At 37.9% G+C, this 144179-nt stretch overlaps 5 protein-coding genes and 4 long non-coding RNA genes across 9 annotated transcripts; 7 read left to right on the plus strand and 2 right to left on the minus strand.

Moving 5' to 3' along the window:
* The first annotated feature begins 7750 nt into the window (after positions 1 to 7750).
* Positions 7751 to 46090, plus strand: LOC135741052 (adhesion G-protein coupled receptor G7-like). Its single transcript, XM_065259684.1, has 17 exons — positions 7751 to 7888; positions 8732 to 8848; positions 9613 to 9717; positions 9816 to 9919; positions 10028 to 10177; positions 32215 to 32306; positions 32713 to 32840; positions 33325 to 33423; positions 34708 to 34868; positions 42076 to 42276; positions 42387 to 42499; positions 42574 to 42908; positions 43253 to 43334; positions 43479 to 43637; positions 43735 to 43894; positions 44467 to 44662; positions 44906 to 46090. The coding sequence occupies exons 1-16, from the start codon at positions 7852 to 7854 to the stop codon at positions 44650 to 44652; spliced, it is 2229 nt and encodes a 742-aa protein (XP_065115756.1). The 5' UTR covers positions 7751 to 7851; the 3' UTR covers positions 44653 to 44662; positions 44906 to 46090.
* LOC135741050 (uncharacterized) lies at positions 18382 to 20223 on the minus strand. Its single transcript, XR_010529323.2, has 4 exons — positions 19630 to 20223; positions 19203 to 19300; positions 18911 to 19062; positions 18382 to 18773 (listed from the first exon to the last, which is right to left on the minus strand). It is a non-coding gene; the product is annotated as an uncharacterized lncRNA (long non-coding RNA).
* On the minus strand, positions 20953 to 27997 carry LOC135741051 (uncharacterized). Its single transcript, XR_010529324.2, has 2 exons — positions 27392 to 27997; positions 20953 to 22936 (listed from the first exon to the last, which is right to left on the minus strand). It is a non-coding gene; the product is annotated as an uncharacterized lncRNA (long non-coding RNA).
* An 11152-nt stretch (positions 46091 to 57242) lies between the features above and the next one.
* LOC135741138 (adhesion G-protein coupled receptor G7-like) lies at positions 57243 to 71071 on the plus strand. Its single transcript, XM_065259783.1, has 14 exons — positions 57243 to 57353; positions 58370 to 58483; positions 58581 to 58684; positions 58775 to 58921; positions 59857 to 59948; positions 60176 to 60303; positions 60860 to 60988; positions 63187 to 63347; positions 64663 to 64869; positions 65426 to 65538; positions 65663 to 65991; positions 67247 to 67328; positions 67451 to 67609; positions 70906 to 71071. The coding sequence occupies exons 4-14, from the start codon at positions 58892 to 58894 to the stop codon at positions 71069 to 71071; spliced, it is 1596 nt and encodes a 531-aa protein (XP_065115855.1). The 5' UTR covers positions 57243 to 57353; positions 58370 to 58483; positions 58581 to 58684; positions 58775 to 58891.
* An 8148-nt stretch (positions 71072 to 79219) lies between these two features.
* On the plus strand, positions 79220 to 87138 carry LOC141281594 (adhesion G-protein coupled receptor G7-like). Its single transcript, XM_073813484.1, has 9 exons — positions 79220 to 79256; positions 80319 to 80432; positions 80530 to 80633; positions 80724 to 80870; positions 81791 to 81882; positions 82102 to 82229; positions 82806 to 82934; positions 86702 to 86862; positions 87106 to 87138. The coding sequence occupies exons 1-9, from the start codon at positions 79220 to 79222 to the stop codon at positions 87136 to 87138; spliced, it is 945 nt and encodes a 314-aa protein (XP_073669585.1).
* A 1081-nt stretch (positions 87139 to 88219) lies between these two features.
* On the plus strand, positions 88220 to 89241 carry LOC135741263 (uncharacterized). The gene is made up of 3 exons (XR_010529404.1): positions 88220 to 88341; positions 88899 to 89011; positions 89136 to 89241. It is a non-coding gene; the product is annotated as an uncharacterized lncRNA (long non-coding RNA).
* A 1356-nt stretch (positions 89242 to 90597) lies between these two features.
* On the plus strand, positions 90598 to 94981 carry LOC135741235 (adhesion G-protein coupled receptor G7-like). The gene is made up of 5 exons (XM_065259892.1): positions 90598 to 90838; positions 90961 to 91119; positions 93704 to 93863; positions 94410 to 94605; positions 94843 to 94981. Exons 2-5 carry the CDS (start codon positions 91001 to 91003, stop codon positions 94851 to 94853), a joined length of 486 nt encoding a protein of 161 aa, XP_065115964.1. The 5' UTR covers positions 90598 to 90838; positions 90961 to 91000; the 3' UTR covers positions 94854 to 94981.
* A 14026-nt stretch (positions 94982 to 109007) lies between these two features.
* Positions 109008 to 110285, plus strand: LOC135741274 (uncharacterized). Its single transcript, XR_010529407.1, has 3 exons — positions 109008 to 109070; positions 109151 to 109297; positions 110208 to 110285. It is a non-coding gene; the product is annotated as an uncharacterized lncRNA (long non-coding RNA).
* A 3063-nt stretch (positions 110286 to 113348) lies between these two features.
* On the plus strand, positions 113349 to 118831 carry LOC135741234 (adhesion G-protein coupled receptor G7-like). Its single transcript, XM_065259891.1, has 7 exons — positions 113349 to 113456; positions 113581 to 113909; positions 116029 to 116110; positions 116233 to 116391; positions 116490 to 116649; positions 117187 to 117382; positions 117613 to 118831. The coding sequence occupies exons 2-7, from the start codon at positions 113633 to 113635 to the stop codon at positions 117621 to 117623; spliced, it is 885 nt and encodes a 294-aa protein (XP_065115963.1). The 5' UTR covers positions 113349 to 113456; positions 113581 to 113632; the 3' UTR covers positions 117624 to 118831.
* Positions 118832 to 144179: the final 25348 nt, after the last annotated feature.

Raw genomic sequence — 144179 nt, forward strand, 5'->3', positions numbered from 1 at the left:
AGCCACATTTGGCAGTGCAGTCCTTTAAGGGAGAACCTGGGACTCAACATGTGCAGTTAACCTTATTTATTGGTAAGTACTGGACCAGCTTGACCAATCACAGTAGACCGGGTTGTTTGGAAGGATGAGTTTCATAGAGACTGGAAGTGCGTTTGAGACGTTGCAATAATGCAAAATGTGTGAAAAAACATGTTTTATCAACCAACCATTAAAACAGATTCTACCAAATCAAGACTTTTTGTAAAAGGGAAATAATTAAAATTTACATTAACATACATAGTAAGTGCCTCACTAAAACCAGCTAAAATATTATGTAATGATTTTTTGTGATAATCAACATTATGGCATGCAGTTGTTAGCCTATATACTTTTATGCAAAAAAAGTGTGAGTCTATAATATATTTTTCAGCAGTTGAGCCATTAAAACAGAGGTAATGTATATTTAGGGGTGAGTTAAAACAAACAATTGACTGCGAGTCTGCCTAACATTCACCAATGGTAAAAATTTCAGTATTCGAAAATCCCTACAATAAATGTTTGCAAAGGTGCATCATTATAAATATTGACATTTTGTCTCAACCTTTATTATCTAGTTATTTTCATATCAACAGGCAATGATACCTTTATACCTGGCAGAATAAAACTGGATTCAAATACGATGCCTATTCCAAAAGAGAAAGTTGACCTACAGATGAATATCACATTCAGTAAAGGTAGATCTAAAGTATATTCTGTGTTATGTAATCATTTAAGTAATCAAGTAATCTGATATAAAAATGATAGAGAAAGAAATTAAAATAGAAATTAATGTAAAGGCTATATAATCATTTTCAGTAACCGTTTCCCCCTGCACATTAGTATTACGGTCATGAAGGACATGTTTAAAACAGGTTGAAATAATAAGGTGCAAAAGAATCTCTCTCTTCTCTCTCTTTAGGAATGGACAAAGGTGTTGGGTTTGTTCTCTATGATAGCGACCATTTATTTCCGTCACGAAGCTTTAAACCTTCTCTGAATACCAAGAGAAGAGTTTTCTCTGCTAACCTGTTCGAAAATGGATCTGAAGCCGTGGAAGTTCAGTTTTCAGTCAGACCATCGGTGAGAAATGTCTGTAGCCAGTAATAATGTAGCGTATAGAAGATAGGGATAGGAAAAAGTTTTCCCTATTCACTCGGTGCATCTGAATAAAAGTAACAATGCGATGCAACTGTTTTAAAAATGTACATTTGCGTCATAATGCTTTGTTTTTTTTTAACATATTTTGCATTGGAAAAAACAATACTTTTATCATTTAGAAAGTAACCAATATTTTAAGATTGCTTTCTCCTCTCTAACTTATCATCTGCTGGCGTGATCACAGCACTACGGAAACCAAGGCGTGTTATGAAAACACACTGCCTTTGAATTAACACATTGTTGACCTTTCAGGATGATCCCACGATGTCCCTCGACGACTTTGCATGCGTGTTTTGGAGTTACAGCGAAAACGACTGGAGTACAGAAGGCTGCACGAAAGAGAGTTTCTCGGGTCACGCGCAGTGCACCTGTACATCTGATCGACAAGAAAATAATTTAAATAATTTTAATAACTTTAATAAGAATTTTGCAGTCCTGATGGTAAGAAATTATTAAATCAAATTATTTATTAAAGTAAATATATATTGTCTAAAATGTTTTAAAAAGTGTCTTTTTGCAGTCTTTCAATATAAACTATCAGTATTCAGAAGAATTAAACTTAATCAGCATTGCCGGCTGTTCTCTTTCTATATTGGGTCTGGCTGCCACAGCAGTTTACCAAATTGCAACCAGGTAAAAACAGTCAAGAAAGTAAAGTATGACATTTTTTCCCAGTTGAACTGTATTTTTAATATATGTATAAACTCTTTACTACAGGAAGTCAAGGGGATGCAGCCCGACTCTGCTTTTGGTGAACATCTGCTTGAGCATGATGATTTTCTATCTTCTCTTCATCTTTGGCATTAACAACCCTGTCGAACATCCAAAAGTGGTTAATGTTTCAGAAGAAAATCTCGTTCTTGTGTCAGATTACCATCAATACTCTGACGAGGGTCCTTGTACGGCATTTACAGCCTTGATTCATTACTTCCTGTTGGCCGCATTCACTTGGAATACTCTGTATGGAATAAATGTGTTCCTCCTCTTCAAAACAACCACTGGAACACCTCCATGGTTTCCCAAGGTGTCCCTAGCAGTCGGCTGGGGTAGGAAACTCAGAAAGTCTTATTGTTTAACCTACACTTTTAGTAAAAAATGTCTGTCAACTGTAACTGGGGCGGTACCTTTCAAAAAGGTTCTATTATGTACCATTCGTTACAGATTTGTATACATTTGTACCACTGAGATACTATTATGAACTATTTACAGTAGGGACAAATGCAGACTTTTTGAAAGGGTACATACCCAATGCTAGGGTTCATATTTTGACTATAAGGTTAGTTAATGTATCTGTAGAGTTGTAAAGACAAGCATAAGAATCCTGGCTATAAAGTGTTAATATACAGTATAATGACTTTACTGAGAGCTTATAAAAGATTTCGTGTCTCAGGGTTTCCTGCCATCATTGTTGGTATCACAATGGGTTCCACTTACAGAGTCAACAAACCTTTAGATTATCGACAAGAAGAGTTGTAAGTACCAATATTTGGGGATTTCATTGATTAAATTAAAATATTTTGGTTTCATGTTGACACTAGTAATACATTATGGATGCCACAGTATTTGAACACTAAATGCTTACAGTACTGATTTTATGAGTTCACTTGTCATACAGTTGCTGGTTGGCTTCCTTGGACCCCAAACAGAATTTCGATATGAGGAAGCCAATGTTCTGGGGATTTCTGCTTCCTTTGGTTATCATGCTGATCTCCAACATGGCAATATTTCTGCATTTCTCTCAGAACATCTGCAAGACCGTCCCTAATTTAAACCGGTACCTTTTATTTTAGACACATACTCTCAGAAGTAATACATGAATGTTTATTTTTCTTGTGCAACATTGTTTGTCTTGATAACACTTTTGTTGTCTAGTTTGCAGCAAACTCCTCTAAAGAAGAAGTTTCTGAGTAGTTTTTCTCTGGCTGTGATGCTTGGTCTATCGTGGGTCACTGGCTACATTTTGCTTTTCACCCATGAACCAATTCTCCAACTTATCCTGAGCATAGTTTTTTGTGTCTGCAACACAACACAGGTGTGGTGAAGTGTTTCAAAACCATTTTCAGCAAGGCATCAGCACCCATTTATTGACACTAAACTGAAAACATGTTGCATTCACTCATAATTTACCAGATTATGATTTTCATTAGAATAACTAAAGTGGGCATTGTTACAATTATTTGCATTTACACTAAAAACAATGAGTACCACATCACTACACTGTAAAAAATCCTTGGTGCTCTGTTAGCCAGACCATGCTAAAATATCTACAAACAGGAAGTAACCAATGAAGCAGAGGAAGCAGTGCACAGTCAATACTCATGAGAGGGCTCCCTCTGCTGGTGTGGCGTTACTTCAAGAAAGTTGAAATATTGAAAATTTAAGTTGATTAAACTTAAAAATTTAAGTGCAACAAGGAATATTTACAGTGGGGTAATGCATATCACTCATATTTTTAACACACTTTTTACATTTGCACTCAATTTTTCATTTTTTCATGAACACAAATCCTTGCAATTGTAAAATAAACTTCATGGCTTGTAAATTTAATATGCAATGTTTCGATATTAATTTGAATTATTTTTATTTCCAAAGGGCATACAAATATTTATTTTATTCACTCTGAGATCCGTAATAAACTCAAATCCAGGTATTCTCAATGCCGTGAATGCACCGAACATTGGCATTCACAGGAAAGCGTTCTTTGTATGGAAAGTTAAGGGAGAAGAAAACGTTGAAATCTACAGACCCACTGATCCTGACTCCGCTGAGATGCCCCAGGTCATTGCTGGTAAGAACTGGATACATATGTAATGTGTCATGCTAATATATCAGTATGCTAACACACACTGTAAAAGTGGATCTCTATTCTGTTTGTACATCAAGATAGATAAAATTGTTGAGACTGCAAATCTTTTTAATATTGAACAGATTTTACAGATGTAGTGTTGATTTTATACAGTATTACTGCTTTGTGACCATGACAAACAAATACAAAATGTGTGTCACATTTCATTATAGAGCTGAAGTAGATCATTGGAGGCTGTGCTGATCACATCACATCAGTATAAAGGCACAACATGAACTGAATCTTATGTTAAATGGATGCTGAGAAAGGGGGATACCAACTTGAATTATGGTGGATGCATGTGTGACAACATGGCAGATGAGAAAATTCAGTTTGATTTCATTTAGTATGCAACTCAGTTTTATATGAAAGGCATTTTAGATCCGTGTCAATTTCTTAAATTTATTACAATTTAATGTTTTAATTGCATTAAATATTTTTTTATTATTCAGAAACCAATCACAGGCAACCATTTTCACAGTGAAAACTGAATGAAAGAAGATTATTTTCACAGTTATTATCACTAACCTACATCTTCTGAAAAAATGTGCAATAATACCATGTAGTCCATATATTTCATAATTTTTCTGTTTTTCTTTTCATCTCTCCTTTCAATACTAATACAGTATGTATTTTAAAGCTGCTTTTCAATAATGTAAAATTGTGAAAAGCGCTATAGAAACAAAACATACATTTATATGATAATGATTTGTATTCTAAAGCTTGGGAACTGACTTTTCTCTTAGTAAAATAATATTGGATATAAAACCCTACTGTAAAAATGAAAAAAATAAAAAAATAAAGTTGACTTCAACTTAATTCAACTTTATTTTTATAATTTTTATTTAAACATTTCAAAAAAATAAAGTTGACTTCAACTTAATTTAACTTTATTTTTATAATTTATTTATATTCATTGATATTGCAAGGTTGCCAACAAAAGGTCTGCATAATATAACCAGACGAATGGCTAATCAAAACTATCCCAAAAATAGCCCAATGTCATTACACCAAATCCAAGACTCAAAATGCCACTACCATACCTAAAATAAAATACATATTTTAATTTCACTTTTATGCAAAACACACATTTTTAAATGTTATAAATGATATCATCATGCTTTAAGATCAACACAAAATTCTTCCACCTTCAACCTGCTGACAAAACAAAACAGTTTAAAAGTAGCCCAATTCTGTGTGAAAACTGTGGACTTGGCAACACTGCTATATTGTTTAAGCAATAACTTTTAAAGGCTTCTGCAAATAACTCAGCCTAATGCTGTTTTCCATGTTGGAAAATGATTAAGTAGTATTTTTATTATTTTAACATACTTTGAATCAATATTTTAATATCGTTTTAAACTTTATTCAGAAGTATCCATTGTAATAACTGAATAAATGTAAAACCATATGGCATATTAAATAATTAAGACTTTTTTCATATTTTGTAAATGTTAAAAATGGGTAATAAAAGGCTGCATAAGCATTGTGTCCAACTGTTCATAGGTCATTGAACGTATCATGATGGTACTGACTGCCATGATGGAAATATTTTTAATTGTTTTTAATAACTGACTGTAAGAATGAATGTACTGGTTAATATGGCAAGACGATGGCTTTTGAACTACTGCTTCTGAATCCAGTCAGAGATTCTTTATTTCCACCAGGAGGAGCCATTTACAAGTGAATACACATATGACCACAACAACTAAAACCACCAGGTACGTCCTCCTTGTGCTACCAAAACCAAAAATCTCTTGAATGCGTCCTGTGTTATCTGGCACTACGACATTAGAAGGAGATCCTTTAAGTTCACATATAAGGGATGCTTTTATCAGATATATTAATCCAATTGGAATAGCCTTTATGACAGAATTAAATGGGACAGGACATTGGTATATATTCACAAAACATTCGTAAGATAACAAATCACCATTTGATTTAAATAGATCAGCAAAATATATAATATATGAGTTTTTAGGAAACCATTTCTTAAAAAAGAACAATCTATTTCTAAAAATAACATCCAAATAAATCCATAAGATGATTTTGTGGGAGGAAAAGTTTTCATGCTAACAGAGCTTGTGAATAAAATATAGCCTATAAAATATAGTTTATCAGGTAATTTACCAGTGTGGAATACTTTTGTGTAAAATTTTATCAAAAGAGAGGCCATCTACTCATTTACATATATTATTTGGGATAAATTACCACATAGAATCTAATTCAAGCAACATTTTTTCAAACAATTAATTTTAAATGTGTTGTTATTGTCATCAAAATTCAAGACTTCAAGAGCCCTCTCAAGTCATTTTGCTTGCTAAATATAGATGTTTTATTACAAATATGATCAAGAAAATCTTATGTTTTTATATGTGTGTATTTATCTTCTGCTAAAGAAAGGGAGGGGGACACAAATCTGGATAATCCTTTTGTTTTGGTCCTTCTCTTGATGAAATCTCTTGCTTAAATGGTAAAAAATATATTTGGTTTTAGATAATCGTGGAGAATGATTTAGAGCGGTAAATTTGCAATTGTAGTTTCTAGTGTCATAAATAATATGATGTAATCTCTTGATTATGAAAGAAAATTATTTATAATCAAAACTTAGAAGTGTAAAAGGGCGCCAATTCTCAAATATAGTTGAACTTATAATTCCCCATGGAGAAACCTAAAGAGACCGTGCTGTTGTAATAAGACAAAGTGATTACAGACCAAACTAATCAATAATGACGTTCGTTGAATGCTGTTTTTATTATAAAATATTATTACACGGCTCTCTGGAATGCTTGATTCTGATTGGTCAGTTGAGACATTTGCAGGTTCATTCTTTTCAAATAATAACCGCTCCAAAGTAATAACGCATAGCCGGTACTACTTGTATGTTTAAAATCCCTCCGCCCCAACAAAGATTACCGTTTGGCGCCATCTTGTGACAAACATTGGACAACCACAATTAACAATGGAAAGATTTGACATTAGTTTTAACATGTACGGTAAAAAATAAAACCTTTAAACAGTGGATAGATTTGGACGATTCAAATGGTTTCCCAATAAAGACGAAAAAGCGAAAATTGAACTAGGAAGAACAAACAACGGCAAGACACAGAGAGCTTACTGAGACTGAACTTGAAAAAAATAAAGCATGACAGCTACGAAGCCAACACACAAAAAAATACAGAATGGGCATTAAAACTTCTCAAAGACTGGCTAAAAGAGACAAAAATTGAGACAGACAAGTATGAAGCAGAGGATCTTAATAAGGTATTACGATCATTTTATGCATCTGTGCAAAGTTTCGCGGAAGGATAAAAATTATAATTTAAATCAAATATGCCAATAAAACATTTCAAATTCATATTCATGTCCAGTTTTTTTCCTTATGTGGCAAGTAGCCATGTAATAAGCGGGATACATTATCCCTCACTTACTGAAATTTCAACTAGTTGTTGTAGCCCTACACTATTCTGTGAAAACCAACATGTGATTTTTTTTCTTGTAATTCATGACAAGACACCCACGTTAAAGTTGAAATAAGATTGTAATTATTTTGAATTAATTGATTGATTGATTTATTTACATTTCAGTAGCATTTGTTGTGCTACTGTTCTGTAAATCAAACCAACATTCAAATTTTATGAATGAAACAGAAACAAAACATAGTGTATCTTCTTGTTAGTGCATCATTGTAGATATTTCCTTGTCCGTGTCTACTCTGACGTTTGTAAACCAGGCATCACATAATCAAAACCACACAACCAGACAATCAGTCTCAGTTGTTCAATAGTCTTTCATGTTTCATGTCAGTTATAGGTTCATCCAATGTTTGAATGATGCACTGTTGCCTGATCCTCATCTTTATCTTAGGTAAGTTTGGTTTTTAATATATTTCAACTTTTATCTGAATGAATAATAATTAATATGAAAACAATGATAGCTTGCATGAAGATATTCATATATAATGTTTTCAATTATAGATTAATTAGGCCTATTTTAGGGTTTAAGTATTAATTTGATGAGTTTGATTTATTTTTATTGACGTGTATTTTAGTGCACAGTAGAGTAATGCTATTTTTTCTTTATTTACTTTCGTGTTTCACACCTTGCATGACTGATTGGCTCTACTTTGCATATAAATATTTACATAGTGTAACAATTGCTTCAAAGTTCCTATGAAATAATGTAATATGTTCATTTACACAAAGTTCACAACAGAATACTGTAAACAAAGAATAATACAAACAAATTAAGGTGACGGCACCATTAAACGTGTATGACAGTTGTTACCAAATAACTCTTAAATATTGCATGATCGCCCTTAGTTCTGCAATGACGGTCTGATACAATAACTACATTCTTAAAAATGAAGGTGCTACAAAGGGTTCTTCACAGCAATGCCAAAGAAAAAAACATTTTTGGGTTTAAATAATAAAAAAAAAAAATTCTGATGATCCAAATTAACAAGTGCAATGTCTAAACATTCACCTATTTGTTTTATGCACATCAGATTTTTGACCAACAGTAGTATGCTATATAAACAATTTCACATAAATTCATCGCTAGTACCAAAAACATCACTCTGATGGTAACTTTAGATAAAGTTGGCAAACTTGAGGGTGATTCATGGCCAGCATAAGCTTCAAACTGAACTGCTATCCTGATAATCAGAACTCTTCACAAGGCTAATAATAATTTTGTGTCTGTAAACAGCTGTTTTTGGACGGGGTTGGTCTCAAAACAACACCAAGAAGATCATTAAAACCGTCATAATCTACAAGTACAAGTGCATATATGGAAACCTTACATCTGGGACTTCCTGCAACAATTGTAAAACTATTAAAATATTTCATAATTTGTAGCCATTATTATACAGTGCAAATGTATGTAAAGTAAATAGGATCTTGATGGTCTACAGAATATAAATAGATGTGAATCTTGTGTGATAGCTTTGTAAATATACTTACATGGACAGTTTTCCCAAAATGACATATGCTTATTAAGTGATTACAAAATAAAGACGGTTTCAGCAGCCAAAACATAAACAAACGGCTTTTGTGGACTAAACGCACCTTCGGGTGTACTTTCACATAGACAGAGCCCTTTTACAGTAGTTTTTGGGACCCCCTTGAAAATGAGATGTTACATCTCAAGGGGCTATCCTTTCAATAAAAATTCAAATTCAGTAGTTTACTGTATTTCTGATAACAGGGTAAATAAATGACAGGTAAATTACCTCGTTCATAAATCATATCTAAAGCGTACCAACTATTACACTGAGCTAACATTACTGTGGGGCGGTTTCCCGGACAGGTATTAGACTAGTTCTAGATAAAAATATAAGAGCTGTCCAAACTGAAAACAACTTGCACTGACATATCTTAAAATCGCAAACCAAAACATTTTATTTTCCACAAGGTATTTGTTTCAGAGATCAGTTGAAGGCACTAGCCAGATCAATAAATAAATTTGGTTTGGCATGTGCGTGTGCGTCTGATGAAACCGTCTATACATATTTGGGAGAACTATTCTGAAGCATGGTTATGTTTCATTCAAATTTTGAAGGTTATCAACACTCACAAATGCTTTTACAGCTTTCTGTCCTGAAGGAACCACAAATACATCGGGATTTACCTTTCCAAGAACTTTCCTAGGCCAGTTTGCCTCATCTAAAGAGCTATGTAAAAGCGGACCAAATGGTACTCTGTCCTCTTAAACAGCTGCTTTCGTAATGTACACTCATAGCTATGAATGAATGTTCTTGAAATATCTCTTTATTACAAGTTTATATTTTCAGCTGGGATTCCCAAGGCATCAGCCCTCTGTAACATAACAACCCATGTGTTTAATGCTCCAAACATTCTGGATTGTACTATAACCTTGGACGACATTCATGCAAATGTAAGAGATCAATGTCAAATGATTGTAATGTTTCATATAAAACTTACATTAACTTTTCCACACAAACAGATAAATATATATATTAACTGATTGATTCTTTCAATCAAGATTTCCGGGGTTTCTGTGGAAGAAAAGAAGTCTCTGGCTTCCAATACTCAGATCCTTACATCAATGCCAGGACTTCTAACACCACTTAACATCACAAACGCAGTGAATATAGCCAACATGCTGCTCTCCTCTGAAACCCTTGAATCAACGGTACTTATTTATACTTTTAAACATACATTTTTAAAATCTTAGCTGTCCCCATGGAGTGAGTTTTTTTAACGCATCAAGCTCATCACTTAATTGCAGAGATGTACAAAACCACAATAAAATATTATAATCATTAACTTACTAGCGGTCTATGTGGTCTGTACTGTAATTTGTTTAAGTAAAACATTTTAATAATATCTGCATCAATACATGCCACCCAAATCCGCATATTGTCACTTTTAATGTTAGCTATTATTAATAATTTAATTTATTTAATGTTCACTTGCAAATGCTTTGAAACATTATACTAGTTTTACTGTGGTAAAACCGCATCAGATCACCCTTCTTCATTGATATGTTGACATTACTCTTCATTTATGAACTTTATATATTATTGTGGTGTTTGTGACATAAAATACAACCATCTCATGCCTGAAAACACTGAAAAACTGTTTTTTTGTGAATGTAAATGACAGGCGCTTCAACAGTGTCTTCCTCAATGTGTACTGAAAAAGCTGATTTAAATCTGTACACAGCAAAATCACTGGTGTTAAAATAACACCCAGGGTGTCAAATTTAACACTGGAAAAGTGTGTATATGTGTCCACACTACACTGTGTTAATTTAGTCAAAAGTGTAGTGTTAATTTAACAACACTCATTATATGTTAATTTAACACTCAATATTGTTACATTTTACACTTTGTTCAACACTATTCATTGTTGTTCCCTTTCAGTCGGTCACTACGACGTCACGTCGTGACCGACGAATTGGGAACCGCTCCGCGGGTGACCTATCTACTTCGAGAAACTATAAAAACGCCAATGAACTTGGCATGCAGGTATTTGCATAATGCCGGCGCCGCCCCGCCAGGTGCGTATATAAGCCGCAGGTGCACAATACCAAATTAGCTTTTTGCTTCGAAGCCGGCAGACATCTGCTCTCGAGAAGCGTATACTGATCTTCGTAGATCCCTGTTCTTGGAGGAAAAAGATCTCAGCTTGCTGAAGTTGGTTGGGCAAAGACACCTCAGCGGAGGCTCGCAGTGTTTTCTCCACCCTTTCTCTCTCTCTCTCTCTCTGTCTCTTTTAGGACTTGAGTTGAGTGAGTGCGTTTGCCTCTCCCTGTGTGTTTCACCAGCTCGCACAAAAAGAGTGATTTCCCTAAAAGAGCAGCACGTTTGAGCTTTGTGTCTTTTTAAAGACAGTCACTCATTCGTGTCACGGTCGGGTGCGTCTTTTTAAAGATGGCATTCCGCCCGTGTTCCGTTTCTGGATGCGGTGTGTTCATCGCCCCCCGGGATGGCCACGAGCGCTGTGTTTCGTGTCTGGGGCTCCAGCACGCAGAGGCAGCGTTGCGTGATAGTTCATGCTCCACTTGTGAGGGCATGACTATGGCGGATTTGCGGAGACGGGTGTCGTTTCTCCGGGAACGGCACCCGCCTTCCAAGTCTGGTGCTGCTAAGGGCGCAGCTACCAAACTTGCGAAGGATGACCTCCGTATAACGGTGCTGGGTCGGTCTGCTGGTTCGTCCAGCAGCTCCCAGCGCCCTGATCCGTTGCCAGCGGAGGTCCCGATGGAGACGAGCGGCCCGTGTTCTACGGTGTCCTCGCGCTCTGTCGAGCCTCCACCGGACGCGATGTCCACCGTAACGTCGGAGGGGGGGTTGTCAGCCTCGGACGTCGATCCAGATCCGCTCCCGCCTTCGGGTCGGGTTGCGGGTCCTGCGTTCGACCCCGAGATGGCAGCCATGCTCGCTCGGGCGGCGGCGGCGGTCGGCTTGGAGTGGACTGAACCTCCCCCACCTGAACCGTCCCGCCTCGATGATTGGTACTTCGGGGGTGCCAGGGCTTCTCAGTCCTCGCCCCCGGTGCCCTTCTTCCCCGAGGTACATGAAGAGCTGACGCGGTCGTGGAAAACCCCGTTTTCCGCCCGGAACCGGCCGTTTCAGCCTTCACCCCTCACCTCTCTCGAGGGTGGAGATGCCAGGGGGTATACTGGTATCCCGTCAGTGGAGCGGCCGGTCGCGATGCAGTTGTGTCCGGCCGGTGTCGCTTCCTCCTGGCGGGACCAGCCTACTCTCCCCTCACGGGCTTGTAAGCAGTCTTCGGCGCTGACCGGTGCTGCTTACAAAGCTTGTGGGGAGGCAGCCTCTGCCCTGCATGCCATGGCATTGCTGCAGGTTCATCAGGCTAAGGCTCTGAGGGACCTGCACGCGGGAGGTCACGACTCGGCGGAGTTCTCTGAACTGCGTGCGGCCACTGATCTGGCGCTTCGTGCGACCAAGGTCACCGCACGCGCCGTCGGGCGTGCGATGTCTACCCTGGTAGTCCAGGAACGCCATCTCTGGCTGTGTCTGGCGGACATGAAGGATGCTGATAAAACCCGGCTCCTGAATGCTCCGGTTTCCCAGACCGGCCTGTTCGGCGAGACGGTCGAGGAGTTTGCGCAGCAATTCTCCGCGGCCAAGAAGCAGACTGAGGCCATAGCTCAAATCATGCCACGTCGGAAGCGTCCTGCGCCTGCCCCATCCACGTCGGCGCCTCAGCCTGCTCCTCGCCGAGGGCGTCCTGCGGCGGCCGCCTCCGTTCCTCCCCGGGGCTCTTCTAAGAAGCGAGGAACCGGTCGTCAGCAGCCCGCCCCGCCCGCTCAGCCCGCTCCGAAGGGTGGAAAGAGGAGATCGAAGCGGCCCTGAGACGGGCGACCTAGAGATGGAGGGGATCGCTCTTCGGGAGATGGTGAAGGCACCACTCCCCCCACCGGAGGAGGGCCGGTTGGGGAATCTTTTGTTTCATTTTTCTGTTCCGCCGACTTTTCAGTCGGCACCCACAAATTCACAAAAAGAGCGAATTCCACTTCCATCTCTAGGTCTTCAGATGAGCGCCGGAGATACGAGCGGGCTCATAACCCCCCCTCGTTCTCCGACTCATCAGAGGAGAACGAGAGCGGCGCTCGGGCTCATAACCCCTCCGCGCTCTCCAACTTCTCAGGCGGTAGGAGACAGCTACGGGCTCATAACCCATCGTCTCCCTCCTCCTTCGCCAGAGGGTGCATCGAGTGGCGAGAGGTGTCTTCAGCAGAGCCTCCCTTACTCAACCACCCAGCAACGGACTCAGGTGAGTGTTATCACACACAACACTGCTGTCGGTGCGGCCGTTACGCACACACCGGCGATCACCTCCGTTGCGCCCGCCGCGGGTACACCGATCGTGCCTTTAGTCCCCCTCGCACGGTGTCTGGGGGCGTGGAAACAGCTTCCCAGCCCGTCGCGTTGGCTTTTACGCACGATTCGTCTCGGCTATGCGATCCAATTTGCCCGGCGTCCCCCCAAATTCTCCGGCGTTCGTTTCACTACGGTGAGAGCTGCCGATGCGCACGTCCTCCGTGCGGAGATCGCTGTCTTATTGGCGAAAGACGCGATCGAGCCGGTCCCTCCAGCCGAGATGAGGTCGGGGTTTTACAGCCCTTACTTTATTGTACCCAAGAAAAGCGGCGGCTTGCGACCGATCCTGGACCTGCGTTCGCTGAACCGTGCACTTCACAGAATGCCGTTCAAGATGCTGACGCCCAAGCGCATATTTCCATGCATTCGTCCAAACGATTGGTTCGCATCCATCGACCTGAAGGACGCGTACTTCCACGTATCGATTCTCCCCCGGCACAGGCCGTTTCTCCGCTTTGCGTTCGAGGGGCGAGCATACCAGTACAAAGTCCTCCCATTCGGGCTCTCTCTGTCTCCCCGTGTATTCACCAAAGTAGTGGAGGGGGCTTTAAAACCCCTGAGAGAGAAAGGTGTGCGCATTCTCGCGTATTTAGACGATTGGCTCATAATAGCTCAAACACGTCAGACGCTGTGCGATCACAGAGATTTAACTCTAAAACACCTCGCTCGTTTGGGTCTTCGGGTCAACTGGGAAAAGAGCAAGCTTTGCCCCGTGCAGAGAATCTCTTTTCTCGGGATGGAACTGGACTCGATCGATTTGACAGCTCGTCTAACAGAAGCGCGTGTACAGTCGATTCTGACTTGCCTGAATACATTCAAGAGCAAGAGCGCGGTCCCGCTGAAACAATTTCAGAAGCTCCTGGGGCATATGGCAGCAGCCGCAGCTGTAACTCCGCTCGGACTGCTTCATATGCGACCGCTTCAGCATTGGCTTCACGATCGAGTCCCGAGGAGAGCGTGGCTGCGCGGCATTCACCGTGTTATCATTACACCTGCGTGTCGTCGCACTTTCACTCCGTGGTCAGACCGTGCGTTTCTCCGAGCCGGTGTGCCTCTGAGACAGGTCTCCAGGCATGCAATAGTATGCACAGATGCTTCGGACACGGGGTGGGGGGCCACGTACGATGGGCTTGCGGCTTCGGGGGTCTGGACGGCACCCCAGCTGCATTGGCACATAAATTGCCGAGAAATGTGGGCTGTATATCTTGCGCTCGTCCGTTTCAGCAACGAGTTACAGGGCAAAGATGTATTAGTTCGCACAGACAACACTGCGACCGTGGCGTACATCAATCGTCAAGGCGGTTTACGCTCGCGTCACCTGTCGCATCTCGCCCGTCATCTCCTCACTTGGAGTCAGAAGAATTTGAGGTCTCTTCGTGCCATTTACATCCCGGGCGCGCTCAATGTAGAGGCGGATGCGCTCTCTCGGGCTGCGCGTCCCGGCGAATGGCGACTCCACCCCATTGCGGTTCAGCAGATTTGGAGACGTTTCGGCAAAGCGCAGATAGATCTGTTTGCTTCCCCAGAGACGACCCATTGTCGCCTGTTCTATTCACTAGCCGACGACTCGCTCGGCGTGGATGCATTGGCACACAGCTGGCCGCGAAACATGCGCAAATACGCGTTCCCTCCGGTGAGCCTCATTGCGCAAACCCTATGCAAAATCCGGGAGGACGAGGAGAGCGTGCTGTTGGTGGCACCGTATTGGACAACCAGGAGTTGGTTTCCAGAACTCTCTCTCCTCGCGACAGCCCCTCCTTGGAAGATTCCCCTGAGGAAGGACCTTCTTTCTCAACAAGAGGGCACATTATGGCACCCGCGCCCCGACCTGTGGAACCTCCATGTGTGGTCTCTGGACGAAGCACGGAGGATTTGAGTGATTTACCGCAAGAGGTATCTAACACTATTGCTGCAGCGCGAGCGCCGTCTACGAGACAGGCTTACGCGCTTAAATGGAACCTGTTTGTCGACTGGTGTTCTTCCCAAAGTGAAAACCCCCGAGAATGCCCGATTAGTGTTGTGCTTTTATATCTCCAGCGCCGTTTGGAGAATAGGCTGTCACCATCCACTATTAAAGTCGATATCGCTGCGATATCAGCTCACCATTCACCCGTAAACGGTAGAACAGTGGGTCAGCACGACCTGGTCATTAGATTTCTCAGAGGCGCTCGAAGACTGAATCCTTCGCGTCCTCCCTCTATTCCTCCTTGGGACCTGTCCTTGGTGCTGAAATCACTCCAGGAAGCCCCATTTGAGCCTCTGCATAGTGTGAGTGTTAAATTTCTTACTATGAAAACATTAACTCTCCTTGCTTTGGCTTCTGTTAAGAGGATAGGGGATATTCATGCATTTTCGGTCGACGAATCGTGCCTTCAGTTCGGGCCGGCTGCATCCAGCGTAACACTGAGACCCCGGCCCGGCTTTGTGCCCAAAGTTCCCACCACTCCTTTCAGAGATCAAGTGGTGAACCTCCAAGCGCTGCCTTTGGAGGAGGCAGACCCAGCCACGGCTTTGTTATGCCCTGTTCGTGCACTACGTGTGTATATAGACAGGACGCAAAGCTTTAGGACCTCAGACCAGCTCTTTATTTGTTTCGGTGGTCAGCAGAAAGGGAAAGCTGTCACCAAGCAGAGGATGTCCCATTGGATTGTGGATACTATAGCCCTTGCATATCAAAAGCAGAATGTGCCTTGTCCGTTTAATTTACGTGCTCACTCTACACGCAGTGTGGCATCATCTTGGGCACTGGCTCGCGGTTCCTCGCTAACAGATATTTGTAGAGCTGCAGGCTGGGCGACACCTAATACGTTCACAAGATTCTATAGTGTTCGTGTCGAACCGGTTTCCACTCGGGTTCTTTCTACTAACTAGTTAAGAATGCCGAGGGTCGGCTCGTGTGTCGGCTTGGAGCCTCTATTTTGGTGCTGCACATCTGCACCAATATGGAAGGCCTTCGGGGCAAAAACGTCTAAAAAACTGTTTTTGCCTCTCCTCCACCGCCCTGATAGCTGGTGTTGCGGAGCATCCGCTGTCAACCTATCACTGATGTATTCTCTGTAAACCTGTGTAGGCTAGGCGTCCACATTTGTCCCCTACGTGGGGTTCATTTGTGTGTTACTCCGTGGGGTACTAATCCTCCACGTTTTCCTTAGCAGAGCCTGCTCTGCATCTCTCTGCATACTATGTTTTGTTCAGAGACTTTTATGAGCAACCTATCGGTTGTTTCATATTTTTATGTCATCCATTCAACCTTCTTAGGGGATGGCTTCCGCAGTGTTCTAGCTCCGCTCAGTTTAGATGCTTCCCCAGTTCGCTGCTTCACTATCGTGGGTTGAGGAACAGGTAGTGACCGGCCTTCTGCATTTCGCCTTAGGTTCCGCCCCTTACGTGGAGGGCGGAGGGCTTTTACAGACACTGGAAGGGTTCAGCTGCAGTGGCGTTTTGGTAGGGATTCCCAATTCGTCGGTCACGACGTGACGTCGTAGTGACCGACTGAAAGGGAACGTCTCGGTTACGTATGTAACCCTCGTTCCCTGAAGGAAGGGAACGGAGACGTCACGTCCCGTCGCCACAGTTTGCTGTTCCATTGCTGTTTTCAGGCCGGGCACTGCTGCTCGGCTTCTCAGCAATAATATAGCTAATTTGGTATTGTGCACCTGCGGCTTATATACGCACCTGGCGGGGCGGCGCCGGCATTATGCAAATACCTGCATGCCAAGTTCATTGGCGTTTTTATAGTTTCTCGAAGTAGATAGGTCACCCGCGGAGCGGTTCCCAATTCGTCGGTCACGACGTGACGTCTCCGTTCCCTTCCTTCAGGGAACGAGGGTTACATACGTAACCGAGACGTTTCCACACTACACTGGTGTTGGCACAGAAATACAGTGTTAAAAATTAACACTCCTAATTTAAAGTCAACACCGGTGTAATGTGAATTCAACAATGTTAAGTGTTAAAATACTGATTAATAGCCACTTTTGTTGCTAATGGGTTGTTTCTATAAAAGACAAAATGACAAGAAATATTGCAAAACCTCTTTTTATTAAAGTACATCACATTTAATATTTACATTGATACACACAACACTTTGCATTTAACACTGCTTATTTAAATACCTCAGCTACAATTAGAAACAGAATACAGTATGGAATAATGAAAGTTATCTTATACCACAGCGCAGTGACATGAAAACCACTTATTATAAGGTCTTTAATATATCAAATGAGAGTTTAAAAAAAATTAGCCACCCTACTCAAAACTTGAACATTAAAGGACAAGTTCGGTATTTTAGACTTAAAGCCCTGTTTTCAGATTGTTTATGGTGAAATAGAATGGTTTTGACTGAAATTTCGACATTTTCGGCTGCCCTGAGAATTTTCGCGTGTTTGTGTTTCAGCTCAGACCTCTATAATGGATTTAATGGTGCACTGGAACAATCCTTCCTAAAATGCATTAAACTTTAGTTTACAAAGACGTGAAACTTACCGAGTGGTCAGGGGTGTTCACTGGTATGCTCACACAAAAATCGCTCCAAAAGACGCATTCCAACAGGTTTTATCGTAGTTTTTACCAGCCCCATGGACTTGTATTAGATGTCCTGTGAGGTACGGTATTACTCCACGCCGGGAACTTTGTTTCTATTCTTGCAATAGGCAAAGGCGGATTAGCGCCACCACCTGGGCTGGAGTGTATATTATTCAAGCTCTAAACGGAAGAATGTACGGGTGTGAGGCGTTTGGAAAAATAGGTCCACAAGTTAACAACGAATGCTAAAACAGCTGTTGGAAAGCATCTTTTGCAGCGATTTTTGTGTGAGCATATCAGTGAACACCCCTGACCACTCGGTGAGTTTCTCGTCTTTGTAAACGAAAGTTTAATGCATTTTAGGAAGGATTGTTCCAGTGCACCATTAAACCCATTGCAGAGGTCTGAGCTGAAACACAAACACGCGAAAATTCTCAGGGCACCCGCAAATGTCGAAATTTCAGTCAAAACCATTCTATTTCACCATAAACAATCTGAAAACAGGGCTTAAGTCTAAAATACCGAACTTGTCCTTTAAAATACACTGCAATTACCTTACTGGCAGGCAGAAATGCTTATCCTTCACAATACTAAAGATTTTTCCATAACAAAACAGACATTTCAATTCAAAAGACGTTTCATTTTTCTTAAATACGTTCCAACCTGGTATTTAGTTCTGTAGTTGTTTTACTCATGATGTAGCGGAAGGCTGCATCTGGTCTTCATCATGGAGGGAATGGCTTTTCGGTCCAGAATGATGCAAAAATTCTGGATGCAACTTCTGTTCCCAACGCAGTGCAGGCAGGGCTGTGCTGATTCATTCCCCTCAAAGCATGGATTGATGCTCATCACCTAAGTGTTTTAAAAGAGTGTATTTGATGAATGTATTTGATGTGTATTTATGAACTTGTATGCATTTACATGGGGTGAACAATGCAAGCAAACTAACTGCTGAATACATAACTAGAACAAAATACTAAAAAACTTACACAGCACAATCAGTAGCTTCAGTTGCACATTGACCCTCTTTCTTCTTTCTTCCTTTCACAAATGAAAGGCAAGAGGTGAATGAGCCAGGGACAGAGGGTCATCCATATTGTTGTATGTTGGCTATTTTGCAATACATCACCTCAGCATATTTCTGCAGATTTTCAAAGACAAAAAGAGTCAAGAAAATACCAAAAAGGGTGCAGTTTTAACCGTTATTTGAATCAAAATCATCTCAGTATAATAAATCATGTTAGAGACAGTGTACAGTACAAATGTACTGTGTGTACTCACATAACTAGTTGGTAAGCTCTTATCCTCCAAACTGGGTTAAGGAATAACAGTTCCAGAATTCATGGGTATGCCGTATTCAAATATAGTCTGGTAGGGTCCTATCACAAAAAATGACAATAAAGACTCTGAAAACTCAACATTCTTTTTATATTAAAAACAGCACTCAAGACAATATATGAATCTTCATTTATACATTTTCAAAATAGTAATCAATTTGATTGCTATTTAATATGACATCAATAGCAAAACGATGTATGAGAAGATAATATATTTTTATTAAAGTTGGCATCAGGTCATGTGAGTTCCAGATTAATAATAATAATAATAATAATAATAATACGTACAAAACTACATATACTAAAAAGATTGGTTAACTGTTCAGTTATGTCAAATAAAATGATTTATATGTATAAATATATAAACTTACCTTCTGTAATGAATTTATATAAGTATTAGCAGTCGTTTCTCATTGGAAGTCATCCATGTCAGGTCTTCTTTAATAAACTGCCCTAAAAACAGCATCTCTTCTGAATGATTTGAAGCACTCAGTGTGAACTTTCACCAAACTAGCATCTATAATGACAGAAAAAAACAAATGTTCGCCATACACGTTTTACACTTCCGTATGTATTTGCCATTTGCATCTGTCTGACATCTAGCGCCACGAAAAGCTTACAACACACAATGCATCCAATCTGTGCATACAAATGATGATATATTGTGAGGTTTTGGTCAAATTAATTGTTGGTTTGGCGATATTTCCCCTGTTTGCATACATCTTAGAAAAACATATGACAATGCGGTTGCGGTTTTCTCCGTGTTTTTCAGTAATTTGAATAATTAACCGATATCCGTGCACTCACGTGCATGTAAACGACCTCGTTAACTCACGGTATCTAGCCTGTATGATTACCTTATAACGAGCATCCAGTGGCGGTCCTGGCTAGATTTACGCCCTGGGCGAACCATCCCTTCGCCGCCCCCAGAAAATTTTTTTGCCCCCAAATCCCGCCACTGTTGTGGTTTTCATTTTCCTCCAATGAAACAATCTTCAGTCTTAGGTTTTGATTTCAAGAGATAGACTTTTATTATCCGGACAAATAAAAAGCCGAGACTCCCCTGGTTAACCCCCCCAGAACCAGCGTCCTGGGAGGATTCCCCAAATCAGTCTGACCCTCCAAGCCAGGCTTGGTAAATATATATGGTCTTTGTCCCTCCCCTCCATATGCTTTAACAATATGTTTCTGTTCAGGCTTGTAACTTGAAGAATCACATGACAGTCCCCAGACCAGACCAGTGTCTCCTTTCCTTGACCTATTTGACCCTTGGCTATTTGCTAATACTACAATCCTTTGTGCCCTGAAACATGACTACACACAGCTGTTCTTAAATCCACACAGATGGCTTATCTGACCCACACAACATAACACATGACCTGCATAACTTCATAGTAAACAAATTGCGTGTGATTATAATGGTAAACTCATATTCATCATATTCATGTAGATTGGGATTAAAATAAAACTTCTTCATAATCCCCGCTCTGAGGCTTAATTTAGCCTCACCTTTCCTGTTTATTTTAATCCGGAGTGCAGTTTCATAATTCAGCGTTTCAATTATTAATATCTTGTGGCTAAAGAAAGCCACTATACCTTACCAATTACTAAATTATGCCACTGCACTTCGAACTATGGACAATAAGAGCAAACCTCTTTCCATTCTTGTTTTGTCTTTGAATGTAAAAGTAAAAGAACTTAAAGCCCCTCTTTATAAACAGTTTAAAAATGTGTGCAATTGGTTCTGCACCTGCTGTTGGTTGTCACAGTTATGTAGAATATATTGTAATAGTTAAAAGGAAACAAAAATAAAAGCAAAGAAAACCAAAAAGCAAATAAAACAAAATTACTGAAAATAAAAACAAAAAGTAAATCATTCATAATACGAAATATTTGTTTCAATACAAATACAGCTTATTCCTCTTCTTCGTCATCATCATCATCATCATCATCATCAAAGGTTCTTGAATATTATCTACCCGTTGTGAATTCAATACTATTTTGTAACGTAAGTTCTGATACCATTCTTGTTGATTTAAAATTAATTTTTCCATCCTCCTAATATTTTAACTTTTGTTTGATTTCATTAACTTCTGATTAAAATGTATTCAGAATATGTCTTGTATTTCTACTGGCTTCATCTAGTTGTTTTCCTAAAATAAATGAATGCCTTATTGGTAAACTTAATAATCTACTTTTGATTGTAGTACCGTACATAATTCATTTATTCTGTATTTTTATTCTGACAAAACTTTACTAAATTCCGTATTTCGCTTAATCCCATACCTTAATCTAATTTGGTACCCATTTGGTTGATTGACAGAATCTACATATAATTTTGATTAATTGTTTTTGTCATCCTTTAATGAGGATTCCGAATTCCCTTCTATTGTACTGATTTCCATGTTACCATTATATTTAAGTACCTTTTCTCTCCATCCTAATGATAACGAGGTTAAACATTTTCTTTTTCTACAACTCCAAAATAATTTTCCAATCGATATATTTGATCTTCAAATATTGCTCTGATTTGATTATACTATTCTTCTTATAGCATCTCTCTTCTCACTTTTACACCTTAAGCTAGACTCTTTGATGTCTTCATAATATGTCTAGAGTTTTATAGTTGATTCGTTCAAGATTCCTGTTATAAAGCATTTCATATTGACTTTTCCTAATTCTATAATTCCATAAGGTTTACATTTTCTTGTATGTATCATTCTGAAATTTCTATCCTTCCTGTTCCTATTTTTAATGTTTTGTTACTATACCATTGACACAAATATCCAAAGTGTGGCCTGCAAAATGTATTTTTAAACTCAGATTTTCCCAAATGACCTAAATATTATCAAGATAAGTTGACCTTAACTTTTTCTCTTATCCATAAGAATTCTTGTTGAATTTATCACCCTATTTATGTGGACTTGAAAATGTTATTGCATTATTGAAATCTAGTTTAGTTTAAAGCCTAAAAAGCAACTTTGTAAACATATTTCCTTAACTGTAAATATTCCCCATTTGTATCATTTGTTATCTTTGGAATGTTTCCCATAAAATGTCCACATTATGTTCTCAGTTCAATGTCTCTGTTTTCAGTCTTTCTTTCAGATTCTGTTCCTTTGATATTGTTGCAGATCTTTCAGCAATAGTCCATCGCCAGGAAGTTTTAATTGACTGTAGCAATGCAAATCTTCTGTAGTAATCGGTTTCGTTCTTTAATTGACTGTAGCAATGCAAATCTTCTGTAGTAATCGGCTTCGTTCTTTAATTGACTGTAGCAATGCAAATCTTCTGTAGTAATCAGTTTCGTTTTTTTTTTTTTTTTTTTTTTTTTTTTCATTTGACAATTTCTCTTTTTCACTTTTTCCTCTCGGTGCTCAAAACTTTGCTCTCCATCCATCGGTATACTTGAATTGCTTTTACTTTGATTTGGTTTTGATGTTTCTTCTTTCATATCATTGGCATTCTTTCTCCTTCTCTCCTTCTTATGAGCTCTGCTACATTGGCTGCTCCTCCCACTTGGACATTCTGGGACTGGTCTCATCCTGTCTCCCCCAGTTAGTGTTTGGCCTCCTCCGACCTCTCGAACCTCGGATAAGCTAGATCATCTCGCACTCATCAAGTCCTGTTGTCTCATGTCCTCCTCAACTCCTTTCAGCTTTTTCTGTACACAAATAACTCAATACATAGACAATTAGTTTGTTCATATAACACTTAATTCCAGATGTTTTTACAATACGCATAGGTCTATCGGCGAATATTTCATGCAGTGTTAAAGGTGTACGGTTGTTAGTTTAGGTAAAACATAAGTTCTGTTACGATTAGTATTTTCACTTTTGTTAAGTATGGCTTTGATGATAATTCCTTTTCTATACTTTTTTATCTACCATCCCTTGCAATTATAGATGATAGTCAAATTTTTCTTCGCTCTTACCCATCAAATCAGTTTTTTAGTTCTTATCACAACTCAAAATCTTCATTCTTATCACAAATCAAATACTAAATTTTCATTCCACTTATTCACCCCATGTACATCTATGATAATAATATTTATGACTGAGATTTTTCACTTCTATACTATCTAAAAAGATCTACTGACACTCTGAGGCCCTTTTTATCTTCAACATCAACTGTTTTCCTGTGTGCCTATAACTTAATGACAACCAATCATTTTATCAACTTTTTAGCGTTAATCAACCAGACTAACTTTTCAGCATGTTGGAATGGCGGTTCATCCATTCTATACCTGTATAATGTTTTTTCCTCATAAGTAAATACCTAACTGCAAGTATCCATTTCTTATCCAAATCTGAATTCACAGTAAAAATGTTTATCAAATGGAGAAACACTTGTCAGCAAAGTATGTAGTTTTTGGAACATCAATCTTTTCTTGTCATTAATTGCTCTTAAATCGTAGACTAGATACAATTTAGATTTATTTGCTTGAAATGCTAAGTTTGTTACAATCATTTGTTATTTCTTTTCTCTATTCTCACAGCTTTTTCTTGTTTACCTATGGTGTTATTTGAATTTATTTATTTTATCTATTTTATTTTCCTTTCTGCCATAGCTGTCTATGCCATTTATATTTGCTTTTTAGCTTAGTACCATCATTGGAGTTCTAACTTCCTCTGTAGAATACCAAATTTAAAAACCCCAAATTTTCATTATGCATTTCTTCCTGTAAGATTAATAGGTGTCTGATTTGATTTCAGAAAAGGTAGTCACACCTAACAACATAAGTTCTTGATCAGCCTTTAATTTTGTCTAGCTGATTTCCTCATAAAGATTGTCTGTGTCCCTATAGTATCAAGGTCTTTACTAAACATTGAACGGCTGTTTACTCTTTCCCCTTTTTCACTCAACGGCTTGTATGAAGAAGCAAAAGTATAGTCCAGTTTTTCTCTTGTCTCCAAGAACAATATTGTCTTTGTTGGTCTCCTTCTGGATTCCACTTAGTCTTTTTGTTGTTTATTTGTAATTGTCTCTTGAACATATGCGCAGTGCCCCCTTCACTGCTTGAGTTCAATTATAGTCCCATTCATGTGTTCTCAGTCCAGTTTATGAGTTACTCCTCTCTTTGCAACTCCAACACTTTGATGTCACACACAGTTTTTCATTGTCTTTGCATCGCCAGCTTTTATTCACTTTCTTGAATGTCAAAGGATCAGAGCTTTCAGCCTTTCAAGGTTTAACTTAACCCATTGCAAAATATTGCCTTTCAATTTAAAATAAAATTTATTTTGTGACCACCTTCAATCATCAGATGAAGACTCCTCTTCATTTTGTTAAATCTTTTTTTTTTCCTTTATATAATTTATCTGTGTCATTCACCTTTTAATAATTTTTCTGTCCTTTTTAATTTTCCATCTTTATTTCCACCTTTAATAACTTGGTCTCTAATCTTTTTTTCTCTAATTTGTTATTTCTCTTTGATGCTTCACCTCTGTTTTTCTGCTAGATTTTGCTTAAATCCCACAATTCCCCTCGAGCAATGAGAGTTGATCTTTACAGGTCAAACCTGGTGACCATTTAGAACCCCCTCCCTTTCTCTCTCTCTCTCTCTCTCTATCTCTCCTTCTCCCTTTGACCGTTTCTTTGTCTGTTAATTATCTCCTCTTATCTTTCATTAGTTTGTATTTTTATTTAGTTGTATTTCTCCTCACACAATGCCACATCAAATGTTTCCTCATTTGAACTCCAATTATTTTATTTTCTAATTCTCCACACAACAATTGTTTAATCCTTATTTTTCCATTAATGTGACTGCCATAATCTTTTCTTTGCAATATAACACACCTTATATTTTATAATTATTTCTCATTTAACCACTTCACAAACTTATTGTTTTTATTTATCCAATTTATATATTCCCCAAATTGTTACTTAGATTTCCAATGTGTCTTTAAAATAAAATTTCCTTTATAATATTTTGTAGTGTTTTGTCAAATAGAATCAAATACCATCACCAACATCTGTCCTTTTTTGGACAAGCAATCTTTTCCTATTGAGCACAATTTTTTTTTTTTTTTAATCAATCATTTAAACGAATTATTTAATTTCTAGAATTAGCTTTATACTTCACTGTAATAACTAATATTTTTGGCTACAATACCTCAGAACCACAATGTCTTCAAATCTAATTTTTAATACCCAGCATTTACAACTGTCTCTTATTCATACTCTTACTCATATTTTCAAACTTTATCTCCCTTTTTTTTATAGTTTTAAACAATCTTCACTCCTGTAACACAACACCTCTCTGTGCTCTCTACAGAGCAACAGAAGAAAGACACACCCACTGCTCACTCAGCCCCCAACTCTTTCCATCTCATACATTCACACACAGACTCACTGTAGACACATTGCATTCTCACACAAATAAAATAAAACAACTCTATCTAGACTACCTGGCCAAGTTTATCATTCCACTTCACTTCCATCAACGTGGAAAAGATTCACTTACACCATTTACCAATCCAACATGACAAATAAAACAAAAACAATATCTCTCATCAGCCCGGGCCTTCCAAAACAACAAGACAAATAACACATAGACCGTACCTGACCTGCAGGACTTTAATAACTCTTCTCTCCGAACCCCAACGTGTCTGCCCTGACACGGTAACACTCAGGTTCGCGAAACTTCTTAGGCATTTTCTCAACTTTAACATTAAATCTTTATCCAAGCCATCATCTGTCCTAGCCCACATTCCTTTTGAAAATGAAACCCTTTATTCTTATCATTTAATCTAGTAATCTTTAATTTCCCCTTTTAATTCTTAAATTTGGAAGAGCATTTGAGATTTGACCACACCGAGCCCTCTCAGGTGAACAATACAATCTTTAAACAAGCAAAATTGATTGATTAATAGGTGGCCACCTGATTGCATTGTCCATTGAGAAAGCCAGCTGTGGTCTCAGGTTCTGTGCTCCTTTTGATGTCCCATCTGGTGTCAATTGTTTTTACCAAACCTTAAATTTCAAGTGTATATTTGATAACCTATAAACCAAATTGTTAACCCAACCATTTTTCAGTAATAACTCATTAGCATTTATTTATTTATTTATTTATTTATTTATTTATTTATTTATTTTTTTTTTAGGGCTCATTCTTCCACACTCTAACACAGTAATTTACCCTATACTCACAGGATATACCCCCCTTAACAGCCCGCAGAGACTGCCAAAGGGAAACCCTCCCCCTGCTTTACCAGATGCACGTTCACATTTCTCTCACTAACAAACAAAACTCTGCAGCTGCATACATACACACTCAAACACAAATAGATAAACAAATAACCAATCGTTAATTCACATAACGATTTAAACTTTTATCCGTTCTCTTAACTTAAACCTCTACGTCATCCTTTTCCCCGATAGACGCAGCATATGCAACCTTGCATACAAAACTCTTACGCGTTCTCTTTTACTTAAACCTCTACGTCATCCTTTTCCCCGATAGACGCAGCATATGCAACCTTGCATACAAAACTCTTACGCGTTCTCTTTTACTTAAACCTCTACGTCATCCTTTTCCCCGATAGACGCAGCATATGCAACCTTGCATACAAAACTCTTACGCGTTCTCTTTTAATTAAACCTCTACGTCATCCTTTTCCCCGATAGACGCAGCATATGCAACCTTGCATACAAAACTCTTACGCGTTCTCTTTTACTTAAACCTCTACGTCATCCTTTTCCCCGATAGACGCAGCATATGCAACCTTGCATACAAAACTCTTACGCGTTCTCTTTTAATTAAACCTCTACGTCATCCTTTTCCCCGATAGACGCAGCATATGCAACCTTGCATACAAAACTCTTACGCGTTCTCTTTTACTTAAACCTCTACGTCATCCTTTTCCCCGATAGACGCAGCATATGCAACCTTGCATACAAAACTCTTACGCGTTCTCTTTTACTTAAAATCTGTTTCAATTCACCATGATCATCAAAGCCCAAGTAATTAACACAGATTCATGCATGCATGCCTTAATTAGATTGTACCCTTGAAATCAAAACCCAGTTCACATATATGGTTCTTAAATTTAGAAGAGCTTAAATTTCTCACCACATTGAGCAAAGTCTGGCCAACAACACAAACCTAATAAATAAGCAAAAAGTGCTTACCTTGTATATGGCCATACACTGTTTGTGTTGCTCGTCAGGTTCGCCCATGTGGTGTGACTGTCCAGCTCCTGTCTATCCCGGGTTTCGGCACCAAATGATGTGGTTTTCATTTTCCTCCAATGAAACAATCTTCAGTCTTAGGTTTTGATTTCAAGAGATAGACTTTTATTATCCGGACAAATAAAAAGCCGAGACTCCCCTGGTTAACCCCCCCAGAACCAGCGTCCTGGGAGGATTCCCCAAATCAGTCTGACCCTCCAAGCCAGGCTTGGTAAATATATATGGTCTTTGTCCCTCCCCTCCATATGCTTTAACAATATGTTTCTGTTCAGGCTTGTAACTTGAAGAATCACATGACAGTCCCCAGACCAGACCAGTGTCTCCTTTCCTTGACCTATTTGACCCTTGGCTATTTGCTAATACTACAATCCTTTGTGCCCTGAAACATGACTACACACAGCTGTTCTTAAATCCACACAGATGGCTTATCTGACCCACACAACATAACACATGACCTGCATAACTTCATAGTAAACAAATTGCGTGTGATTATAATGGTAAACTCATATTCATCATATTCATGTAGATTGGGATTAAAATAAAACTTCTTCACCACCAACATGTATTATTTTATTATATATAATCTTAAATACAAAAAGGTAACAAAAACAGAGAAAAACAAGATAAATAAATGTAATACAGTACACACACACACACACACACACACACACACACACACACACACACACACACACACACACACACACACACACACACACACACACACACACACACACACACAAACACACATGTCTGTTGGCCATGGCTGCTGTGGAAGTATCTGACTCCTCATTTTTGCCAGTGGGTGCTCTAACTCCAAAATATTTCAGAAGTGCCCCTGAATTTACAATTAATATACAATATGTAAGTTAGATACACTTACATCACACATGCATCAGTTACCCAATTAAAATGACCATAACACATATTTTATTAGTTTATAGGATGTTAACAAATGCTAAGCATACACTAAAATTATTTAAAATGCTATCACTGTGTAGCTTACAAAATGGCATGTCAATTTATATTAGAAGTTATTTAAGTTCACATATAGCGTACATAGCAATAAAAAAGGACACAGTCAGGAGGTCTGTGTGAGTTTACACTTGTTGTGTTGCAAACACAAACTAGACTGTGTGTGTTGCCTATGGGTGAATTTAGTTGCATGACATGGTGCCTCAATTCTAATAGTTGCTAGTTCAGCAAAACTAAAACCAAAAAAAAAACAGTCGTGTTCTGTGGCTAATAGCAACATATTAGCAAGAGGGCGGCGAGGCTAATATAAATAACGTTAGCCTATTTCCTACTTTCACTCACGTCGTCACTCATAAATCGGCATACCTTTATCTTTATAATTTTTCCTCATCTTCTTTTCTTCTTTTTCTGATCTGGGCAACTTATGGCTTCTTTGGTCTTTTAATTCGATCCATGGAATGATGATGATGAAGACTCGACATCATTAACTTTGCATTACATTTTGCCAACAACATCCGTTCGCCCGTCAATCAACCGGTGTCACGTGACGTGAGTCACGTAGATGACTCTACAGATTTTTTTTTCACAAAATCCAATTGATAACATGTTCGTAGGTATATGGGTCTATGTTAATTTTAGGAATGAAAAATACAATTTATGTGGAAGCAGACGCAGCAGTTTGTGTTGTGTGGCCTCTGGCCTGGGATCAGTCTATCCCTCACTCGCCCCCTATAAGGCGAGCGGTTTGGAGTTGCAAGTTGGCCCGCCCCTTTCTCCCGTGCCTCTTCTGACACGCACACAACCTGTGTATGACTCTCAGCACTAACTTGACATGGAAATGAGCCTTAGTCTAAAAAACCGCTTTGATGTTTTTTTTTTTTTTTTTTGAATGCGCTCGTGCGCCCTCACGTAGATTGCGCCCTGGGCGTTCGCCCACATTGCCCATAGCAAAAACCGGCCCTGCGAGCATCATATGGTGAATAAACGAGCTTTCATTTAACTTAATTTCATACCTTCAATTTGTAGTGCATGTCGCGTTTTATCATGGTTCAATTCTTTCGTTCATATCTCCTGTTAAAATTATCCTTCTTGGTTTTAAACTTTTAGCTAGCAGTTTAACTTTATACTAAACTAACAAGGGAACAACGTAACACAAGGTAGCTCTGATTAAACTGAACCAAATAACGAACAAAGGGGAAATAAAATGGGAAAAATATCTTATTTAGGTTTTTTGGCATATGGCTGCGTAGAGTCAGACAGAGAAATAACAGTTTAATTTAGCCAAACCATGTGAATATTATGAGACTGATTTACCTGATCTCTTCAGTCCTCCTGTGAAAGAAAATGGCGGTAAAATCCCTGACAGGATATGTTTAGTGGAGGCGTGGCTTAATTTACACCGCTCAGAGTGAAATCTGATAACACCCTTGTTTAACACTGACACTGTCGTGAATATAACACTGGCCTAGCAATGGCAGTGTTATTTTATTACCAGATAGTGTTAAAACAGCATCAACACTGTGTATTTAACACCATCCCTGAAAATTTAACACTGGTGATTTTGCTGTGTATGTTTTTCACTTCTTAACTCTTTCACCGCCAGCGTTTTTAAAAAAAGTTGCCAGCCAGCGCCAGCGTTTTTCATGATTTTCACCAAAGTTTAATGCCTTCCAGAAAATGTTCTTCTTTAAATATATAAACATACAATATACCAAATGAAAGAACAGACCCTCTGCTTTCAAACAAAAAAAACCGTTTCATCCTACCTTTAGTGGTTCTTTTGCAATCAGCTTTTGAATATGGGTAGGTTTTTGCAAAAACACCATATTTTGAGCAAAAAGCAGAAATAAATCCATTTTTATGACGGACTTTTCATAGCGATCCCATTCAGAGCGATCTTTAAAACAGACACGGACATGCAGCAGCTTGGCATAGGGAAATACTTCCGGTTTTAAAAAGTTGCGGAAGGGCGCCACCTGGTGGATAATAGCGGTATTGCGGAAAGACGGAATATCTCGTCATTGGCGGGGAAGCGTTTTCTCTTAATTGACGAGAAATCTCGTCAATGGCGGGGAAAGAGTTAAGTTCAGTACATGAGAAAAACACACTTTGGGTTTAAAATCATTGTTTGAGAAGCAGTTTTACAATGAGAGTCTTTGCGGGCCCCAGTAGCCATTTTGAATCTGACACTATGTTACGTCACTGTACATTCATATATCACACATATGGGACCATACAATACTTGGTTGAAAATAACGGTAACACTTTACAATTAGGTTGCATTTGTTAACATTAGCAAATAAAAACTTTAGCTAGTATTAACTACTTCTACAACATTTTTTATCTTAGTTCTGTCAGGATCCTGTCAGAATCATGTCTTGTATTATAGTTCTTTCCAACAAAGTTCTTTAAACGTAGTTTATGTATCACTGTAAAAAAAATCCGTAGAAATTGCAGCTGGGTTGCCGGTAACTTACCGTAGATTTAAATTGATGTTATTTACTGGCAAGATTTTGTTCAAAGTTAAATGAACATTTAACATTTACAAGTCTTTGTCTTTACAGAGTAAAACTTAAAAAACAGCATCAAGCAAAACATTCTGGGAAACAAAATCTGAAGCAAAAAACAAAAAAAGGTTGATGATGATTTTTGGTTCCCAAAATGCTTTGCATGAGGCTGTTATTGTATAGTTTTATTCTATAAAGATAAAGACTGGTTAATATTTAAAATGTATTTAACTTTGAACAAACTCTTGCCAGTAAATAACATAAATTTAAATCTACGGTAAATTACCGGCAACCCAGCTGCAATAACATTGTAATTTTTATGGAATTTTTTTACAGTGTAACAAGCTAAATAAACAACACGTAGATTACATAGGAACTCAAAATATTTGTTATGTTTTATGAGGTATTTGTTTAAGAGTTCAGTTTCAGCAACTAGTCAGACCATTAAACAAACAGAAACTGAAAGTAAAGTTCGGACCAGGCGCTTATCGCGTCACCGCACGTGTGCCCGATGAAACGGTCTAAATACAGTATCTCTTTGATGCTCTGCTCTGTGGAAATCATTTGCATTTTGGTATTTTGCCTAATTTGGCACGGTTCCGATAAAACAGATAAACATAATTCATTTGACTAATGCACATCAACAACACAACAACTTTCAGTTTTTCATTCTGCAAACATTTACTCAATATTAACTTTGCAATAAATTCACTTAAAGGAGCATTTCACCCATAGAAACATTCATTTTTATTGACAGTGTGTCATATTTGTAGTCGAAATGTAACATACATTTAGAATTTGGTGCCTATTTGACCAAGAAAAGGGATGTTTGTAGTCTCATCCCCTCAACAAAGATATTCCACTTCCTTCTTTCAATGATACAAAATGATGATTTTTACATCATTGAAAGAAGGAAGTGCAACACTGAAATCTGTATTTCTCCTGTCTCAGTGGCAACTGAGGAAATGATGCACGACCATTCAAAAACATGACTGGGGTTCTAACTATACAAAGCTTAATGCAAATGGATGAAGTTTTCCATTTTTTTAAATAAAGGTGTTAAAAGGATTCTTAATATCCCAAATAAACTTTCAGTCAATGTTTTAGACAAGAAACCTTTAATACCGCACACTTCCCCATCTATGCCAGCGATACTTTACTGTATATGCCAAGACAGGTATATGTACAACATTTGTTTAGGTAATTAAAGTGTTTAAACCCATCTTCCTTGTAGAACCAGAACAACAGGTTTTAACCTCAATCTCTTTGTTTGTTGTGTAGGATATTGCTGTATCTACAGTAGCCACAGTCAGTCAGCTCCTGAGTGCCAGTGCTGAGAAATTCTCTCATGTCAGCCGTGATGCTCTTTCTAAGTATATGAAAATATTCATTTCTTTATTCATGCTTTAAAAAACTGCTTGAATGGAACTTGCCTCATTTAGTATTAGTATCTAGAATATACAAATTAGTCCCCACCTCTACTCAATCGCACAGCTCGGAACATAGATATAAATATGCAAATGAGTCCCGACCTCCACTCTTTCACACCACCTCGGACCATAGATATACATGTAAACCGCTTGCGATAAATCACCATAACCTACCACACATGGAGATCCCACAGGTCAGGGCGCGGGTGCCATAACGTGCCCCCTCCTTGAGAAAGTGACGTCGTAGTGACCGACTGAAAGGGAACTTGATTTTAACCACAGAGGGACTTACCAAAATTACGCATACATACTGTATGTTAATGTCTGATTTTGTAGTGTGTTTTTACAGTCTAACACAGACTCTGCAGAATTTCTCACTGCGCGAGGAATCAAATAACTTGGTACAGCCAAATTTGGCAGTGCAGTCCTTTAAGGGGAAAAATGGGACTCAACAAGTGCAGTTAACCTTATTTAAAGGTAAGTACTGGACCATCTTGACCAATCACATTGGATGAGCTTCATAGAGACTGGACGTGCGTTTGAGATGTGTTCCAATAGTGTAAAATATGTGAGCCATTTTAAATGTATGAACTTGCCCCATTAACTTACATAGTTAGCGCCTCACTAAAACCAGACACAATTATAAAAAGATTTTTGTGATCATCAATATTATGGCATGCTGTTGTTAGCATATACCTTTAAGCTTTACAAGTGTTAGTCTATAATACATTTTTTAGCATTTGAGCTATTAAAACAGAGGTCATGTATATTTATGGGTGAGTTAAAACAAACAATTGACTGTAAAATTTAGTCTGTCTAACATCCAGCAATAGTAAACATTTCTGCATTATAATAATATGACTTTACCTTTACAGTAAATCATTCTGTCTTCATCATTACAAATATTCACATGTTTTCTCTACATAGATCAACCTTAATTATCTACTTATTTTATCAACAGGTAATGACACCTTTACACCTAGGAGAATAAAACTGGATTCAAATATGACTCATTTTTCATCTGAAGTTGACATACAGATGAATATCACATTCAGTAAAGGTAGATCTACAGTATATTCTGTATATAATACATTTTCCATATACAATAATATGCTGAAAGTGTAAATTAAATTAATCTGATTTTAAAATGTTAGAGAAAGAATTTAAAATAAAAAATTAATGTAATATAATAAAGTGATTAAGAAGGCCATATAATAATTTTCAATAACGGTTTCCCCCGCATATGATTATCACGGTCATGAAGGAGATGTTTAAAGACAGGCTTACACTATACATGGGTTTCAGCTGGCGTCACTCTCTTGTCTTCCGCCATTTTGAGGACCTGAAGTGATCGCAAAAGAACTAGAAGCTATGCCTTCAATATGTTGTGAGCATCAAAATCGCTATTTTTACAACACTAAGAAGGCTCGACAAAACATGATATTTTGCTCGAAGTATCGCCTGTGTCTCTACACGTGAACTCGAGCATTGAGAACATTGTTTGTGAACAAAGAGTTTACTAAAAAGAAGGTTTTGAACAACTGACTTTGGTTGATTTGGCTTCCGCTCGCCGCCATCTTCCCAGTCTAGATGTATCGATCTGCGAATGGAACGTAAGGAGGGAGGAGAGTAAAGATGGATAGCTCCTAAAGCATAGTTCCATATAAATGCACAGATAATTCGTTGTTTTGTCGCAAGTGAAAAACAATATTGACCTTCTAGTTGAAAAAGGAGCCTCATATGAGATTCATTCATTCGCATTCAGAAATCGATTATTTCCGTCTGGCAGGGATGACGAGCAGACACCATAACAGCCAAAATCAGTTGTACAAAACTTTCTTTTTATTAAACTCTGTGTACACAAACAATGTTCTCAATGTTCGCGTTCATGAGTAGAGATCCAGGTGATACTTCGAGCAAAGTTTCATGTTGTGACGCGCCGCCTTAGTGTTGTAAAATAGTGGTAGTTCGGTAGCAGCCAACAGCGGCTGGAAGAACGTATCGGGGATTGAGTAGCCATCACACCCAAACCAAGGTATATTTTTTTAAAGTCGCGTTTCTTTTCATGACAGTCGAGGTGCGACATGTTGTCTTTCGTAGCCATTTCCCGTATCCATAAGAATCATAGACAGTAAAAGATAAGAAATCCGTAAATCGTAGCAAGCCAGCCAATGCTTGTCAGTAGCCTACTGGTACTCGGTAGGTCCTCAAGATGGCGGCATAACGTAAAAAGTCACATGACTGAAACCCATGTATAGGGGCAAATGTCAATAACTGCAGTAAAGAATCTCTCTCTCTCACTCTTATCTTCTCTTCTCCCCTCTCTCTCTCTCTCTCTCTTTAGGGATGGACAAAGATGTTGGGTTTGTTCTCTATGATAGTGATCTTTTTTTTCCGTCACAAAGCTTTAAACCTTCTCTGAATACCAAGAGAAGAGTGTTCTCTGCTAACCTGTTCAAAAATGGTTCTGGCACCATGGAAGTTCAGTTTTCAGTCACACCATCGGTGAGAAATGTCTGTAGCCATTTTATTCTGTTTTTTATTTTGTGTACATATTTCCTGTATTTTTTTGTATATTAATTAAAAGACTGAAAATAGGATTAGTTTTTATTTTATTATTTTATTTATATAGCACTTTTCACAATTGTTTATTTGTTTCAAAGCAGCTTCGCATTAATAAAGCAGGAAATACACAACAAAAGTAGGATTGTACTGCAGCCGTACCAGCAAGCGAAGTAATAATGTAATGTATAGAAGATAGGGATGGGAAGATTCCCAGATTCAGTACATCTGCATATAAAGTCAACAATGAATATTTTAAGATTGCTTTCTCTTCTCTAAACTGTTGCTATGTCCTGATAACTTATCACTTGCTGGCGTGATCACAACACTACGGAAACCGAGGTGTGTCACGTCACATAGTAAAATATGTGGAGCTATCTAGGGCTGGACCAGAATATTTGATTATTCGAATATTCGTTCGGTCGGTTGACATTCGATCATTACAAGCAAGGGTGTAACTTTGGTTTGAGAAATGGGGGGACACAAAATTGGGTAGAAATGTTTTCGAATCCCATTCCCTGAATTTACATACATTTAGGGCAGCGTTTCTTAAAGTGTGGGGCGGGCTGGTGGGTAATAGGAACATTACAAGTGGGGTGTGACAAACAGAAAATTTTGTCTTTTTGTGATCTCTATTAATTCCTTTATTTATTGACCATACACTTAAAATGACACATTTAAATATGATTATAACTTAAAACAACATCAGACTGTAAAGAAAATGGCATGCAGAAATATTGTAGGCATAGCCTACAAGAATGAATTAATATCCGAATTTTAATTAAAGTGGAACAAAAACTTTAATGTGGAGAGTTGGTATAGATGGTAGCGGGTTTAAAAGTTAACAATAGATACATTTGTGACAAAGAAAGAAAAGAAAACTTATGTTTTAAAACATGATGTAATTAAATACATTTCAACAGTTAAACTTAAATCCTACTTGATTACCATTTTGTTAGGGGGATTGGGGACAGGTGGTGCTTGGAACCCTTCCCTACCCCCAAAATGGGGAATGGCAGAAAAAGTTTGAGAAACACTGGTTTAGGGACTATGGTGATACAAAATACAAAAAATAATTAGGTTAATTATAATGATAAATTCTTCCAAAAGAATATGTTACTAAACTATTGTATAAAATTGATTTGTGGTTTACTGTTTAGTACATAAAATAACTCTATATAATGTAAAGAACATTCTGTGAAAATGTAAACTTGATATCTTAAATATTGAGTCATAAAATTAATGCTTGAAATCAAACTGTGATGCTCCGTATCTCACAATAAGATTTGAGACTTTAGACTGGTTTTCACAGGCAGAGTCTCAGTGACATATACTGTGTAGTTGAGCTGTTACACACCAATACAATTGTAACATTCAGCATTCTCTCAAGACAAATCGTTCACTAAAGCCTTAAAGACAGAGGGGGCATTGACCAATCCGAACGGTAAAACCCTATATTCAAAGTTACCCACAGGGTAGTTGAAATATGGCAACATATTATAAGTTATGAAATATGGCAACATATTATAAGTTATAACAACTCATCTCTAGTCAACATAAATAATAGTAAGTTGAAATGACTTGTAAATCTGAGTGGAATAAACAAAAAATTAAGGCAGTAGATTTAGTTATGGAGATGCACATCCCTATGCTCTGTGCTGTGCCTGAACGAGTTAATTGTACGAAAGTTCATGAACTTGTTCATATTTTGGGCGAACGTGAATTGAACGTACTGTATTACTGCCTGATGAACGTTACTGTGTGTTTGTGAACGGCACACTCTCTCAGTTTCACGTCAACAAATAGGATGCCAGATTTCTATAGAGTCTTCCAGGCGAAAACCCAGCTAAAACACACTGTAAATAGACCTTAATGTGTATCGGAAAAAAACACCCAATCTAGCAACACCAGCGTTTCACGGCTGTATGCGTCATCAAAACAAAAAGAAGCATGGAGGTGACACACTGACTCTGGACGCTGCTGAAATCCCTGCCGCGCCACTCACATAGTTTAACATTAAATAACATCATATTTGTCCCAAATCATTAACGATTAACAACGCATATTCTGGATCTTGAAATAGACTCTGACTAAGCTCACGCTGTTAAACGTGCATGTGCGATACCTGCATGTTCTCCAACATGCGCCTCCAGGCGCTTCTCGCCCGGTGTGCGACCCCCTTGAAGCACCCGGCTAGCCTTTCAAGGTATGTGCAAGCAATTACAAAAATTAAAAGACAGTCAATGCTAATGTAAACCCTGGTAGGATATGAAGATGAAATCTGATGCATTTAGCTTCAGTGTTAAAACTAATAAATTAATTGCTGTGTTTGGTTCTATATGGGCTATAATGGCAATCATTTTTAAAAAATAATATGGGAAAACTATAAATTAGTTCATTTTTGGAACTGTGAACTAGTAAAAATTTTAGAAACAAGTAAAATTTGTGAACTGAACTGAACTGCTGCATTTTGAACCAGCTGAAGCTTGTTCACCTGAAATGCGCGACACGCCCCGAGTAAAGAGTTACTATAGTCTATTCTAGAGCCTTTTTTACCAGAGTACCAACACATCTCGACTGTGTCTGTTCCTCGAACACATAAATACAGAGCACCGTTTACCTCGTCTCGTACAAATCTTATTAACATAAAATTAGAACACAATACATTAAAAGATGAAACTCAAATGTTAAAATTCGGCCTTCTTAACATTAGATCGCTTACCAATAAAGAACCAATTATCAATGAAATAATTACTGACCAAAACTTAGATGCACTCTGTTTAACAGAGACCTGGCTTAAAGCAGACAATTACATCAGTTTAAACGAATCCACCCCACAAGACTATTATTATAAACACGTTCCTCGTCTAAAATGGAGAGGGGGTGGTGTAGCTACAATATACAACAAAATGTTCAAAGTAAACCATAAATCAGAACTAAAATTTAATCCGTTTGAAATAATACTGTTAAACATGGAAATAACTGATCGTAACAACAAACAGCTTTCGTTTATTTTAGCTACCATATATGGGCCTCCGGGCCACCACACAGATTTTCTTAAAGAAATAGCAGACTTCCTATCTGAGCTTACAGTCACTGTAGATAAAGCTCTTATCGTTGGTGATTTTAACATCCATGTGGATAACTCAAAAGATGCATTAGGACGTGCGTTTATGGATGTTCTAAATTCTCTCGGTATTAAACAAAACCTGTCTGGACCCACGCATACTCGTAAGCACACATTAGACTTAATTCTGTCACTCGGACTCAATATTAATGACATCGAAATATCACCCCAGAGCGATGCCGTTTCAGACCATTGCCTTGTGTCATACACAATACTTCTAGATAGGACTGTTCAGTCTACAACATGCTACAGATTAGCCAGAACAATAATTTCCACCACTAAAGATAGCTTTATTAGCACTCTTCCAGACTTGTCTCAAATGAAACATGTAGCAGATAACCGTGAAGATCTGGATATTATAATAGAAAACCTGAACAACGTTTGCTCTAGCACGGTGGATGCCGTTGCTCCCATTCGAAAAAAGAGACTCAAAGAAAAAACGCCAGCTCCATGGTATGACCATCATACTGCAGCCCTTAAAAAATAGCTAGAAAAATGGAAAGAAACTACCGAAACACAAAGTTAGAGGTATGGCGTTCAGCATGGAAAGATAGTGTTCAACACTAGAGACTGGCTATTAAAACCGCCAGATCTACCTATCTCAGTACGCTTATTACAGAAAATCATAACAACCCTCGTTTCCTCTTTAGCACAGTTGCGAAACTGACTACAAACAAAGAACAAACAGAAACCAATAGTAAACTCCCAACACAATAGTAACGACTTCATGAACTTCTTTACTAACAAAATTATTTCTATTAGGGAAAACATAGAAACTACACAAGCAGCCACCACTCTACCCAATAGTACATTTACCACTAGATTATCAAACGAACATCTTGAGTCATTTAAACCTACTACGATAGAAGAGCTCTCTAAATTAGTAACGTCATCTAAATCATCGTCCTGTATATTAGACCCCATTCCCACAAAATTACTAAAAGAGGTATTTCATGTAGTGTCCGACACGGTACTAAATATCTTTAACTCATCGCTAGAATTAGGATACGTTCCAACAGCTTTCAAACTAGCAGTTATTAGACCGCTCATTAAAAAACCAAACCTTGACCAGGGAGATCTTAAAAACTTTAGACCAATCTCAAATCTACCTTTTCTTTCTAAAATATTAGAAAAAGTAGTGGCAAGCCAGCTACGCACATTCATAGCGAATAATAATACATATGAAAAGTTCCAATCAGGATTCAGGCCCCACCATAGCACAGAAACAGCGCTGCTTAGAGTTACAAATGACCTCCTATTAACATCCGATCGTGGTGAAATCTCAATCCTTATATTACTAGACCTTAGTGCAGCCTTTGACACAATAGATCACAGAATCCTACTCAATAGACTAGAAAACTATGTTGGCATCAGTGGTCAGGCGCTAGCCTGGTTTAGATCGTATCTAACCAATCGATATCACTTTGTTTATGTAAATGAGGAAGAGTCCTATCACTCCCCCGTTAAATACGGCATACCTCAGGGATCAGTTCCTGGCCCTATCCTTTTCTCGCTATATATGTTACCTATAAGAGACATTGGGCTCTATTTTAACGATCTGAAACGCAAGTGCGAAGCGCAACGCGCAAGTGAGTTTGTGGGCGGATCTTGGGCGCTGTTGCTATTTTCCCGGCGTGAGAAATAACTCTTGCGCCGGGCGCAAATCAATAAGGGGTTGGTCTGAAGTAGGTTCATTATTCATAGGTGTGGTTTGGGCGTAACGTCAAATAAACCAATCAAAACGCTAGCCAACATTCCCTTTAAACGCAAGGGCGCAAGTTCCATGGCGGGTTGCTATTATTATGACGGATTTACCAGGCGCACGCCAGGAGCGGTTCACAGCCGAGGAGACCGACGTCCTTGTACGGGGGAATCCCACGCTTGCCAGCATAAATCGGGCACGCCGTGTAACGGGAGGTGGATCTGCCTCAGGACTTGACGCCAGCAGAGGACATCGCTGCGTCCACCCTCACCGCTGAAAGGGTTTGGGGGCTTTGAAATCGGACCCAAGAAACGCAAGCAAGGTCCAACCCCAAAGTACACTTACAAATCAAGTTCATATACATTAAGGTTTCTTATGAAAACATTTTAACTATTATTTACATAAAATAAACGTAATACAGCCACACAACAAAGTTATGAAAATATTTTAATCGTTATTTGCATGAGAATAAATAAAAACTATCACCACAATGCTCACCACTATGATTCCCCTTATCTCGTGTATTAATATTTTTAAGTGTAACAATTTATGATTTGCAAAAATAACTGTTGCATCTGTGTAGATTAGATAAGCAAAGTGTATGCGCGTTGTGCACGCTATACATTATGGTCAAGCATGCGCCCTTAAAATAGCATAATGAACCACGCGCAACGCGCCACTGACTTTAGACTAGTTTTTTTTGGTTAGTAGCGCAATTGTTTTTTGGAACTGCAAAATAGCATAAGAGATGGTTTGCGCCGCAACACGCCTCCTTTTTGCGCTGAACCGCCCAGGGAGCGCAAGTTCATTCTCTAGTTTGCTGACGTGCATCTGTGGAGGGAAAAACCCCGCTGTGCGCCGGCGCAAAATACGAATGATACATGCGTCACGGACAAAGTCAATTGCGCTGGGTGCAAGATAGGGCCCATTATCAGGAAACATAACATTAGTTTTCACTGCTATGCGGATGATACCCAGCTTTACATCTCGTCACATCCTAGCGAAACACACCCGTTTGCTAAGCTAACAGACTGCATTAGTGATTTTAGGGACTGGATGGCACATAACTTTCTTATGCTAAACTCCAATAAGACTGAGATACTTATTATTGAACCAAATCGCTCCAAACATAATATGTCAGATTACAAGTTGCCCATAGATGGCTGCACGGTGGTGCCATCTTCCATGGTTAAGAATTTAGGCGTAATGTTTGAAAGCAATCTATCTTTTGATAGTCATATCTCTAACGTCCAAATAATGTTCGAGTATCAGACACAGTCGAACAATTTAAATCTAAACTTAAGACATTCTTCTTTAACAAAGCATTCACATAGAATGTCCAGTAAATGTACTTTTCCCGCAGTAGTTATTTTGTCTAGAACAAAGCACTCACATACCTCATATGGGTAATTTACTCTTGCCGCAATAGTTAGCCTGTCTGGAACCGAGCTGAATTAAACCACTATAATGTATGACACTTGCATTACATGCGAACGGCCCCTACGCTAAAAGAATTCTCTTTTTGTCTCCCTGTCTCGTCCTCGACACTGAGGACAATGAGACAAACAGACCCAGTTCCTGTTACTGTGAAGGTCATCGCACCACTGATCTACTGGCTGTCCTTCAACGTGATGCCCAACCGATGCGCGACCAACGGCCACCGGCTGAACCAGTTTAATCCGCTTACCCGATTCCTATCCCTACCATGTCTATATATTATAAATATAAATATTAATTTCTCCCTAGGGTTTTTTGTCCTTCTAGGATTTCTTCCCATTGGGTTTTCTCCTAGGGGGTTTTTTAGTCCCAGGGAGAGTCAGCCAACTTTGGCTTAACTTAGCACTTTACTGTATACGTTACATTATTAATATGCTCGCATACACGTTTTTTTATCCTTAGCCGCTATATTCTACTTCTTATACTATGTATTGATTTTCAATGTTCTCCTCTACATCTACTCATGTAAAGCTGCTTTGCAACAATTAACAATTGTGAAAAGCGCTATATAAATAAAATTGAATTGAATATTCTTGAGGTCATAAAAGCGAGGATAAGCTTCTCTGCATCTGATGCAGACAGCATAATGGTGTATTTTTGAGATATTTCTAAAATGAAAGAAAGGATAAGGATGGAAAAAGGATAAAGATGGTAATTAAAACATGGCATTAAACATTAAAAACTCAATGTATATACAGTATGTACTCTCAGAATCAAACTACAAAAGTTGTCCCTGGGGCTAACAGGGTAAATACCTCAAAAAATACCTAATGAGTTATAAATCAACACATTGCCCATTAATTAAAAGATTGTTGACCTTTCAGCATGATCCCACGATGTCCCTCAACGACTTTGCATGCGTGTTTTGGAGTTACAGCGAAAAAGACTGGAGTACAAAAGGCTGCACGAAAACAAAGAGCTTCTCAGGCCACACACAGTGCAGCTGTAGATTTGAACATGAAGAAAATCAACATGAAGAAAATTTTGAAAATAATAACTTAAATAAGAACTTTGCAGTCCTGATGGTAAGATACATTTATGGTCAAATAATTTATTAAAGTAAATATATACATTGCAGTGATCATAATGTCTGTCAGGGACCCATAAAATGTTTTAAAATATTGTCTTTTTGCAGTCTATCAATATAAACTTTCAGTATTCAGAAGAATTACACTGGATCAGCATTGCCGGCTGTACTCTTTCTATATTGGGTCTGGCTGTCACAGCAGTTTACCAAATTGCAACCAGGTAAAAACAGTCAAGAAAGTCAAGCATGGCTTTTTTCTCATTTGTTTAATATATTCATAAACTCTTTAATACAGGAAGTCAAGGGGATGCAGCCCGACTCTGCTTTTGGTGAACATCTGCTTGAGCATGATGATTTTCTATCTTCTCTTCATCTTTGGCATAAACAACCCTGTCGTACATGCAAAAGTGTCTAAAGTTGCAGCAGAAAATCGTATTCCTGTGTCAGACTATCATCGATACTCTGACGAGGGTCCTTGTACGGCATTTACAGCCTTGATTCATTACTTCTTGTTGGCCACATTCACTTGGAATACTCTGTATGGAATTAATGTGTTCCTTATTTTCAAAACAACCACAATATCTGGAACACCCCCATGGTTTCCCAAGGTGTCCATAGCAGTCGGCTGGGGTAGGAAACTCAGAAAGTCTTATTGTTTAACCTACACTTTTAGTAAAAAATGTCTGTCAACTGTAACTGGGGCGGTACCCTTCAAAAAGGTTCTATTATGTACCATTCGTTACAGATTTGTATACATTTGTACTACTGAGATACTATTATGAACTATTTACAGTAGGGACAAATGCAGACTTTTTAAAAGGGTACATCCCCAATGCTAGGGTTCATATTTTGACTATAAGGTTAGTTAATGTATCTGTAGTGTTGTGAGGACAAGCATAAGAATCCTGGCTATAAAGTGTTAATATACAGTACAATGACATTACTGAGTGCCTATAAAACTTTTTCTGTCTCAGGGTTTCCCGCCATCATTGTTGGTCTCTCACTGGGTTTCACTTACAGAGTCGACGATCCTTTAGGTTATCGACAAGAAGAGTTGTAAGTACCAATATCTGGGGATTTCACTGATTTAAATTAAAATATCTTGGTTCCATGTTGACACTAGTAATACATTATGGATGCCACAGTATTTGATCACTAAATGCTTGCAGTACTGATTTTATGAGTTCACTTGTCATACAGTTGCTGGTTGGCTTTCTTGGACCCCAAACATAATTTCAGTTTGAGGAAGCCAATGTTCTGGGCATTTCTGCTTCCTTTGGGTATCATGCTGTTCTCCAACATGGCAATATTGCTGCATTTCTCTCTGAACATCTGCAAGACCAAACCTAATTTAAACAGGTACCTTTTATTTTAGACACATACTCTCAGAAGTAATACATTAATGGTAATTAGCTTGTACAATCTTGTTTGTCCTGATAACACTTTTGTTGTCCAGTTCGCGTCAAACTCCTCTAAAGAAGAAGATTCTGAGTAGTTTTTCTCTGGCTGTGATGCTTAGTCTAATGTGGTTCACTGGTTACATTTTGCTTTTCACCCATGAACCAACTCTCCACTGCACCCTGAGCATAGTTTTTTGTGTCTGCAACACAACACAGGTTTGATAATTAAGTTTTTCAAACCATTTCCCTTTTGGAATCAGCAAGGCATCAGCACGGATTTATCATCACTAAACTGAAAATATGTTCCATTCAACTAATAAATACAAGATTATGGTTATCATTAGAATAACTAAAGCGGGCATTGTTACAATTATTTGCATTTACACTAAAAACAATGATTACCACATCACTACACTGTAAAAAAATCCTTGGTGCCCTGTAAGCCAGACCATGCTAAAATATCTACAAACAGGAAGTAACCAATGAAGCGGTACACAGTCAATACTTGGGAGAGGGCGTTACATCAAAAAAGTTTAAGTAATTGTAAATTTAAATTGATTAACTTTAAATATTTAAGTGCAACAAGGAATTTTTACAGTGTAGTAATGCACATGGACTCCTATTTTACACACTTCATTTTGGCAATTTACATTTGCACTCAACTTTATTTTTCATTATCACAAAGCCTTGCAATGTAAAATAAATGCATTTTAACTAAACTTCATTGCTTGTAAATTTAATCTGCAATGCTTGCAATGATATTAATTAGATTTTTTCTATTTCCGAAGGGCATACAAATATTTATTTTATTCACTCTGAGATCCGTAATAAAATCATATCCAGCCATTCTCAAGGCCATGAATGCACCCAACATTGGCATTCACAGGAAAGTAGTCCTTCTATGGAAAGTTAAGGCAAAAGAAAATAATGAAACCTACAGACCCACTGATCCTGACTCCACCGGGAAGCCTTAGGTCATCAATGGTAATAACTGGACACATAATGTATCATGCTAATGTATCAAGTATGCTTTTTACTAAACACACACTGTACATTTCGAACAAGCAGATCTCTCTGTCATTTTGAACATCAAGTTCAAAAAAATAGTTAAGAGTGCAATCTTTTTACTATTGAACAGATTTTACAGATGTAATGTTGATTTTATACAGTATTGCTGCTTTGTGACCATGACAAACAAATAAAAATGTGTGTCACATTTCATTATAGAGCTGAAGGAGATCATTGGAGGCTGTGCTGATCACATCACATCACATCAGTATAAAGGCACAACCTGTGAAGTGAATCTTATGTTAAATGGATGCTGAGAAAGGGGGATACCAACTTGAATTATGGTGGATGTATGTGTGATGGGTGTCATTATTTTAGAAATTCAGTTTGATTTCATTTAGTATGCAACTCAGTTTTATATAACAGGCATTTTAGATGCGTATCAATTTCTTAAAATGATTCAATTTTGATGTTGTAATTGCATTAAATCTTTTTCTTATTTAGAAACCAATCACAGGCAACAATTTTCACAGTTAAAGTTGAACAATAAAATAATTATCGTTACAATTACAGACAATTATTTTCCCAGTTATTATCAATAACATACATCTTCTGAAACAATTGCAATAATACCATGTAGTCCATATATTGCATATTTTCTGTTTTTCTTTTCATCTCTCCTTTCAATACTAATACAGTATGTATTTTAAAGCTGCTTTTCAATAATGCAAAATTTTGAAAAGTGCTATAGAAACAAAACATACATTTATATGATATTGATTTGTATTCTGAAGCTTGGTTACTGACTTTGTAAAAATTCCTTGTTAAACTAAAACATTTAATCAAGTTGATATAAAAATTGTGGAGGAGTTGCTATAAATGACAAAAAGTTAAGTTGAAATAACTTAATTCAGCTTTATTTTTTCATAATTTTTAATTTTTATTTAAATTCAGAGTACATTGCAAGGTTGCCAACAAAATAGCCCACTGTCCTTACGCCAAACCCCAAGACTTAGAAATGCCACTACCATCCCTAAAATACATGAACTTTTATGCAAAACACGCATTTTCTTCTTACAGTAAATAAATAATTAATATTATATAATATATTATAAACACTGATTTTATAAATAAATTCTTCCACCTTTAACCTGCTGACAAAACACAACAGTTTAAAAGTGGCCCAGTTCTGTGTGAAAACCGTGGACTTGGCAACACTGCTGTATTGTTAATGCAATAACTTTTTAAGGCTTATATTTTGTAGTATTTTTTGTTATTTTTAACATACTTTGAATCTAATTTTTAATGTCTTAAACATTGATAGTTTTACATTTATTCAGATGTATCTCAAATTGTAATAACAGAATAAATGTAAAATAAATAAATAAATGGTATATTAAATAATTAAGACTCTTTTGTCATATTTTGTAAATTGGTGTTTTAAAAATGGATAATAAGTGGCTGCATAAGCATTGTGTCCAACTGTTCATAATTCATTGAACTGAGGTCTTGCCTAGTTTACTGTTGTAATGTTGATGGTAATGACTGCCATGATGGAAATATTTTCAATTGTTTTTTTATTACTGACTGTAAGAATGAATGTACTGGTTATTAAAATGTGATTAATGGAAAGACAATGGCATTTGAACTACTGAATCCAGTCAGGGATTCTTTATATCCACCAGGAGGAGCCATTTACAGTACAAGTAATTACACATATGATACGTCTAGAACAGGGGTTCTCAAAGTTTACATTCAAAGGTCCAAATCTGAATTCTCATCATTTTCATAGGTCCGGAAAAAATGGTTACTACAAAAATTGTCAAGCATAGTAATAACTTTATGTAAATCATTTGTTTATATAACAAATCAACACAAATGGTTTGGGAAAAACATAACAAGTGTATTTTGCATTTAAAGTAAAAACATTTTTTAAACATAAACACAAGAAATATGCCAAAAGTAACCAGGTGCAAGATACAGAGCAACCTAATGAGAGAAATGGCACTGTTTGTTTTCCATCAGATGCATAAACCATGGCAAAAAAAGTGTGGTTGGTAGGCAGAGACACTGACCAAAATTAGGGGTGCACCCAGGGGTTAAATTGGGATTTGTTATGTGGGGGGTCTCTGCGGGGAGGGGTACTTCAAGGGGTAACATGTTTAATACTGATGATAGCAAAGCCACTGGTGTGTTTCAATGACATTCTGGACCTCTATAGGATTTGATAAGTTTCAGCTTTAAAGCTGTGCCAGAGGTTGACCCAAAATATTTTAAAAAGAGCTTCTGAATTTTAAATGATGCAAATCTATGAGTTTGACACCCTATATCCATTTGTTGCACATGTCATTATGCACAATTGATCAAATTTTAAAGGAAGTTAAAAGAATTAACCTCCTTGAATAATTCTAGGCATAAGATAGGCTACCCCAAAAGACTCAATTAACAAGAAGAGGTACAACACACAGTACTGTATCAGCAACATGTCTTAGAAATTAGCCATAGAGATTCCCTATGCTGGTCAGCAGCTAAAACAATCATATAGTTAGGTTTGATTTGTGTAATCAAAATACATTATTTTATTCAACTATACAATAGTTATATCCAGTGTTATCCTTAACATAATGTAATTAGATGAGAGACATACATACTTTAATCCTTTACACGTTTCTAGTCTTCTATGAAGTTTTCTCGACGTGGGCACCATTCTTACCTCTCTGTCTCTCTCTCTGTCTCTCTCTGTCTCTCTCTCTCTGTCTCTCTCGTCAAATGATCCTGCGTGAGAGCGCGTTCTTGAAGTTTTGAGTGTTTTCGCTTGAGCTGCATAACTTGCGCGAAGACGCATTTAAAGGGAAATGCGCGTGTTTTCGCGGCAACTGCGGCGCCCAATTCGCGTCATTTTCATCGCCTCGTGCGAGGACGCGCCTGGTTGCGTCTTTGCATTGACTTTGTATGTAATCTGCTCGCGCAAATCGTTAAACTTGCGTTGGTGAGTATGCATCATAATGAATGAAAACACATTATTCCCTTCGCGTCAGTGCACACGCACCAGCGCAGCGGGTACACTGGCAAGAGCAGAGCGAGACCTTCAGCCTATGTGCCGGGGCTTAGCCCCGGACGGCCCCGGCCCAATTTAAACCCTGGGTGCACCTATAAATTGGCTGATGATGCTTGTTGTGTCAAACTCAGTTCCCCCTATGTTTCCCTTTAGTGTAGTGTTTTTATAGCGTTTTCATCACGTTACATTTAGAAAGATTAAAGATTTGAATTGGTTATACTAAAAGGCAATTATATCATGTATTTTATAATACAATTTATTAAATATTTCATACATTTGACAGTTTTCTATTAGGGTATTTCTTTTAAAATATAGCCTGTCTTTTTCTTTTTTTTTCTTTACTGGTTGTTTTTTAAATGTTATGTTTGCATACATAATAAATATATACAGGGTGCGATTTGTGAAAAAAACAGAGGGGGGGATGTTTTCAGAGGCGTCGATTTCGGCGACGGTGGGTACTCACCATATTTCGTCATGAGTTATTTTGAACCCACCACTAGTTTTTACTTTTTTGACTGTTTTCAGTGGTTATGAAGAGCAATATGAGAGAGAAATTTGGTAATCATTGTCCGACCTAACAAAAATCCATTATAATATATTTTTTTTATATATATTTCTAATTAAAATATTTCTAATATTCAGAAATGCGCTCTCCGCTCACGAGCTCTGATCGGAACAAACCCGAACCTCACTGTCTGCTGAACTTGCGCAGAAACATCAAAATAACCAGCTTTTTAAAATGGTTTTAAACTAAACATTTAGACTATTTTAGAGCAAATTATGAGCTTATTGACGATTTTTTATCATTCTTGAAATAATGCGTCTGTTCACAGCACATTTCAAAACATTTTAATTCATAAAAATAAATCAAGAGAACATTAACTTCATCACTGCATTTGCAGGAATTGTAAAAAAATTCTTAAAGGCATTCCATGCAGTTTGATGTTTTTGTCAAACAGCGACCCCTAGAGTCACTGGGGAAAACTTGCAACTGTCGTAATTTCGCACGCCCACTCTGTACGTACCTGTTAGGATAGTGTTGGGCGTGAGATGGACTTCGAAGATAATGACCAGGGAATGTTTCACAGTTTCATACAAATATTAGGCTACTGCATGTCTACTAAACTACAGATGATGGTAATAGGATAATATGAAGTTTATGCCAAGTGTAGAGTAGGCATATAATAATAAAAGTAGCCTACCGCGTTTGCTGGCTTATTACGTTTTTACAAGATTGCAGCTTAATCACAAGTAAACAGTCTATAGTCTAACGTTATGTCTACTGTATAATTTCATTTGTTTTTTAATTGTAATGTAAACATTACAAAATGTATTGACAAAGTTAATTGTATACGTTGCATTATTTCATAACATTGGCCGTTATTCGTTGGCCATAAGCAATCGAAATTAGACAAATGACTACGTACACATCACAACACAACACTTGAGTTTAGATGGCCAAAAAAACATGTAAGAGAAACGAGTGTTTGTTAGCAAGTCTGCTAAATGCTCTTATGATCGTAAGCTAGCTAGACCCTTGTTGAAGTTATTTTACTGGTCTAATTATCAACACTGGATGAATGAACAGCTTAGTAAAAAAATACACACTACAAGCAAGCGCAACCACATACAACATAGACCGCAAACAAATTTACAAATAAAAGATTTACTTACTTGTCCATCAACAAGATCCCCAGATCAGCATCCCTTTTGCATCCAGGGCTGTCTATTAGCTCACGCCAACGAGTAAAAACCTGACCGCGTGGGACTCTTGTCCGGTTCCTAACTCGGTCAGATTCTCTTTTTCGCTTTCTACTCTCTTCCGAACGGATTTTCTTAGCTGTTTCCCTCATCGAGCATCACGTCTCAAATGCGCGCGTGCAGTTGTTGTTACAGGCTTGTTGTTACAGGCTTGTTTGACTTCGTGCAGCGCTGCAGGAACCAACAGCCGGATGACGTCAAAGTGCCGTCTCGGATCATTCTCGCGGTACTTTTACGTCATCCGACTACCGGTTCTTGCAGCGCTGCACGAAGTCGAACAAGCCTAACGTGTGTGACGTCGTTGCCGTAAAGCAAGTCGTGATTCTCGCGAGATTTGTCAGGGGCGGTTCTCTCAAGCTTGCATTGCTGGTTTTGGTAGCGGCGTCCTTCCCGAGCTTCAACAGGGGGATGATTCGCCATACTATGACTTCGTTTACCATCGAAATGACTTTGAAGCTGTTATATTAAGGTAAAATAACTGCATAGTGTGTCTTTAACTCATGAAGCAGCCTAACGCAATATTTTTACACTAATAGTTTATCTTTCCCCACACATATGAACTGTGATCATGCACAACGAAAAAACACGCAAGAATTAAATCTTGAATGGCAAAACTGTATGGCACAACGTAGTGTCAACTTAAACATATATGAACAATGTATTGATTGCAAAGTTAAACCATAACAGTAGAAACAGCTTTACTGCTGCTTTTAAAGTAATAACATTAACTTTACACCGCAATGCTGAGCTACAGTGAAATGATAGAAAAGACAGATGCATTATGTCAATTAGCCTCATTTGCGCAAACTGGACGCGCCCGCGCCTCGCTAAACGCCTCATCTGCATTTATCATGTGTCACTTCTGCCATTCTCAGTGGTGTGACTGGGACACTTACTCTGCTTGTCATCATAAACAGATTATCAGATTGTGATGTTTATTCTCGCTTTATTAATATGCGGATGAATATGCTGCCTTCCATCGTTTCGACACACAGCTCCATAACCATCTCGCATGTGTTGATAGGCTTTTACTCGTGAGGTGTAACCGGGTCTGTAACCAATCAGGTAGCGCCGTGGGCGGGACATTGAGCAAGTCTTCAGAGTGGTGAATACAGAGAGGCTGCGCGGCAGCTGTATCAGAGCCAGCCAAAGCAGCGCATTTTAAAACAAAATTGACTTTATTCAAACCACGGATCCGTGATAAGTTTTGTGATCCGTCTCGCCACTAGTGTAGTAGCACTGATCACTTTGAGGGGGGGATAAATTTATCCCCACCGGGGATAAAAATTATTAAGCAGAGGCAGGGATACATTGACCAGAAAGGGGGAAATCCCACGCATCCCCCCCAGCAAATCGCACCCTGAATATATATTATACATATAATATGATTCATACTGTAAAAATAATTGACTTACCATTAAGAACAATACAGATACATTACAGAAATGCACACATATAGATCTTTATTTAAAACTTTAAATATATAAATAATAAAACTTATAACGTGATAAAAACGCTATAAAAAACACTACACTGAAGGGAAAAAAAGGGGGAACAGACTTCGACACAACATGCTTGCTATGCTTCTCAATGAATTATGAATTATTTCAATGAATCAGTGAAATACCGCTACATCCAAAAGCCAGGGGGCGCTCTCGGGCAGAAACTTAATATGCGCTGCAGACGAAGAACTAGACACACACAGCTCCAGGAAATGTCTTAAGGTTATATTTATATTGCTGTTCTTCAAACCTTTTCAGGTATTTTCATGATAATAAAGAATATGTATAAAGATTATGTTTGACGAGTGTTGCTTTTTCAAATGCATGTTTTAAACGACTCAAACCAACAGTGATTTCAGATTGATAAGGACTTAATGATCAAAAGCCGTAGTACATGAAGTAGCTGTGCATAATATCTGGGTGTGATGGCTACAGCGTGACACAGGAAAGTTTTTAATAACTCGTTTTATTTTCGGACCAGGACTACTCTTAAATCTAAAAAGAAAAGAAAACTAAACGAATGGTTTACAAGTTTAATATGCATTTGTAAAGTAGCAAATGCACACATTTAATCAATCACATGGAAATTAATGCACTTGTACTATGAAGTGGACGCGGGTCCGGATCAAGTTCCCGTCGGGTCCGGATCCGGACCGGAGTCCGGACTTTGAGAACCCCTGGTCTAGAAGATAGGCCTTTACTGATCAGCCACAACAACCAAAACCACCAAGTACGTCCTCCTTGTGCTGCCAAAACAGCTCTGATGTGACTTTCTCTTGAATGCGTCCGGTGTTATCTGGCACTACAACATTAGAAGGAGATCCTTTAAGTCCTGCAAGTTGCAATGTGAGGGATTAATATATTGAATTTATTTGTACAGTACATCCCACAGATGCTCAATGCGATTGAGATCTGGGAATTTTTGATGCAAAAGCAACATCTTGAACTCTTTGACATGTTCATCAAACCATTCCTAGACAATTGCAGGGTGCATTATCTTACTCAAGAAGGCCACCTCCACCAGGGAACACTGTTGCTATGAATGGGTATACATGGTCTGCGACAATCTTTAGGTAGGTGTACGTGTTAAAGAAACATCCACATGAATACCAGAACCATTGTATCAGTTTAGCTTTACATGGGCGAGGAAGGAGGGGGAGGAGGAGAGAGAGCATTTTTCTTTTGGTTGACCAATAAATGTAATATTACATTCTTTACTTAAAATTGAAACACCATTCAAACATAACTGAGATAATGGAAAAAACAAAACAAAACAAAAAACATCCAATTTCTAAAAATAACATCCAAATTAATCCTTAAGATGATTTTGTTGAATGAAAAGATTTCATGCTAACAGAGCTTGTTAATAAAATCTAGCCAGTTTAGCAGGTTTTTTACCAGTGTGGAATAATTAAATTTCATCAAAAGAGAGGCCATCTACTCATTTACATATATTATTTGGGATACATAACCACAAAGCGAATTATTTATAATCATAATTTAGAAGTGTGACAGGTCGCCAATTCTCAATTATAGTTGAACCTACAATTCCCTATGGAGAAACCTATAGAGACCGTGCTGTTGTAATAAGGCAAAGTAACGTCACAGACCAAACTAATCAATAATGACGTTCGTTGAACGCTGTTTTTATTATTGAATATTATTGACATTTCAATTAGTTGTTGTAGCCCTACACTATTCTGTGGAAACCAACATGTGATGTTTTATTTCTTGTAATTCATAACAAGACACCCACTTTAAAGTTGAAATAAGATTGTAATTATTTTAAATTCATTGATTGATTTATTTACATTTCAGTAGCATTTGTTGTGCTTCTGTTCTGTAAATCAAACCAACATTCAAATTTTATGAATGAAACAGAAATAAAACATAGCTTATCTTCTTGTTAGTGCCTCATTGTAGCTATTTCCTTCTCATTGTCTACTCTGACGTTTGTAAACCAGGCATCACATAATCAAAACCACACAACCAGACAGTCAGTATCAGTTCAATAGTCTTTCATGTTTCATGTTAGTAGGTTCATCCAATGTTTGAATAATGCACTGTTGCCTGATCCTCATCTTTATCTTAGGTAAGTTTGTTTTTTAATATATTTCAACTATTATCTGAATTAATAATAATAATAAATATGAAAGCAATGATAACTTGCATGAAGATATTCATATATAATGTTTTCAATTATAGATTAATTAGGCCTATTTTAGGGTTTAAGTAATATTATTAATTTGATAAGTTTGATTGTTTTTACTATCATGTATTTTAGTACACAGTACAGTAAGGCATTTTTTTCTTTTTTTACTTGTTAATTCGTGTTTCTGTTATCTCTATACACACCTTACATGACTGATTTGTTCTTCTTTGCATATTATTATTTACATAGTGTATTATTTAAATGATGTTATATATAAATTTACCCAAAGTTCACAACAGAATACTGTAAACAAAGAATAATACAAACATATTAAGGGGACTGCACTATTTTTGTGTATGCAGTTGTTACCGAAAAACTAGTTTATGATGATTTTTAGTCATTAACTCATGTTCATGTCGTTCAAAAGTTGTATGACTTTCTGGGTTCTGCCAATTTCATATAATTTTCATATATAATTTTTTGAATAATGCATGCAATGACGATCTGATACAGAACATACACTTTTAAAAAATAAAGGTGCTACAAAGGGTTCTTCACAGCAATGCCATTTGGTTTTTAAAATAATAAGAATTTCTGATTATCCAAATGTACGAGTGCAATGTCTTTACGTTCACCTTTTTGTTTTCTGCACATCAGATTTCTGACCAGCGGTAGTATGCTATATAAACAATTCCAGGTAAATTCCTAGCTAGTAGCAAAAACGTTACTCTGATGGTAACTTTAGATAAAGTTGACAGACTTGAGGGTGGTTCATGGCCAGCATAAGCGTTAAACTGAACTGTTATCCTGATAATCAGAAGTCTGGCTAAACAAGACTAATAATTTTGTGTCTTTAAACAGCTGTTTTTGGACAGGGTTGGTCTCAAAACAATACCATCAGTAACAGCACCGTAGAACCACTCAACGTCTCAACATTACCTGTCTTAACAACCGTGGTCTCACCATCACCTCTCTTAACAACTTACGTCTTACCATCAACTGTCTTAACAACCAACGTCTCACCATCACCTGACTTTACAACTGACGTCTCACCATCACCTGTCTTAACAACCGATGTCTCACCATCACCTGTCTCAACAACCGACGTCTCAACATCCCCTGTCTCAACAACCGACGTCTCAACATCCCCTGTCTCAACAACCGACGTCTCAACATCCCCTGTCTCAACAACCGACGTCTCAACATCCCCTGTCTCAACAACCGACGTCTCAACATCCCCTGTCTCAACAACCGACGTCTCAACATCCCCTGTCTCAACAACCGACGTCTCAACATCCCCTGTCTCAACAACCGACGTCTTAACATCCCCTGTCTCAACAACCCACGTCTCAACATCACCTGTCTCAACAACCGACGTCTCAACATCCCCTGTCTCAACAACCGACGTCTCAACATCCCCTGTCTCAACAACCGACGTCTCAACATCCCCTGTCTCAACAACCGACGTCTCAACATCACCTGTCTCAACAACCGACGTCTCAACATCCCCTGTCTCAACAACCGACGTCTCAACATCCCCTGTCTCAACAACCGACGTCTCAACATCACCTGTCTCAACAACCGACGTCTCAACATCACCTGTCTCAACAACCGACGTCTCAACATCACCTGTCTCAACAACCGACGTCTCAACATCACCTGTCTCAACAACCGACGTCTCAACATCACCTGTCTCAACAACCGACGTCTCAACATCCCCTGTCTCAACAACCGACGTCTCAACATCCCCTGTCTCAACAACCGACGTCTCAACATCCCCTGTCTCAACAACCGACGTCTCAACATCCCCTGTCTCAACAACCGACGTCTCAACATCCCCTGTCTCAACAACCGACGTCTCAACATCCCCTGTCTCAACAACCGACGTCTCAACATCACTTGTCTCAACAACCGACGTCTCAACATCACCTGTCTCAACAACCGACGTCTCAACATCACCTGTCTCAACATCCGACGTCTCAACATCACCTGTCTCAACAACCGACGTCTCAACATCACCTGTCTCAACAAGCGACGTCTCAACATCACCTGTCTCAACAACCGACGTCTCAACATCACCTGTCTCAACAACCGACGTCTCAACATCACCTGTCCTAACAACCGACGTCTCAACATCACCTGTCTCAACAACCGACGTCTCAACATCACCTGTCCCAACAACCGACGTCTCAACATCACCTGTTCTAACAACCGACGTCTCACCATCACCTGTCTCAACAACCGACGTCTCAACATCACCTGTCTCAACAACCGACGTCTCAACATCACCTGTCTCAACAACCGACGTCTCAACATCCCCTGTCTCAACAACCGACGTCTCAACATCACCTGTCTCAACAACCGACGTCTCAACATCACCTGTCTCAACAACCGACGTCTCAACATCACCTGTCTCAACAACCGACGTCTCACCATCACCTGTCTCAACAACCGACGTCTCACCATCACCTGTCTCAACAACCGACGTCTCACCATCACCTGTCTCAACAACCGACGTCTCAACATCACCTGTCTCAACAACCGACGTCTCAACATCACCTGTCTCAAAAACCGACGTCTCAACATCACCTGTCTCAACAACCGACGTCTCAACATCCCCTGTCTCAACAACCGACGTCTCAACATCCCCTGTCTCAACAACCGACGTCTCAACACCCCCTGTCTCAACAACCGACGTCTCAACATCCCCTGTCTCAACAACCGACCTCTCAACATCACCTGTCTCAACAGCCGACGTCTCAACATCCCCTGTCTCAACAACCGACCTCTCAACATCACCTGTCTCAACAACCGACGTCTCAACATCCCCTGTCTCAACAACCGACGTCTCAACATCACCTGTCTCAACAACCGACGTCTCAACATCCCCTGTCTCAACAACCGACGTCTCAACATCACCTGTCTCAACAACCGACGTCTCAACATCACCTGTCTCAACAACCGACGTCTCAACATCACCTGTCTCAACAACCGACGTCTCAACATCACCTGTCTCAACAACCGACGTCTCAACATCACCTGTCTCAACAACCGACGTCTCAACATCCCCTGTCTCAACAACCGACGTCTCAACATCCCCTGTCTCAACAACCGACGTCTCAACATCCCCTGTCTCAACAACCGACGTCTCAACATCCCCTGTCTCAACAACCGACGTCTCAACATCCCCTGTCTCAACAACCGACGTCTCAACATCCCCTGTCTCAACAACCGACGTCTCAACATCCCCTGTCTCAACAACCGACGTCTCAACATCCCCTGTCTCAACAACCGACGTCTCAACATCCCCTGTCTCAACAACCGACGTCTCAACATCCCCTGTCTCAACAATCGACGTCTCAACATCACCTGTCTCAACAACCGACGTCTCAACATCCCCTGTCTCAACAACCGACGTCTCAACATCCCCTGTCTCAACAACCGACGTCTCAACATCCCCTGTCTCAACAACCGACGTCTCAACATCCCCTGTCTCAACAACCGACGTCTCAACATCCCCTGTCTCAACAACCGACGTCTCAACATCCCCTGTCTCAACAACCGACGTCTCAACATCACCTGTCTCAACAACCGACGTCTCAACATCACCTGTCTCAACAACCGACGTCTCAACATCACCTGTCTCAACAACCGACGTCTCAACATCACCTGTCTCAACAACCGACGTCTCAACATCCCCTGTCTCAACAACCGACGTCTCAACATCCCCTGTCTCAACAACCGACGTCTCAACATCCCCTGTCTCAACAACCGACGTCTCAACATCCCCTGTCTCAACAACCGACGTCTCAACATCCCCTGTCTCAACAACCGACGTCTCAACATCATCTGTCTCAACAACCGACGTCTCAACATCACTTGTCTCAACAACCGACGTCTCAACATCACCTGTCTCAACAACCGACGTCTCAACATCACCTGTCTCAACATCCGACGTCTCAACATCACCTGTCTCAACAACCGACGTCTCAACATCACCTGTCTCAACAAGCGACGTCTCAACATCACCTGTCTCAACAACCGACGTCTCAACATCCCCTGTCTTAACAACCGACATCTCAACATCACCTCTCTTAACAACCAACATCCCAACCCCGGTGTGCAAAAATGGAAACTTTACAGCTGGGTTTTGCCTCTGTACAGATGATTGGAGTGGAGCCTCCTGCAACATTTGTAAAACTATTAAAATATTTCATAATATGTAGCCATTATTATACAGTGCAAATGTATGTTAAGTAAATGAGATCTTGATGGTTTACAGAATATAAATAAAAGTGAATGTTGTGTGACTAAGCTTATTACAAAGTATAGACGGTTTCAGCAGCCACAACATAAACAAATGGCTTTTGTGGATGTACCGCAACTTCCGGTAGACTTGCACATAGAATCAATAACAACTGGGCCCTTTTAACTCTTTCCTCGCCATTGACACGTTATCTCGTCAATTAAGAGAAAACATTTGCATGAAAAACGTGTTCCTGATAAGTTTTTAAGGTTATCTGTAATAACGTGGTTATCGTGATATTATAGTTTGAGTAATTATCGTGATTACCGAATTTATAAAAAACTGAAGCAAAAATGTATTAAAAATGTTAAACTTAACATTTTAAAAATTTTATGTTTTTGTAATCGTTCTGAATCTGATATCTAACAAAAATTCCTTTACAAAAATGTTATTATTTCAGCTTCTTGCTAAATAATAAATATTTTTGAAGAAACATACCGAGATTTAAGAGGTTATAAGCAGAGAAAACATATATATATATATATATATATATATATATATATAGATAGATAGATAGATAGATAGATAGGCTGAAACTTTTTCCCCATTTTGTTTGTTTATTGTTTTAATTGAAAGCAGAAGGTCTGTTCTTTCATTTGATATATTTGTGTTCATTTATTTTTAGAAGAAAATTTTCCTGAAATGCACAGTTGTGATCCATGCTCGTTGTTGCCCCTCATCCTTAGCAAACCAAAATTTTTATTTCCGACAAGTTATTTGTTTCAGAGATCAGTTAAAGGCAGTAGCCAGACCAATAAATAAATACAAACCTGAAGTTCACTTTGCGACAACGCGTGTGCGTCTGATGAAACCGTCTAAACGAACAGTATTTTGGGAGAACTATCCCAAAGATATGTTTCATGAAAATTTTGAAGGTTATCAACAGTCACAAATGCTTTTACAGCTAATTTCTGCCCTGAGCAAGGACCCACAAATACATCGGGATTTACCTTTCCAAGAACTGTCCTAGGCCGGTTTGCCTCATCTAAAGAGCTATGTGAAAGGGGAACACCAAATGGTACTCTGTCCTCTTAAACAGCTACTTTCATAATATACACTTATAGCTATGAATGAATGTTCTTGATATATCTCTTCATTCCAAGTTTATTTTTCAGCTGAGATTCCCAAGGCATCAGCCCTCTGTAATATAACAACCCGTGTGTTTAATGCGCCAAACAATCTGAGTTGTACTTTAACCTTGGACGTCATTGATGCAGAGGTAAGATATTAATGTTTCATACTAAACTTCCACACTTCTTTCACACAAACAGATAAAATATATTTTAACTAATTGTTTCTTTCAATCAAGATTTCTGGGGTTTCTGTGGAAAAAAAGAAGTCGTTAGCGTCCAGTGCTCAGATCCTTACATCCAAACCAGAACGTCTGACACCCAAAAACATCACAAATGCAGTGAATATAGCCAACATGTTGCTCTCCTCTGAAAACATATCAACGGTACTTATTTACACTTTTACACTTGCTGTCCCCACAGAGTGAGTTTTTTAATGCATCAAACTCAAGTTTTTTAACTTGCATAATTATCATTTAAGGGCTGAGTTATACTTTTAATTTGTTTTGATAGTTTCTCTGTGCGTTATTATAGTAAGACACTTTATACCTTACTTGTATATACACTGTAAAACAATTCTGTAGAAATTACAGTATTAATGGCAGCTGGTTGCCAGTAACTTACTGTAGATTTCACATTTATGTTATTTACTGGCAACAGTTTGTTCAAAGTTAAATGAACATGAAACATTTTCAGTCTTTATCTTCTACAGTAAGTTACTGGCAAAGAGCTGCATGATTACAATGTACGGTATCTTTTTGATGTTCTTCCCGGTGGAAATCATTTGCATTTTGGTATTTTGCCTAATTTAGCAAGGTCCTGATAAAACAGATAAACAAACTTCATTTGACTAATCCACAACAACAACACAACAAAACACTCAACAGCCTTTCCAGTTTTTCATTCTGCAAACATTCACTCAACCTTTGCAATAAATTCAGTTGCAAATAAAGTTGATATAGGATTTTTAATTTCCCAAATAACCTTTCAGTCAATGTTTTTAATTTAGCCAGACAAGAAACCTTTAATACCGCATACTTCCCCATCTATGCCAGCCATATTGTACTGTATATGCCAAGACAGATGTATGTACAACATTTGTTTAGGTTAATTTCCCTTAGGTCTAAACTCTGTGATGCTTTTAAAGCATTGCTCTGTTATGGTAATCCTGACCAGCCGAACAGAACAACGTTGTGTCAACCAAACAGTTTTATAGTTAGGGGTTTATATATGTCCATGTGTATGAGACAGTGTTTTAGCCATCTTCCTTGTAGAACCAGAATAACAGGTTGTAACTTCAATCTCTTTGTTTGTTGTGCAGGATATTGCTGTATCTACAGTAGCCACGGTCAGTCAGCTCCTGAGTGCCCGTCCTGAGAAATTCCCTGATGTCAACCCTGATGCTCTTTCAAAGTATATGAAAATATTGCACTGCTAGAGTTGGGAATTGTAATCAGGCTCTTATTCCTAATGTGTGAAATACTGAAATAAATACCTCTACTCAATCACACAGCTCAGACCATAGATATAAATATGCAAATTAGTACCACATTGACATATAAACAACAAAACTTGATTTTCACCACATGGGGACTTAAATACTGTATATGCATATCTGATTTTGGATTGTGTTTTTACAGACTAACACAGACTCTGCAGAATTTCTCACTGCGCGAGGAATCAAATAACTTGGTACAGCCAAATTTGGCAGTGCAGTCCTTTAAGGGGGGACAGGAGATTCATCAAGTGCAGTTAACCTTATTTAAAGGTAAGTACTGGACCAGCTTGACCAATCACAGTAGACCGGGTTGTTTGGTAGGATGAGCTTCATATAGACCAGAAGTGCGTTTGAGTTGTGTTGCGATAATGTAAAATATTTGAAAAATATTTTTTATCAACCAAGCATTAAAACAGATTCTACAAAATTAAGACTTTTGGTAAAAGGGAAAAAATTAAAATTAAAAATTACATTAACATACATAGTAAGTGCCTGACTAAAACCAGCTAAAAAAGGCATCCTGTTGTTAGCCTATATATCTTAAGCAGTACAAGTGTGAGTTTATAATACATTTTTCAGCAGTTGAGCTATTAAAACAGAGGTAATGTATATTTAGGGGTGAGTAAAAAAAAAATTAAATGTAAAATTTAAAAAAGTCTGCCTAATATCCAGCAATAGTAAAAATGTCAGCATTATAATCTTAATATGACTTCAGATTTACAATAAATCATTCTGTCTGTTTGCACAGGTGCATCATTATAAATATTTACATGTTGTCTCTCTCTATATATATATGTGAACCTTAATTATCTACTTATTTTTGTAGCAACAGGCAATGATACCTTTATACCTGGCAATGATACCTTTATACCTGGCAGAATAAAACTGGATTCAAATATGATGCCTTTTCCAAAAGAGAAAGTTGACCTACAGATGAATATCACATTCAGTGAAGGTAAATCTATAGTTTTTTCTGTATATAATACATTTTCCATATACAATATTATGCTGAAAGTTTTAAATTAAAGGATAATTCCGGTATTTAACACTTTGAGTCTCATTTCTGGTTTGTTTTGGATGAACTACAGTGATGGACACAGAAATTTTGACAATGGGTCGTGTCTTGAGTTTTTGACTCATTTAGAAGCGTCTCTTGACTGCTTTAGAATGGAAGTCAATGGCCATGCACAAACATGTCATTAAAACAACACTTAACGTTCATTTTCAAAACTGTGCTACTCACCGAGTGGTGCGTGGTGTTCGTTGATGATTAAAAACAAGTTGTGTAGCGAAATACAGTTTCTGTCGTGTTTTATTTGGCATTTTGTAAAATTCCATTGACTTTTCTTGGAAGACTCATTGCTCGTTGATATATCACTCCGCCGCCGGGAAACAGAAAAGGGTCTGTTTATATGTGGTTGTAGTTTTTTCGCTCGGTTTCTCTCAGAAGAAATTTTTCCCATATTTGTAGGGCTGGACCAGAATATTCAAATATTTGTTACGTGGGTTGACATTCGATTTTCAGTTTTGAGATTCGAATATATATATAAATATTTTACAGCGTTAATGCAGAGCTTTTGCCAAGCAGGAAGTGCGCTTCACGCCCCCGCACGATAGGTGGCGCAGAGAGACCAACATCCATAGCCAACAGCCACCAAACGCCACCAGTGGAAGAGATCGCCTCGAACGGAAAACGCGCTTCCTGCTTTGGCATTCATGGTTATAGTGTTGTAAATAACGTTCGGTTTCTTGCAAAAACGGATTGATTTGCTTCACAAGACTTCAATATGTCACACGGAGTTATGGGGGATTACTGTTGTATTGGATATATATGCTTTAGCACTTAAAGTGTGCGGATCGGTTGACTTGCATGACGGAGCACTGGGGTTTCTGCAAAATATCTTCTTCATTGTTCTGCTGATGAAAAAAAACATATTGGATGTGTAAGTGTTATAAATAAACTTGATTTTGAAAGTATGCTACCGTTTTATTACAGTTTGTTGAACTTCGTTCATTTATTTTCGTTGTTTTATTTAAATGGCCTACCCTTTACGTTGTCAGTAATTACTGTGCTGCTTATTTCTGATACGGGAATGTTTGTTTGTTAGAAAAATGTTAGGCTACGCTACCTTATTAAAAGTATTGCTCTTGTGTTTTGTTTCACTAATGCTGTTCTCGCAGGACGCGTGACAGGCACGCCGCTTCCGGCTTGCGCTGTTCTGTAATATTTTTAAAGTTTATTAATTCTAAACGTGTCGCATGTCCATATTGCACTCCCTTAGGTCCGCAGCAACACATCCGCCACATAATAAAACTGTAGACAGACACACACACAGAGATTCCTGCCTTTATTAAAGAGAAAAATATGTTCAGCCCCTCCTTCCGAAGCTTCAAATATTCAATTTGATTTCTACTAGAGCTTCGAAGCTCAAAAAAATGTTATTAGGAACAGCCCTACATATTTGATGGCTTAGTGACCAGCTTTAGGTTTGAAGTTGTGCTCGATTGTGACTGTCTATACGCTAAACACCGAGCGTACTTGTATGGCAAAGTGGTTGTCGCCATCAAGTGGTCGGGAGTGTGCTAACGCTTCAGACTCAGATATAGAGCGGAAGTATATATGCGGTTGTGAGGTATCTGAAAAAATAGTTCCACTATAGCAAATAACACGGATTGAAATCATACATTGCGCCAATATATTTGTTTTTAATCATCAACGAACACCACAAACCACTCGGTGAGTAGTACAGTTTTGAAAATGAACGTTAAGTGTTGTTTTAATGACATGTTTGTGCATGGTCATTGACTTCCATTCTGAAGCAGTCAAGAGACGCTTCTAAACGAGTCAAAAACTCAAGACACGACCCATTGTCAAAATTTCTGTGTCCATCACTGAAGTTCATCCAAAACAAACCAGAAATGAGACTCAAAGTGTTAAATACCGGAATTACCCTTTAAAGTAACCTGATAGAAAAATGATAGAAAAAGAAATTTCCCCTGCACCTTAGTATCACGGTAAGGAGATGTTCAAAAACATAATAGGGGCAAATGTCAATAACTGCAATAAAGAATCGCTCTGTTTCTCTCTTATCTCTTCTCTCTCTCTCTCTCTCTCTCTCTCTCTCTCTTTCTCTCTTCTCTCTCTCTGCTTAGGAATGAACAAAAGTGTTGGGTTTGTTCTCTATGATAGCGATCGTTTCTTTCCGTCACAAAACTTTACACCTTCTCTTAATACCAAGAGAAGAGTTTTCTCTGCTAACCTGTTCGAAAATGGATTTGACACCATTGAAGTTCAGTTTTCAGTCACACCATCGGTGAGAAATGTCTGTAGCCATATTATTCTGTCTTATTTTGTGTACCGTAATTCCTCAAATAAAGACTGGGGCCTTTATTTACCTAAACTGCCGATGGTATCAGGCTTTTATTTAAAGCAGGCTTTTATTAGAGACATGCCTTTATTTCAAATTCCATCTGTTTGATAAATAATTGTTTTAAATTAGCCATTAAATTAAAAGCGATAGCGTTCTAGTGGATACAGATCATTCATTTTTTTTCAAGGTTGTTGAAAAGTCCGTCACTAGCATTAAATGAGACCCATCCGATGTAGCTACTGCCATCTATTGGCAGCTGTGCATTATGATGAACTTGAATGCATTTAGGAGATAACACCGCGCTCACATTATCCAAACCATGCCCCAGTGCGATCGTCCCTCTTCCTTAAGGTCTCGTTATAGTCATGCGTAGGTCCTACGGCGTAACCGCAATGGCGTAGGATCCACGTCGGTTTTCATTTATACTTTTGCGTCGTCGTCCGCGTCGATGTGCAAACATACACGCAGACCACTGGTAGGCAGTAACCACGCGTGTAATCACAGTAGCAGTGCGAACGTCAAAGAAGAAGCAGCTTAGCAAGTTAACCCACAAACGAAGAAGAAACAGCAACTTGTTGTGTATGATTTGAGAAGACCAGCAATGATGGGAGTAAATGAACAGCGACTTATTTTCAGTTTGAGTTAAATCACTCCTCAACTTGGCTCATCTTTGTTTTCACCGTCACAAACGGAAATACCTATGACGCAGTTTTTTTACCTGACGGGAAGGGTTCTGGTGGACCAATCACAGCACTTGCGGTCCGCGTAGATCTGACGCGCTGTTAAAATTTTTGCGAGGTGCACATCAGGCTATGCAGAGCTACGCACAGGTTACGGATAGCCTACGCACGACTATAGAACTTATAGAATGTTTTTACACCCGGCACTCATCTTTCCCCGGCCTTAATTTGAGACCAGACTTTATTTGTCCGCGATGACCATGCCCCCGGCCACCATCAGAGGCCTGGTGTTTATTTGAATACCGGCTTTTATTTGAGGAATTACGGTATTTCTTTTTTTCTGTAGTTTGTATCTTAATAAAGAGACTGAAAAATAACAAATGGATGGTCATTCAAACATTGCATAACAACAAAGCTGGTGGAGGCCTAAGACCTTTGCACAATGTATATATAGTATGTTCATAAGTTGTCACCGGGGCTGTACCCTTTCAAAAAAGTACACAGGGTGCATATTAATACCTCAAAGGCACTTATTGGTACCTCATGAGTTATGAATTAACACATTGTTGACCTTTCAGAATGATCCCACGATGTCCCTCGATGACTTTGCATGCGTGTTTTGGAGTTACAGCGAAAACGACTGGAGTACAAAAGGCTGCATAAAAGAGAGTTTCTCGGGTCACGCACAGTGCACCTGTATACCTGATCGACCTGAAAATTATTCAAATAATTTTAATAATTTCAATAATTTCAATAATTTAAATATGAACTTTGCAGTCCTGATGGTAAGATACATTTATGGTCAAATAATTTATTTAGGTAAATATATGAAGAGTTTGGTTCGAAAACGCAATAAATCCATTTTGACTAATTTGGGTACAAACAGGTTTTCTATACCAAGAAAGTGACAAGATGAAAACCACAATTTTCTGTTTACAAACTTTCACATAGCATCTTTAGGTTATATAAAAAATTGTTATCCATAATTAGATTTTTAAAGATTTATTTTAAAAACTGATTCTTTTTTCTCAAAATGCTATAAATCGATTGAATCAATATATAAATGTACATTCATCTTTGCCATGTTATATTCATTTAGTTAACTAGTGATATGCACTGATTAAAAAATAAACATTAATGGCATTAATCAAAACACTTACTTTGTCATATTTTGTCATATTTTTCGTAATATTTTAATACTGACCAGACAAAATGCTGATTTTGGCTGTAACATTTTTTAAAAATGGCGTTTATGACGTTTTGGAACCAAACTCTTCCTATATTCCTTTGATTATATGTCTTATTTTAGATAAAATGTTTAAAAATGTTGTCCTTTTGCAGTCTTTCAAAATAAACTACCAGTATTCAGAAGATTTAAACTTGATCAGCATTGCCGGCTGTTCTCTTTCTATATTGGGTCTTGCTGTCACAGCAGTTTACCAAATTGCAACCAGGTAAAAACAATCAAGATTTAAACAGCTACTGGCAGTCAGGGTGATGTCATACTTATTTGTCTCCTGATGCATTTTTTCCCAGTTGACCTTTAGTTTTTATATATTCATAAACTCTTTACTACAGGAAGTCAAGGGGATGCAGCCCGACTCTGCTTTTGGTGAACATCTGCTTGAGCATGATGATTTTCTACCTTCTCTTCATCTTTGGCATAAACAACCCGGTCAAACATGCAAAAGTGGCTAAAGATTCAAAAGAAAATTTTGTTCTTGTGTCAGATTACCATCAATACTCTGATGAGGGTCCTTGTACGGCATTCACAGCCTTGATTCATTACTTCTTGTTGGCCACATTCACTTGGAATACTCTGTATGGAATTAATGTGTTCCTCCTCTTCAAAACAACCACTGGAACACCTCCATGGTTTCCCAAGGTGTCCCTAGCAGTCGGCTGGGGTAGGAAACTCAGGAAGTCTTATTGTTTAACCTACACTTTTAGTAAAAATTGTCTGTCAACTGTAACTGGGGCGGTACCCTTCAAAAAGATCCTATGATGTACCATTTGTTACAGATTTGTATACATTTGTACCACTGAGATACTATTACGAACTATTTACAGTAGGTACAACTGTGCACTTTTTAAATTTCGTTCACTTGTAGTTTAGCAATTATACTTAATGTATATTACTATTTAAATAATGTTTTTACTCTGCACATCGCCTGAGGAAATCCGAAGTTGTGTCGAGGGGAACCAAACTGACAGCAGCGACAGCGCGTCCGACATGCAGTGATATCATTCTGGCTTAGTGGGATGTCAGCCAGCAAGTCCTCTGATTCTGACCTTGTTCTTTTACTACTCAGATTCTAAAACAAGGAGGGCATATTAAGTGTTCATTTGTATTTTCATTTTAACCGAGCAGCTATGGTAGCGCATTTCACATACAAACACACACATCCACGGACCACGTTGAGTTGACACTGACAGCAGCAAAAGTGACGCATGCGCTTTTAACTTGTAAACTCAAGGGTGTATGGGTGTATCTGCTCTCGGTGGGCCGAATTAGGAAGCGTGCATTGTGAAGGGCGCTCTGAAAAGCGTCAGCGCAGCCAAAGGATTAAATTAAACCTCTGATTTAAACAGATGTGCAAATGAGCGTTCAGGTACACTAAAAGCAAGTTCTGGGCGCAACGAGAGAGGTGGTGGTATGCTCAAGAGCTATATTTGGAGGGGTGGTACTGAGTACCGGCGAGTACCGGCCCACTTATAGCATTGGTACAGCCCCAATGCTAAGGTTTATATTTTGACTATTTGTTTTTTGATAGTGTAAATGTCCAAGGTTAGCTAGTGTATCTGTAGAGTTGTGATCACAAGCATAAGAATCCTGGCTAAAAAGTGTCAGTATAAAGTATTATGACATTGCTGAGTGCCTATAAGGCCACGTAGACACCAAACGCAGGGCATTGAGTTACTCGCTCTAGATTACTTGTGGGATTTAACTTCTTATCATGCTAATTTTTTGCTCGAGTTGAATATTTTCAACTTTGGCAAAGACGCGTTTGAGGCGAAAAGCGCGTGTTTTCGCGGGAAATGCGCCACCAATATCGTGTCATTCGCATCGCGTCTTTGCATTGACTTTGTATGTAATCTACTCGTGCGAATCGTTGAATTTGCATCTGGTGTAAACCCACAGTAAACCTTTTCCTGTCTCAGGGTTTCCTGCCATCATTGTTGGTATCTCACTGGGTTCCACTTACACAGTTGAAGATCCTTTAGGTTATCGACAAGAAGAGTGGTAAGTACCAAATTTTGGGGATTTCATTGATTAAATGAAAAATAATGTTTGATTATTGATATCACAGTATTTGATCACTAAATGCTTACAGTACTGATTATGTGAGTTCACTTGTCATACAGTTGCTGGTTGGCTTCCTTGGACCCCAAACAGAGTTTCAATATGAGGAAGCCAATGTTCTGGGGATTTCTGCTTCCCTTGTTTATCATGCTGATCTTCAACATGGCAATATTTCTGCATTTCTCTCAGAACATCTGCAAGACCGTCCCTAATTTAGTCCGGTACCTTTTATTTTAGACACATGGGGCGGTTTTCCGGACAGGGATTAGACTTGTCCTGGACTAAAATAAATGTAAGAGCTGTCCAAACTGAAAATAACTTGCACTGACATATGTGACCAGTCACAGAAAGTAGTGACACAAGTCGGATCTGGGCCATTTTGAGTTATTCACCGATTCTGAAAGTGTAGTTTCTAAGCTTTTCAACGATGTGTAACACATGGATATCTGAGAAGATTTGGAGAAGTTGTGGCCATTTGAATTTAGGAACTCAGAAATACTCAAACCGAGAAAATCGAGACGAAAGGGACTCTTCTTTCCACCTGGGGGAGACAATAGGGCTCATTTACATCTCATTTAGCTAAGCCACACCCCCTGTAAAGCTGTTTTGAGATACAGATGTTCTAGCATCATATGTAGTATTTTATGACAAGTCCAAATGACAACATGCAAAAATAAACAAGACTCTTTTTACCTTTGTGGGGATCACATGTCGAATCCAGTCTAATTTACGTTCTGTTAAACACATGAACCCGCCTTCAGAGTTTGTATTTAAAATAGGGAGGTAGTATAATAGATAATCCAAAGAGCGCCGTCGAAAACGTGAAGTCCTTTAGGGATGTAAGCAATCGCTCACTCGTTCCTCCATCAGCCAATGACTTCATGGAAAATATTGATAGACAAAACATGTAGCTAATTATATAACGAATTCCACCATCTCTGTGTAACTTATGTGTGTTTGGACTCATGCTGCGCTGCAAGAACTGACAGACAGATGACGTCAAAGTACCGCAAGAGCGAGTCGAAATTTGACGTCATCCGACTGCGGCACCGCATAAAGTCAGTGACGCGGCTGACGTACGGTGCGGCTGACTGTTATTTGTTCCGCCCCAGCTTCTATTATTTTTCTTTTGTTTTGTGTGCCCGAGTTCGTTTACAGTCTGGGGAGACGCACGGTATAAGTTTGAAAAAAAACTTAGCAAACATGTCTGAGGAACAGTGCAGCCGCGACACTACAGTCACATGACTTCACACTCGAGCCGGAAGAGAAGACAATGCTGAATAAAGTCGTAATTCTTGCTATTTTTGGACCAAAATGTATTTTAGATGCTTCAACACATTCTTACTGACCCACTGATGTCACATGGACTACTTTGATTATGTTTTTATTACCTTTCTGGACATGGAAACCGTACATAGATTGTCAATGAAGGGGACAGAAACCTCACGGACTAAATCTAAAGTTAAAACATCTTAAACTGTGTGCTGAAGATGAACGGAGGTCTTCCGAGTTTAGAACGACATAAGGGTGAGTCATTAATGACATTATTTTCATTTTTGGGCGAACTTTCCGCTATGGTTTTCTCTCACACACCCAGCACCGCTGGGACTGGATGCCATGGTTCACGCTTTTCCCAGATCGCTCTGCTCCCGGGAGTTCTGGAGAGGGTTCGTCGCAACAACGTTCGTTTGTTGCTGGTAGCCCCACTCTGGCCGAACCGAATATGGTGCTCAGACATGGTGTCCCTCCTCGACGGCTCACCTTGGGAAATACCCGTCAGGAAGGATCTCCTCTCTCTGGCGGGTGGCTCGATTCTTCACCCCCGCCCAGAGTTATGGAAACTGTGGGTCTGGCTGCTGAGGGGGCCAGGCTCATAGAATCTGGTCTCTCAGCCGAGGCTGTGGAGACCATTTTTCACTCCAGAGCTCCCTCCACGAGGAAGCTTTATGCCTTTAAATTGGGAGTTTTTACTTCCTGGTGCAGCAAGCACCTGCATTACCCTGTGAACTGCCCAATTGGTACAGTTTTGGAGTTTTTGCAGGAAAAGTTCACCGCAGGGTTATCTCCTTCTACGCTGAAGGTGTATGTGGCGGCCATCTCGGCCTACCATGTCCCTTTGGTCAGGCAGTCCCTTGGGAAAGACCCGCTGGTGATTCGCTTACTTCGTGGCACTCAGAGGCTGAGGCCTGTAGTCTGACCCAGGGTTCCAGCTTGGGACCTGGCCGTTGTGCTGGAGGGTCTGTCCATGGCTCCGTTTGAGCTCATTGAGACTGTTTCAGTCAAGTTTGTGGCACTTAAGACAGTACTTCTGTTGGCAGTCACATCTCTGAGGAGAGTGGGCGACCTTCAGGCCCTGTCGGTTTCCCCTACGTGCCTCGAATTTGCGCCAGGGATGGTTAAGGCTTTCTTGTACCCAAGGCCCGGCTATGTGCCTAAGGTACTGACTAATGTGCCACGGCCTGTCGTACTTCAGGCCCTCTGTCCTCCCCCATTTAGGGATAGGAATCAGGAAAAGCTTAACTTGGTGTGTCCAGTGCGAGCACTGGATGTCTATGTTCACAGATCTTCTTTGTGGAGGAGGTCTGAGCAACTATTTGTGTGTTTCGGGTCGCCCAAGAAAAGCCTTCCGGTGACCAAGCAGACACTCAGTAAGTGGATAGTTGAGGCTATCTCTCTGGCTTATGAGACCACTGGATGGCCTTCACCTGTCGCCGTCAGGGCTCATTCTACTCGGGGTATGGCAGCCTCCAAGGCCTTGTGGCTAGGGGCTTCAATGCAGGATGTCTGTGATGCGGCAGGCTGGTCCTCTCCGCTCACTTTCGTTCGGTTCTACGAGTTAGATGTTGGTGCTACGCCTGGAGCACAGGTGCTTATGTCTTAGCCGTGCACGTTTCTACACACAGACAGGTACTTGGTAGTATGGTGTTTTGGTACATCGTTCCCATAGCTTAGCTTTGGCGACGCAGCTCGAATGTAACCATTGTTCCCCGAGAAGGGAACGAGACCTTGCGTCTCCCTGCCATACTCCCTGCATCACTGTCACGCCTTGCTTCGGCACAATCTAGCTGAATTCGGCTTGCCGGGTGCTCTTTTTATAGCTTCCTAGCTCCCACGTCACCCGCCTATGACGTGTCACCTGACCATTGGACTGATTTGACATACGTGCTTCAGACGCAATCACGCAGAGGGCGTTCCCATAGCGTAGCTTCGGCGACGCAGCGTCTCGTTCTCTTCTCGGGGAACAATGGTTACATTCGTAACCTGAGACGTTTCCGTGACGGGTCACATATCTTAAAATACATCAGTGCCCTTTGTTTTGCCTCAAAATGCAAACAAGTAATGTTTTTAGTAAGGTATGTTTGTTAAAAATAGTTATATTTCCTAATTAAACTCAAGCTTAGTCTTGGCTTAAGCTGATTCCTGTTCGTGAAACCACCCCATACTCTTTGAAGTAATACATGAATGATAAATTAGCGTGAACAATCTTGTTTGTCCTGATAACACTTTTGTTGTCTAGTTTGCAGCAAACTCCTTTAAAGAAGAAGTTTCTGAGTAGTTTTTCTATGGCTGTGATGCTTGGTCTATCGTGGGTCACTGGTTACATTTTGCTTTTCACCCAAGACCCAATTCTTCAATTTATCCTGAGCATAGTTTTTTGCGTCTGCAACACAACACAGGTGTGATAATGAAGTGTTTCAAAACCATTTCCCTTTTGTATCTCCACAGCCCCATTTATCAACACTAAACTGAAATGATATGTAGCATTCAACTTATATTATACAGATTATTATTATAATAATTAAAGCGGGCAATGTTACAATTATTCGAATTTACAGTAAAAACAATACATGAGAACCAAATCACTGTAAAATCCTTGTTGCCCTATTAGCCAGGCCATGCTGAAATATCTACAAACAGGAAGTAACCAATGAAGCAGAGAAAGAGGTACAAAGTCAATACTCATGAGAGGGCTCCCTCAGCTGGTGTGACGTTACATCAAGAAAGTTGAAATAATTGTAAATTTAAGTTGATTAAGTTTAAGGGCAACAAGGAATATTTACAGTGTAGTAATGCATATCACTTCTATTTAATTTTAATTTTAGCAATTTACATTTGCACTCAGCTTTACCTTTTTTCATGATCACAAAGCCTTGCAATTGTAAAATAAACTTCATGGCTTGTAAATTTAATCTGCAATGCTTCTATATTAATTTGATTTCTTTTTTATTTCCAAAGGGCATACAAATATTTATTTTATTCACTCTGAGATCCGTAATAAACTCAAATCCAGACATTCTCAATGCCATGAATGCACCCAACGTTGGCATTCACAGGAAAGTGTTCTTCCTATGGAAAGTTAATGGAGAAGAAAACATTGAAATCTACACACGCACTGATACTGACTTCACTGAGATGTCTGAGGTCATCACTGGTAATAACTGGATACATATGTAATGTACCATGCTAATATATCAAGTATGCTAACACACACTGTAAAAGTGGATCTCTATTCTGTTTGTACATCAAGTTAGATAAAATTGCTGAGACTGGAAATCTTTTTAATACTGAACAGATTTTACAGATGTAGTGTTGATTTTATACAGTATTGCTGCTTTGTGACCATGACAAACAAATAAAAATGTGTGTCACATTTCATTATAGAGCTGAAGTAGATCATTGGAGGCTGTGCTGATCACATCACATCAGTATAAAGGCACAACATGAAGTCAATCTCTGTGAAAGACCTCCTTACATGGAGAAATGCTGAGAAAGGGAGATACCAACTTGAATTATGGTCGATGCGCAACGACATGGCAGATTGGTGTCATTATTTAAAAAATTCAGTTTGATTTTTATTTAGTATGCAACTCAGTTTTATATGACGTGATGTCAATATAGATGCGTGTCAATTTCTTAAAATTTGATGTTTTAATTGCATTAATTCTTTTTTTAATTCAGAAACTGATCATAGGCAACAATTTTCACGGTTAAAGTTGAATGAACTATTTAATATCACAATGAAAGTAATGTTCAGATTACAAACGATTATTTTTACAGTTATTATCACCAACATACATACCATGTAGTCCATATATTTAATAATTTTCTGTTTTTCTTTTCATCTCTCCTTTCAATACTAATACAGTATGTATTTTAAAGCTGCTTTTCAATAATGAAAAATTGTGAAAAGCGCTATAGAAACAAAACATACATTTATATGATATTGATTTCTATTATTCTGAAGCTTGGTAACTGACTTTTCTCTTAGTAAAATAACATTGGATATAAAAAACTACACTGTAAAAATTCCTTGTTGCACTTAAAAGTTTAATCAACTTGTATTAAAATTGTGGAGGATTTTGCTATAAATTACAAAGAATAAAGTTGAAATAATTTAATTCAACTTTTTTTTATCATTTATAATTTTTATTAATATTCAGTGTATATTGCAAAGTTGCCAACAAAAGGTCTGTGTAACATAACCAAATGGCCAATCAAAACTATTCTAAAAATAGCCCAATGTCCTTACACCAAATACCAAGACTCAGAAATGCCACTACAATACCAAAATTTTTTGGAAAACACACATTTTCTTCTTACAGTATATAAATAATTAATATTGTATTATTATATAATATATTACGAACACTGATTTTATAAATAATATCATCATGCTTTAAGATCAACAAAAAATGCATCCACCTTCAACCTGCTGACAAAACATAACAGTTTAAAAGTGGCCCAATTATGTCTGAAAACTGCGAACTTGCCAACACTGCTATATTGTTAAAGCAATAACTTTTAAAGGCTTCTGCAAATAACTCAGCCTAATGCTGTTTTGCATGTTGGAAAATTATTAAGTAGTATTTTTGTTATTTTTAACATACTTTCAATCAAAATTTTAATATTTTTAATATCGTTTTAAGCTACATTCAGATGTATCCCAAACTGTAATAAATGAATAAATGTAAAATAAAATGGCATATTAAATAATTAAGACTTTGTTGTCATATTTTGTAAGTTTTACTAATGGGTAATAAATGGCCGCATAAGCATTGTGTCCAAATGTTCATAATTCATTGAACTGAGATCTTGCCCATTTACTGTTGTAATGTTGATGGTAATGACTGCCATGATGGGAATCTTTTTAATTGTTTTTAATAACTGACTGTAAGAATGAATGTACTGGTTAATATGGCAAGACAATGGCTTTTGAACTACTGCTTCTGAATCCAGTCAGGGATTCTTTATATCCACCAGGAGGAGCCATTTACAAGAAAATACACGTATGATACGTCTAGTTTAGAAGATAGGCCTTCACTGACCAGCCACAAAAACTAAAACCACCATGTACGTCCTCCTTGTGCTGCCAAAACAGCTCTAGGCTGCGTTCTCCGAAACTACCTCAACGCTACGTCGTTCTTAAGTTGTACCTTAAGCTGTACCTTATCGCTAATACGTGTTTCCCAAAATGTTCTTAGTTATGTATCACTTCTGTAAGTCATACGTTCATAAGGTTGGTCTGGAGCACTCTTAGCTATACCTTATCCCACATGACTCCACTAGGGGCCATCACTTTTATAAAAGCTTACATTGCAGTCTATATAACTAAATATTTGTAAAAAAAAATTTGTTAGTTTTTTTTATAAAAAATTAGTTTTTTTATTAGGCAAATATTTTTATATTTAAAGAATAAAACATTCACATAATTAGACATCATTACATTGATGGTTTTTAGATTTTTAATTATGTTTTCCAAAAGGACATCAGCTGCGAACTATAAAATGCTACAGGCTTAAGAAACTATTTAAAAAATATATATTGGGTGTTGGAGTTGGTGAAACTATGGCAGCTATACAGCGAATCCTACTATTTCATTTGTGCATTTCATATCCGTTAAATCTTAGTATTTTAGCTGCATAAATAAATCGGGTAAAATAAAAAAATAAAAAACTAATTATGATTATTAATGTTAATTCGACTTTGCATCGAAGTTTTTTGACGTTTTATAACTTTGAGGCAACTGCATGCCATATTCTTTATAAACATTCAAAATAATCTGCTCCACTTGATTACGGCTTGTATAGTCTCCTAAGGTCAACAAAATTTCCACATTAAACTAATCAAGCTAAAATCTAAAGCAATCATACTTTATATTTATAAAGGCTATTATATAATATATATTTTTATATGTTATATTTGAAGTAGACAGACAGGCTCCAGAAATGCGTTCATTAAGCTTTATCCGCATTGTAACCACGCTGTTTGCGCGTCCAGTGTCCAAGCACAATAAACGCGTAAACTAATGAACAACAGCAGTTTGTTTTTATATATTTTAAGTGTAATGCACAGCCAAGTACTTGCACGACCCACCTTATTCCCCTGTGCAAAGCATTTATTGGGAACCCCTAATATAAATGATCCTTTCAAGTGAAGGCATCGTGAATGGAGCAGTTTATGCATGATACGTTTGGAAATAAAGTTGCGGGTTTTGCACGGGTTTGATATAAAAATTTAGAAGGTTGAATTTAGTTGTTTGCAATTTGAAATATTTTTAACAAATATTCCTAATAAATTTAACTATTTCTAAAATGTTTCTTTAATAAAGAACACCGCTATCTCATAACGCAGCGAAACCTATTACATGAAGTGAATAATTGATTGTCGAGCAATCGATATCAACCTATTCAGCACCTCCACCATGGACAGCACCCGCTAAGGTTGAACTTAAAGGCTCTCTAAGCGAATCTGCGAGACGTTAGTTATTGTTGACGTTTGAAACTGTTTTCAAACAGACGGAGCGTAGCTAACTCCTCCCCCTCCCTTCCGTGCTTTCATGAACGCGCCCAACCCCCACCCCCAAATCCTTTTTGTCGTTTATTGGCTGGAATACTTTGTTTTGTTTTGTGATGCTAGGTTTGGCCAGTATGTTGATATTGCCGTTTGTGAAGCCTGGGCTGTCTACAGAGATCGCGTTTTTTTACAGTTTGATCAGCGGACAGGCAGCAAGCAGATAGTGAGGAGATGTTTCCGGTATGTAACAAAAAATGTTTTATGGTCTAAAATTCAGAGCCTGTCTACTAATTATGTTTTTCGTCACATGAATTACCAAATATTTAATTAAATTTTGTATCTGTATATTTGCAATTTTAGTTTATAGTGTCATAAATATAGGGGCAGTTTCCTGGACAGGGATTAGACTATTCGTAGACAAAAAAAATTGTAAGAGCTGTCCAAACTGAAAACAACATCTGTACCCTTTGTTTTGCCACAAAATGCACACAAGCAATGTTTTAAGTAAGGCATGTTTGTTAAAGCTAGCTATAGCTATATTTCCTAATTAAACTAGGCCTAGTCCTGGTTTAAGTTAATCCCTGTCCAGGAAAACGCCCCAATATGATGTAATCTCTTGGCGATTATGAAAGCAAATATTTTAGAATCAAAACTTAGAAGTGTGACAGGGCGCCAATTCTCAAATATAGTTGAACCTATAATTCCCTATGGAGAAACCAATAGAGGTTTAATTGCTGTTGTTATTGGACAAAGTGACATCACAGACCAAACTAATCAATAATGACGTCTGTTGAACACTGTTTTTATTATTAAATATTACTGACATTTCAATTAGTTGTTCAACAACACTATTCTTTGGAAACCAACATTTGATTTTTCTTTGTAAATTCTTGTAATTCATAAGAAGACACCCACTTTAAAGTTGAAATAAGATTGTAATTATTTTGAATTAATTGATTTATTTATTTATTTACAGTACCATTTGTTGTGCTACTGTTCTGTAAATCATACAACATTCAAATTTTATGAATGAAACGGAAACAAAACATAGTGTATCTTCTTGTTAGTGCCTCATTGTAGCTATTTCCTTGTCCGTGTTTACTCTGACGTTTGTAAACCAGTCATTGCTTAATCATAACCACACAAACAGACAATCAGTCTCAGTTGTTCAATAGTCGTCAGGTTTCATGTTAGTAATAGGTTCATCTAATGTTTGAATAATGCACTGTTGCCTGATCCTCATCTTTATCTTAGGTAAGTTTGGTTTTTAATATATTTCAACTATTATCTGAATAAAAATAATAATAATTAATATGAAAGCAATGATAGCTTGCATGAAGATATTCATATATAATGTTTTCAATTATAGATTAATTAGGCCTATTTTAGGGTTTAAGTAATATTATTAATTTGATGAGTTTGATTGTTTTTACTGACATGTATTTTAGTGCACAGTACAGTAAGGCATTTTTTTCTTTTTTGTACTTGTTCACATGTGTTTCTGTTCTCTCTTTACACACCTTGCATGACTGATTTGTTCTTCTTTGCATATTATTATTTACATAGTGTATTATTTAAATGATGTTATATATAAATTTACCCAAAGTTCACAACAGAATACTCTAAACAAAGAATAATACAAACAAATTAAGGTGACTGTACTATTTTTGTGTATGCAGTTGCTCTTTTTTAGTCATTAACTCATGTTCATGTCGTTCAAAAGTTGTATGACTTTCTGGGTTCTGCCAATTTCAGAATAAACTGTGTTGAATAATGCATGCAATGACGATCTGATACAGAACATACACTTTAAAAAAATAAAGGTGCTACAAAGGGTTCTTCACAGCAATGTCAAAGAAAAAAACATTTTTGGTTTTTAAAATAATAAGAATTTCTGATTATCCAAATGTACGAGTGCAATGTCTATACATTCACCTATTTGTTTTCTGTACATCAGATTTTTGACCAGCAGTAGTATGCTATATAAACAATTTCACGTAAATTCATCGCTAGTAGCAAAAACATTACTCTGATGGTAACTTTAGATAAAGTTGGCAGACTTGAGGGTGGTTCATGGCCAGCATAACCTTCAAACTGAACTGTTATCCTGATAATCAGAATTCTTAACAAGGCTAATAATGATTTTGTGTCTGTAAACAGCTGTTTTTGGACAGGGTTGGTCTCAAAACAATACCACCATTTACAGCACCGTAGAACCACTCAACATCTCAACATTACCTGTCTTAACAACCAACATCTCAACATCACCTGTCTTAACAACCAACGTCTCAACATTACCTGTCTTAACAACCAACATCTCAACATTACCTGTCTTAACAACCAACATCTCAACATTACCTGTCTTAACAACCAACGTCTCAACATTACCTGTCTTAACAACCAACATCCCAACCCCGGTGTGCGAACATGGACGAGTTGTAGATAGGTTTTGCCTCTGTACAGATGATTGGAGTGGAGCTTCCTGCAACATTCGTAAAACTATTAAAATATTTCATAATATGTAGCCATTATTATACAGTGCAAATGTATGTTAAGTAAATAAGATCTTGATGGTCTACAGAATATAAATAAAAGTGAATGTTGTGTGATAGCTTTGGTACTTTGTTAATTACCTTACAGTGACAGTTTGCCCAAAATTACGCAAGACTTATTAAGTGATTACAAAATATAGACGGTTTCAGCAGCCACAACATAAACACATGGATTTTTTGGATGGAACGCAACTTCCGGTAGACTTGCACATAGAATCAATAACAACTGAGCCCTTTTAACCATTGACACGTTATCTCGTCAATTAAGAGGAAACATTTGTGACCAGTCACGGAAAGTAGTGACAACAAGTCGGATCTGGGCCATTTTGAGTCATTCACAGATTTTGAAAGTGCAGTTTCTAAGCTTTCCAACGATGTGTTACACATGGAAATCTGATACAATTTGGAGAAGTTGTGGCCATTTGAATATAGGAACTCAGAAATACTTAAACCGAGAAAATCGAGACGAAAGGGACTCTTCTTTACAGCTGGGGGAGACAATAGGGCTCATTTACATCTCATTTAGCTAAGCCATACCCCCTGTAAAGCCATTTTGAGATACAGATGTTCTAGCATCATATGTAGTATTTTATGACAGAAGTCCAGATGACAACATACAAAAATAAACATGACTCTTTTTATCTTTGTGGGGATCACAAGTCGAATCCAGTCTGTTTCAGATTATCCAATGACCATTTTTGTCCACCAATGCGTATAATCCATGAAATATAGATATATAGTCTATTGTTTACATCAGATTTCGCTTTTTTTACAGTCTATGATCGTAACATGTAAGGGTATATGAGATTACACTCCGGTAATTTACGTTCCGTTAAACACATGAACCCGCCTTCAAAGTTTGTATTTAAAACAGGGAGGTAGTATAATAGATAATCCAAACAGCACCGTCAAAAACGTGAAGTCCTTTAGGGATGTAACCAATCGCTCACTCGTTCCTCCATCAGCCAATGACTTCATGGAAAATATTCATAGACAAAACATGTAGCCAATTATATAACAAGTTCAACGACCTCTGTGTAACTTCTTGACGTCATCCGACTGGGGCGCCGCATAAAGTCTGTGACGCGGCTGACTGTTATTTGTTCCGCCCCAGCTTCTTTTACTTTTCTTTTGTGTTGCGTGCCCGAGTTCGTTTACAGTCTGGGGAGACGCACAGTATAAGTTTGAAAAAAAAAACTTGTCTGAGGAACAGTGCAGCCACGTCACTACAGTCACATGACTTCACGCTCGAGCCGGAAGAGAAGACAATGCTGAATAAAGTCGTAATTCTTGCTATTTTTGGACCAAACTGTATTTTCGATGCTTCAACACATTCTTACTGACCCACTGATGTCACATGGACTACTTTGATGATGTTTTTATTACCTTTCTGGACATGGAAATCGTAACTAGATTTTCAATGGAGTAGACAGAAAGCTCTCGGACTAAATCTAACGTTAAAACATCTTAAACTGTGTTCCGAAGATGAACGGATCTCTTCAGAGTTTAGAACGACATACGGGTAAGTCATTAATGACATTATTTTCAGTTTTGAGCAAACTATTCTTATTCAGTAGTCACGCTGTTCCCTTTGGGGGCGGAGGCGAAAACACAAGCTTATACAGAATGTAAATATACACACAGACAATGACGCCCCCCGCTTCACGCTAGAATCTCTGGAAAAATAAGCCGATTTCAACTGCAAAATGTACCCTTTTAAATATACTCAAACATGGAGAGGCTTCTTCGTGATCTCAACTAACAGATTCTGCAATAAAATGAAAATCACAAATTTTGAAGAAAAAACTTTGTTTCTCATTTTCTCGAAACTTGTGCTGCCGACTTGTGTCACTGGTTTCCGTGACGGGTAACATTTGCATGAAAAACGTGTTCCTGATACGTTTTTAGGTTATCTGTAATACAGTGATTATCGTGATATTATAGTTCTAGTAATTACCGTGATTACCGAATTTATAAAAAACTGAAGCTAAATATTTAAATATTTATATATAATAGTTTTTTTTTACCTTAAAATAACGTTTCCAAAAAAGTTTCAGTCGTTCATCCACTCGAAACAGGGTAAATGGCACTTTCACATTCGCTTTGCAGCCCTCTATTGGCCAAAACCGCACTAAAGAAGTTTCCAACCATAGGGTAGTGGTCCTGTAGTTCGAGTGAAAACAACAAAAACTTGCTTTATGGCAGACCTACAATCCAATCAGAGCTAGCTATGCTGCAGTATTTACGACAGTGGTAATGAACAATTACGCTTCTAACCTGTAGGGGGAGCAAAGAGCAATAAGTCTTTAGTGTTGCTTTAATATTGTAAAAATGTTATGTTTTTAAAATCGTTCTGAATCTGATATCTTACAAAAATTCCTTCACAAAAATGCAATTATTTCAGCATTTTGCTAAATAAGGAAATATTTTTGAAGAAAAATACCCAGATTTAAGAGTTTATAAGTAGATAATAAATGAAACGTCTGATGAAACCGTCTATACATATTTGGGAGAACTATCCCGAACTATGGTTATGTTTCATGCAAATTTTGAAGGTTATCAACAGTCACAAATGCTTTTACAGCTAATTTCTGCCCTGAGCAAGGACCCACAAATACATCGGCATTTACCTTTCCAAGAACTGTCCTAGGCCGGTTTGCCTCATCTAAAGAGCTATGTGAAAGGGGAACACCAAATGGTACTCTGTCCTCTTAAACAGCTGCTTTCATAATATACACTTATAGCTATGAATGAATGTTCTTGATATATCTCTTCATTCCAAGTTTATTTTTCAGCTGAGATTCCCAAGGCATCAGCCCTCTGTAATATAACAACCCGTGTGTTTAATGCGCCAAACAATCTGAGTTGTACTTTAACCTTGGACGTCATTGATGCAGAGGTAAGATATTAATGTTTCATACTAAACTTCCACACTTCTTTCACACAAACAGATAAAATATATTTTAACTAATTGTTTCTTTCAATCAAGATTTCTGGGGTTTCTGTGGAAAAAAAGAAGTCGTTAGCGTCCAGTGCTCAGATCCTTACATCCAGACCAGAACGTCTGACACCCAAAAACATCACAAATGCAGTGAATATAGCCAACATGTTGCTCTCTTCTGAAAACATATCAACGGTACTTATTTACACTTTTACACTTGCTGTCCCCACAGAGTGAGATTTTTAATGCATCAAACTCAAGTTTTTTAACTTGCATAATTATCATTTAAGGGCTCGAATTTGTTTAGATAGTTTCTCTGTGCGTTATTATAGTAAGACACTTTATACCTTACTTGTATATACACTGTAAAACAATTCTGTAGAAATTACAGTATTAATGGCAGCTGGTTGCCAGTAACTTACTGTAGATTTTACATTTATGTTATTTACTGGCAACAGTTTTTTCAAAGTTAAATGAACATGAAACATTTTCAGTCTTTATCTTCTACAGTAAGTTACTGGCAACGAGTTGCATGATTACAATGTACGGTATCTTTTTGATGTTCTTCCCGGTGGAAATCATTTGCATTTTGGTATTTTGCCTAATTTAGCAAGGTCCTGATAAAACAGATAAACTTCATTTGACTAATCCACAACAACAACACAACAAAACACTCAACAGCCTTTCCAGTTTTTCATTCTGCAAACATTCACTCAACCTTTGCAATAAATTCAGTTACAAATAAAGTTGATATAGGATTTTTAATTTCCCAAATAACCTTTCAGTCAATGTTTTTAATTTAGCCAGACAAGAAACCTTTAATACCGCACCCTTCCCCATCTATGCCAGCCATATTGTACTGTATATGCCAAGACAGATGTATGTACAACATTTGTTTAGGTTAATTTCCCTTAAGTCTAAACTCTGTGATGCTTTTAAAGCATTGCTCTGTTATGGTAATCCTGACCAGCCGAACAGAACAACATTGTGTCAACCAAACACTTACAGTATATAGGCTTTATATATGTCCACGTGTATGAGACAGTGTTTTACCCATCTTCCTTGTAGAACCAGAACAACAGGTTGTAACTTTAATCTCTTTGTTTGTTGTGTAGGATATTGCTGTGTCTACAGTAGCCACGGTCAGTCAGCTCCTGAGTGCCCGTCCTGAGAAATTCCCTGATGTCGACTGTAAAGCTCTTTCAAAGTATATGAAAATATTGCAATGCTAGAGTTGGGAATTGTAATCAGGCTCTTATTCCTAATGTGTGAAATACTGAAATAAATACCTCTACTCAATCGCACAGCTCAGACCATAGATATAAATATGCAAATAAGTACCACATTGACATATAAACAACAAAACTTGATTTTCACCACATGGGGACTTAAATACTGTGTCTGATTTTGTATTGTGTTTTTACAGACTAACACAGACTCTGCAGAATTTCTCACTGCGCGAGGAATCAAATAACTTGGTACAGTCAAATTTAGCAGTGCAGTCCTTTAAGGGGGGACAGGAGATTCATCAAGTGCAGTTAACCTTATTTAAAGGTAAGTACTGGACCAGCTTGACCAATCACAGTATTACGGGTTGTTTGGTAGGATGAGCTTCATATAGACCGGAAGTGCGTTTGCGTTGTGTTGCGATAATGTAAAATATTTGAAAAATATTTTTTATCAACCAAGCATTAAAACAGATTCTACAAAATCAAGACTTTTGGTAAAAGGGAAAAAATTAAAATTAAAAATTACATTAACATACATAGTAAGTGCCTGACTAAAACCATCTTAAAAAGGCATCCTGTTGTTAGCCTACATATCTTAAGCAGTACAAGTGTGAGTTTATAATACATTTTTCAGCAGTTGAGCTATTAAAACAGAGGTAATGTATATTTAGGGGTGAGTAAAAAAAAAATTAAATGTAAAATTTAAAAAAGTCTGCCTAATATCCAGCAATAGTAAAAATGTCAGCATTATAATCTTAATATGACTTCAGATTTACAATAAATCATTCTGTCTGTTTGCACAGGTGCATCATTATAAATATTTACATTTTGTCTCTATATATATATATATATATATATATATATATATATATGAACCTTAATTATCTACTTATTTTTGTAGCAACAGGCAATGATACCTTTATACCTGGCAATGATACCTTTATACCTGGCAGAATAAAACTGGATTCAAATATGATGCCTTTTCCAAAAGAGAAAGTTGACCTACAGATGAATATCACATTCAGTGAAGGTAAATCTATAGTTTTTTCTGTATATAATAAATTTTCCATATACAATATTATGCTGAAAGTTTTAAATTAAAGGATAATTCCGGTATTTAACACTTTGAGTCTCATTTCTGGTTTGTTTTGGATGAACTACAGTGATGGACACAGAAATTTTGACAATGGGTCGTGTCTTGAGTTTTTGACTCATTTAGAAGCGTCTCTTGACTGCTTTAGAATGGAAGTCAATGGCCATGCACAAACATGTCATTAAAACAACACTTAACGTTCATTTTCAAAACTGTGCTACTCACCGAGTGGTGCGTGGTGTTCGTTGATGATTAAAAACAAGTTGTGTAGCGAAATACAGTTTCTGTCGTGTTTTATTTGGCACATTGTAAAATTCCATTGACTTTTCTTGGAAGACTCATTGCTCGTTGATATATCACTCCGCCGCCGGGAAACAGAAAAGGGTCTGTTTATATGTGGTTGTAGTTTTTTCGCTCGGTTTCTCTCAGAAGAAATTTTTCCCATATTTGTAGGGCTGGACCAGAATATTCAAATATTTGTTACGTGGGTTGACATTCGATTTTCAGTTTTGAGATTCGAATATATATATAAATGTTTTACAGCGTTAATGCAGAGCTTTTGCCAAGCAGGAAGTGCGCTTCACGCCCCCGCACGATAGGTGCCGCAGAGAGACCAACATCCATAGCCAACAGCCATCAAACGCCACCAGTGGAAGAGATCGCCTCGAACGGAAAACGCGCTTCCTGCTTTGGCATTCATGCTTATAGTGTTGTAAATAACGTTCGGTTTCTTGCAAAAACGGATTGATTTGCTTCACAAGACTTCAATGTGTCACACGGCGTTATGGGGGATTACTGTTGTATTGGATATATATGCTTTAGCACTTAAAGTGTGCGGATCGGTTGACTTGCATGACGGAGCACTGGGGTTTCTGCAAAATATCTTCTTCATTGTTCTGCTGATGAAAAAAAAACATATTGGATGTGTAAGTGTTATAAATAAACTTGATTTTGAAAGTATGCTACCGTTTTATTACAGTTTGTTGAACTTCGTTCATTTATTTTCGTTCTTTTATTTAAATAGCCTACCCTTTACGTTGTCAGTAATTACTGTGCTGCTTATTTCTGATACGGGAATGTTTGTTTGTTAGAAAAATGTTAGGCTACGCTACCTTATTAAAAGTATTGCTCTTGTGTTTTGTTTCACTAATGCTGTTCTCGCAGGACGCGTGACAGGCACGCCGCTTCCGGCTTGCGCTGTTCTGTAGTATTTTTAAAGTTTATTAATTCTAAACGTGTCGCATGTCCATATTGCACTCCCTTAGGTCCGCAGCAACACATCCGCCACATAATAAAACTGTAGACAGACACACACACAGAGATTCCTGCCTTTATTAAAGAGAAAAATATGTTCAGACCTGCCAACCTTGGAAATTTTTTTTGAGTACAGTAGCATCGGCCGAAAGGACAGAACACGGGTTTTTAACATATAATTTAACACGTGCACATGCACGCACACACACCTTTTGGTAACTTTCAAGGTAACATGCTGCACATTGCACTCACTTTTTTCCCCATCCTGCCATAATCTGCTTTAAAAATAATTATAAATGTAAATAAAATCATGTTTAACTAAATTTGCCTTACATGGTGATTAATAACATTATTAATGTTAAATACTGTATTCTCCAAAGTTTAGCATGTCTGCACAAACACTGTTAAAAGTGATATTACTGTTAAATAGTGGGAGATGGTTAACCCACAAATGACATTCTGTTATCATTTACTCAACCTCATATTGTGTCTAACCTTCATGATTTCTTTCTTGAGTGAAACACACACAACACAAATTGAGAAAAACATTGTTGTTTTTCCCTGACTAGCAAAAAATACAATGAAGTGGGGACCAGACACTGTGGTTATCAACACTCTTTAAAATAACTTGTGTATCACACAATAAAGAAACTCATAAATGTTTGGATTGTCTGTTCTGTTATGTAAGCTATGACTGAATTACATGTTTTAAGTTAACTATATCTTTAAGTCAGTATTTTAGAGTTAACACTGCTTTACATTCAACCATAACTGTGACAGTAGTGCTGTTAACTGTGTCTGTCTGTAATTTATTGTAGCTTTGTTTACAGTGCAGTACAGTACGGCATAAGCACCTATCACGTGGGCGCTCGAGACACGAGATATTCTCCATTTATAAAACTTTATTTGATGTGGTTTGTATATGACGTTTTATTTTATTGACAATTATCAAGAGCGCGTTATTTCAGAACGCATTTAATCCGCTTCATTCGGATGTCAGGTGGATTTCCTTCACTGAGAGTGAACTTTACGTTTTTATTTGACTATAACTGGATGCTCTCCCCATGGTAAAATCATGGTACTTTTTCGTAAGCGCTCAATTATAAATGATGCTCATTTACAAATCAGAAGTAATGTTAGCGCATCTTGCGGTCAAGTGCACGTTATGAAACGGAGCCCGCGCGACAGTCGACTTCAAAGGATTAAGCTAATGCATTATTTCATTATTTGCACATCCACCCTGACCAGTTTACCTTAGCGGGTCAGACGTCTTGACTCTCCGTTGAAAAAGATGGTCAGAAACTGCGGGTGGAGGAAGGAGATCACGCTGGATTTTGTGATTCCATCGATAGCAGACTCTTGTTACTGATTGGCCATAAGACTTGTCAATCATCCCCACTTTCTATGTGGTGGATGAGCCCAGTGCTATGATTGGACATATTTTTCTTTTTTCTGTTACTTCTTTTGAGTACTTCGCGCGGCAAAGGGCGTCATCAGGTTTTTGCGTAGTTTAGAGTGACAAATCGTACCACCGTACTTTGAGGTCAAAATGAGTACCTGCTACGCAAAATGCGTACAGGTTGGCAGGTCTGTATGTTCAGCCCCTCCTTCCGAAGCTTCAAATATTCAATTTGATTTCTACTAGAGCTTCGAAGCTCAAAAAAATGTTATTAGGAACAGCCCTACATATTTGATGGCTTAGTGACCAGCTTTAGGTTTGAAGTTGTGCTCGATTGTGACTGTCTATACGCTAAACACCGAGCGTACTTGTATGGCAAAGTGATTGTTGCCATCAAGTGGTCGGGAGTGTGCTAACGCTTCAGACTCAAATATAGAGCGGAAGTATATACGCGGTTGTGAGGTATCTGAAAAAATAGTTCCACTATAGCAAATAACACGGATTGAAATCATACATTGCGCCAATATATTTGTTTTTAATCATCAACGAACACCACAAACCACTCGGTGAGTAGTACAGTTTTGAAAATGAACGTTAAGTGTTGTTTTAATGACATGTTTGTGCATGGTCATTGACTTCCATTCTGAAGCAGTCAAGAGACGCTTCTAAACGAGTCAAAAACTCAAGACACGACCCATTGTCAAAATTTCTGTGTCCATCACTGAAGTTCATCCAAAACAAACCAGAAATGAGACTCAAAGTGTTAAATACCGGAATTATCCTTTAAAGTAACCTGATAGAAAAATGATAGAAAAAGAAATTAAAATATAAATAATGTAATATAATAATTTTCAGTAAACGTTTCCCCTGCACCTTAGTATCACGGTAAGGAGATGTTCAAAAACATAATAGGGGCAAATGTCAATAACTGCAATAAAGAATCGCTCTGTTTCTCTCTTATCTCTTCTCTCTCTCTCTCTCTCTCTCTCTCTCTCTCTCTCTCTCTCTCTCTCTCTCTCTCTCTCTTTCTCTTTTCTCTCTCTCTGCTTAGGAATGAACAAAAGTGTTGGGTTTGTTCTCTATGATAGCGATCGTTTCTTTCCGTCACAAAACTTTACACCTTCTCTTAATACCAAGAGGAGAGTTTTCTCTGCTAACCTGTTCGAAAATGGATTTGACACCATTGAAGTTCAGTTTTCAGTCACACCATCGGTGAGAAATGTCTGTAGCCATATTATTCTGTCTTATTTTGTGTACCGTAATTCCTCAAATAAAGACTGGGGCCTTTATTTACCTAAACTGCCGAAGGTAACAGGCTTTTATTTAAAGCAGGCTTTTATTAGAGACATGCCTTTATTTCAAATTCCATTTGTTTAATAAATAGTTGTTTTAAATTAGCCATTAAATTAAAAGCGATAGTGTTCTAGTGGATAGAGATCATTCATTTTTTTCAAGGTTGTTGAAAAGTTCGTCACTAGCATTAAATGAGACCCATCCAATGTAGCTACTGCCATCTATTGGCAGCTGTGCATTATGATGAACTTGAATGCATTTAGGAGATAACACCGCGCTCACATTATCCAAACCATGCCCCAGTGCGATCGTCCCTCCTCCTTAAGGTCTCGTTATAGTCATGCGTAGGTCCTACGGCGTAACCGCAATGGCGTAGGATCCACGTCGGTTTTCATTTATACTTTTGCGTCGTCGTCCACGTCGACGTGCAAACACACGCGCAGACCGCTGGTAGGCAGTAACCACGCGTGTAACCACAGTAGCAGCGCGAACGTCAAAGAAGAAGCAGCTTAGCAAGTTAACCCACAAACGAAGAAGAAACAGCAACTTGTTGTGTATGATTTGAGAAGACCAGCAATGATGGGAGTAAATAAACAGCGACTTATGTTTCAGTTAAATCACTCCTCAACTTGGCTCATCTTTGTTTTCACCGTCACAAACGGAAATACCTATGACGCAGTTTTTTACCTGACGGGAGGGGTTCTGGTGGACCAATCACAGCGCTTGCGGTCCGCGTAGATCTGACGCACTGTTAAAATTTTTGCGAGGTGCACATCAGGCTATGCAGAGCTACGCACAGGTTACGGATAGCCTACGCACGACTATAGAACTTATAGAATGTTTTTACACCCGGCACTCATCTTTCCCCGGCCTTAATTTGAGACCGGCCTTTATTTGTCCGCAATGACCATGCCCCCTGCTACCATCAGAGGCCTGGTGTTTATTTGAATACCGGCTTTTATTTGAGGAATTACGGTATTTCTTTTTTTCTGTAGTTTGTATCTTAATAAAGAGACTGAAAAATAAAGCTGGTGGTGGCCTAAGACCTTTGCACAATGTATATATAGTATGTTCATAAGTTGTCACCGGGGCTGTACCCTTTCAAAAAAGTACACAGGGTGCATATTAATACCTCAAAAGCACTTATTGGTACCTCATGAGTTATGAATTAAAACATTGTTGACCTTTCAGCATGATCCCACGATGTCCCTCGAAGACTTTGCATGCGTGTTTTGGAATTACAGCGAAAACGACTGGAGTACAAAAGGCTGCATAAAAGAGAGTTTCTCGGGTCACGCACAGTGCACCTGTATACCTGATCGACCTGAAAATTATTCAAATAATTTTAATAATTTCAATAATTTCAATAATTTAAATATGAACTTTGCAGTCCTGATGGTAAGATACATTTATGGTCAAATAATTTATTAAGGTAAATATATGAAGAGTTTGGTTCGAAAATGCAATAAATCCATTTTGACTAATTTGGGTACAAACGTGTTTTCTATACCAAGAAAGTGACAAGATGAAAACCACTATTTTCTCTTTACAAACTTTCACATAGCATCTTTAGGTTATATAAAAAAATTGTTATCCATAATTAGATTTTTAAAGATTTATTTCAAAAACTGATTCTTTTTTCTCAAAATGCTATAAATCGATTGAATCAATATATAAATGTACATTCATCTTTGCCATGTTATATTCATTTAGTTAACTAGTGATATGCACTGATTAAAAAATAAACATTAATGGCATTAATCAAAACACTTACTTTGTCATATTTTGTCATATTTTTCGTAATATTTTAATACTGACCAGACAAAATGCTGATTTTGGCTGTAACATTTTTTTTAAATGCCGTTTATGACGTTTTGGAACCAAACTCTTCCTATATTCCTTTGATTATATGTCTTATTTTAGATAAAATGTTTAAAAATGTTGTCCTTTTGCAGTCTTTCAAAATAAACTACCAGTATTCAGAAGATTTAAACTTGATCAGCATTGCCGGCTGTTCTCTTTCTATATTGGGTCTTGCTGTCACAGCAGTTTACCAAATTGCAACCAGGTAAAAACAATCAAGATTTACACCGCTACTGGCAGTCAGGGTGATGTCATACTTATTTGTCTCCTGATGCATTTTTTCCCGTTTGACCTTTAGTTTTTATATATTCATAAACTCTTTACTACAGGAAGTCAAGGGGATGCAGCCCGACTCTGCTTTTGGTGAACATCTGCTTGAGCATGATGATTTTCTACCTTCTCTTCATCTTTGGCATAAACAACCCAGTCAAACATGCAAAAATGGCTAAAGATTCAAAAGAAAATTTTGTTCTTGTGTCAGATTACCATCAATACTCTGATGAGGGTCCTTGTACGGCATTTACAGCCTTGATTCATTACTTCTTGTTGGCCACATTCACTTGGAATACTCTGTATGGAATTAATGTGTTTCTCCTCTTCAAAACAACCACTGGAACACCTCCATGGTTTCCCAAGGTGTCCATAGCAGTTGGTTGGGGTAGGAAACTCAGAAAGTCTTATTGTTTAACCTACACTTTTAGTAAAAATTGTCTGTCAACTGTAACTGGGGCGGTACCCTTCAAAAAGATCCTAGGATGTACCATTTGTTACAGATTTGTATACATTTGGTACCACTGAGATACTATTATGAACTTTTACAGTAGGTACAACTGTGCACTTTTTAAATTTCGTTCACTTGTAGTTTAGCAATTATACTTAATGTATATTACTATTTAAATAATGTTTTTACTCTGCACATCGCCTGAGGAAATCCGAAGTTGTGTCGAGGGGAACCAAACTGACAGCCGCGACAGCGGAGAATGTCACGTGGGTATTGTAAAAAGCTTGCGTCTGACCTGCAGTGATATCATTCTGGCTTAGTGGGATGTCAGCCAGCAAGTCCTCTGATTCTGACCTTGTTCTTTTACTACTCAGAGTCTTAATCCAGGAGGGCATATTAAGTGTTCATTTGTATTTTCATTTTAACCGAGCAGCTATGGTAGCGCATTTCACATACAAACACACACATCCACGGACCACGCTGAGTTGACACTGACAGCAGCAAAAGCGACGCATGTGCTTTGTAACTTGTAAATTCAAGGGTGTATGGGTGTATCTGCTCTCGGTGGGACGAATTAGGAAGCGTGCATTGTGAAGGGCGCTCTGAAAAACGTCAGCGCAGCCAAAGGATTAAATTAAACCTCTGATTTAAACAGATGTGCAAATGAGCGTTCCGGTACGCTAAAAGCACGTTCTGGGCGCACAGAGAGGTGGTGGTACGCTCAAGAGCTATATTTGGAAGGGGTGGTACTGAGTACTGGCGAGTACCGGCCCACTTAAAGCACTGGTACAGCCCCAATGCTAGGGTTCATATTTTGACTATTTGTTTTTTGATAGTGTAGGCTAAATGTCCACTGTTAGCTAGTGTATCTGTAGAGTTGTGATGACAAGCATAAGAATCCTGGCTAAAAAGTGTCAGTAAAAAGTATAATGACATTGTTGAGTGCCTGTAAGGCCACGTAGACACCAAACGCAGGGCATTGAGTTACTCACTCTAGATTACTTGTGCGATTTAACTTCTTATTATGCTAATTTTTTGCTCGAGTTGAATATTTTCAACTTTGGCAAAGACGCATTTGAGGCGAAAAGCGTGTGTTTTCGCGGGAAATGCGCCACCAATATCGTGTCATTCGCATCGCGTCTTTGCACTGACTTTGTATGTAATCTACTCGCGCGAATCGTTAAATTTGTGTCTGGTGTAAACCCACAGTAAACCTATTCCTGTCTCAGGGTTTCCTGCCATCATTGTTGGTATCTCACTGGGTTCCACTTACACAGTTGAAGATCCTTTAGGTTATCGACAAGAAGAGTGGTAAGTACCAAATTTTGGGGATTTCATTGATTAAATGAAAAATAATGTTTGATTATTGATGCCACAGTATCTGATCACTAAATGCTTACAGTACTGATTATGTGAGTTCACTTGCCATACAGTTGCTGGTTGGCTTCCTTGGACCCCAAACAGAGTTTCAATATGAGGAAGCCAATGTTCTGGGGATTTCTGCTTCCCTTGTTTATCATGCTGATCTTCAACATGGCAATATTTCTGCATTTCTCTCAGAACATCTGCAAGACCGTCCCTAATTTAGTCCGGTACCTTTTATTTTAGACACATGGGGCGGTTTCCCGGACAGGGATTAGACTAGTCATAGACTAAAATAAATGTAAGAGCTGTCCAAACTGAAAATAACTTGCACTGACATATGTGACCAGTCATGGAAAGTAGTGACACAAGTCAGATCTGGGCCATTTTGAGTTATTCACAGATTCTAAAAGTGTAGTTTCTAAGCTTTTCAACGATGTGTAACACATGGAAATCTGAGAAGATTTGGAGAAGTTGTGGCCATTTGAATTTAGGAACTCAGAAATACTCAAACCGAGAAAATCCGGAAGAGAAGACAATGCTGAATAAAGTCGTAATTCCTGCTATTTTTGGACCAAAATGTATTTTAAATGCTTCAACACATTCTTACTGACCCACTGATGTCACATGGACTACTTTGATGATGTTTTTATTACCTTTCTGGACATGGAAACCGTACATAGTTTGTCAATGAAGGGGACAGAAACCTCTCGGACTAAATCTAACATTAATACATCTTAAACTGTGTTCTGAAGATGAACGGAGGTCTTCCGAGTTTAGAACGACATAAGGGTAAGTCATTAATGACATTATTTTCATTTTTGGGCGAACTATCCGCTATGGTTTTCTCTCACACACCCAGCACCACTGGGACTGGATGCCATGGTTCACACTTTTCCCCGATTGCTCTGCTCCCGGGAGTTCTTGAGAGGGTTCGTCGCAACAACGTTTGTTTGTTGCTGGTAGCCCCACTCTGGCCGAACCGAATATGGTTCTCGGACATGGTGTCCCTCCTCGACGGCTCACCTTGGGAAATACCCGTCAGGAAGGATCTTCTCTCTCTGGTGGGTGGCTCGATTCTTCACCCCCGCCCAGAGTTATGGAAACTGTGGTTCTGGCCGCTGAGGGGGCCAGGCTCATAGAATCTGGTCTCTCAGCTGAGGCTGTGGAGACCATTCTTCACTCCATTCTTCACTCCACGAGGAAGCTTTATGCCTTTAAATGGGGAGTTTTTACTTCCTGGTGCAGCAAGCACCTGCATTACCCTGTAAACTGCCAAATTGGTACAGTTTTGGAGTTTTTGCAGGAAAAGTTCACCGCAGGGTTATCTCCTTCTACGCTCAAGGTGTATGTGGCGGCCATCTCGGCCTACCATGTCCCTTTGGTCAGGCAGTCCCTTGGGAAAGACCCGCTGGTGATTCGCTTACTTCGTGGCACTCAGAGGCTGAGGCCTGTAGTCTGACCCAGGGTTCCAGCTTGGGACCTGGCCGTTGTGCTGGAGGGTCTGTCCATGGCTCCGTTTAAGCTCATTGAGACTGTTTCAGTCAAGTTTGTGGCACTTAAGACAGTACTTCTGTTGGCAGTCACATCTCTGAGGAGAGTGGGCGACCTTCAGGCCCTGTCGGTTTTCCCTATGTGCCTCGAATTTGCGCCAGGGATGGTTAAGGCTTTCTTGTACCCAAGGCCCGGCTATGTGCCTAAGGTACTGACTAATGTGCCACGGCCTGTCGTACTTCAGGCCCTCTGTCCTCCCCCATTTAGGGATAGGAATCAGGAAAAGCTTAACTTGGTGTGTCCAGTGCGAGCACTGGATGTCTATGTTCACAGATCTTCTTTGTGGAGGAGGTCTGAGCAACTATTTGTGTGTTTTGGGTCGCCCAAGAAAAGCCTTCCGGCGACCAAGCAGACACTCAGTAAGTGGATAGTTGAGGCTATCTCTCTGGCTTATGAGACCACTGGATGGCCTTCACCTGTCGCCGTCAGGGCTCATTCTACTCGGGGTATGGCAGCCTCCAAGGCCTTGTGGCTAGGGGCTTCAATGCAGGATGTCTGTGATGCGGCAGGCTGGTCCTCTCCGCTCACTTTCGTTCGGTTCTACGAGTTAGATGTTGGTGCTACGCCTGGAGCACAGGTGCTTATGTCTTAGCCGTGCACGTTTCTACACACAGACAGGTACTTGGTAGTATGGTGTTTTGGTACATCGTTCCCATAGCTTAGCTTTGGCGACGCAGCTCGAGTTCCCACGAAGGGGAACGTCTCAGCTTACGAATGTAACCATTGTTCCCCGAGAAGGGAACGAGACCTTGCGTCTCCCTGCCATACTCCCTGCATCACTGTCACGCCTTGCTTCGGCACAATCTAGCTGAAGTCGGCTTGCCGGGTGCTCTTTTTATAGCTTCCTGGTTACCACGTCACCCGCCTATGACGTGGCACTTGACCATTGGATTGATTTGACATAAGTGCTTCAGACGCAATCACGCAGAGGGCGTTCCCATAGCGTAGCTTCGGCGACGCAGCGTCTCGTTCCCTTCTCGGGGAACAATGGTTACATTCGTAACCTGAGACGTTTCCGTGACGGGTCACATATCTTAAAATACATCAGTGCCCTTTGTTTTGCCTCAAAATGCAAACAAGTAATGTTTTTAGTAAGGTATGTTTGTTAAAAATAGTTATATTTCCTAATTAAACTCAAGCTTAGTCTTGGCTTAAGCTGATCCCTGTTCGTGAAACCACCCCATACTCTTTGAAGTAATACATGAATGATAAATTAGCGTGAACAATCTTGTTTGTCCTGATAACACTTTTGTTGTCTAGTTTGCAGCAAACTCCTTTAAAGAAGAAGTTTCTGAGTAGTTTTTCTATGGCTGTGATGCTTGGTCTATCGTGGGTCACTGGTTACATTTTGCTTTTCACCCAAGACCCAATTCTTCAACTTATCCTGAGCATAGTTTTTTGTATGTGCAACACAACACAGGTTTGATTATGCAGTGTTTCAAAACCATTTTCCTTTTGTATCTCCACAGCCCCATTTATCAACACTAAACTGAAAATATGTAGCATTCAACTTATATTATACAGATTATTATTATAATAATTAAAGCGGGCAATGTTACAATTATTCGAATTTACAGTAAAAACAATACATGAGAACCAAATCACTGTAAAATCCTTGTTGCCCTGTTAGCCAGGCCATGCTGAAATATCTACAAACAATGAAGCAGAGGAAGCGGTACAAAATCAATACTCATGAGAGGGCTCCCTCAGCTGGTTTGGCGTTACATCAAGAAAGTTGAAATATTTGTAAATTTAAGTTGATTAAACTTAAAGTTTAAGTGCAACAAGGAATATTTACAGTGTAGTAATGCATATCACTTCTATTTAATTTTAATTTTAGCAATTTACATTTGCACTCAGCTTTTACTTTTTTCATAATCACAAAGCCTTGCAATTGTAAAATAAACTTTGTAAATTTAATCTGCAATGCTTCTATATTAATTTGATTTCTTTTTTATTTCCAAAGGGCATACAAATATTTATTTTATTTACTCTGAGATCCGTAATAAACTCAAATCCAGGTATTCTCAATGCCATGAATTCACCCAACATTGGCATTCACAGGAAAGTGTTCTTCCTATGGAAAGTTAATGGAGAAGAAAACATTGAAATCTACACACGCACTGATACTGACTTCACTGAGATGTCTCAGGTCATCACTGGTAATAACTGGATACATATGTAATGTATCATGTTAATATATCAAGTACAGTTTTTACTAAACACACACTGTAAAAGTGGATCTCTATTCTGTTTGTACATCAAGTTAGATAAAATTGTTGAGACTGCAAATCTTTTATAATACTGAACAGATTTTACAGATGTAGTGTTGATTTTATACAGTATTGCTGCTTTGTGACCATGACAAACAAATAAAAATGTGTCACATTTCATTATAGAGCTGAAGTAGATCATTGGAGGTTGTGCTGATCACATCATATCAGTATAAAGGCACAACATGAAGTGAATCTCTGTGAAAGACCTCCTTAAATGGATGCTGAGAAAGGGGGATAAAACTTGAATTATGGTCGATGCATGACAACATGGCAGATTGGTGTTATTATTTAAAAAATTCAGTTTGATTTTTATTTAGTTTTATATGACGTGATGTCAATATAGATGCGTGTCAATTTCTTAAAATTTGATGTTTTAATTGCATTACATCTTTTTTTAAATTCAGAAACTGATCATAGGCAACAATTTTCACGGTTAAAGTTGAATGAACTATTTAATATCACAATGAAAGTAATGTTCAGATTACAGACGATTATTTTTACAGTTATTATCACCAACATACATACCATGTAGTCCATATATTTAATAATTTTCTGTTTTTCTTTTCATCTCTCCTTTCAATACTAATACAGTATGTATTTTAAAGCTGCTTTTCAATAATGAAAAATTGTGAAAAGCGCTATAGAAACAAAACATACATTTATATGATATTGATTTCTAATTTTCTGAAGCTTGGTAACTGACTTTTCTCTTAGTAAAATAATATTGGATATAAAAAAACTACATTGTATAAAAATTCCTTGTTGCACTTAAAAGTTTAATCAACTTGTTATTAAAATTGTGGAGGAGTTGCTATAAATTACAAACAATAAAGTTGAAATAACTTAATTCAACTTAATTTTTTGTCGAATCCTGCCGGATCCTGTTGGTATTTAGATCTAGTTTAGCATGGCAGGTTCTGACAGTACATATGTTCTATGTGGGAAATGTGTGGTTGTAGTATTGGTTTATTCTGACCACGCATTTCCCGGGTCTCGTCATTTTTTCCCCGATCCCTTACTCGTGATTATTTTCCAGGTGTATGTAATTTACTTTGTCCCTATTTAGTGTCCGTGTGTTTACTGTTCTTTGCACGTTCGTCTTGTCTCTTGCCTTGTTTCATGCCCTGTCGGTTCCTGTGACTTTTTGATGTTTCATAGTCGTGATCTGTTTTATCTGTTGAAAAGTTTATTGTTAGTTTTTGTCAAGTTTAGTATTAGTTTAGTGTCTTGTTGCCCTTGTCTTGTTTTGCCCCCTCGTGGGTTTTGTTTTTCTTTTTATCCCTGTGTTTTTAATAAATTCCTTTTGTAGTTTACGTCCGCATCTGGGTTCGTGTTTTGTGTTCCCCGATTCCTGACAGAACGAACGTGCCAGAAAAGAACCGAGCGGACATGTACACCAGTACTCGCCTGGTGAGACGGGGAAAGGGTTCCCGTCCCGCATACGAGTCGGGTTACGAGTTTTATGACCCGCTCGTATGCGAACCCGAAGTTAACGCCAGGTGGAACCCGACCCGAACCGCCGAACCCCATCGACTCCAGTCCATCCGAGAGGGAGGAACCATTGGGATGTGGAGGTTCGGCGATCCTGATATCTCTCCTCCGGCTCCAGAGAGCCGCTCCCCACCTCTGTCCCTTCGAGGGAAGCGTGAGAGGAGGATCTCCTGGGAGTCTTCCTCTGGGGGATCCTCCTCCGACTTAAGAGCACCACCACATCCTCTATCTGCTCCGCGACCCCGAAGGAAGAACAGTAGGATGGGGAATCTGGTTCAGCCGCCAGAGCGCCCAGAGCCGCCGACGCGGCCGCCAGAGCGCCCAGAGCCGCCGACGCGGCCGCCAGAGCGCACAATGCCATCGACCAGGCCGCCAGAGCGCACAGAGGCGTGGACTCAGACGTCAGCGCAACCCCAGCCGTGGACTCAGACGTCAGCGCAACCCCAGCCGTGTACTCAGACGTCAGCGCAACCCCAGCCGTGGGCGCAGCCAGCGCAACCCCAGCCGTGGGCGCAGCCAGCGCAACCCCAGCCGTGGGCGCAGCCAGCGCAACCCCAGCCGTGGGCGCAGCCAGCGCAACCCCAGCCGTGTGTGCAGCCCTATGATCCTGTTTCCCCTGCCTTTTCCTGCCATACTCTTCCTAGCTCTTCCGCAAGACCTCCCCGGACTTCCCCTGTTTCATCCAGAAATCCTAGGACTCAAACAAAGTTTATCCGGACTCATTTCCCACCCTCCCACCCTGGACCACCCCCTTTGAACTTTTGTGTTCCCCCACCCCCCTCCCTTGTTTATTATTTTTATTGTCTCACCCCAATCCCACTGTTGTTATTGCCTGTTTGCCCTTGTTAGTCTTTGTTATGTTTTCATGGATCATGTCTTGTATGCAGTCTGTCTTGTCCCATGTTTAGTGTTCCCCCTTGATGGCGTCTAGTAGCCGCCTTTTGAGGGGGGCGTACTGTCAGAATCCTGCCGGATCCTGTTGGTATTTAGATCTAGTTTAGCATGGCAGGGTTCTGACAGTACATATGTTCTATGTGGGAAATGTGTGGTTGTAGTATTGGTTTATTCTGACCACGCATTTCCCGGGTCTCGTCACTTTTTCCCCGATCCCTTACTCGTGATTATTTTCCAGGTGTATGTAATTTACTTTGTCCCTATTTAGTGTCCGTGTGTTTGCTGTTCTTTGCACGTTCGTCTTGTCTCTTGCCTTGTTTCATGCCCTGTCGGTTCCTGTGACTTTTTGATGTTTCATAGTCGTGATCTGTTTTATCTGTTGAAAAGTTTATTGTTAGTTTTTGTCAAGTTTAGTATTAGTTTAGTGTCTTGTTGCCCTTGTCTTGTTTTGCCCCCTCGTGGGTTTTGTTTTTCTGTTTATCCCTGTGTTTTTAATAAATTCCTTTTGTAGTTTACGTCCGCATCTGGGTTCGTGTTTTGTGTTCCCCGATTCCTGACAATTTTTATCATTTAAAATTTTATTAATTTTCAGTTGCAAAGTTGCCAACAAAAGGTCTGCGTAATATAACCCGACGAATGGCCAATCAAAACTATCCCAAAAATAGCCCAATGTCCTTACACCAAATACCAAGACTCAGAAATGCCACTACCATACCTAAAATTTATGGAAAACACACATTTTCTTCTTACAGTATAATTAATATTATATTATTATATAATATATTACGAACACTGATTTTATAAATAATATCATCATGCTTTAAGATCAACAAAAAATGCGTCCACCTTTAACCTGCTGACAAAACACAACAGTTTAAAAGTGGCCCAGTTCTGTGTGAAAACTGTGGACTTGGCAACACTGCTATATTGTTAAAGCAATAACTTTTAAAGGCTTCTGCAAATAACTCAGCCTAATGCTGTTTTGCATGTTGGAAAATTATTAAGTAGTATTTTTGTTATTTTTAACATACTTTCAATCAAAATTTTAATATTTTTAATATCGTTTTAAGCTACATTCAGATGTATCCCAAATGAATAAATGTAAAAATAAAATGGCATATTAAATAATTAAGACTTTTTTGTCATATTTTGTAAGTTTTACTAATGGGTAATAAATGGCCGCATAAGCATTGTGTCCAATTGTTCATAATTCATTGAACTGAGATCTTGCCCATTTACTGTTGTAATGTTGATGGTAATGACTGCCATGATGGAAATCTTTTTAATTGTTTTTAATAACTGACTGTAAGAATGAATGTACTGGTTAATATGGCAAGACAATGGCTTTTGAACTACTGCTTCTGAATCCAGTCAGGGATTCTTTATATCCACCAGGAGGAGCCATTTACAAGAAAATACACGTATGATACGTCTAGTGTAGAAGATAGGCCTTCACTGATCAGCCACAAAAACTAAAACCACCATGTACGTCCTCCTTGTGCTGCCAAAACAGCTCTGGGCTGCGTTCTCCGAAACTACCTTAACGCTACGTCGTTCAAGTTGTACCTTAAGCTGTACCTTATCGCTAATACGTGTTTCCCGAAACGTTCTTAGTTACGTATCACTTCTGTAAGCAGTGTTGGGTGTAACTAGTTACAAAGTAACTAGTTACTGTAATAATATTACTTTTTTCAGTAACTAGTAGTGTAAGGCATTACCCGTCTGAAAATGGTAATATTATTACAGTTTTCCCGAGCTAGTTACTTAAGTTACATTCGCCAGTAGCACCTTCATCACACAAGGCACAAAACACAGAGAACAAAAGGGAAGGGGAGGAGGGCATGAATGGAACAGTAATTGGTCTAAGTTTGGCACGAGGTATCATTTACCATCACCGATTGGTCGACACCCGGCAGCCAGCAGCACAGAGCGGCAGCGGCACACTCAAAGACAGATCGGGTAAATGGAAGCGTCAACAACGGCAAGCTCTTTTTCAGAGGAAGGTTCCCAGCAACAGAAAGCTATAGTTTCGACGGGTGGAGATTCAGTCATATTTTATTATGTTCAACGGAAGGAAAATAACTTGACGGTGAAGTGCACACTCTTTAATGTTTCTCCGAACGCTGTGCCCTACGTCCGGTAGCGGGTAAGGAAGCCAGCATTTTCTTGGCCGTGGCTTGCCCAAATAAACATTCTTGTCCAGAAAAAAATGTAACTAGTAATATAACTAGTAATATAACTAGTTACTTTCTCCAGGGAGTAATAAAGTAAAGTAAGGCATTACTATTTTTGAGAGTAATATGTAATACGTAATATATTACTTTTTTGAGTAACTAGCCCCAACACTGTCTGTAAGTCATACGTTTGTAAGGTTGGTCTGGAGCACTCTTAGCTATACCTTATCCCACATGACTCCACTAGGGGCCATCACTTTTATAAAAGCTTACATTGCAGTCTATATAACTAATATTTGTAAAAATAAAAAAACAGTTGCAATACACTGTCACGGTGATCCGTGTCATGTTTTGTGTCTGTTCCATATTGTCATCACCTGGACACTTGTTAATTATCACCTCATTCATTCCACCTGTGTGTCATTAGTCTTTGTGTATTTATACTGCTGTCTGTGTCACACTTGTCGCCGGAAGATTGTCATTGCTACCCTGTCTGTTTCTCATGTCATATTTTGGATGTTCCTGTGTTTCTTACCTGTTTATACTCCTCGTGTTTTGGTTCCCATTTTATTATTAAATGTTATTTATTTTGAACTCTGCATTTGCGTCCTGACTCTCCATCCGTGTCATGACAGAATCTTCCGGGCAGCATTGGACGCAGCGAGTTTGCGGAGGGCGGCTCCCCAAGAATTTCGTCGAGGGGGAGTAGTGACATCGGGGTTCGTACTCCATCAGCCCCAATGTCTCTTGGGGACCACCATGAGCGATCGCTCGCTCCTGCGGGCCTGCGGGAGGAGGATCGGCCCAGGCGGTTCCCCAACGGTTGAGTCGTCATCGATGGTTCCTCGGAGGTCCACCGTCCTGCTCGTCAGGGGATCCGGAACGGACCACGGCCGATTATTTCCCCGTGGTGGTCATCAAGTGAGGGTCTCCGTTCCGCGAGGGGATGGGATGTGACTTCCGGGGGCATCTGATCTTCGACGGTTCCCAGGAGGTGGGTAATTTGTCTGCCTCAGTTCTCGGAGCGATCGCTCCGGTTTTCCTGGCGCATTCTGGCGGCTGCCGGCTTCGCCAGTGTCCCCAAGCCCTCCATCCCTCCCCTGGACCCACCCTACCAGACTTTGTTTGTTTTTTGTAATGAGTGTCTGGCAGGGACGTGCACAGGAATTTTTAGGGGCAGTTGCTCTGTCCTAAAAAAAGGGCACCCCCACCCCCGAAAAAAAAACTTACGGCCTATATGAAGGACTGAGAATAACAGGGTCTTTATTAAAATCACCAAACATGTTTGCCTAATGTCAACCAAAAAAATAGTAGCCTAGGCTGCTTGTCTGCAAGCTATGATAGCTAGCTGCTATCTGTCTGATTATTTAGGCTAACATGGCAAACTCAGCCTGGATTTATGAAGATTTTAACAGAGGTGGAAAGAGTATCCAATAACTTTACTTAAGTAAAAGTACAAGTGAGTAAAGAAATAATTACTCAAGTAGAAGTAAAAAGTATGCAATGAAAATAATACTCAAGTAGCGAGTTACTAGTTAGTGATGAAAAAATAAATCTAGATACATACATGCACGCGCACACCCACCCACAATACAGTGCCCTCCATAAGTATCAGAACAGTAAAGACAACATTTTTCTTTTTGCTGTGGAGACCAGATATTGGTAAGATAAATATCAGTATGTCAGAAGTTTAGAATGTCACATTTTATTAATCTTTGTTTATGTTTCAACACATACATGCTTTAACATCAAAGAACAACAGCATTAAATGCACACAAGTGAATCAAACTGATCCTACACATTTTATGCTTTTCATGTGTAAACAATCAGGACACAGCTCAGTGCCCATTAAACAAAAATAATGTGACAGATTCTGTACTTTTCTATAATGTTTATATTTGAATGTTTAGACATTTCTTGACTCCACAGCAAACAGAAGAATACTTATGAAGGGCACTTATACATTATGAGTAAAACTGCAACATACACAAACAGTACAGAAAAAAGAATACAAACACAGAATAGACAAGCATTACAAATTAACTCTAGTCTCAATGTTGATGTAGCTTATAGCTGAAATATCAGACAAGTAAACTGACAAAGAGTTTTGCATTCATTATGTATAAAGTTAGAATCTCCTAAGATGGTCTGAGGACATTGACAGTTTACACTTACATGATACAAACTGATTTTAGACAAAACTCATGTTTTCTTATGTTGTCATGTCACGTGTATTTTGTGAGAATAACTTACATCAGTACAGTATACAGCGAATCAGACGTCAATCATCGATGGATTTTCTTCAGTCTGTGCTACAATGCTTCTGGACTTCTGGAGGCTGCGCGACGAACAGGTCACGCGTATGTAATGGCGGGTACATGTGTGAAGTTTTGCTTTTAGTTAAAGATTGGTAAATTCATATCCACGTCACCCAAAACTGTTTATATTCTGCGTGTTTCTACATAGGCTACGAGTAAAACAGCATCAGACGATTCCGTGTTTTCAGCGATCTGAACAATTCATTCAAACTGATTCGCGAACCAATTCAAAACGTTTGGCCCATTTGCTTTGTAAAGAATCGATTCAAAAGACTCATTTATTTGCAACACTTTTAAGGAATCGACTCAAACGAGTCATTAATTCGCGAATGCCTCAGAAACACGAGACAGCAATTTAAAAATAAAATATAAATTTCGTAATTAATTAAAATACAGTAACGAAGGAACGCTGCACAATGTAAACGAAGTAAAAGTAAAATTTCTTCCACCTCAGAAGGGCAACTTGAGTCGAGAAGGGCAAATGGGCAGTTGCCCGGGCAACCTGAGCAACCCCCCTGTGCACGTCCCTGGTGTCTGGTAGCCACTCCTAGAGGGAGGGGTAATGTCATGGTGATCCGTGTCATGTTTTGTGTCTGTTCCATATTGTCATCACCTGGACATTGTTAATTATCACCTCATTCATTCCACCTGTGTGTCATTAGTCTTTGTGTATTTATACTGCTGTCTGTGTCACACTTGTCGCCGGAAGATTGTCAATACTACCCTGTCTGTTCCCTGTATTGGATGTTCCTGTGTTGCTGTGTTACTCCTCGTGTTTTTGTTCCAGTTTTATCATTAAATGTTATTTATTTTCGAACTCTGCATTTGCATCCTCACTTCACGTTCCGTGTCATGACATACACTCCGTGTTTAATTAGGCAAATGTTTTAATATTTAAAGAATAAAACATTCACATAATTAGACATCATTGCATTGATGGTTTTTAGATTTTTTATTATGTTTTCCAAAGGGACATCAGCTGCGAACTATTAAATGCTACAGGCTTAAGAAACTATTTAAAAAATATTAATTGGGTGTTGGAGTTGGTAAAACTATGGCAGCTATACAGCCAATCCTACTATTTCATTTGTGCATTTCATATCCGTTAAATCTTAGTATTTTAGCTGCATAAATAAATAGGGTAAAAAAAAACTAATTATGATTATTAATGTTAATTCGACTTTGCATCGAATTTTTTTGACGTTTTATAACTTTGAGGCAACTGCATGCCATATTCTTTATAAACATTCAAAATAATCTGCTCCACTTGATTACGGCTTGTATAGTCTCCTAAGGTCAACAAAATTTCCACATTAAACTAATCAAGCTAAAATCTAAAGCAATCATACTATATATTTATAAAGGCTATTATATAATATATATTTTTATATGTTATATTTGAAGTAGACAGACAGGCTCCAGAAATGCGTTCATTAAGCTTTATCCGCATTGTAACCACACTGCTTGCGCATCCAGTGTCCAAGCACAATAAACGCGTGAACTAATGAACAACAGCAGTTTTTTTTATATATTTTAAGTGTAATGCATAGCCAAGTACTTGCACGACCCACCTTATTCCCCTGTGCAAAGCACTTATTGGGAACCCCTTATATAAATTATCCTTTCAAGTGAAGGCATGGCGGTTGCAATGGAGCAGTTTATGCATGATACGTTTGGAAATAAAGTTGCGGGTTTTGCATAGGTTTGATATAAAAATTTAGAAGGTTGAATTTAGTTGTTCGCAATTTGAAATATTTTTAACAAATATTCCTAATAAATTTAACTTGAACTATTTCTAAAATGTTTCTTTAATAAAGAACAACGCTATCTCATAACGCAGCGAAACCTATTACATGAAGTGAATAATTGATTGTTGAGCAATTGATATCAACCTATTCAGCACCTCCACCATGGACAGCATCCGCTAAGGTTGAACTTAAGAAGGTTTACCTTAAGCAACATCCTAAGGTATAGTTCGGAAAACACACGTCGGAAAGGTATACCTGTAGTCAATGTGTACCTTTTGAGTCTTCTTAGCGCGCTAAGAGACAACGTTAACGGAGAACGCAGCCCAGATGTGTTGACTCCACCATTTCTCTTGAATGCATCCTGTGTTATCTGGCACTACGACATTAGAAGGAGATTCTTTAAGTCCTGCAAGGAGAGGGATTAATATATTGAATTTATTGGTACAGTACATCCCACGATGCTCAATGCGATTGAGATCTTTGATATTTTGATGCAAAGGCAACATCTTGAATTCTTTGTAATGTTCATCAAACCATTCCTAAACAATTGCAGGGTGCATTATTCTACTCAAGAAGGCCACATCCACCAAGAAACACTATTGCTATGAATAGGTCCTTCTGTTTTGGTTCTTCTCTTGATAAATCTCTTTAGAGCCAACTGTAAAAAAATATATTTTGTTTTAGATAATTGTGGAGAAAAAAATCAGAACCTGTTTACTAATTATGTTTTTCGTCACATGGATCACCAAAAATTTAATTCAATTTTGTATCTGTATATTTGCAATTTTAGTTTCTAGTGTCATAAATATAGGGGCAGTTTCCTGGACAGGGATTCGACTATTCGTAGACAAAAAAAATTGTAAGAGCTGTCCAAACTGAAAACACATCTGTACCCTTTGTTTTGCCACAAAATGCACACAAGTAATGTTTTAAGTAAGGCATGTTTGTTAAAGCTAGCTATAGCTTTATTTCCTAATTAAACTAGGCCTAGTCCTGGTTTAAAATAATCCCTGTCCAGGAAAACGCCCCAATATGATGTAATCTCTTGGCGATTATGAAAGCAAATAATTTAGAATCAAAACTTAGAAGTGTGACAGGGCGCCAATTCTCAAATATAGTTGAACCTATAATTCCCTATGGAGAAACCTATAGAGACCGTGCTGCTGTAATTAGACAAAGTGACATCACAGACCAAACTAATCAATAATGACGTCTGTTGAACACTGTTTTTATTATTGAATATTACTGACATTTCAATTAGTTGTTCAACAACACTATTCTGTGGAAACCAACATTTGATTTTTCTTTGTAAATTCTTGTAATTCATAACAAGACACCCACTTTAAAGTTGAAATAAGATTGTAATTATTTTGAATTAATTGATTTATTTATTTATTTACAGTACCATTTGTTGTGCTACTGTTCTGTAAATCATACAACATTCAAATTTTATGAATGAAACGGAAACAAAACATAGTGTATCTTCTTGTTAGTGCCTCATTGTAGCTATTTCCTTGTCCGTGTTTACTCTGACGTTTGTAAACCAGTCATCGCTTAATCATAACCACACAAACAGACAATCAGTCTCAGTTGTTCAATAGTCGTCAGGTTTCATGTTAGTAATAGGTTCATCTAATGTTTGAATAATGCACTGTTGCCTGATCCTCATCTTTATCTTAGGTAAGTTTGGTTTTTAATATATTTCAACTATTATCTGAATAAAAATAATAATAATTAATATGAAAGCAATGATAGCTTGCATGAAGATATTCATATATGTTTTCAATTATAGATTAATTAGGCCTATTTTAGGGTTTAAGTAATATTATTAATTTGATGAGTTTGATTGTTTTTACTGACATGTATTTTAGTGCACAGTACAGTAAGGCATTTTTTTCTTTTTTGTACTTGTTCACATGTGTTTCTGTTCTCTCTTTACACACCTTGCATGACTGATTTGGTCTTCTTTGCATATTATTATTTACATAGTGTATTATTTAAATGATGTTGTATATAAATTTACCTCGAAGTTCACAACAGAATACTCTAAACAAAGAATAATACAAACAAATTAAGGTGACTGTACTATTTTTGTGTATGCAGTTGCTCTTTTTTTAGTCATTAACTCATGTTCATGTCGTTCAAAAGTTGTATGACTTTCTGGGTTCTGCCAATTTCAGAATAAACTGTTTTGAATAATGCATGCAATGACGATCTGATACAGAACATACACTTTAAAAAAATAAAGGTGCTACAAAGGGTTCTTCACAGCAATGTCAAAGAAAAAAACATTTTTGGTTTTTAAAATAATAAGAATTTCTGATTATCCAAATGTAGGAGTGCAATGTCTATACGTTCGCCTATTTGTTTTCTGTACATCAGATTTTTGACCAGCAGTAGTATGCTATATAAACAATTTCACCTAAATTCATCGCTAGTAGCAAAAACGTTACTCTGATGGTAACTTTAGATAAAGTTGGCAGACTTGAGGGTGGTTCATGGCCAGCATAAGCTTTAAACTGAACTGTTATCGTGATCATCAGAAGTCTGGCTAAACAAGGCTAATAATGATTTTGTGTCTGTAAACAGCTGTTTTTGGACAGGGTTGGTCTCAAAACAATACCACCATATACAGCACCGTAGAACCACTCAACATCTCAACATCACCTGTCTTAACAACCAATGTCTCAACATTACCTGTCTTAACAACAAACATCTCAACATTACCTGTCTTAACAACCAACATCTCAACATTACCTGTCCTTACAACCAACATCTCAACATTACCTGTCTTAACAACCAACATCTCAACATTACCTGTCTTAACAACCAACGTCTCAACATTACCTGTCTTAACAACCAACATCCCAACCCCGGTGTGCGAACATGGACGAGTTGTAGATAGGTTTTGCCTCTGTACAGATGATTGGAGTGGAGCTTCCTGCAACATTCGTAAAACTATTAAAATATTTCATAATATGTAGCCATTATTATACAGTGCAAATGTATGTTAAGTAAATAAGATCTTGATGGTCTACAGAATATAAGTGAATGTTGTGTGATAGCTTTGGTACTTTGTAAATTACCTTACAGTGACAGTTTGCCCAAAATTACGCAAGACTTATTAAGTGATTACAAAATATAGACGGTTTCAGCAGCCACAACATAAACAAATGGATTTTTTGGATGGAACGCAACTTCCAGTAGACTTGCACATAGAATCAATAACAACTGAGCCCTTTTAACTCTTTCCTCGCCATTGACACGTTATCATGTCAATTAAGAGAAAACATTTGTGACCAGTCACGGAAAGTAGTGACACAAGTCGGATCTGGGCTATTTTGAGTCATTCACAGATTCTGAAAGTGCAGTTTCTAAGCTTTCCAACGATGTGTAACACATAGAAATCTGAGAAGATTTGGAGAAGTTGTGGCTATTTGAATATAGGAACTCAGAAATACTCAAACCGAGAAAATCGAGACGAAAGGGACTCTTCTTTCCAACTGGGGGAGACAATAGGGCTCATTTAGCTAAGCCATACCCCCTGTAAAGCCGTTTTGAGATACAGATGTTCTAGTATCATATGTAGTATTTTATGACAGAAGTCCAAATGACAACATGCAAAAATAAACATGACTCTTTTTACCTTTGTGGGGATCACAAGTCGAATCCAGTCTGTTTCAGATTACCCAATGACCATTTTTGTCCACAAATGCGTATAATCCGTGAAATATTGATATATAGTCTATTGTTTACATCAGATTTAGCTTTTTTACAGTCTATGATCGTAACATGTAAGGGTATATGAGATTACACTCCGGTAATTTACATTCCGTTAAACACATGAACCCGCCTTCAAAGTTTGTATTTAAAACAGGGAGGTAGTATAATAGATAATCCAAACAGCGCAGTCGAAAACGTGAAGTCCTTTAGGGATGTAATCAATCGCTCACTCGTTCCTCCTTCAGCCAATGACTTCATGGAAAATATTGATAGACAAAACATGTAGCCAATTATATAAAGAATACAACGATCTCTGTGTAACTTCTGTGTGCTGGGACTCATGCTGCGCTGCAAGAACTGACACAGAGATGTCGTCAAAGTACCGCGAGAGCGAGTCGAAATTAATCTACTCCGTAAGATTTCTTGAAGAGCTCTCGTGGTACTTTGACGTCATCCGACTGCGGCGCCGCATAAAGTCCGTGACGCGGCTGACGTACGATGCGGCTGACTGTTATTTGTTCCGCCCCAGCTTCTTTTATTTTTCTTTTGTTTTGTGGGCTCGAGCTTCGTTTTACAGTCTGGCGAGATGCACGCTTTAAGTTTGGAAAAAAAAACTTAGCAAACATGTCTGAGGAACAGTGCAGCCGCGTCACTACAGTCACGTGACTTCACGCTCGAGCCGGAAGAGAAGACAATGCTGAATAAAGTTGTAATTCTTGCTTTTTTTGGACCAAACTGTATTTTTGATGCTTCAACACATTCTTACTGACCCACTGATGTCACATGGACTACTTTGATGATGTTTTTATTAACTTTCTGGACATGGAAACCATACATAGATTTTCAATGAAGGGGAAAGCTCTCGGACTAAATCTAACGTTAAAACATCTTAAACTGTGTTCCGAAGATGAACGGAGGTCTTCCAAGTTTAGAACAACATAAGGGTAATTGAATTTTTGGGCGAACTATCCTTATTTAGTAGTCATGCTGTTCCCTTTGGGGGCGGAGGCGAAAACACAAGCTTATATAGTATGTAAATATACACACAGACAATGAAGCCCCCCGCTGCACACTAGAATCTCTGGAAAAACAAGCCAATTTCAACTGCAAAATGTACGCTTTTAAATATACAAAAACTGCTATCTCAAACATGGAGAGGCTTCTTCGTGATCTCAACTAACAGATTCTGCAATAAAACGAAAATTTTGAAGAAAAAACTTTGTTTCTCATTTTCTCGAAACTTGTGCTGCCGACTTGTGTCACTGGTTTCCGTGACGGGTCACATTTGCATGAAAAATGTGTTCCTGATAAGTTTTTTTTTGGTTATCTGTAATACAGTGATTATCGTGATTTTATAGTTCAAGTAATTACCGTGATTACCAAATAAAAAAAAACTGAAGCTAAATATTTATTCATGTTACACTAAAATTGTAAAAATGTTATTTTTTAAAATCGTTCTGAATCTGATCTCTTACAAAAATTCCTTTACAAAAATGCAATTATTTCAGCTTTTTGCTAAAAAATGAAATATTTTTGAAGAAAAATACCCAGATTTAAGAGTTTATAAGTAGTGAAAAAATTAAACGTCTGATGAAACCGTCTATACATATTTGGGAGAACTATCCCGAAGCATGGTTATGTTTCATGCTAATTTTGAAGGTTATCAACACTCACAAATGCTTTTACAGCTAATTTCTGCCCTGAGCAAGGACCCACAAATACATCAGGATTTACCTTTCCAGGAACTGTCCTAGGCCGGTTTGCCTCATCTACAGAGCTATGTGAAAGGGGAACACCAAATGGTACTCTGTCCTCTTAAACAGCTGCTTTCATGATGTACACTAATAGCTTTAAATTAATGTTCTTGAAATATCTCTTCATTCCAAGTTTATTTTTCAGCTGGGTTTCCCAAGGCATCAGCCCTCTGTAACATAACAACCCGTGTGTTTAATGCGCCAAACAATCTGAGTTGTAGTTTAACATTGGACGACATTAATACAGACGTAAGATATCAATGTTTCATACTAAACTTACATTAACTTTTTCTCACAAAAAAATTAACGGATTGTTTCTTTCAATCAAGATTTCTGGGATTTCTGTGGAACAAAAGTTGTTTTTAGCGTCCAGTGCTCAGATCCTTACATCCAGACCAGAACTTCTGACACCCCATAAAATAACAAAAGCAGTGAATTTAGCCAACATGTTGCTCTCCTCAGAAAACATATCAACGGTACTTATTTACACTTTTACACTTGCTGTCCCCACAGAGTGAGTTTTTTAATGCATCAAACTCAAGTTTTTTAACTTGCATAATTATCATTTAAGGGCTGAGGTATACTTTTAATTTGTTTAGATAGTTTCTCTGTGCGTTATTATAGTAAGAGACTTTATACCTTACTTGTATATACACTGTAAAACAATTCTGTAGAAATTACAGTATTAATGGCAGCTGGTTGCCAGTAACTTACTGTAGATTTTACATTTATGTTATTTACTGGCAACAGTTTGTTCAAAGTTAAATGAACATTAAATATTTTCAGTCTTTATCTTCTACAGTAAGTTACTGGCAACCAGCTGCATAATTACAATGTGCGGTATCTTTTTGATGTTCTTCCAGGTGGAATCATTTGCATTTTGGTATTTTGCCTAATTTAGCAAGGTCCTGATAAAACAGATAAACAAACTTCATTTGACTAATCCACATCAACAACACAACAAAACACTCAACAGCCTTTCCAGTTTTTCATTCTGCAAACATTCACTCAACCTTTGCAATAAATTCACTTAAAAATAAAAGTGATAGGATTCTTAATTCCCCAAATAACCTTTCAGATAATGTTTTTAATTTAGCCAGACAAGATACCTTTAATACCGCACACTTCCCCATCTATCCCAGCCATACTGTACTGTATATGCCAAGACAGATGTATGTACAACATTTGTTTAGGTTAATTTCCCTTAAGTCTAAACTCTGTGATGCTTTTAAAGCATTGCTCTGTTATGGTAATCCTGACCAGCCGAACAGAACAACATTGTGTCAACCAAACACTTACAGTATATAGTTAGGGCTTTACATATGTCCACATGTATGAGAACCAGAATAACAGGTTGTAACCTCGATCTCTTTGTTTGTTGTGTAGGATATTGCTGTGTCTACAGTAGCCACGGTCAGTCAGCTCCTGAGTGCCGTTCCTGAGAAATTCTCTGATGTCAACCGTGATGCTCTTTCAAAGTATATGAAAATAGTGCACTGCTAGAGTTTGGAATTGTAATCAGGCTCTTATTCCTAATGTGTGAAATACTGAAATAAATACCTCTACTCAACCGCACAACTCAGACCATAGATATAAATATGCAAATTAGTACAGCATAGACATATAAACAACAAAAACTTGATTTTCACCACATGGGGACTTAAATACTGTAAACGCATGTCTGATTTTGTATTGTGTTTTTACAGACTAACACAGACTCTGCAGAATTTCTCACTGCGCGAGGAATCAAATAACTTGGTACAGCCAAATTTGGCAGTGCAGTCCTTTAAGGGGGGACAGGAGATTCATCAAGTGCAGTTAACTTTATTTAAAGGTAAGTACTGGACCAGCTTGACCAATCACAGTAGACCGGGTGGTTTGGAAGGATGAACTTCATAGAAACGTTTGAGACATGTTGCAATAATGTAAAATATTAAAAAAGACTTTTTGTAAAAAGGCATAATGGGACCATTTTGAAAATGTATGAACTGGCCCCGTTAACTTACATAGTAAGTGCCTCACTAAAACCAGACACAATTATAAAAAGATTATGAACATTATGGCATGCTGATGTTAGCCTATATACCTTTTAGCAGTACAAGTGTGAGTTTATAATAAAAATTTTCAGCAGTTGAGCTATTAAAACAGTGGTAATGTATATTTAGGGATGAGTTAAAAAAATTTTAATTTAAAATTTAAAAAAAGTCTGCCTAACATCCCGCAATATTAAAAATTTCAGCTTAATATGACTTCAGTTTTACATAAATCATTCTGTCTGTTTGCACAGGTGCATCATTATAAATATTTACATGTTGTCTCTACGTAGATCAACCTTAATTATCTAATTATTTTTGTAGCAACAGGCAATGATACCTTTATACCTGGCAATGATACCTTTATACCTGGCAATGATACCTTTATACCTGGCAGAATAAAACTGGATTCAAATATGATGCCTTTTCCAAAAGAGAAAGTTGACCTACAAATGAATATCACATTCAGTGAAGGTAAATCTATAGTTTATTCTGTATATATCAATTTTCCATATAAAATATTATGCTGAAAGTTTTAAATTAAAGTAATCTGATAGAAAAATGATAAAAAAAGAAATTAAAATAGAAATAATGTAAAATAATACTTTTCAGTAACCATTTCCCATCCACATTAGTATCACAGTTAGAAGGAGATGTTTAAAGACAGGTTAACATTATAGAAACAAATGTTAAAAACTGCAATAAAGAATCTCTCTCTTTCTCTCTTCTCTCTTTCTCTTCAGGAATGAACAAAAGTGTTGGGTTTGTTCTCTATGATAGCGATCATTTCTTTCCGTCACAAAGCTTTAAACCTTCTCTGAATACCAAGAGAAGAGTTTTCTCTGCTAACCTGTTCGAATATGGATTTGAAGCCATGGAAGTTCAGTTTTCAGTCACACCATCGGTGAGAAATGTCTGTAGCCATATTATTCTGTCTTATTTTGTGTATTTTCTTTTTTTCTGTATTTTGTATCTTAATAAAGAGACTGAAAAATAAAAAATGGATGGTCATTCAAACATTGCATAACAACAAAGCTGGTGGTGGCCTAAGACCTTTGCACAATGTATATATACTGTAGTATGCTCATAAGTTGTCACCGGGGCTGTACCCTTTCAAAAAAGTACACAGGGTGCATATTAATACCTCAAAGGCACTTATTGGTACCTCATGAGTTATGAATTAACACATTGTTAACCTTTCAGAATGATCCCACGATGTCCCTCCATGACTTTGCATGCGTGTTTTGGAGTTACAGCGAAAACCACTGGAGTACAAAAGGCTGCACAAAAGAGAGATTTTCGGGTCACGCACAGTGCACCTGTACACCTGATCGACCTGAAAATTATTCAAATAATTTAAATTTACATAACTTTAATAAAAACTTTGCAGTCCTGATGGTAAGATACATTTATGGTCAAATTATTTATTAGAGTAAATAAATGAAGAGTTTGGTTCCAAAACGCAATAAATACATTTTGACTAATTTGGGTAAAAACGTGTTTTCTATACCAAGAAAGTGACAAGATGAAAACCACTATTTTCTGTTACAAACTTTCACATAGCATCTTTAGGTTATAAAAACATAAAAATTTTAATCTATAATTTGATTTTCAAAGATTTATTTAAAAAACTGATTATTTTTCCACAAAATGCTATACATCTATTGAATCAATATATAAATGTGCATTCATCTTTGCCATGTTATATTCATTTAGTTGACTAGTGATATACACTGATTAAAAATAAACATTAATGGCATTAATCAAAACACTTACTTTGTCATATTAAGTACACTGTCATTGCTGCTGTCATCCTTGGGTCGTCGTCGCTGAACTTTTTTGACAGCGATCAGCTGTAAAATGTTTTGGTCCTGCTCGATTTTCGTTGACTTTGAGTAAAATAATGGAAAGTTTTTCATTAGAGGTCAATGTGTAAGCATGAGAGAAGCTTGATGCTGTCCTGTGAGAACAAGCAACAGCCGGCATTTTTCCTTCGTCCAAGTGACTTTCACGTAAATTATTAGATTTGAATGGCTTATGTTTCTTCTCCGCCACAGAAAACCACCACAGGTTTATCAATGCCATCTAAATTACTATTTTGTTTTTGTTTGTTTGTTGATCACGAAGTACAAAGTAGATGAATAAAAAGGATTCTGTGTGTATTCAAAGCGCCACCATTATTGTTTACAATGCATGGAATCGTGCGCTGTGATTGGTTAAGCGGATTTATTGCATTCTGCAGAGAAGGAGGACTGGCGTTTGTTGGGGTTTGGAAAATAAGGAAAAAAGATGACAGAATAACACGCCGGATATCGTATTTTGCGTAAATATTTTTTAATTTTTAATACTGACCGGATATAATACTGATTTTGGCTGTAACATTTTTTTAAAATGGCGTTTATCACGTTTTGGAACCAAACTCTTCATATATTCCTATGATTATATGTCTTACTTTAGATAAAATGTTTAAAAATGTTTTCCTTTTGCAGTCTTTCAAAATAAACTATGAGTATTCAGAAGATTTAAACAGGATCAGCATTGCCGGCTGTTCTCTTTCTATATTGGGTCTTGCTGTCACAGCAGTTTACCAAATTGCAACCAGGTAAAAACAATTAAGATTTAAACAGCTACTGGCAGTCAGGGTGATGTCATACTTATCTGTCTCCTGATGCAGTTTTTTCCAGTTGACCTGTAGTTTTTATATATTCATAAACTCTTTATTATAGGAAGTCAAGGGGATGCAGCCCGACTCTGCTTTTGGTGAACATCTGCTTGAGCATGATGATTTTCTACCTTCTCTTCATCTTTGGCATTAACAACCCTGTCGAACATGCAAAAGAGGATAATGTTTCCGAAAAAAATCTCGTTCTTGTGTCAGATTATCATCAATACTCTGATGAGGGTCCTTGTACGGCATTTACAGCCTTGATTCATTACTTCTTGTTGGCCACATTCACTTGGAATACTCTGTATGGAATGAATGTGTTCCTCCTCTTCAAAACAACCACTGGAACACCTCCATGGTTTCCCAAGGTGTCCATAGGAGTCGGCTGGGGTAGGAAACTCAGAAAGTCTTATTGTTTAACCTACACTTTTAGTAAAAATTGTCTGTCAACTGTAACTGGGACCCTTCAAAAAGTTCCTATGATGTACAATTTGTTACAGATTTGTATACATTCGTACCACTGAGATACTATTATGAACCATCTATACAGTAGGTACAACTGTGCACTTTTTAAAAGGGTACAGCCCAGTGCTTTAAGTGGCCCAAAAGAGGTGCCGGTTCTCTATTTTTTTATTTATTTTTTTGCTGACTCGACTCCTCCCCTAAGGTACCAACAACTATATTGAAGGGGTTTTATATAGAGCAGTCAACAGACGACCTTGTTAAAAATAATAAATCCTTTTATAAGTTTGTAGATTTACTTGAGCTAGAAATAGCTACTGAACATAAATAAAATGTGCAAAAGGTATGCAAGTAAAATTTTCAACATGATTAAATTCTCAAATAGTTGTTAAGATAGAAAGAGCTTGAAATAAAAACTTTAAAATGTCACTAAGACCATATGGGTTCAAGAATAACAAAATACTGGCCATTTGAAACTTGAAAAACATCACTTTATTTTGTCCCATTGTTTTCAATTTTGCGGGTGGTAAAACTCCTGTGTGCATCGTTCAAATTCATTGAAATTTCGTTCACTTGTAGTTTAGCAATTATACTTAATGTATATTACAATTAAAATAATGTTTTTACTCTGCACATCGCCTGAAGAAATCAGAAGTTGTGTCGAGGGGAACCAAACTGACAGCCGCGACAGCGGAGATTGTCACGTGGGTATTGGAAAAAGCTTGCGTCTGACCTGCAGCGATATCATTCTGGCTTGGTGGGATGTCAGGCAGCGAGTCCTCTAATTCTGACCTTGTTCTTTTACTACTCAGAGTCTAAAACCAGGAGGGCATATTAAAGGAATAGTCTACTCTTTTGCCATATTAAACTATGTTATTACCTAAACCTAGATGAATTAATACATACCTATCTTTTTTCAATGCTTGCACTGTACAGCGCGTTGTGAATGTGTTAGCATTTAGCCTAGCCCCATTCATTACTATGGTACCAAAAAAAAGTTTTATTTTGTGGCACCATACCTACTCGTATAACTCCTCATGTAACAGTCTTTAAATAGGGAAAACACGAAAGTGTTTGGTGGCTTCCCTGTTTGGTACCATAGGAATGAATGGGTCTAGGCTAAATGCTAACACATTCACGACACGCTGTACAGTGCACACATTAAAAAAAGATAGATATGTATTAATTTGTCTAAGTTGAGGTAATAACATAGTTTAATATGGCAAAAGGGTAGACTATTCCTTTAAGTGTTCATTTGCATTTTCATTTTAACCGAGCAGCTATGGTTGCGCATTTCACACAAAAACACATAGCTCTCCAGACCATGTTGAGTTGACACTGACAGCAGCAAAAGCGACGCATGCGCTTTGAACTTGTAAAACTCAAGGGTGTATGGGTAATGTAGTCTCTGCTCTCGGTGGGACGAATTAGGAAGCGTGCATTGTTAAGGGCGCTCTGAAAACCGTCAGCGCAGCCAAAGGATTAAATTAAACATCTGATTTAAACAGATGTGCAAATGAGCGGAAAGCTAAAAGCACCTTCTGGGCGCACAGAGAGGTGGTGGTACGCTCAAGAGCTATATTTGAAAGGGGTGGTACTGAGTACCGGCGCGTACCGGCCCACTTAAAGCACTGGTACAGCCCCAATGCTAGGGTTCATATTTTGACTATTTGTTTTTTGATAGTGTAAATGTCCAAGGTTAGCTAGTGTACCTGTAGAGTTGTGAGGACAGTCTTGGCTAAAAAGTGTCAGTATAAAGTATAATGACATTGCTGAGTGCCTATAAGGCTACATAGACACCAAACGCAGGGCATCGCGTTACTTGCTCTAGATTACTTGCGGTATTTAACTTCTTATCATGCGAATTTTTTGCTCGAGTTGAATATTTTCAACTTGGGCAAAGACGCGTTTGAGGCGAAAAGCGTGTGTTTTCACAGCAAATGCGCCGCCCATATCGTGTCATTCGCATCGCCCCACGTGGGGACCCGTCTGATCGCATCTGTGCATTGACTGGTGTAAACCCACAGTAAACCCTTTTCTGTCTTAGGGTTTCCTGCCATCATTGTTGGTATATCACTGGGTTCCACTTACACTGTTGAAGATCCTTTAAGTTATCGACAAGAAGAGTTGTAAGTACCAAATTTTGGGGATTTCATTGATTAAATGAGAAATAATGTTTGATTATGGATGCCACAGTATTTGATCACTAAATGCTTACAGTACTGATTTTATGAGTTCACTTGTCATACAGTTGCTGGTTGGCTTCCTCGGACCCCAAACAGAATTTCGATATGAGGAAGCCAATGTTCTGGGGATTTCTGCTTCCCTTGGTGATCATGCTGATCTTCAACATGGCAATATTTCTGCATTTCTCTCAGAACACCTGCAAGACCGTCCCTAATTTAGTCCGGTACCTTTTATTTTAGACACATACTCTTTGAAGTAATACATTAATGATAAATTCGATTGTACAACCTTGTTTGTCCTGATAACACTTTTGTTGTCTAGTTTGCAGCAAACTCCTTTAAAGAAGAAGTTTCTGAGTAGTTTTTCTATGGCTGTGATGCTTGGTCTATCGTGGTTCACTGGTTACATTTTGCTTTTCACCCAAGACCCAATTCTTCAACTTATCCTGAGCATAGTTTTTTGCGTCTGCAACACAACACAGGTGTGATAATGAAGTGTTTCAAAACCATTTCCCTTTTGTATCTCCACAGCCCCATTTATCAACACTAAACTGAAAATATGTTGCATTCAACTCATATTATATCGATTATTATTAAAGTAATTAAAGCGGGCAATGTTACAATTATTCGAATTTACACTAAATACATGGGAACCAAATCACTGTAAAATCCTTGTTGCCCTGTTAGTCAAGCCATGCTAAGATATCTACAAACAGGAAGTAACCAATGAAGCGGTACAAAGTCAATACTCATGAGAGGGCTCCCTCTGCTGGTGTGGAATTACATCAAGAAAGTTGAAATAATTGTAAATTTAAGGGCAACAAGGAATATTTACAGTGTAGTAATGCATATCACTCATATTTTTTTAACACACTTTTCCTTTTAGCAATTTACATTTGCACTCAGCTTTTACTTTTTTCATGATCACAAAGGCTTGCAATTGTAAAATAAACTTCATGGCTTGTAAATTTAATCTCCAATGATTCGATATTAATTTAGTTTCTTTTTTATTTCCAAAGGGCATACAAATATTTATTTTATTCACTCTGAGATCTGTAATAAACTCAAATCCAGCCATTCTCAATGCCGTGAATGCACCCAACATTGGCATTCACAGGAAAGTGTTCTTCCTATGGAAAGTTAAGGCAGAAGAAAATGTTGAAATCTACAGACCCACTGATCCTGACTCCGCTGAGATGCCCCAGGTCATTGCTGGTAATATCTGGATACATATGTAATGTATCATGCTAATATATCAAGTATGCTAACACACACTGTAAAAGTGGATCTCTATTCTGTTTGTACATCAAGTTAGATAAAATTGTTGAGACTACAAATCTTTTTAATACTGAACAGATTTTACAGATGTAGTGTTGATTTTATACAGTATTGCTGCTTTGTGACCATGACAAACAAATAAAAATGTGTGTCACATTTCATTATAGAGCTGAAGTAGATCATTGGAGGCTGTGCTGATCACATCACATCAGTATAAAGGCACAACATGAAGTCAATCTCTGTGAAAGACCTCCTTAAATGGATGCTGAGAAAGGGGGATACCAACTTGAATTATGGTGGATGCATGTTTGATGGGTGTCATTTTTTTTAAGAAATTCCGTTAGATTTATTTAGTATGCAACTCAGTTTTATATAAAAGGCATTTTAGATCCGTATCAATTTCTTAAAATGTGATGTTTTAATTGCATTTAATTCAGAAACTGATCATAGGCAACAATTTTCACAGTTTAAGTTGAATAAACGATTTAATAGCACAATGTAAGTAATTTTTAGATTACAGACGATTATTTTCACAGTTATTATCAGTAACATACATCTTCTGAAAAATTGTGCAGTAATACCATGTAGTCCATATATTTCATATTTTCTGTTTTTCTTTTTATCTCTCCTTTCAATACTAATACAGTTTGCATTTTAAAGCTGCTTTTCAATAATGAAAAATTGTGAAAAGTGCTATAGAAACAAAAAATACATTTATATGATATTGATTTGTATTCTGAAGCTTGGCTACTGACTTTTCTCTTAATAAAATAATATTGAATATAAAACTCTACACTAAACTTAAAATTTTAATCAACTTGATATTAAAATTGTGGAGGAGTTGCTATAAATTACAAACAATAAAGTTGAAATCACTTAATTCAACTTTATTTTTATCATTTATCATTTTTATTAATATTCAGTGTATATTGCAAAGTTGCCAACAAAAGGTCTGCGTAATATAACCAGCCCAATAGCCAATCAAAACTAGCCCAATAATAGCCAACTGTCCTTACACCAAATTCAAGACTCAAAATGCCACTACCATACCTAAAATAAAATACATATTTTAATTTCACTTTTATGCAAAACACACATTTTTAATGTTATAAATAATATCATCATGCTTTAAAATCAACACAAAATTCTTCCACCTTCAACCTGCTGACAAAACACAACAGTTTAAAAGTGGCCCAATTCTGTGTGAAAACCGTGGACTTGGCAACACTATATTGTTTAAGGAATTACTTTTAAAGGCTTCTGCAAATAACTCAGCCTAATGCTGTTTTGCATGTTGGAAAATTAAGTAGTATTTTTGTTATTTTTAACAAACTTTCAATCAAAATTTTAATATCGTTTAATATCGTTTTAAACTATATTCCGAAGTATCCCAAATTGTAATAACTGAATAAATGTAAAATAAAATGACATGTTAAATAATTAAGACTTTTGTCATATTTTGTAAATTTTAAAAATGGGTAATAAATGGCCGCATAAGCATTGTGTCCAACTGTTCATAATTCATTGAACTGAGATCTTGCCCATTTACTTTTGCAATGTTGATGGTAATGACTGCTATGATGGAAATCTTTTTAATTACTGACTGTAAGAATAAATGTACTGGTTATTAAAATTAGCTTAATGGAAAGACAATGGCTTTTGAACTACTGCTTCTGAATCCAGTCAGAGATTCTTTAGATCCACCAGGAGGAGCCATTTACAAAAGAATACACATATGATACGTCTAGAACAGAGATGGGCAACTTCGGTCCTGAAGGGCCGGTGTCCTGCAAAGTTTAGCTCCAACAATAATTAAACACACCTGAAGCAGCCAATTAAGGTCCTACTAGGCATACTACAAACTTTTAGGAAGGTGTCGTGAGGCAAGTTGGAGCTAAACTTTGCAGGACACCGGCCCTTCAGGACCGAAGTTGCCATCCCTGCTTTAGAAGATAGGCCTTCACTGATTGGCCACAACAACTAAAACCACCAGGTACGTCCTCCTTGTGCTGCCAAAACAGCTCTGATGTGTCGACTCCAAAATTTCTCTTGAATGCGTCCTGTGTTATCTGGCACTACGACATTAGAAGGAGATCCTTTAAGTCCTGCAAGTTGCAAGGTGAGGGATTAATATATTGAATTTATTTGTACAGTACATCCCACAGATGCTCAATGCGATTAAGATCTTTGATATTTTGATGCAAAGGCAACATCTTGACCTCTTTGTAATCAAACCATTCCTAAACAATTGCAGGGTGCATTATCCTACTCAAGAGCCACATCCACCAAGAAACACTATTGCTGTTAATAGGTAATCCTTCGGTTTTGGTTCTTCTCTTGAAAAATCTCTTTAGAACCAACTGTAAAAAATATATATTTTGTTTTAGATAATTGTGGATTCAGAGCCTGTTTACTTATGTTTTTTGTTACATGAATCACTAAATATTTAATTAAATTTTTTATCTGTATATTTGCAATTTTAGTTTCTAGTGTCATAAATATAGGGGCGGTTTCCTGGACAGGGATTAGACTATTCGTAGACAAAAAAAAAATTGTAAGAGCTGTCCAAACTGAAAACAACTTCCACTGACATATCTTAAAACACACCTGTACCATTTGTTTTGCCTCAAGTAATGTTTTAAGTAAGGCATGTTTGTTAAAACTAGCTATATTTCCTAATTAATGCCTTAATGCCTGAGTTGTACTTTTAATTTGTTTTGATAGTTTCTCATTATAGTAAGACACTTTATACCTTACTTTAAACAATTCTGTAGAAATTACAGTATTAAAGGCGCTCTAAGCAAATTGACGCGTTTTAGACCATAAAACATTTTTTTGTTACATACCGGAAAGATCTCCTCACTATCTGCTTGCTGCCTGTCCGCTGATCAAACTGTAAAAAAACGCGATCTCTGTAGACAGCCCAGGCTTCACAAACGGCAATATCAACATAGTGGCCAAACCTAGCACCACAAAACAAAACAAAGTATTCCAGCCAATAAACGACAAAAAGGATTTGTGGGGGGGTGGGGGTTGGGCGAGTTCATGAAAGCACGGAAGGGAGGGGGAGGAGTTAGCTACGCTCCGTCTGTTTGAAAACAGTTCAAACGTCAACAAAAACTAACGTCTCGGAGATTCGCTTAGAACGCCTTTAAATGGTAAATGGACTGCATTTATATAGCGCTTTAAACAGACCTATGGCCATCCAAAGCGCTTTACAATTAGTCTTACATTCACTCACACATTCATACACCAACTAGCTGCCAGTAACTTACTGTAGATTTTACATTTATGTTATTTACTGGCAACAGTTTGTTCAAAGTTAAATAAACATGAAATATTTTCAGTTTTTATCTTCTGCAGTAAGTTACTGGCAACCAGCTGCTTAATTACAGTGTATGGTATCTCTTTGATGTTCTTCCCGGTGGAAATCATTTGCATTTGGTATTTTGCCTAATTTGGCACAGTTCCGAAAAAACTGATAAACAAACTTCATTTGACTAATCCACATCAACAACACAACACTCAACAGCCTTTCCAGTTTTTCATTTTGCAAACATTCACTCAACCTTTGCCAAAAATTCACTTAAAGGACAAGTTCGGTATTTTACAAACGGTCAGTCAGCTCCTGAGTGCCAGTCCTGAAAAATTCTCTGATGTCGACCATGATGCTCTTTCAAAGTATATGAAAATAGGATTCTGTAAGTACTCAAAGCGCTGCCAGCTGCAGCGTTAGGGTAAGAGTTGGGTTTGGGTAAGGATGTCATTTTATGTAAATCTTAACCTAAACTGAAGCGACAATGGTAAGAAAATAGGACAAAACAGTTGAGTAACCAATACGTGATAATTACACAAAACAGAAATTTGTTATACGATCACGAAAAAACGTGTAAATTCGTGATCGTATAGAAATTGAATAATTTTTTAATGTCTTAAACACTGGTCATTTTAATTAAACTTCATACAGACGTATCCCAAATTGTAATAACTAGATAAATGTAAAATAAAATTTCATATAAAATAATTTTATTTTTTTGTCGTATTTTGTATACTTGTTTCACATTTGTGAAAATCCCTAACGTTTTTAAAAAGGCTGTCAAATCTCTGATAAGTGCTTCATGTATGCGTACATACCAGCCCAGTCTCACGAAATTTTGTTATATAGTCACGTATTTTTTTGATTCTTTTTTCGTGATATTATCACGAATTTCCACGTTTTTTTTGTGATCGTATAACGAATTCCTGTTTTTGTGTAATTATTACGTATTCGTTACTCAACTGTTTTGTGCTATTTTCTTACCATTGTCGCTTCGGTTTAGGGTTAGATTTACATAAAATGACATCAACTCTAACCCTAACGCCAGGCGACATATAAAAAAATAAATCAGAAAAAATAGTATAAACCAATGTATAAAGTGACATTCTAATGCAAGCACCAAATCTGACCCTAAACCGAAGCAACAAAGGTTTAAAAATAGGAAAAAACAGTTGAGTAACCAATATGTGTTAAAAACAAGAAAACAGGAATTCGTTATACGATCACGAAAAAACGCAGAAATTCGTGATATCACGAAAAAAGAATAAAAATTATGTAACTATATCACAAAACTTTGTGAGACTGGGTAGCACATACGGTGAGATATGTTACCTCAAGGATAAGTTTTACAAATGGGTAATAAAAGTTATAAGCATTGTGTCCAACTGTTCATAATTTATTGACTGCCTTGATGGAAATTAATTAATATCTGACTGTAAGAATTAATGTACTGGCAAGACAATGGCTTTTGAACTACTGCTTCTGATTCCAGTCAGAGATTATTTATATCCACCAGGAGGAGCCATTTACAAGTAAATACACATATGATACGTCTAGAAGATAGGCCTTTACTGATCAGCCACAACAACTAAAACCACCAGGTACGTCCTCCTTGTGCTGCCAAAACAGCTTTGATGTGTCAACTCCTCAATTTCTCTTGAATGCGTCCTGTTTTATCTGGCACCACGACATTAGAAGGAGATCCTGCAAGTTGCGAGGTGGAGGATTAATATATTGGATCTCACAGATAATCAATGTGATTGAGATCTGGGATGTTTTGCTGCAAAGGCAACATCTTGAACTCACACCATTCCTAAACAATTGCAGGGTGCATTATCCTACTGAAGAAAGCCACATCCACCAAGAAACACAATGGCTATGAATGGGTGTACATGGTCTGCATCAATCTTTAGGTAGGTGTACGTGTCAAAGAAACGTCCACATGAATGCCATGACCCAATGCAAATCAGACCCCTTGTAGGCAGCTTGGTGGTGGACAAGGATCATTCTGGGGCTCTGCAACCCCACATGCAGCAAACTGTGATGCATTGTATCACAAATGTTTTTAAACTATCTGAGCTCTATGTGTGAACAGACCAGATGGGCTAGCTTTCCTACCACACTTGTGCATCCATGATGCTGTTTAAACGGACTCTGGTTCCCCCATACACTGCTGCATACCGCAAGACTTGTCATTTTGGAGATGCTGTGACCCAGTTTTCCAGCTATCACTGTCTGGACCCTCTCAAGGCCACTCAGATCTTTTCACATGCCTGTATTTCCTGCTTCAAACACATGGAATTCAAGGACTGACTGTTCATTTCCAGTTTTTGTTCACCTTCCATTCTTTACAGGCCTGTTGTTATGACTGTAAATGTATAGTACAGACTATTTTACTCTAATGAGTGCTGGTACACTGATATTGGAAAACTAGTGGTAACTAGTGGAATTTTGTATTGCAACCCGTTATGTAATTTTCAAACCAGTCTCTTGTTAGTGACTGCATCAAAATGGAATTTAAGAGTAATTGGAAACTAAGGATAAACTCCCTTATTATCCCAGATCTACAGCCTTAAATTGGCAAATGCAAATCTTCTTAGGGAAAATCCATGAGGTTATTCAGTTGTTGTTATTAGCAAGTTTTGAGGCTTCAGAGCAGGTGCCAGACAACTCTGGTTGTTGCAGAGCCACAGGTTCACTACTGCTGTGCCCTACAGTAAGGTTAAATGAAATGCCCCGTATAACTCATAATTCCCTATTTGTAGTTCATAGACCTCACAAACTAAGGCGTTTTCTATTCCGCTGTAGACAATGACATCATGGCGGTGTCATGTCAGAGCGTTTTTTTACCTGATCAGTTGTGAGCGGGTTTGTATAAACCCGATTCCAAAAAGTTGGGACACTGTACAAATTGGGAATAAAAGAGGAATGCAATAATTTACAAATCTCATAAACTTATATTTTATTCACAATAGAATATAGATAACATATCAAATGTTGCAAGTAAGACAATTTGGAATGTCATGCCAATTATTGGCTCATTTTGGATTTCATGAGAGCTACACATTTCAAAAAAGTTGGGACAGGTAGCAAATCACTAGTTTGCCTGCACATTCAGGTGTTAATGATAAATGGTAAACGAAATTGGCTTGCTGACCTCAAAGGGCTCTGCACAAGAGCTCTGAACCTTCTGAGAGAGGGAACCTGAGGCAGCTGGACCTGGAGGCCTGAAGGCTGCCTTATATAAGCCCATAATGATGATTGACAGGCCAGAATGTTTAGGCTACTCCCGAACCTACATTTAGGTTGGAGGACCCATTTGCAACTTATTAGGTCAATTGGCAACATGATTGGGTATAAAAAGAGCCTCTCAGAGTGGCAGTGTGTCTCAGAAGTCAAGATGGGCAGAGGATCACCAATTCCCCCAATGCTGCGGCGAAAAATTTTCTGAGTTTCTCAAAGAAAAACTGCAAAGAGTTTGAAGTTATCATCATCTAAAGTGCATAATATCATCCATCGATTCAGATAATTTGAAACAATTTCTGTGCATAAGGGTCAAGGCTGGAAAACCATACTGGATGCCTGTGATCTTCGGGCCCTTAGACGGCACTGCATCACATACAGAAATGCTACTCTAATGGAAATCATAACATGGGGTCTGGAATACTTCCAGAAAACATTGTCGGTGAACACAATCCACCGTGCCATTCGTCGTTGCAGGCTAAAACTCTATAGGTAAAAAAACCCATATCTATACATGATCCAGAAGTGCAGGTGTTTTCCCTGGGCCAAGGCTCATTTAAAATGGATTGTGGCAAAGTGGAAAACTGTTCTGTGGTCAGACGAATCAAAATTTGAAGTTCTTTTTGGAAAACTGGTGCGCCATGTCATCTATACTGAAGAGGACAACCCAAGTTGTTATCAGCGCTTAGTTAAGAAGCCTGAATCTCTGATGGTATGGGGATGCATGAGTGCGTGTGGCATGGGCAGCTTACACATCTGCATCATCAATGCTGAAAGGTTTATCCAAGTTCTAGAAATACATATGCTTGCATCCAGATGTCATTTCTTTCAGGGAAGACCTTGCATTTTCCAACATGACAATGCCAGACCACATACTGGATCAGTTACAACATCATGGCTCCGTAGAAGAACGATCTGAGTACTGAAGTTGCCAGCCTGCAGTCCAGATCTGTCATTCATAGAAAACATTTGGGGCATCATAAAGAGGAAGATGCGACAAAGCAGACCTAAGACAGTTGAGCAACTAGAATCCTGTATTAGACAAGAATGGGACAACATTCCTATTCCTAAACTTGAGCAACTTGTCTCCTCAGTCCCCAGACATTTGCAGACTGTTATAAAAAGAAGAGGGAATGCCACACAGTGGTAAACATGGCCTTGTCCCAACTGTTTTAATACCACAAAATTTAAAATCAACATATTTTTCCATAAAATAAAAATAAACATTTGATATGTCATTTATGCGGTATTCTGAATAAAATAATGAAATTTGAAATTTCCATATCATTGCATTCTGTTTTTATTCACAATTTGTAAAGTATCCCAACTTTTTTAGAATCGGGTTTGTAGTGTAAAAAGGTAAAGTTGAAAGATTATCACATGAAGTTAAATAAATTTGACTGACAAATAAATTAGTTGTTGTAAATGTGTTGTTTGGATAAACAAGTGAGCACATAAAGAAATCGATTAAAAATTGCATTTACAAAGAGCAAACCTTCTCCCTCTCAAGTTTTTTATCCCCAGATTTTTATAGTTAAAAAATTTTAAGGGAGTGTTTTTAAAGAATCAACTGGCTAAGGTTTGGATGTTTAATGGTAAATACTGCCCGGGATGTCTGGATGTGAATACAAAGCTTTGGGTTCCCCCTCCTGGCCTGATGATTTGCATGGAACATATTTTAAGGTGGCCAGATTTCCAAGAATGGTTGACAACAGTTTTGTTTACACCTTTACTGCAAATGTAATTATCTTATTTTTTATCCCACTTTACTGATCTTGCATGTCTCGGAATCGGGAATTCCTGGCTATAACGTCTCTGTGATCTCAATCCATGATGGTAAGTGACCAGTTAGCGTCATACTTAGCACTCATACAAAACACTCAGCTCTGATGGTGCTGAGGGATTAGTGTTGACGCACATTTTAGCTAGTTATAAAAGGCCTGAGATTTCCTGTCTGTGCGGTGACTGTTAATGGTCTCTTGAATCATTCCAATCTGGATCGACTAGTTATTTTTCTATATGAGAATCACAAGACTGGTCGCATGACTGTTAATGTTTTTTTTATAGTATAACATCTGTGCAAATATTTATAACAAATTATGACTGATGAGAATAATAAACCTTTTTAAAAATCTGTGTATTCCAAACTTGAGCATCAACAAATGGAAATAGAAAAATAATGACTATTTTTAAACATATTTCCTGAACCGTTCCCACAAATGCAATTGGTCAATTAAACTTATTGTCCTGTTCCAATACCAAGCCACTGGTTGTGGCAAGGTTACTCAATGTTGAGCTTGTCCAAATGCTTAAAGTGCTCCTATTTCATTCCTATGTTCTTTTGTGTATTTGGTATAATACAATGTGTTAGCGTGGTTTATGTTTATAAAATATATCGGCCGATGATGCTTGCTATGCTTCTCAATGAATTACGGTGAAATGCCGCTACATCCAAAAGCCAGGGAGCGCTCTCGTGCAGAAACTCAATGTGCAGACGAGTAAGGCCCTGTCCCAAATGCCGCACTTCAAGTGGACTTTCAGTCTCATGGCCTTAAATTGCGTGTGCTCGCTTAGTCTACGAGTCTGTAGGGTGTCCTATCTGTCATTTTTATGCTCCGAAGTGTGCTCATTTGCTCCCCCTTTGCCCCCTTGATGCGGTCTCTGGCGAAGCCCGCACTGCAGCAGGCTTCATGCACTTTACCAACCCAAAAGTCCTTGCGAAAGAGCAATCAGACCAATCAGACAAAGAAAGGGAGGAGTTCACACTCACGGGCAACTTCTCTTCTTATTTCCAGCGTGACGCTCGAGTCTGTCCCAAAATACGACTTTGGTGCACCCATGTGGACTCGCATCAAGGGTTCCTAAAGTCTGCACTACATGATGACATCAGTCCGAGGAGGACCACAAGTCCGGAGTGTGCCATTTGGGACAGGGCCAAACTATACACAAGCAGCTATGACACGCAGCTCCAGGAAATGTATAGCGGCATTTATCGGTGCACCCCTAATTATTTTCCATAAATGGTACATTTTTGTACTGCTTTCCTCAAATGCATTGTTTTTTAATTTATTAAAGGCCCCTCAAAGTTAGGTCTCTCTATGTTTCTCTTTTGCTCTTTCTCTCCTTCCCTCCCTCACCCTCTCTTGCACCTTTAGCAGTCACAAACACAATCATTGTGTAAAATAACACTGATTGTTAAGGTCAGTGGTTTATAATTGTAATATCCTTACAACCACAAGCTTACATTCACCAAAATCTGAAGCTAAAGATAAGGATTTGATAATCTATATGAAAGTAAACATGTAAAAAATTAAGTAAAAAGTATTGGCTATAAGGTGATTTTGTTGTCTTGGTAAAGTTCATCTGAGGTGGTTAGAACCAGTTAATGTCTAGTATAAACAAGGTTTGAAAAAGCAGAGCTGAGTCATTCAGTCATCTCAGCCAAAGATCCCTGTGTTTGTTATGGTTGCTCAGTAGGGGACCACGGTCTGGGCTCAAAACCAGGTCATCTCCCAAGATTTAAGGTTTAAATTAATTTTCCAAACTGTATGTTTGTGCGCATAGACTATGCATGCATATGCATGTGTTTGGCAGTACTTCAGTATGTTGTTACAGTACTTTGTGGCTGTTAAAGAGCTCAGTACTGAGATTCGTAAATCACTTTGCTTGGAAATATGGAAAAGCATCTATTGCCATGCCTTTGCTGTGTTTTCTTCCAGTTGTTGTCTATCCTCAGTCTGTCATCCCATCATTAATTTATAGAGAAAGCAATGCATGCAAATCACAAGTTTAACAACCTATAATGCAATGCTCATGTCTTGTCAGCAAAAACTAAATGCTATCTGACATCAGGCATTAAATAGGGTTGTGCTGTCTTGAGCAGTGATGAATGTCTAAACAAAGGTCAGCAATGAGGTGTAATATAGTCTTGTGGGCGTGTATCCCAACACCTCTTTCAACCACTCTTTATGATCTGTCATGACATTTCTCTGGTCTCAATTAGAGACCCAACATCTTGGCTAATATTAGAAGAAAAGTGTTAAAATAGAAAAGGAAGGAAAAAGATTACAGATTTAATTTTAATCACTCATTTTCCAAGAAATCCGGTTTGACCCAGATGTTTTTTGCGCTCTGTAGTCACAGGTTTGTTAGTGATTGACGGCACGTGGAGGGAAGATGACCTCACGTGTGCTCGTAGGAGACAAAACGTGTGTATCCCTTAGAGAGACCACCACGCCTCTGTTGGACGCACAGAGAGAAAGAGATATTTTAACTGATTTTCGTGAAATTAAAGTTTGTACTGTGGTTTGGCCTGAGATGTTTGTGAGAACATATGTGCTTATGTGTTAGTGTTTCAGCGTTCTGTTTGGGTCCCAATCATCGGCACCAAATTATCGGCACCTAACCACATCTGCAAGTACCAACATTCCTACAACAGGAATGTCTAAACAGCCTATTGGTAGCTCTTATACTCCTTGCACACTTACAGTAATTTTATACTTTTTACAGCCTTTTAATGTTTTTATAAGAATCCCTTCCACAGGCTGTTCAAACGGCATTGGTTGGCGCCACAACCGGCTATAACTATCTGATCACGAATTGGATGTATTGAGCTAAAATGAGGTAATGTTCACTTTGAATTATATCCATTGCATTATGTAGACTCTTCTTGGAGACCAAGATATTCATGCTCATATACTTGGTTTGTTATTGGTCCAGCAGGTGCACAAACAGGCTTTATGGTTAACCACAATGGTTTTTGTGGTAAAGTCGGTTGACGAAGAAGACGTTCTAGTTCAGCTTAGACCTGATGAAGACACAAGCACGTCATCATGCCATTTTTCCTCGAAATAAGACCTCCCTGAACTGTCTGTTTTCATCCAGCTGTTCTACCCATCAACATCAAACGTTTAAAATAATGGGGATGATAAAGTGTTTGACTCGTTATTTTTGGATGCTGTTGCCGAGGACATGCTGATCCCCCATTGGTGTCCTCGTGATTGACGTGTCCTCCTGCATCCCAGTTAGCGATACATTGAGTTTGTTTGGAGCTTATGTCCCTTCGGACTTCCATGGGCTGATGAATGGAATTTCACGGCTGGTTGCTTGGTAATGGAGAAATTGAGGGATAGAGAGAATAACTCCTCAGATAGTGAGGAGTGATATTAACCATATGACTCTGCAGCTGCATTTCAAGTCCCGAACCCTGTTATTATTACCTCAAAACAGCCATGATAATTGAGTCATCTTGATTGTTAGGATGTGTCAACAAGAGCTGATGTTGCTCTTTTACTAGAGGATGATGGACACTCCAATCCTGAAATAACTAAAGCTGCTGTATTGAGTCCTTCTTTGCCGGTTTGGGTAGTTGGCTTATCTGATTTGCATGATCAGCTCTTTTAATCTTTAGCAATGACATTCTTTATCAGGTTTCAAAACCTTGTTAACTCTCAACCCTTGGTACTTCAGAAGGGCGCACAGAAAATCACACAAATTTGACTCTGAAAGAAAGGACTCCCCGGTTGGAGCCCCGACTGGGTCAAGTGGCCTTTCTGTGTGGAGTTTGCATGTTCTCCCTGTGTCAGCGTGGGTTTACTCCGGGTACTCCAGTTTCCTTCCACAAGCCAAAAACATGCAAGTTAGGCAAATTGGAGATGCCAAATTGTCCCTCCCCCAACCTGTGTCTGGATTAAATTGTCTGAATCAACGTATGGATTAACTGGTTTTTGCCATGAATATGGCCACACATGCTAGAATGGCATAAAGAATAAGAAAGAAAGAAAGAAAGAAAGAAAGAAAGAAAGAAGGGACTCTCCACTAATCCCCATATCGTGGACCGAAAACAGTTTACGATCCCAACCAAGGCATAAGGGTTTTATCTAGTGAAACAATCATCATTTTCACCAAAAAACTTGTCATCTTGCACTAGCTGTGTGATGCACTAGCGCGACCTTACGTATTACGCAGTCACGTCGAAAGGTCACACGTTACATTTGTGAAACGCACACTTGCGGATCCATTTTAAACAAAAACTGACACAAAGACATTAATTGGTATGAATTCACATACAACAACGCCTGAATGTCTTTCTCCATACTTGTAAACAATGGAGCGGTAGTATTGCATAAGTCATGCGTGACCTTTCGACATGATTACGTAATAGGTACAGTCACGTTGGCGCATTACAAGGATAGTGCAAGATGAGAAGTTGTGGTTAAAAAGTACATATTATTTGCGAAAATGACGATCATTTTTGCTAAATAAGACTGTTCCCAGACACCAGATGAATCCAGGCCGGATGCGGTGTGGCTCTGGCCCGGAGTTGTCTGCTTTCTGGTTTATGCTTCGGTTTAGCACCCTTTGAAGCTGCATTGAAACTTTAAACTGTTAAGGTCCATTAAAGTCTACTATATGGAGAAAAATCCTGGAATGTTTTCCTCAAAAAACTTAATTTCTTCTCGACTGAACAAAGAAAAACATAAACATCGTGGATGACATAGGGGTGAGTAAATTATTCCAATTATTTTTTAATGACAGTGGAAAATTCCTTTAATTGTATCCCCTGATTTGATGTAAAGGCCTTTGTGACTGAGTATGCTAAGTGCCGTGCAGTGAAAAATAAGCTCTGTCTCACTAAAAATGCTGTGTGGCTTTAAATATATTCCATTATTCAATTGCTCGTAGTCATTTGAGAAGGTAGTTTATGTGAGGAGATATATGCACTGCCACAGATATGCTTTGCACCTGCTTAAGCTCATCTTTCGTAAAGCTTAGGTTTATTTTTATATGCTTGTTTATTAATCTATTTTGGACATAAGTATAAAAAATGGTGCGAAGTGAAGGAGTACTTGGCTGGCCACTATATATTGCGTCCTTGAAAGGGTTGAAAAGGCAATACTGCAGCTTCATCTTGCGATGTGGATTAATGGCCACTTTTTCATTGGGTTGTGTTGGATGTTAGGAATGTGTTGAAACGTGAATATGAATGTGATCTAGCGTGTGTGTGTTCGTGGCATAGTTAAAAATAGATGGTGAATGGACCAGAAGAAAAAAACACCTGAGAATCTTTAATATCTTGGTTGTAACTTTATGAGAACAATGAGTTTATGCAGAACTAGATTTTATAAGTTCAGCATCAAGTTTGATTTTACTCATTGGTTTCAATCTTTGAGGCTGTTTACACTTGGCATTAACATGCGTTTTCGTCGATCGGATCACAAGTGGACGACGTTAATGCCAGGTGAAAATGGTGTTCAAAACGTTTTGAGCTCGTCCACTTTCGACCACTTTCAACCACATCCAGAGGTAGTCGAAACCACTTTCGATCGGATCGCTTTGGAGTTGCGGAACGCATATGTGGTTGAATGTGTTCGATCAGCCACACGCGACCCCCTTCTCTTTGCCCATTTATCTAATCTGGGGTATTAAACACAAGTTTTACGTCTTTTTTCGACTTCTGGCGTGAACATACAGTGAACAGCGCTATTTTTAGCCTTTCATTGATACAACTAAAGCGGCTGATCTCGTTTTTCGTTTTGAAAGCGTGTGAAAGTTGCGCGATCCTATTTCATCAATTGCGCTGAAAATTCAAAGAAAGCTCTTACATACACACGTACAAAACTCTGTGCAGCATGTTTACTTGCTAAACAAGCAGTGGATTCCGACATAATATTAGTATTATTAACAAAATTTTCTTCATTCCAACACTTACAAGTCCTGTACCACCTGTTTTTTATCACAGTGTAACAAAATGTGCTGAGGTTTGGATTGGGTCATGCTTACAGATAGTAAATCGTGGTGCTTAAACACCATCTTTTGGCATTTACATTAGAATTAGGTAAATATTCACATATAGTCCGACCCTTTTTGTGGAGACATATATTTTGTTTTGTTTGACTTCTGCTGAGCAACAAGTGAAACAGGATAAATAATGATATACTGTGCTTTTGGCGCTATGTGGACTAGAAAGTGTGCTTGTTGATTCAGGCCATAAATAAGGACCATTAAACGTTTCTCTCTATGTGGTTAAAGGAAAAGATTGTAGAGACTTAAATTGTTCTTGGCAGGTATTGTTTATCCCTCTATTTTTTCTTATACACATCCCCTCCCTTATTCTCATTTCATAACTCGATACTGCTGAATGATACAATGAATTGTCTTCACTAGGATAGATGAGGTACCTGGCATCCTTGTTTTTACTCTTTTGCTCTCTTTTTTGGCAGTCTGGACGCTCTGCTCAAGTTGGATGGTCTGTCGAAAGGTGACAACCTCACAGATGATGGATGGCTTGTTGTGTCAACCAAGCCTTATTGGACGGCTATACCTGTACATCATCTACACTCAATTAATAACATGAACTAGGCCACCAGACACACACACAAAAAAACTAAATCTACACCACATTTTGAACCAAGAATGTTTGCTGAAATGCTGTACAATTAACTGTAGAAGTTAGTAAACTATGAAATGTATGATACAAATGAGCTTTATTTAAAGATCATATTTGAAACTATCACCAGTAAGATTTGTTCCAAACCTGATGTGTTTACTACTGCATCTGACTACTGGCAACTATACATAGACAAAAAATTACTTTATTACTATTTTTGTCTTGTTGTCAGTACAAACATGTAGAATTTCTTAGATTGCATTTTCGTGATAAGCAAAATGACCTAAGAAAATGAGTGCTAGATTTACAAAACAGGGCAAATTAGCGTGGGAGCACAATTATAAAAATGTGCAAATGGTAGTGGTAATACTGTGGGTTATTTACTTAAAGGTGCTCTAAGCGATTTGACGCGTTTTAGACCATAATACTTTTTTGTTACATAAAGCAAACATCTCCTCACTATCTGCTTGCTGCCTGTCCGCTGATCAAACTGTAAAAAAACGCGATCTCTGTAGACAGCCCAGGCTTCACAAACGGCAATAACAACACAGTGGCCAAACCTAGCACTACAAAACCAAACAAAGTGTTCCAGCCAATAAACGACAAGAAGGATTTGGGGGTGGGGGTTGGGCACGTTCATGAAAGCACGGAAGGGAGGGGGAGGAGTTAGCTACGCTCCGTCTCTTTGAAAACAATTCAAACATCAACAAAAACTAACGTCTCGCAGATTCGCTTAGAATGCCTTTAAAGGTGCAAAATAAATGACCAACGCAATCTATTAAGAGCAGCGAAAGTTAGTTCAGGGTCGCAAATAAGCATGGAGTTGATGATCCTCAGGTGCGGGTGATCTACTAACACCTGATTCACTTGAGATCAGCACCATGGACTTCTCAGCTGAAAATTTGGGATGTAAAATCCCAGCTAACGAAGCCAAAGTGCACTGAAAAGAACTGGAGGACAATAAATGAATTTTCACTGTGTTTCGTAAGTCAATCCCGACAGTCGTCACTTAACGACAAAAAGATTTTTAATTTTGGCCCAAAATCTAGTTTTTAGACAAAAACATACAATTTATATTTAATTTGTGCTTATAACTGTCACTGTCCCACAGGTGGGACGTTTGGCATTACATATTTAAAACAAAAATTACATAGTCTAAACCTACACCAATCTTGACAAACTATATACCGTTGGAAAGCTCTAAGAATGTAGTTTTAATATATCAACACCATTTTGGAAAAAAAGTATGTAGTAAGAGTAATTTTCTAAAATGTCGCAGACCAACAGGTGGGCCCAAAATGTTATTACATATTTATTTGTAAATATCCCATTAACCTGAAATAACCTCGACAAACTATATATTGTTGGAAAGCTCAGGGAATGTAGTTTTCATATTTCAAGGCCATTTGATGATAGAATTTGTATAGGGACAGTTATTTTGTTAAATGTCACTCATCCCATAGGAATACATATAAATGATTATATATTTATAACACTAATACCCTATAAACTTGAAATAATCTTGACAAACTATATATTGTTGGAAAGCTCTAGGAATGTAGTTTTCATATTTCAAGGCCATTTGATGATGGAAATTTAGTAGCGACAGTCATTTTGTTTTTTGTCACTGACCCTGTAGGAGTCCATATGAATTCGTATATATATTCATAATTCTAATATTCTTCAAAATGAATATATGAATCTTCAAAAATCTTGACAAACTATATATCGTTGGAAAGCTCTAAGAATGTAGTTTTCATATTTCAAAACCTTTTTGCATTAAACACAATGCAGAGACAGTAATTTATGAACTTGTGACAAGATATTGCAACTAACCTTTGACACCTAGTGGCCTTGGTTGGTAAAACCACTAAAAGTGTGACAGAAACTTCATTTTTTGTTATTTTCACCTAAAATTTGGTTCAGAACTAGTTGAGACTTGTGTCTTTATTGGTGTGGTGTTTTGAGAGTAAAACATTTTAATTTTTATATACATTTGATTAGAGAGTATATACTTTATTGCATTATTTTTATTATTTAAAATAAATTTAAACGGGTATACCTTTTTTGTCATTTAATATTTACAACTTCAAACACCTCAGTGTAAAACTATAAATTGTCTTCTTAAAAAAGAGACCAAGATTTTGCTTCTAAACCAAAGAATGCCAGAGTTATAGTAATTTTAACATGCAGATCACCTTTTCACCCCCCCACTCAAAAGGGGCGGTGACAGTTATAGGGTTAAAACAACCAAAAAAATCTGCCATTTGGGTACGAAAAAATTATTAAAATTTTTTCTTAAACACTTAATTCAAGAAAATTTGCTTAGCCCATTTGCAGATAAATTTTTTTGCTTGTTTTAAGCACATTTTAAGCACAACAAATAATTTACGTTCTACGTTATTCTTAGGTAATTTTGCTCATGTTTTGATAATTTTTAGATATTTGTACTGAAAACAAGACAAACATATCAAGTAAGAAAGTATTTTTTTGCATTGTATTTTAGGGGCGTACTCACACTATCCGTACTTGTAGAGATGGGCTTGGGCGTGGTTTACTTGAGCTCGGGCGTAATCAGAAATCAAGATGTCACACTGTACAAAATTATATCGAATCAACATATATGTTTTTTTTTAAATAAAAAAATAAGTGAAACAATTTCAACTTGTTCTTTATAAGTTATGTCAACTTATCACAAGTCAAAGCTTAAAATAGATAGGTTGAATTGACTTGCAAAGCCAAGTTGTTTTAATCTTATGCTGCATTATTTTTTACAGTGCAGTTGTGCGGCAGTCATATAACATCATCTGTTTCCATAAAAACCTCAGTTAGATGAAAATGCATGTGGCACAGTTATGCAAAAATGTCTGAACGGCAAAAGCAATAGATCGAATAAGAAAATACGTTAGAGGGCTTTATGTTTCCATGTCCCAAACGACTCAAATAAAAAGCCACAAATGTAACATTACAGTGTTCTCTTGTGTACTGAGAGAGTGCTTCTTGTTTTTACTCCAAACATTCACATCCTAAAGACGAAAGCATGCTTAAAATAAAAAATAAAAAATATTGTGTGAGTGCAAGCTTGTGGGGGAGTGAGACAATCGCGCTCAGGCATGGTTCAAGGCCAACCCTAAGTCTTTCTGAAATGTTACCTCAAAAGTGACTTATCTGATGGTTTTCTACATAAATATCTCCCAGTTTGACTCTTATCTTAGATTGATTTCTTTATATGCTGAGTTTTTTGGCAATGCAATATTGAATTGCTTTTATACACGGAGTGCTGTCTTTTATTCGGCCAAAACAAGTTATCTTCTTAGGCAGCTATAAACAAGGCATTTGTGAAACACTTGGCTTTTGCCTGGCTGATACTCCATGTATATGGTTGCTTTTAGGCTTTCCACTGTCAACACCAAGAAGATTGTTTAGCCAGTCAGCAGTTGTCAGTCTTGAATGAGTTGCCTCATTCGTTCACAAACTTCCCAGAGAGGATGCTTCATTAACAAAATGTTTTGCTCAGACTTGTTGAGTAAAATGCATTCTTTCAAGAAGTCAAACAAATATTTTTTTGTGAATCAAAAACCAAGCATCCATCCATATTTCCTGGTGCTTTTTGGTTAAGTTGTCTCATGAAAAGTTTTCTTGCAACCTGATGAAAGCTTGTGATCCGTTTTTACTTTTTCCAACTTCGTAAGCTGATATTTAATAACTGCTTTTAATTTATTTTATTTAACTCTGAGTGCCTTGATTGGGCACTTGATTGAAACATCTTGAATGATATTGCTTCTTCATACAGTAGCCTTTACTAAAATTGCATTTTGCTCATGTTATAGTTAGTCTGAAAGGGGGAATTTCCATGTTTAAGTGCTATAATTGGGTCCCCAGTGCTTCTATCAATCTAGAAAATGTGAAAAAGGAACTTAATTTTGGTTAAAAATTGCTCATTGGAATTTGGCTCCCCTTGTGATGTCAGAAGGGGAGAATTCCGTCCCTTAAAGAGATCAGCTCATTTGCACTTAAAGGGACACACCCAGAAATTACAAATTTTTGCTTGCGCCTACAAAGTGGCAATTTAACATGTTATAATAAATTATCTATATGGTATTTTGAGCTAAAACTTCACATACGTACGGTACTGTGGGGACACCAAAGATTTATTTGACATCATAAAAAAGTCTTGTGAAATGTCCCCTTTAAGGCATTTTGGGCTCATTTGAATTAAACAAAGTATATTGATGTGAAATAAAGTATGCAGTATACAGAATGATTGGTTCACATGACCCCCCTACAAATTTTTACATTACCAAAACACCACTGGTCTTGTAAGGCTCCTCCATTGTGCCCTAGTTAAATGATGTATCGAGGAAGATTAAAATACTTGACCTTGATAAAACCCAGACGTTTTTGCCTGAGGGCTATCTGGTTATGTCATACTGGGAGATAGAGCGACAAAAACAGATGTTATATTTACGCTTGTACTGTATATCGTTCATCGCGGAAGAGCCACAGATTAAATTAAAAACATAGATGGATGGGCAACCAGAGAAAGTCCCACTGGATCTTTAGCATATGTTTGTTGTATAGCCGCTTCCATCTGGATTTTGTCCTTGTCGCAGGACATTAATCCTGAAATGAGCAAAGGCTGAGCCATTTAAGGTTACAGCACTCCATATTATGTCGAACGCCTCAAAGGGATTTGCAAAGCATATTTTGGAAATCAACTAGTTGGTGGGTTGCCCAAAACACTTGTCAACTGATTAATCTTAAGGAAACCTTGCTTTAAGATCCAGTGACTCCATTTGGATGCATTAGGGAACATATACATCAAACATGTTTTTGCATTTAAACACATTTTCCAAAATGGAGGTCACTGAGAAAAAATGACCCAAGTATTTGAATTTGACTCTTTCAACTGTTTATCACATCTTGAAGAGATGCTTTTAATTTTGTTTTTAAAACTGTGTACCAACAGCTCATAACTTTAAAAATGCTTGGTTATTTTAACCCGGCATTGCGTCAAAAAGTGATGAACCCTAATTGAACCTATTTGAACTATGTGCTGGATTGTATCAACCCAAAATGCTGGGTTGGTTTATCCCAATGGTTCTCAAACTTTTCAACGTGTGTAAGATGCATCTCTTCAAACACCCCTTTAAAGTAAATTCATAAAATAAAACTATCTTAAACTTAGAATTTGAATTAAATAAAATATATTAAACTATACAATGTAGTGCTGTTAGTTAGAAGCCTTGTAAGGGCCTGCCCCCCAGTTTGAGAAACACTGGTTTAACCCATTGTTGGATCAAACGTAGACATTTTCTGGGTTAATTTAAAGAGCACCAATTATCTGATTCACAATTCTGCATTTGCACATTTTTCTATAATTTTTCTTTAATTTAGTGTTTAAGAAAAAATTTTAAGATTTTTGCTTACCCCATTGGCAGATTTTTTTGCTTGTTTTATGCACAAAATCACTAAAATTTGATAGTTTTTGTCTAAAAACTAAACTTATTTTCTTGGGTCGTTTTGCTTATCAAGAAAAAGCATCTTAATTTAAGAATTTTTACATATTTTTACCGAAAAAAAAAGACAAAAATACTAAGAATTTTTTTCTTGAAAATTTTTTTTTTTTGCAGTGTGGTTAAATGTTTTAGTATCCTTACCTTACCAATCTGTTATTTTCTGCTCAAACCACGCTGGAAAAGTTGGTCGATCAATTTGTTCATCTGCATTTTTTGGATCAGAAAATTCGTAAAAACGACATGGTAAGGAGTAACACAGTCTCACCCCATGTCGTCAATATTTGACGACACTTGACCATTCGTCATATGTTGACGCGATTTTTTGACGAACTGGGGACTTCAATACTATTACGTCCGTTGCATTCTCTTTCCTATTTTCTTACCATTTTCGCGTCGGTTTAGGGTTAGATAACGCAAAATTAAACAGTCTACGCGAAATTAAACAGTTGTCACCTGGCGTTGGGGTTAGAGTTAGGTACGCGAAATGAAACAGTTGTCACCTGGCGTTGGGGTTAGAGTTAGGTTTGGGTAGGGATGTCATTATGTAAATCTAACCCTAAACCGACGCGGAAATGGTAAGAAAATAGGAAAGAGAATGCAACGGACGTAATAGTATTGAAGTCCCCAGTTCGTCAAAAAATGACGCGAAAGGTATACCCTTCGCGTCAACATATGACGAATGGTCAAGTGTCGTCAAATATTGACGACATGGGGTGAGACTGGGTTTTAAGGAGCGACACATTTCCGGCTGACGTCAGAGGTTTTCATGCCAATCACAACCTACTGGTAAGCTGGCCAATCAGGACACAGCGCTTTTCAAATCGATGAGCTTTGTACAAAGAAAGAGTGTTTGAGGAAGGCAGGGATTTATGGAGCAACAATAATGTACGATATGTTGAAAGTAATGTTTTTTCAACCATAAACCATGCGAACATGTTGTACAAATACACAAAATAATGTTGTTTTTATGTAATAGGTGCTCTTGACCCAATGGCTGTGGGTGTCCATTTTTGACTAAACAAGTTAAAATGTTTTAAATTATTCCAATGTAATAAGAAAGACAATGCAAAAAATTAAGGTCACGTTGTTGTTACATGTGAGGTAAACTTCAAGCAGAATGTGGCCTGAATAAAGTTAATATTACGATAATAGAGTTTTCTCCTTGGCTGTTTAAAAACCTCTGAAAATGATTTTGGCGTGTAGTATGAATGACTCAGATTCATTTTCTAAGAAAAAACTTGTGTGACACATTTGCAAACATGTTACGAACATGTTGTGTAACCGGATGATTTCTACACTACTGTTGCAACCCGCAGATGGTGTTCATCTGGCAAACTGGATTTCACAGGTAAAGCAATTAAACCCAAACTCCTCTCAAAAGCAGTGAAACACCATAAAAAGGCAAAAATAACTTACATTGTGTTTTGGAAGCAACATAGGTTTATATACAATTTAGATAGAACCAAGATTGCTTTGCTTAATTTATTCAGGTTTTATCTTACTCCAGATGTGAAACAGCATTTACTTACATATGTATGCATGGGCCTGCACAAAACATCTTATACGTCACCTGTTTGTCTACACCTGTTGTAAATGTAGTTTTGTTTACAGGATGTCCCTTTTTATCTGCTTTGTTTTGTTCACTCTTTCATCTGGTCCCTGCTAGCAGAAATAAATGAGATCATCAGTGCCTTAAGGAAGCAAAATGTTTGGTCATGCTCCATCACAAGTAAAATGTATTTGGCGGTAATTCGTTATTTAGATTACACATCGAAATGTGATCTGAAAATCTAGTTTTGCAAAACATATGTTTTATTGCAGCGTCTTCTATTAACAGCAGATTGCCTTAAGTGATTTTATCGACCCTTAGCATCACAGTCCATTCACTGCCCCCCTTTCCATGCATATTAGACACAAAACTGGCAAACACTTACAGTACTCAATATGGCAAGATCTAATCTGATTAGCAGACGTCCGGGAATAGGGGTCTCCGGCTGCTTTTAACAGTTTACCTGGAAATGATGCCTGTTTTTCAAATCTAATAACATCTTTGTTTATGTCTGTGAAATAGTTTGCACTTACTACATCTGCACCGTCAAAGGAGTTTATGCAGACATTTCCACATTTTTTCTTTTTTGATATTTTCTTATACGTATATTCGGTGCTATGGAAAGATACTTTTAAAAGTAATGCATTACTATATTAAGTTATTCCCCAAAAAAGTAACTAATTGCGTTACTTAGTTACTTTTCATGGAAAGTAATGCTTACATTACTTTTTAGTTACTTTTGCGTTACTTTTTCTGGGCTGAGGCTTGATCTCTTTCAGGCCTTGCAGTTTTTTTTTTTGACTGACATAATTTGCATATTTCATCACAAATTTTCATCACAAGTTTCTGACTCAAACTATTCTCACATGGGCGTGTACGCATAGAGTGCATAATAATCTTTTTTAATCGAATAAATTAAACTAAAAAAGTAACTTGCACACTTAAAAAAAAAAACTCAAATATTAATGTGAACATTTATAAAGTAATGCGTTTCTCTACTCGTTACTATTAAGTAATATTATTACGTAATGCGCGTTACTTGCAATGTGTTACCCCCAACACTGCGTATATTTCTATATATTGTCTTATATTTTAAGTTTTTTTCATCAAAAGTGAAAATTTAAGTTGAATAAACCAATTTTTTTTAGGTGTTACCAATTGAAGTATTTTATTAAGTTGATCCAACTTTCACTTTTTGTGTTTACAATGTACAATGTCAGAAACAAAATGCTCAAAATGACCCCAAACTGTCACTGGGGCATGTGAACTTTAAATATGTCATAATATGTATCATTTAGGTATATAAATACTGTAAAAATGTTACCTTACCTAAAAGTAAATTCATTCAACTTAAAAATAATAGTTGACGCAACAAATTTTACAACACATTTTTTGATTCAACTATTCTTTTTTAATTGAATTAATGCAAAAACCGGCAATCTGGTTACTTATTTTTTTAAAGGTGCCAAAGAATGCATTGAAATAATAATAATAATAAAATTTCCTTTGATATTTACAGAAGATATGTAACTTTATTAAGTGCAAACATTATCCAGAAAAGTTTTTACATATGCATTTACAATCCTAAGATTTGTCCTTTGAATGAAACATACAATTTTTGCCAAATTTGGAAGCGTTGGCGGCCAGTGTCATGTGTGTGGTTCGTCATGTCAAAATATGTTATTATTAATCTATTTTCTACTCTAATAAAGAGACTGAGAAACAATTATATTTGATCACTATAACATTGCAAAAAAAACATTATCTAATTGTGGCATGATGGCCTGAGACTTTTGCACAGTACTTTATATAAAAAAAATAAGTTAAACAATTTGAAATTGTTATTATATGTCGAAACTTAAAATAGTAGGTTGAATTAACTTGAACAAGTTGCATAAACGTCAGGCTGCATTTTTTTATTTTTGACCATTTGTGTGACAGGGAAAATAATTTTTTACACCTATATCTTATTTTAAAAGACCACTCCTAAACAGCACAAAGTATACAGGGTATTTTTTTTTTTTTGACGGTCACGTAGTGTCCAGCTGTAATTGAAATCCCACTCCATACGCCATACTGTAATTACAGACAATAATTGACACTGAAGCCTTGTCCATTATAGTCCCACGAGACGTTTTTGTCACAATTGGCTTATCTCCCTTATTTCAAAATGCAGTGATTTTCTTTATGATGTCATGTGAATGAGATTCCCTATAGATGTGAAGTAATGCAACGGCACCATTGCTCCGAACCCCTTCTCAGAAGATGAGACCACACAGCTGTGTCCTATAGCCAGCTTTTCTGCTTCCTCCATCAGCAGAGCAGAGCAATAGTTTTTCTCTCTAAAGGTTTCCTTAGCTCAGCTTAATGCTAAATCTCTCGCTCAGTTTTTCCTTTTTGGAAACCAACGTGAGCTTTCTTTTTTCTTGGACTGGACATAAGTTTTCCTTCTGATTTGTTCATATAGCAATGGGATGGGAAAGACAAAGATTGAAATGTCATAAGATTGTTTAAAAAGTATGGAGTTGTTTTCTTGTAGTGCCTGAGACTTTGGAGTGCATTGAGGGATGTTTGAAGTGATTTAAAAAATCAGTCTTTAGTTCAGATACAGTGCAATTTGGAGGTAATTGCGCACAGCTGTTCTTACCGTCCTGTTGTTTTGGAGTTTCAGGGAAATGCTATCAGTCATTACTGATCACGAATCCTTCACAGTGGCAGTGTAGCTTAAACCATATTGTCAAATTCTGGTCTATGTTTGTTGATAAATTCTCCTGAAAACTACAGTATTCTTGTGAGTTCCTACTAAGTAGGTCTTGGCTGTGAAAGGACTACAGATCATTTGCTTGCTTAACTCTTTCCCCACCAGCGTATTTTTTTTTAAAAAAGTTGCCAGCGCTGGCATTTTGTATGATTTTCACAAAATTTTAAAATTCTCCTCTTAAATATATAATTATACAATATATCAAATAAAAAACAGAGCCTCTGCTTTAAAAAAAAGTTTTATTTTATCTTCATTTGTTCTCTTTTTATCACCTCCCAAATATGGGTAGGTTTCAAAAATACAACATTTTGAACAAAAGCATTTTTGTAAAGGAGTTTTGTTGGAGATCAGATTCAGAATAATGATCAAATCCATAGACTGTAAAAAAAAAGGTGGACGACGCCCATTCGCTCTCTTCCATTAGTGAAAAGTAAAGCCACCAGTGTCCCAGATACGGTGCTGACATCTTAGGTCTTGAGACTGCCCAGTAGCGATTTCGGGACCAGTCCTGTGCAGTAGTGAGTAGGAAGTAAAGCCGCGAAATCAAGGCCCCGCCCTCACTCTCGCAGAATGCGCATATCACCGCTGTCAATCATGACATCATACCACTGTTTTTATAGCATTAAATAACTAACTAAAAACAAACTTATTTTTAAAACAAACACTTGAATTTACATCAGCGTGATTAAAACTACAGTAAATGACAGACACCAGCTTCAGTAAAAAGATAATTGAAGTGTAATTAAATTGTTTAGTTGGACTTAAGTCCAATTGAATAACATGGGGGAGGCGGGGTTTATGATCTATACTAGGACCAGTCACTGGGGGGCGATCGAGACGTTTTGGCTTCACTTTTCAGGGCTTGTGCGGCACGCTTGATCAAAACATGCACAGAGTTTTTACTGTTTACTTTTTACTGATCAGTGGATGCTTCAGTGTTCAAAGATGGGTAAGAGTGCCACCTAGTGCATAATAGCGGAAATATGGATTGCCGTAAAAACTCGTCATTGGCAGGGAAGCGTTTTCTCTTAATTGACAAGATAATTCGTCAATGGCGGGGGAAGAGTTAAAATATTGCTTAAATATTTGCTTAAATATTTGAGTTCTCTTCTGCTCCTTTACAATGTCTTGATTTAGTTTTTGAGGTCTACAGCCCAAGGGAGCGATGGCTTGTGCATCTTAAAAGCAGTGGTTTTTAATTTCCTGGTCCCATATCTCCCCGAAGCTTCCTCCAACGGTCAATGGCGGACCCAATATTAATATCTCTGCTCTAAAGCTGTTGCTACTTTGCTAGCTACCATACACTGTCAGAAATTTCATGTCGCGGGCAGGGTGGGGTGCGATGGGGTGGAGACGCGAGTGCAAGGTGGAGTTTCAAGTGGAGCGGGGATTGGATGAGAGCAGTCGACCAATGTAAGCTGTCCGGCCGGACAGCTTACATTGGTCAACTTCTCTACCGCTGTACACCCAATAGAGTGAATGGATTTTTTTCATTCTTTTTTCTCTTCATATTGTTAGGATTTTACTGTAGAGCCATAGCCAGCATCTAAACAAGGTTATTAATAATGAACAATCTTTGAAATCGTAGAACATAGCTTTAACCATACTTTGGCCTTTCGCCAGATTATGACCTTAAAAGAAAAATATTTCAACAGACTTCAATTTTTAGCCTGATTTGAGCTACAGCATCAAAATCTATCATAAAATTGTCAGATTTTATTGCCGATTTGAAAATGTCAATGTAATCTTATCCTGACAAACGATTTGATAAATCTTGCCAGTTCAAGAAGATGGGAACTGTTGTTCAGGGGTGTTACCATGCTTGAGTGAACTGACAGGCAATAAAGGTATTTTGATCAGATATATATTACAAAACCAGACAGAGATTGAGGTTTTTGTTTTGAGGAAATATGGAGTTATATGGAGTTTTACCATTTATCAAAGTTTTGAATGGACT

The sequence above is a fragment of the Paramisgurnus dabryanus genome, chromosome 24 (genome assembly GCF_030506205.2).
Source record: "Paramisgurnus dabryanus chromosome 24, PD_genome_1.1, whole genome shotgun sequence".
NCBI lineage: Eukaryota > Metazoa > Chordata > Actinopteri > Cypriniformes > Cobitidae > Paramisgurnus > Paramisgurnus dabryanus.

Bases quoted from the DNA above. Each gene is read 5' to 3' on its own strand.
- LOC135741138 (XM_065259783.1), top strand. From the start codon at position 58,892: ATGTTGCTCTCCTCTGAAAACATATCAACG. The intron at 64,870-65,425 runs GTAAGATACATT...GTCCTTTTGCAG, and splicing joins TGAACTTTGCAGTCCTGATG to TCTTTCAAAATAAACTACCA. The intron at 67,329-67,450 runs GTAAGTACCAAA...CTTGTCATACAG, and splicing joins GGTTATCGACAAGAAGAGTG to TTGCTGGTTGGCTTCCTTGG.
- LOC135741052 (XM_065259684.1), top strand. From the start codon at position 7,852: ATGATGCACTGTTGCCTGATCCTCATCTTTATCTTAG. The intron at 32,841-33,324 runs GTAAGTACTGGA...TTTTATCAACAG, and splicing joins GCAGTTAACCTTATTTAAAG to GTAATGACACCTTTACACCT. The intron at 42,277-42,386 runs GTAAGATACATT...GTCTTTTTGCAG, and splicing joins AGAACTTTGCAGTCCTGATG to TCTATCAATATAAACTTTCA.
- LOC135741235 (XM_065259892.1), top strand. From the start codon at position 91,001: ATGAGGAAGCCAATGTTCTGGGGATTTCTGCTTCCCTTGTTTATCATG. The intron at 91,120-93,703 runs GTACCTTTTATT...TTTGTTGTCTAG, and splicing joins ACCGTCCCTAATTTAGTCCG to TTTGCAGCAAACTCCTTTAA. The intron at 93,864-94,409 runs GTTTGATTATGC...TTATTTCCAAAG, and splicing joins GTATGTGCAACACAACACAG to GGCATACAAATATTTATTTT.
- LOC141281594 (XM_073813484.1), top strand. From the start codon at position 79,220: ATGAACGGATCTCTTCAGAGTTTAGAACGACATACGG. The intron at 79,257-80,318 runs GTAAGTCATTAA...ATGCTTTTACAG, and splicing joins GAGTTTAGAACGACATACGG to CTAATTTCTGCCCTGAGCAA. The intron at 82,230-82,805 runs GTAAGTACTGGA...TTATTTTTGTAG, and splicing joins GCAGTTAACCTTATTTAAAG to CAACAGGCAATGATACCTTT.
- LOC135741234 (XM_065259891.1), top strand. From the start codon at position 113,633: ATGATGATTTTCTACCTTCTCTTCATCTTTGGCATTAACAACCCTGTC. The intron at 113,910-116,028 runs GTAGGAAACTCA...TTTCTGTCTTAG, and splicing joins GTCCATAGGAGTCGGCTGGG to GGTTTCCTGCCATCATTGTT. The intron at 116,650-117,186 runs GTGTGATAATGA...TTATTTCCAAAG, and splicing joins GCGTCTGCAACACAACACAG to GGCATACAAATATTTATTTT.